Raw genomic sequence first — 121,896 nt, 5'->3', positions numbered from 1 at the left:
ATCAGATTACCTGGACCCACTGTAAAAGTAGACTCGCAGGATCTCCCTTCACTATCCCCAGAGACTGACTGTGCACGACGGAGCTCCTCGGCGGCCTCTGTTAATGAACAGCTCAGCCACCGGAGGGAGAGTGATTAGATTGAAAAAGCAGTATGCGGGGACCCCTAATGTGTAGGTTCCTCTGTGACGCCCACCCTGCCCTTAATCCATTCCTGCGTGTGTTGCATGGCACTGGCCTAGTAAGAAGGTATAGAAGAGCATAATTAAATAAAAAGATTGCAATGTACATAAGATACAGGTTTAATTCTTTCTGTATTTCCATAGTTCCGCATCAAGAAGTTTGGCAACCAAGCCAAGGTAAGTCCTGCACCCACTTCCCAGAAGCAGTGACTCTCAGACTGTCCTGGTCAAATTTCCAGTACCCATCACCTTTAAAAAAGTAGACAGAGCCAGATGGATGGGTCAGCACCGCATTAGCGCTGTCAGGTACACCTTTCCAGTCCTGAAGGCTGCGAGGGTAATAGGGCTCCACCATCAATGAATCTTCATTGATCACATAATACTTTTCCCTTTTGAAAATAACCAGATGCCCAAGTGGCTGAAAATATAGTGCTGTATCTGGATGTCGTGGGAGTCCATGATCACTGCATTTGAGAGGAAAGCCAGCCTCTAGTCTAGAACCCTTGTACCTCCAACATCTTCCACCTGAAAAACAAATTACAAAAAGTGTGACATTGTCTATCCAGAACACCTCTACTGTAAAAAGCATTAATGCTCTTATTCATCAATGAGTGATACATTTCACTGAGAGTGATAAATTGCACCAGCCAATCCTCTCCTAATTGTCATTTTTCAAACACATGGGCTTATTTATCAATGAGTGATACATTTCACTGTGAGTGATAAATTGCACCAGCCAATGGGCTCCTAACTTCCATGTCACAGGCTGGGTTTGAAAAATTACAGTTAGGAGTGGATTGGCTGGTGAAATTTATCACTCATTGATAAATAAAGATATAAATTGGAACTATACAGTTATAAAAACACTATATATGTTATATAGATGGAATTTACACTTAATGTCAAATATTAAATTTTCTTCATATATTCATAGCATACTTAAGTGCTTGTGGTAGTACAGGTTGAGTATCCCATATGCAAAATGCTTGGGACCAGAAATATTTTGGATATGGGATTTTAACGTATTTTGGAATAATTGCATACCATAATGAGATATCTAGGTGATGGGACCTAAGTCTAAGCACAGAATGCATTTATGTTTCATATACACCTTATACACACAGCCTGAAGGTCATATCAGCCAATATTTTTAATAACTTTGTGCATTAAACAAAGTTTGTGTACATACACACAATTCATTTATGTTTCATATACACCTTATACACACAGCCTGAAGGTCATTTATTACAATATTTGTAATAACTTTGTGTGTTAAACAAGGTTTGTGTACATTCAAACATCAAAAAACAAACAAAAGGTTGCACTCTCTCAGTCTCACTGGAAAAAATACGATTTCAGAATATTCTGTAATCAGGAATATTTGGATATGGGAACCTGTATTACATTTGGCAGCTCTGATAGGAAGCTGTTACTTCCCAAGCAATACACAAAAGCTAAAATGTATAACTGTAAGTGATAGCATGACACCCTATTGTTTGTTACCCATCCTGGCAACCTTTTAGTCATTAACTGTAAGCTGTAGAATGTGGTTTTTATACTGTAAGCACAATTAGATGCAAACATTGAATAGTACACCTTCCCTGCCAACGCCATTCCTTGGAAAATTGGAATAAAATTGTCAATTACTAATTTGGACCATTTCCCTTTATTGCACATCCAATTCTTCACCAGCAATAAGCAATTTTGGAAAGTATGAAACAGTAATGATGTGTCTACACTGCATCGACCTATACCGACATAAGGAGAGACCCAACAAAGTCTACTCCCATGGTCAAGAACTGGTGAAAACCAAAATCACACTTTTGCTCCTAGCCCAGTGGTTTCCAAACTTTTTTGAATCACGGCACCCTAGAATATCAGAATTTTTATCACAGCACCCCTAGGCCAAAAATGTCTTATTGAGAAATTTAGAAAGAAATATTACATTAAGTAGATCGCGTTTATATGTCATCCTTAGGGTCAGTTGTGTGGTGAGGGACAAGATTTGCTTCTGTTTGGCCACATATTTTATGACTGACAGCCACCAGCACTGGTTTTGCCTATTATATTGACCATGAATAATTTGAATTGGTCCTGGACCACCAACCCAGGGCACCCCTGCAAGTGTCCCGAGGCACCCCTGGGAGCCACGGCACACAGTTTGGGAACCTCTGTCCTAGCCATATAACTGTGACAGTATAGATATATGGCATCCATATGATCTGCTGTAATGAAATACAGAGTGAGGTAAATAAGTGAGGTTGCCCCAATTCTATAATGTTCTCTTTGTGAAAAACCTTAAGGGCCCCATACTATACTTGAGTACTTTTGAAAAAGTATTTCAGGGAGATTGTGAAAGTAACAACTAAATGCGCGGGCGCGTACTGCTACATTGGAGAGGCGTGTTATGAAAATGACTTACATCCAAATGTAAATGAGCGCCAAACTTAGTAATATCTATTTGTTGAAGAAAAGACAGTAATATTTTGCAGGATGTGTTTGTGTATTGTGTTTTACAAGAGGTTCCATTTACTGTAAGTGGCCACAAAAAAACGTATTAAAATGCACGTAGCCATAGGAATCATTGTGCCTTATAACCAATGCAGTGAAATGGCGCTGATGATCCCATTTGAATGTATTTATCTCTGATTTATTTTTCCCCCCAAGAATGTAATAGCTACATAATGGGGGTAAGGTGCAATCAGGGAGATTGTTGGTGTATTCAGGGAGTGAGGGAGATTGCTGCTATTTCAGGGAGTCTCCTGCACAGTGAGGGAGGGTAGGCCCCATACACTAGAATGATAATTCCCAATTTCATCTGATTTTGGCCATTCGGGCTGATATATTGGATGAAATCGGGCATTTCGGATGTGTTTTACATCCGATCCGATGCGCGTTCCTGTGAGAATCGGATCGGATTCCCTAGATTGACTGTGCTGCACTCGTGATATGTCGGACCCCGCAGGCATGGCTGGGATCGCACAAGATACATCATAAGCAAAAGGACCGCATACGATGTAGCTTATGAGAATCCTGCCCCCCGGGAGGCTGCCGGGATGACAGCCTGCGACACGAGGGTCCGACATGTCACATTAGTGTATGGGGCCCTTTAGAGAGTACCTTCAATAAGAAATGCAAGTAAGTGGAAGACAGGGTACAACCAGAATTACATATGCACAAATAGTGTCATTAATGTCATTTAGAAGCCAGAGGATGAACATGTGTAAGCTATTCTGTATGGCCATGAATTAGACAACATACAGTACAGTGAGAGATTTGTTTCCATGAACATAACATCTGTTCTAATTTCATGTTAGAGCCAGGCACTCTGGTTATTAATTCCTGGTGACCGCAACAAAGGGCTCATTTTCTCAGAGCAAGTATTGTTACCAATTAGGATTGGTTCCCATGACAGCTTCATGTTTTGTTCACTGGTGTCGGCACCCTATGGTCTTTGTGTGGCCAGTGTCTTATATGCCGAAGCACTATTTGTATGAGTGATTTCATCTCTATGTACTGTATATATCTATAGCGAAGTAGGATCAAAATACAAACTCATCACTATTGTAAGGATGTTTCAATGGTTCCCTGTGGTTTTTCGGTTACAAAATGACTAAATCTAAATGGTGATCATGTTTTCTGACCTTTGAAGAAGTAGAACTTTCCATCTGATCCTGACACTGTTGCTGCTTCAATGAAGGCTGGAAGCTTTTTCCACCTCTGCTGTGAGAGCTGGGGCTCAGAGATATTCCCAAGCAAGGAGACCGTCCAATAGTGGCGACCTTTGAATATGTACAATGTGTGCTTCAGATCTATGCAAGAATATAAAAAGACAATATATTTCAAGTGAAGACAGGCTAAAAAATTTCTGAAACCAATTCTGTAAAAATATTTCAGGAAGAATTATGCTATATCCTCGGGAAACAGAATGGAATATTGTTCAGGACCCATTTCCAGAAGTAACCTTCACCGCTCCACCACTTTCTTCAGAAAAGGAAAAAAGCTGTCTCATGTCTGATCCATAAATGTCTGGAGAAAAGACACAGTTGGACTTTTCTCCAATCTGTAATGACTCTTCTAAACATTTTCTCAGCAGTTGTTACAATGACCCTATTCAGTAAGGAAAAGCAAAAAGCAGACTCTGCAATTGCTTGTGTAGAATGCTGGTGGCCACACAGTATTCTAACTGGCGGCCACCAGCTGCGACCGCAATTTATGTTGCAGGCACAGCAATTATGGATGACCCCCTGCAGTCACAGCTAGACTACATATGCAGGTGGTCAGCCGCCATTTTTCCCATCGGATCGGCTGCATGTGATGTCACGCAGCCGCACTGAAAATGCTGCCAACCCACCAAGTTTTGCTCATGTCGCCCCCACAACGTTCCATCGCTGCCCCCACCCGCCCCCGCAAACGCCTCTACCTGTCAATCAGGTAGAGGTGTTCTCATTCAATGCGATGCTATCACATTGGCCGGGCCGTACACGTGCAGGACGGGTGCCTCAAACAGGGATATTCAGATTTGTACGCAAAAACTGATGGTATATCGCTTGCAGTGTTTGGGAGGTGGAGCTGGGGCAGCGACTCCCCCTTCCCGCTTTGAAGGTGTGACTGGACCAGATTGTCCGGAACCGACGGCCAGCATGAGTAACCTTCAGCATACGCAGACTGACTGCTGCCTAGAAACATTGCGAATCACGTTCACAAGGCTTCATCCTCACATCCAGCACTCTGATCTTGCAAATGCATGCAGGAGGCATCTATCTCCTACAGACGCCTCCTGCTTCATTTGTATTTTAATGACACGGAATTGCACAGCCGCTTAGGGCCTGATTCTGAGTTGGGAATAAAGTAAGAGAGAACAAGTAACTGTGTTTTGAACAAATATGCAGTGCAAGGGGTGTAAATATATTTTTTTGCATGCAGGGTAAATATAGCCTGCTTTTACATGTAGTCTACAAATGCTGGACAGTTTTATTCATACCTCCCAACTGTGCCCCCCACGGGCCGCAGTGTCCAGTAATGGGGGGGCATATGGGGAGGTCACGGAATCGACACAGTACGGGGACAGGCTCTGGGGGCAGCCCAGCATCTCCAGGAGTGCAGGGTATGCCCCCAGAGTGATGAAACCACGGATGCTGTGCGTCTACGCTCCCATACCAATGAAGACATGCCCCTTTTCAGACATGCGCTCCTTCATTGCACACAATGTCCCATTTTGTATGCAGCAAATGTTGGAAAGTATGCTTTATGTTTTCTCTCTGCACATTTTAAAACTGCCCTACATGCAATGTACCATTGTTTTACCAAGGAGCAAAGTTACCTGCACTTTTGTACTTTGTTCCCAACTCAGAATCAGGCCCATACTACCTAACCACTCTTAGGGACTTGTCTTTGTTCAACTTATTTCCTCTACCATGCAGGAAAGAGCCTAGTCATGAGCCCATAGCTCTCATCTATATCATGTAGGTCTATCATAGATTTCATGCTTGCATGTATTACTACTGCATCTTATTTTACACAACATACATTGTTACTGAAGTTCTTACCCCATGTGACTGCATCAAACATAGATTGGCAATAATAACTCTTGCTTTCGCCATCTGGTTTGCTTCCTTCACTCCAGTCTTGAAACATAGAGAACTCTTTCCCAGGCAGCTGCACAAGTCTGCCACTAGAGGGAGCCCCTGTGTAATAAAACCAAAACAATAACAATAGATCAGCCCAATATCAGAGATTTTTTTTGTTCTCCGATAGAAATCTACAAAACAAAATACAGCTTGAACCTCTTGTCTATTCCTGATTGTGCAGAACTTTGAGGTATGTAGCAAGCAGAAGGAGTTGGTGTAGAATCTATATCCTATCCTGGAGACTGTGAAAGGCACAAATTATGAAAGTGAACTAGGCTCAAGCACCGAAATTCAACTTTATACTTTGTTTTATACAAAACCCCTAAGCATGAATGCACCCAGTTACTAAACAATGGCCTACAGGTACCAGCAGATGTGATGGCTGGCATTTAATGTTATGGAGAAAGTAGGCAACGTGGGTGAGAAGAGCTGGTTAAGCATTGGTTATAGTAGGCTGGTGTTCTATTCCATGAGTTTCATTAGGGAGACTATGAACCTTGAAAGATAATGGCACTACTGTATATTCTGTTCTGTAATAAGTTACAGAATATTCTTTACAAAATAAGTGAATAGGGTGGAGTTTAGGCCACAAAATGTTATGTGCGAACAGGTCTCAATGCATACCTCCCAACATGGCCTAGTCCAGGGGGGACAGATTGCTCCTGGACTTCCCTCTTAATTTAGGATTGAAACACCTTTCTTACCAATTTACCTGTTCTACACAGAGGACAGCAGTCATACATTAAGAGGGAAGCCCAGGGGCGAACCTAGGGGTCAGGCTGGTGCCGATGTCTTCCGACCTCAACCCTCCCACCATATTAGTGTGGTTGATGCAAAACTAATTTAATTCAGAGTACATGGGATGAGACATTAATTAGGCTGTTGATGTGCCTCAGCCACCACTAACCTACATGCTTCATCATTAATAACTATATGTTTAACTTTACTCCCTGCTAAAAACAGCTATACCTAATTTATTAAATATTTATAACATTTCTCAACATCCCATATAGATAATACAACTACAAGCCACCCACTATTAGGCCTTGCAGGGCAAACACATCACCTCCCATAGAACTTGTATGTGGAGTCAAGGAAGACTCTTAATACATGTACACTTCCTTTTGTGACTCATCTCCCAGCAAGAATGGGTGACAAGGTAATAAGTCAATGGGATACTTTAACCTTTAATGGGATATCACCACTAAATATCTTTTACTGATGGTTTCACCGGCTGGCATGTGTTCAGGGGTCACACACAAGGCACCATCAATGACATCTCAGGGGCTTTACCATAAAGGTTTTGGATGGCCAAGATATCATCAAAGTTCAGGACGTATTCTTTGCCTAGCTTCTTGTAATATGGAGACATGAGGGCAGTTTTGGAAGGTGAGTGTTGGAGTCCAAGGGTGTGTCCAATTTCATGCGCCAGGACGACAAACAGGTTTCTGCCCTTCCCATTCAAAGACCAGTGCTCAGCGTTGTCAAAATGAGCTTCTCCTCTCCTTGGAAAGAAAGCATGTGCCAGTGCACCACCTGTTACACACATGGACAAAAACAGCTCTTGAGTGTGGAACTCTTCTAAAGGGAAAGAAAGCCTTAACATAGAATTATGCTGTATAAAACATACATGTATAGTAGTTACAGACAAATTTTCCAGTATTTCTCTCAATTTTAGGTATTTGATATAAAATGTGCTCAGCTGAGGCAACTAATAGCCTTATAAAGTCTGTCTATATCTTTCCTGCAAGTCTGGGTTTATTTATGAATTTTCATACTGAAGCTATGAGTTACACCTAACCTGTGCTAATGTAAAACATACAGTAACTGGACATAGGTTTACAGCATTTGTTGACCAGTGTAAGAAAATATGGTCAATCAAGGCAGTGATGGTGCTGCAGCAATGATGTTATACAAGCACATGGGTGTAACATATCTATGAAAATAACGGGCTGGGGCTGGGAGACCAGCACTAGGGATCCCGGTGGTCAGCCTACTGACCCTGGGATCCCAGCAGCAGAATGCCGGCGGAGGGAGGTGAGCATAACAAAGCCCCTTGCGGGCTCGCTGTGCTTGCCACAGGTTCTATTCCCACTCTATGGGTGTCGTGGACACCCACGAGTGGGAATAGTTCATGTGGGTTGGCATTCTGTCTGCCTGCATTTTGATTGTTGATTGATCCCGGCATTGGCATGGTGACAGCCGGGATCCCGAGTTCCGGTCACATTACCTCATCCTGAAAATAACCACTATAGTCTAGTCACACTGGTGTGTGGCATTGTCACAGTCACTCCAACAGTCAAGCAGGGATCACAATTACTAGCACCAATGCCCACTTATAACATACACAGAATTTGTTGGCTCTTTCTAATACCCCTTTTACACTGCTGCTAAAAACCCGGGTTATTGCCTCAGTGTAAATGGGTTTACCTGGGTCCAGTGACCCAGAAATCCAACCCAGCTAGCTTGTAGGGTTGGTCCCGGGACGGACCCGGGTAACGGTGCATTCTAAATGGGTAAGCCAGGTCGAGATCCATTTATTGCATAGGGAGAGCCGGCGCTAGAAGATGATGTGATCTCCTAGCATCAGCATTGCGCACGTGACTGCTGACACCAGGTCTTGCCGCCAGTCTGAACCAAAAATTTTTGGATATTCTCTCTTCTGCGCTCCCTCAGTTAGTCTAACTGATGAAAACAAAAATCTCTACTTATCTCAAAAGTAGAAACTTTTTCTCATCCCACCGTCTTCACAATAAATTTTGTTGTCAATATAGAATGTACTTCTGATGTTGATACATGTAAAAAAAAAAGGTAAAAACACAATCTAGTGTAATACGTTCATAAAATTTATCTCATTAATACTTGGAGATTAGTAATAAAATTTTGCCACTTCCAACATGTAGTGAATATCACTCAGACAAGTGGAAAAAATACAATTTCTTTAATGTTGAGAAATGATCCAATACTGAAAATTCTTCATCACATAAAAAGATGATACACATCCATTTCACATCCAAGACTTATGAGGGTGGCTTCCTACCAGATTTTGGAATTCTGAAGTGCACAAATGGAAAGCTGTATAGATGTTCTACAACCCCGGGGAAGAATCAGCTCCAACAGTGGGCACCCCGTCCTCTCCTCGTCTGGCCAGTCTGCCACTGGTCCTCTCTATCAGCCAACGCGTTTCGATCAATCCGTTGATCTTTGTCAAGGCATACTCACATGGTCCAACTCCCCAGTTATTTATACCCATATGAATTGATATTCCTAATCACTGGGAGGAGCCACTCTCATTTACAATTAAGTTCATTTACATACATAATGTTCCTTTAAATCCTAACCTAACATCCATGTACTGATCCATACGATATACTACATCGCATTCAGCAAAAATCGCAGACAATAATATCCATTAAGTTATATAAAAATAGTAAAAAACTAAAAAAAACGGAGGCCGGAAGTGCCCTGTGCGTGCTGGTTACTCCTCTGCTTTCCCTCATCCGATAGTTCCGCATTCCGGAAGGAGAACGATCCGCCCGGTGACAACATCCGGTCACGTGATCGTCATCCTCTACATGAATGAAGCCCGCACAGCTCTAACAATGGTCCGGTCATGTGATTTCCCTGACCGGAAGTTCCTCAGCAGCCATTTCTTAAATATCGGCAGGGAATACATAACATAATATATTTCCTATTCATTGAATAAAAACACCAGCAAAGAAGGGTGGAAGTATACAAATCACCATAATGGTTACTGGAAAAAACGTTTTCATACTCTTTTTCATCTACCATATATAATATTCATATAATATTACATAATCAGAATAAGCTCATAGCGTCATATATCATGCTTTTCCAGATAATGTTTATCAGTTCCATAAAGTCCAATTCATCTATGTTGGTAAAAAAAGTCCAATGCAGTGAATCAATAATACATTTCTAATAAACATAAAAAGAAGAAAAGAGGAGAGAGGCAGAGTTAAATATCTCATTCCATTCATTTAGCCATAACCTTATATGTTGTTAATAAAGGGGATAATTTCAAGGAAGGAACCATTTAATTTCAAAATCCTTGTTTAGACCCCCCGGAATCAAGGTCTTTAGGGAGTGTATATACTGCAGTGGCGTGCGGTGAGGTCAGAGGCTGGTGAGGCACTACAGCCATAATGTCCGCCGAATCCTGCCGATGACCCCTACCGCCACCGAGCCAATGCCCGCTACTGCCACTGAGCCGATGCCTGCTGCCACCATCAACTGACCCAGCCCTCCGCCACTAATTTGCACCTCAGTCCGATGCTGCCAATGCCCGCTGCCTGCCTGCTCATCATACTTGTGATTTATTGTACATTTTTATAGAAAAAAAATAAAAATTAATGTTTGGGAAGGGAGTGGGAGGAGGACATGAATGCAATTTTGTTGTCCAGGTCTTCCATTAACTTAATGGAGAAGGATCTGAATGGGTTAAAAAAATGAAAAGAAAAAAATGCGTGAGGTCCCCCTTCCTAAGTATAACCAGCCTCGGGCTCTTTGAGCCGGTCCTGATTGTTTAAATACTGGGGAAAAAATTGGACAGGGGTTTCCCGTATTTAGACAACCAGCACCGAGCTCTTAGACCGGTCCTGGTTCCAAAAATACGGGGGACAAAAGATGTAGGGGTCCCCCGTATTTTTAAAACCAGCACCGGGCTCCACTAGCCAGGGACATAATGCCACAGCCGGGGGACACATTTATGTAGGTCCCTGCAGCCGTGGCATTACCCCCCCAACTAGTCACCCCTGGCTGGGGTTCCCTGGAGGAGTGGGGACCGCTTAAATCAAGAGGTCCCCCCCCTCCAGGCACCCAAGGGCCAGGGGTGAAGCCCGAGGCTGTCCCCAGCACCCCTGGGCGGTGGGTGCTGGGCTGATAGCCATAAGTGTGTATAAAAAAGAATATTGTTTTTTTGTTGTGGAACTACAAGGCCCAGCAAGCCTCCCCCGCTTGCTGGTACTTGGAGAACCTCAAGTGCCAACATGCGGGGAAATAACGGGCCCGCTGGTACCTGTAGTTCTACAACAACAAAAATACCCAAATAGAAACACAACACACACACCGTGAAAGTAAAAATGTATTAAAACACACTTACACACTCACACATACTTACCTACATCCCACGCCGGTCACGTCCACTTGTCCATGTAGAATCCAATAGGTGGTTCCTGTAAAAATAAGAGAGAGATTACTTACCTACATCCCACGCCGGTCACGTCCACTTGTCCAGTAGAATCCAATAGGGCCGGTACCTGTAAAAATGAAAATTATACTTACAAACAAAGTAATCCACAGGAGGAGAGAGAGAAATGAATGAATATTATGCACTCGCTGACGCGGGAAGACGTTAGCACAGACAGGGGAGAGTGCTGCTGCTAACTGGGATGATGGAGCAGGCTCCCCCAATAGTTGTGAGCCTAGTAGCTGTACCCCTAGTAGCTTTGCCCCCTGTAGCAGTGCCCCGAGTAGTTGTGACCCCTGTAGTTGTGCCCCCAGTCGCTGTGCCCCTTGTAGCTGTGCCCCCTGTAGCTTTGCCCCTTGTGGCTGTGCCCCCAGTAGTTGTGACCCCTGTAGCTGTGCCCGTTGTAGCTGTGCCCCTTGTAGCAGTGCCCCTTGTAGCAGTGCCCCCAGTCGCTGTGGCCCCTGTAGCTTTGCCCCCAGTAGTTGTGACCCCAGTCACTGTGCCCCTTGTAGCTTTGCCCGCAATAGCTGTGCCCCAAGTAGTTGTGCCCCCTGTCGCTGTGACCCCAGTCGCTGTGCCCCTTGTAGCTTTGCCCCCAATAGCTGTGCCCCCTAGCTGTGCCCAAAGTAGTTGTGCCCCCTGTCCCTGTGCCCCCAGTCGCTGTGCCCCCTGTAGCTTTGCCCCCAGTAGCTGTGCCCCCATTAGCTGTGACCCCTGTAATTGTGCCCCCAATTGCTGTGCCCCTTGTAGTTGTGCCCCCCAGTTGCTGTGCCCCTTGTAGTTGAGCCCCCCAGTTGCTGTGCCCCTTGTAGTTGTGCCCCCCAGTTGCTGTGCCCCCAGTTGCTGTGCCCCTTGTAGTTGTGCCCCCCAGTTGCTGTGCCCCTTGTAGTTGTGCCCCTTATAGTTGTGCCCCTTTTGCTGTGCCCCTGTGGCTGTGCCCCCCAGTTGCTGTGCCCCTGTTGCTGTGCCCCTTGTTGTTGTGCCCCCCAGTTGCTGTGCCCCTGTTGCTGTGCCCCTTGTTGTTGTGCCCCCCAGTTGCTGTGCCCCTGTTGCTGTGCCCCTTGTTGTTGCACCCCCCAGTTGCTGTGCCCGTTGCTGTGCCCCTTGTTGTTGCGCCCCCCAGTTGGTGCCCCTTGTTGTTGCGCCCCCCAGTTGCTGTGCCCCTGTTGCTGTGCCCCTTGTTGTTGCACCCCCCAGTTGCTGTGCCCCTGTTGCTGTGCCCCTTGTTGTTGCGCCCCCCAGTTGCTGTGCCACTTGTTGTTGCGCCCCTGAGTTGCTGTGCCCCTGCTGCTGTGCCCCTTGTTGTTGCGCCCCCCAGTTGCTGTGCCCCTTGTTGTTGTGTCCCCCAGTTGCTGTGCCCCTGTTGCTGTGCCCCTTGTTGTTGCGCCCCCCAGTTGCTGTGCCCCTTGTTGTTGTGCCCCTGTTGCTGCCCCCAACACAAACACATAAAAAAAAAAAAAACACACACATACTTACCGCTCCTGCAGCGCTGTCCTCCGTCTCCGTCCGCCGGCTCGTCTCTGCTGTACTATGGGAGAGACGTCATGACTCATGACGTCTCTCCCATAGTAGCGGCGCTGGCTGCAGCGGGCGCCCACACAGCCCACGGCGCCTGCTGCAGCCGGGAAGGGGGCTCGCTAGTGATTGGACAGCGGATCCAGCACTGGATCCGCTGGGCCAATCACATCTGGGGCACTGACAGGGGCGTGCATTCATCGGGGCTGAATGCACGCCCCTGTCATTGCGGCACCAGTATAGGTGCCGCTTCTCCATTCATTTTCAATGGGCTTTCACAGCCCATTGCTGCGCCCCTGCCACCTGCCCGCCCCCTGCTGCCCGGACTTAAAATGTTAGCAGCGGAAGGCACCTCTCCCGCTACCTCCCACCCTCACAAGCAGCCACAGGGGGGGGGGAATTATTAAAATAATGAAAAAAGATATTTATAACACTGTGTTATAAATATCTTCTTTTTATTATTTTAATCATTATGACAGGGGAGGCACTGCCTCCCCTGCCTCCCCTGACTGCACGTCCCTGAACTGCATTTCAGTTCTTGCTAAAGTTGCAGCTGTATCATTACATCTCCAATTCCCCTTCACTTGTTTTAGGGCTGCAAATTTTGTTAGCTGTTTACTGTCTTGATTATGGACCCCCTTAAAATGGGATGAGAGTGCATGTGTCTCGACTCCATTTTTCATATTGCGTAGATGTTCCGCAAATCTTGTTTTCAAATTCCTACTGGTCCTGCCTATATAAAATAGACCACAACTACACCCCAGGAAGTAAACTACATTCCTTGAGGTACAGGTTATGAACTCATTCATATTGATGTTCTGACCATTTATTTCAATTTCCATACATTTACTGACACCACTCACTAGTTAGCACATGCAACAAATCCTGCACCTAAAAAAAACTTTTGAGAGGGTACGAACATTGGCCTTCGGAGGTGACATAGCACTTCTAAGCAACTAGTCTTTAATACTCTTAGCTTTTCGATATATAAATTGAGGTCTGTTTGGCAGCAGTTTCTCCAACAAAGGGTCACCTTTCAAGACCCTCCAATGATCTCTAAATATTTTTTCTATTTGTTTATGTTGGGTACTATAACCCGTGATAAATGCCATAGAATAATCTTTCCTATCGCTACCGGTTACCTTCTGCTTTTCCGTTGGGACTAATAGATCCTTCCTGTCAATACTCTCACATTTCATTCTAGCTCTCTCAATACTTTTCTCGCTGTAACCACTTTCTTTAAACTTCTTCAACATTATTCCTACTTGTTCTTCATAGACCTCATTGTCCGTACAATTTCTCTTCAGTCTTTGCAGTTGGCTATTTGGTATAGAGTCCAACTAGTTGACATGATGGCAACTGGTGGTATGAATATATATTCCCGAATCTGTTGGTTTTATGTAGTTACGGGTTTTTAACTGGCCATTTTCCACATAAATATTCAAATCTAAAAAATTAACACTACTTTTACTAATTTCGAATGTTAATGAGATGTTATACTCATTCTCGTTCAATTGAGTATAATATAGAATGAGTATAACATCTCATTAACATTCGAAATCCTTGATTGAAATTATCCCCTTTATTAACAACATATAATGTTATGGCCAAATGAATGGAATGAGATATTTAACTCTGCCTCTCTCCTCTTTTCTTCTTTTTATGTTTATTAGAAAAGTATCATTTATTGATTCACTGCATTGGACTTTTTTTTACCAACATAGATGAATTGGACTTTATGGAACCGATTAACATCATCTGGAAAAGCATGATATATGACGCTATGAGCTTATTCTGATTATGTAATATTATATGAATATTATATATGGTAGATGAAAAAGAGTATGAAAACGTTTTTTCCAGTAACCATTATGTTGATTTGTATACTTCCGCCCTTCTTTGCTGACGTTTTTATTCAATTAATAGGAAATATGTTATGTTATGTATTCCCTGCCGGTATTTAAGAAATGGCCGCTGAGGAACTTCCGGTCAGGGAAATCACATGACCGGACCATTGTTAGAGCTGTGTGGGCTTCATTCATGTAGAGGATGATGATCACGTGACTGGATGTTGTCACTGGGCGGATCGTTCTCCTTCCGGAATGCGGAACTATCGGATGAGGGAAAGCGGAGGAGTAACCAGCACGCACAGGGCACTTCCGGCCTCCATTTTTTTTATTTTTTTTTACTATTTTTATATAGCTTAATGGATATTATTGTCGGCGATTTTTGCTGAATGTGATGTAGTATATCGTATGGATCAATACATGGATGTTAGGTTAGGATTTAAAGGAACATTATGTATGGAAATTAACTTAATTGTAAATGAGAGTGGCTCCTCCCAGTGATTAGGAATATCAATTCATATGGGTATAAATAACTGGGAAGTTGGACCATGTGAGTATGCATTGACAAAGATCAACGGATTGATCAAAACGCGTTGGCTGATAGAGAGGACCAGTGGCAGACTGGCCAGACGAGGAGAGGACGGGGTGCCCACTGTTGGAGCTGATTCTTCCCCGGGGTTGTAGAACATCTATACAGCTTTCCATTTGTGCACTTCAGAATTCCAAAATCTGGTAGGAAGCCACCCTCATAAGTCTTGGATGTGAAATGGATGTATATCATCTTTTTATGTGATGAAGAATTTTCAGTATTGGATCATTTCTCAACTTTAAAGAAATTGTATTTTTTCCACTTGTCTGAGTGATATTCACTACATGTTGGAAGTGGCAAAATTTTATTACTAATCTCCAAGTATTAATGAGATAAATTTTATGAACGCATTACACTAGATTGTGTTTTTACCTTTTTTTACATGTATCAACATCGGAAGTACATTCTATATTGACAACAAAATTTATTGTGAAGACGGTGGGATGAGAAAAAGTTTCTACTTTTGAGATAACCGAGGGAGCGCAGAAGAGAGGATATCCAAAAATTTTTGGTAACACCCTTTTCTTTGGATAACCATTCCTCTGCTGCTCATAAGCGCAATTTCATGTGGGTGTGATTTTTATCAGTTTCCTGCCGCCAGTCTGATCAGGGTCTCAGCCAGGTCGCCTCCAGGTTGGAGCCAACTACAAAATACCAGGGGCGACCAGGCAGTTAGATATAAAAGCGGTATAATATATTTCCCAATTTTGCTTGCTGTTCCTTTCCCATTTGGGTCTTAAACCAAAGTTAATTAAAATAAGGCTACCTAAATATGACAAGTACAGTAGGCTTAAACGAAATATAAGATATCAATCAGCGTCAAGACTTGTCCCAGTTTAGGAATCACTGGGCTTTGGTGCAGTTGTGCTCAACATTAACTACTTAACTACAGAACACCACAAATGTATGTATTCTCATCTTAGTTCACATTTACTATGTGAATGTGATTTAATTAATGCATTACCTTTACCCTCTTAATTCAGAAATACATTGTTGCAAAGTCAGTATTGAAGTTATGATGTTTAGAAAAACGAAGTCTGTAACGTTACAACTATAGTGATGACACAAATCAGCAACTTTGTACTGGTCTCTCAAACGTTAAAAAAAAAAGAAAAAAGGGAGAGATTTATCAAATCTTTGAGAGAGATAAATGGGTCTTTTTACTAAGTCTTGGAGAGAGATAAATCTTGTAACATAGCAGTTAGGAGCTGATTGGCTGATACTTTATCTCCCTCCACTTTATCTCTCTCCAAAGTTTAGAAATAGACCCCAAAGTGGTGAAGTTATTCAAAGCAATTAATTAATGTTTGTCATTTATCTAGAACAGCCTATAATATGACAGAAGCTAATTGGTTGGAATGGGGAACCTTATCTCGCTCCAAAATCTCATAAATCTCCCACATAATCTTTAATTTATTAAATGAAGCAGGAATGCAAAGTTGACCTAGTTAACATATTCAAACATTACTAAACATTTCTTCTTAAGCTTACAAGAAGGAATAGTTTAGCACCTGGTCCGTCAAATGCATGTCTAGCGCCGTCATTGTGTTCTCCATCAAAGAATGCCAGGCGAATGTCTGCTGAGTCACTTACTGCCTCAGAGAAGATGAGGGATGAGACATTACCCCACAATTGGAACGCTGCTTTAACCGCCTTTCTTACTTGATGCTGGGACAGGTACCATGGCCAGTTCACTATCTGGTAAGTTAGATGGCGTTTATACCATTTATCTGAAGAACAGGAAAAACGAACAAAAATATTTTAACAGTTTAAAAAACTAATTTTTTTTTTTTCTATACATAACATTTTTAACAGAAAATTACAATTAAAATAGCGCCATTACAGGATACCTAAGATGCAGTGAGAGCTCATTGATCCAGCGTCATAAGGCCAGAAAGTTGTTTGAGCAAACATGCCAAAAGGTGTTTTGTGAAACAATACACTATTTAATCTAATTAGGACCACATAACATTCCATTTTATAAATACATGGACTACAAGTGAGCAGTTTGTAGGAATGAGAAGAGTATTTTTATGATCATATAATGCTGCCTTCTCTGGCTGCTCAGTATCCACTTAATATAAGGATTATAAGTGGGCAAAATGAACGAGACCTGTCTGTATCACTCCAGGCTTCACTGGCAGAAATTATTTGGAGTATCACTGGGCATTATAGTTATTTTGGGTCACAAACTACATAGTGGCATTTATGGCCATATCAAAAACAAGAAACGTAACTTTGTTACTTCTGATCACAAAGAGCTGTAGCTTCTGAGCTAGAGATAATACATTAACTATAATATAAATGTGTCCTGTTTTCATTCTACAGATACTGTCCTAAATGATTTGGCTTTACTTGCCTCTAGCAGTCACCAGAGAACAGTAATTATCATTCACTGATACAGCTGACAACAAACTCTGAGGTTAGAACGGAGCAAAGCATTTCATTTTTACACTGTGCAACAATTTGTTTTATTTGGTACAATAATTATATAGGTCTGCAAATTCCAGTGCATAAAAGGTTGAATTTAGCAAACTGACTCAAAGATAGTTCTTAGTATGGACAGGAAAAAATACTTTATTATTATTATTAACATTAACAACATATAGCATCAACATATTCCATTGCGCTTCACAGTTGTATTAAAGTTTCAGTGATACTCTCCACCAGAACCTACACTGGCACCCCTTCACCTTTAGACCCCATAAAATTACTCAGAATCAACTACAAAACCCTAACCCAGTTTCTCGCTCCTACATCTACAGCTTCATCTTCCTCCACACTGCCGACTCCCTTCCCAAGTCATTACCTTCTCTCACTCCCACCTCCAAGATTTTCCGGTCGGAGCATGCAGTTTTGGACAATGAGTCCAAATTGAGCTGCATGCCCAGCCGACACAGAGGGTCGTTAATGACCTGCGGGGCCGCACATCGCTCGGCGGTGGCATACACACTGGGCAATATGGTAAACAACGTCAGTCAGGAAGGGTCAAAATGAGCGACGTTGTTTACTTTATCGCTAAGTGTGTACCCACCTTAAGTCTTTTATATTTTTTTCTTGTTATGTTTGCACTGCTTCTGTTTATGTATTCTAAGTTGCTATAGGGCCTAATTCAGATCTGTTCGCTCGATAGCATTTTTTGCTGCGCAGTGATCAGGTAACTACTGCGCATGCGTATGCACCGCAATGCGCAGGCGCGCCGTACGGTTACAAAGTGGATCGTTGTTGTGAACTGGTTCTAGCGAAGAAACCATTCGCACAACTGTTCGCAAGGAGATTGACAGGAAGAGGGCGTTTGTGGGTGGCAACTGAGCGTTTTCTGGGAGTGGTTGGAAAAACGCAAACGTGTCAAAGCGTTTGCAGGGCGGGTGTCTGACGTCAATTCCGGGCTTGAATAGGCTGAAGTGATCGCAGCGGCTGAGTAAGGTCAGAGCTACTCAGAAACTGCACAAGCTGTTTTTGTACAGGGCGGCTGCACAAGCATTCGCACACTTGCAAAGCTAAAATACACTCCCCTATAGGCGGCGTCTATCTGTTCGCAGCCCTGCAAAAAATAGCTAGCGAGCGAACAGATCTGAATTAGGCCCATAGACTAATTGTGTTGCTATATAAATAAAGAATAATATTACTAATATTACTACTACTACTACTAATAATAATAATAATAATAATAATAATAATATTCTTTACTGTTAGATTTTGAAACTGCATGTTTGGAGCATGTTATAGAGTTCCGGAAACATCATGTGTACACGCTTTTCTTAATTGTATGACACTACCTTTTATCTGTTCTGCACAATTTGCAATCGCCATTATTACACCAGTGCCCTGAAATGAACACCTGCATGTGAAACATCAAAAAGGTAGGAATGCAAAGCTAAGAAGAGGATTTGGCAAAAACTGCTAATTACAGGGACTTACTGGGAATGTGCTAAGAAGTCAGGATGACGTCAATAATTAAACCATTACGATAAGTGGAGGATACAAAACATTAGCCTACGGAAGGTGAATGAACGGCATACTGACAGTTAAACACTGTACGGATAGATTATAATCTATTTAGTCACAATACTGTAGCTAATATCTTATCCTGCAAGGATGAGGTTTAGTGACTAATTATCACATTGAGACATCATTATTATATGTCTACATTGCTCATGAGATAACCCTCACACATAGCAAACAGTTGGAGGCCGGATGACATATTATAATACTGTGTTACTGCAAATCAAGTGATTCATAATTCGGTCTGTCAACTGAAATGCAACTCATTTTGTACACTACAAGTGTATTCTTGATAAAGGGAAGGTAGGGTCAGGGAAAAAGGATAGGAAAAACTCGAGCACAGGTAATAAGAATTAAATGATATGGTTGAAAACAACCGGCAAATTGATAAACCACAATGATCTGAAATATTATCTCTATGAGAGGGATTTCAGAAATGACTCGTGTGGAGGTGCACCCCTGAGAGTAAATGAACAATCAATAATACACAGGAGAAAAAAAAAATCGTTTTTTGGGGGGCACTCATTAAGGATTTTATATCAGCATAAAATATAACTTATTTCTTACAACTAAAATAATGTCCCACAGACAAAGACATTGACACATACACATAAATGATCTAAAACCACACCCATAACTACGTGTGGGATATTATCACGTGGGAGATAAATGCAATTCATTTGGGTGTCCCTTGTAATAGATGGTATCCAAATTAAGGGTTATCTATAGAACAAGTGAATTCTCAACTCACAATTTCATATGGTTTATAGGGTAGTGTCACAATTAGTGTTGGATATAGCAAATGAATTAACACTTTTGGCATAAGGTATTATATATACCACAATCAGTTGTTGATCTAGATTGTCAGTGTATGTAACCACACATATTACCGTCAGAATTACCCAAGACACACCATACATTCCATATATTTTTTGGAAGGTAGTATTGCATTCTACAAGTGAAAAATGGCTGATTGAGTGTTAATCCACTGATAATATCAGTGTAGGAGAAACATTTCCCAGTACCACAACCAATTGTAGTTGAGAATGCCAAAGTGATAAGTTACACAAGTCACAACCGTAATTCCTAAATTCACACCCACAGTTTTATGTGGATCCTTTAGACAGTATTACATATGTCTAAAGGATTTGCGGTATCACACCCAAAAGTTCCCTATAAATTACGCGATGTATAATCTCTTGTAGAGGTTATAGCGAAATAATATTACACTATTCAACAGATATAGGATACAGATATCCACATCATAAGCAGAACTTATTGTGAAAAATGTATTAGTACAAATACTATAGATTTACCCAGTGTAGTATACAGGTTCGCATATTCGTAATGTATTCAATTTCTAGTAGGCATATCCAGTATATAAAGTTCACCACTTCACATCTCAGGTGTCTAAAAATCTACTCTCTGTTGTAAATTTCAATAAAATGACACTTAATATGAATCTAAACAAGCTCAGACAAAAATGTATCCATAAATTGTTTCACATTTGTAACGGTTGTATTGGTATTGGGAGGCAGATAAAATAGTGTATAATGTCACAAAAATTGGACAATTGATCCTCATCCTGATACAACATATTATTCATGTGTAATTATTGCCTGAGTCTGGGGATATAAGAAATCCCATATATATTGATATAGAGAAAAACGAAGGAAAAAGGCACACCTATTATTGGTGTAGCGAGGCAGCTGCTGTTCACTGTGTGACATGCATTTGTATAGTGAATGAGCGTGTTCCGACTGCATCTAAGGGTTGGAAACAGGTAGAATGCTTCTACTTTTGAAAAGATGACCCTAGACACCCTGATGTATCAGCGCAGGGGGTCCTACGAGTCCTCATTAACAATGAGAGAGCATAGAAAGAAGTGCAGATTATATGGTAAATCAGAAAGGTATGTAAGGTGCACTATTTTCCTAACGAGTGTAAGCTGCTTCCCTGCATGTGTAAGGACATTGATGCAGGGTGAGCGTTACTTTCTTGTCCGCCCCATAGTGCCTGTCAATAAGATAGTTAGGGGACAATGCTGAGATCCTAACTGTGGTAACGATCCTGATGCCAATAGGTATTGCAGGATCCGTTATCCACCATGTGATCCCGCTAATTGTCACTCAAAAGGAGTACAGAGATACCTGAGAGTGGATGTTTTTGTGAAGGAGTGTGCGATCCTGATACGCTGCACTGGGTATACGGCGTCCCGTCTGGCAAGTGAACTCAGACAGCTGTTTCGCTTTTGGCTTCCTCAGTGAGACATCATGAGATGTGAAGTGGTGAACTTTATATACTGGATATGCCTACTAGAAATTGAATACATTACGAATATGTGAACCTGTATACTACACTGGGTAAATCTATAGTATTTGTACTAATACATTTTTCACAATAAGTTCTGCTTATGATGTGGATATCTGTATCCTATATCTGTTGAATAGTGTAATATTATTTCGCTATCACCTCTACAAGAGATTATACATTGCGTAATTTATAGGGAACTTTTGGGTGTGATACCACAAATCCTTGAGACATATGTAATACTGTCTAAAGGATCCACATAAAACTGTGGGTGTGAATTTAGGAATTGCGGTTGTGACTTGTGTAACTTATCACTTTGGCATTCTCAACTACAATTGGTTGTGGTACTGGGAAATGTTTCTCCTACACTGATATTATCAGTGGATTAACACTCAATCAGCCATTTTTCACTTGTAGAATGTGATACTACCTTCCAAAAAATATATGGAATGTAGGGTGCGTCTTGGGTAATTCTGACGGTAATATGTGTGGTTACATACACTGACAATCTAGATCAACAACTGATTGTGGTATATATAATACCTTATACCAAAAGTGTTAATTAATTTGCTATATCCAACACTACTTGTGACACTACCCTATAAACCATATGAAATTGTGAGTTGAGAATTCACTTGTTCTATAGATAACCATTAATTTGGATACCATCTATTACAAGGGACACCCAAATGAATTGCATTTATCTCCCACGTGATAATATCCCACACATAGTTATGGGTGTGGTTTTAGATCATTTATGTGTATGTGTCAATGTCTTTGTCTTGGTATGTGGTACATTATTTTAGTTGTAAGAAATAAAAGTTATATCTTATGCCGATATAAAATCCTTAGTGAGTCCCCCCCCCCAAAAAAAAAAACGAGAGTTTCTTTTTCTCCTGTGTATTATTAACTTAAGTGTATTAACAGACAGGAAAGAAATATATTGCAGTATGGAAATAATTTGCTATTTACAGCTACAGTTCATTTTCTAAGAAGTCATATTTCTAAACAATTGGCGTAACTGTATACTATTTTAGTGTACCTGACATTTTGAGGCTGTCTCTTCTAATGTCAGTTGTGTGAGTGAGCTGACAATGCCCACCTTTGTTATACCAGCGGGGCTGTAATGTATCATATCTTATATCTTTGATCAGTGTCGGACTGGGGCATGAAGGGCCCACCGGGGGAATGCCGTTATAGGGGCCCATACTTAGGGCTGTGGCCAGCCTACAAAGGGGTTTTCCTCTCCTATGTAATTGGTGGATGATTGTTTACATTATCATGATCTGTAGACTCTTAATTTTTGTTAACTTTGTGTATACACTAATATTTTCTTAGTATAGCATTGGTTAGATTTTGTATTTGTCTATTTCATGCATTGTAACCTTTGAGTTTAGTTGGTAGTGGCGGGAGGGTTATCATTTAATTTTCTTGTACTTTCTTGTGAAAATGTTCAGAAATAAACTCAATTTATAAAATAAATCCTATGGAAATACAAGACTATTCATACCAGTGCTAATAATACATTTTGTTCCTTTGTCTCTGTTTCATTATCAGAAGAAGCAGTCACAAAATACGGCTGATACACAGATCATTGATCTATGCACTAAAGTACAATCTCTAAAATAGACATAAGAAAATATGGATAGATATAAGAAAAGGTCACAAAATGTCTTACAAACACTTGCTGTAGGGGTGTGGCCAGCCTACAAAGGGGGTGTGGCCAGCCTCCACAGAGGCTTGAAATACACAATAGTTTAGTGCAGTGTAATGCAGCATATCTACCATGTATAATACAAGTGCACAGTCTGGAACCTGATCCCTAGAGGAAGGAGTGGGCCCTCAGGCAGTGGGGCCTACCAGTGGTTTTCCTGGTACCCCTGTGGGCCAGTCCGACCCTGTCTTTAATAGAAAAACCATTAAGTATAAGCATTTACAACTTTACTATGGGGCTCACTAATATCTACTTACAGGTTACCTGTCTTCTATCTGGTTTGATATAGAAATCTCCTTTGTATTTAATATAATGCAGGGTTTTTATATTTCTCATATTGCCCATGCCTCCTTTATAGTTTTTTCAAGACAATAACTGCTGACAGAGTCAAATATACTTTAACTTATTTCTAGGAGAACTTCTAGGAGTATTCATTTTTCTCACATATCCATTGCTTGTGTTTTTTTTCACAGAAGCTTTTACCATAAGTTATAAAGTGTTTCAAATTCACTCAAATTTGTATCACTCTATGGGGGATATTCAATTGTTTGAAAAGTCAGTTGGGTGTCTGTTTTTTCCTATCTAAGAGACAGGGAAAAAACAGACACCCAACCGACTTTTCAAACATTTGAATTCCCCCCTTTATGTTCACTAATTACATTTGAAGCATGTTATTAAGATTACAACCATGCTGCCTTTTTTTTTTGCAACATTAATGAACTAACTGCTGAAGACAACTGTTGACCCACCAATGAATGATGTGTTTGCTGAGGAAGCAGACAGGACCGGCAAAAGAAATCATGGGGCCCCATGATATCTCTGGGGCCCCCTCACATTATATATGAAGTGCAACAGAATTTGGTGCGCTATATAAGAAACAGTTGATTATATATATATATATATATAAAAAAAAACACAGAAGTATCCTTATCTCGCGCCAACTCAAGAGCGACACACTGGGAGAGGTCTTTGTTGGGAGACCTCAGGAACATACAAAGAAAAACACAGATTCCCAAGTGCGCTAGTGATGTAATGTAATTACACAATTCTTCCAGCGTTTATTTCATCAGAAAATGTGAACTGGAGGATGTTTAAACATCCTCCAGTTCACATTTTCTGATGAAATAAACGCTGGAAGAATTGTGTAATTACATTACATCACTAGCGCACTTGGGAATCTGTGTTTTTATATATATATATATATATATATATATATACACACACACATACATACATACATACATACATACATATAAATTAAGAGTCAGACAAGCAGCGGCACTTGGAGATGTAGCATGCTCCCGGCCACCCTGGCTTCTTCCCGCTGGCGGGTCTTATTTCACATAAAAGGTTTGTCACCAGCACTTGTCTTTTCACTGTATCACCTTGACAAAGGGACTGCTTGGTCCCGAAACGTTGGATTGGAGTGATGCAATAAATTGCACCGTTGTTGTTTTCACTACGTCTCTGAGTGCTGCTGATTGTCTGACTCTTCATCTAACAATTTTTTCCTGATGGCACCAGAGCTATTATGCATCCAGCAAGGGTGAGTGCAGATTCAAATAGGCTTTGTATGTATGTAATATATATATATATATATATATATATATATCTATCTCCTTCCTCCCCGACACACACCGCAGTCTGTCTCCCTCTCCCCTTCCTCCCACGCACCCCACAGTTTCTCTCCCCCCAATGGCTCCATGCTGCATTCCCAGCTCCTCCACCCCAAAGCCCTGTATCTCCCCAGACTCGAACACCGCACAGCAGACCCTACCAGAAGAGGACGGTGCAGGGCACAGGAATCATGGCCATCGGAGCTGCTGTCATGTCCTGTAACTGCCTGCAACAGAGCAGAACCCGGAAGAGCTGGCGCACACTCGCTGTGTGCGAGAGGCTCCTGTCACATCCCTGCCAGGCACTAAGTGGCGGATCCTTGGGGCCCGATACAGGTGTCCCCTTTGACCACCCCTGTCGCTGGTGATGGAAGCAGATGAGTAATCCATAAATTGTGTAGAAGCGGCTTTTTCCCTTTATCAGTAAAATTCACAATCTGCACACACACACGACCGGGTGTGGTATGGGAGGTCGACCACACTTAGGTTGACTACTATTGGTCGACAGGGTTTCTAGGTCGACATGTCAAAAGGTCGACACAAGTTTATTTTTGTTGGTGTCGTCTTCTCTGTACAGTAACCGGGAAACACAATTAGTGTACGGTGTCTCCTCGCATGCCTAGCTTCGCTCGCCATGCTTTGGGCAAGGTTACTATTCCCAATCGTAGCCCACGTGGATCGTTAAGTATGAAAAAGTTTTTTTTTTAAATTGTGAAAAACTCATGTCAACCTTTTGACCTAGAAGTTGAACATGTCGACCTAGAGACCCTGTCGACCAATAGTGGTCGACCTAGAGACCGGATACCCACGGGACCAGAGAAGGACTGACATTTACGGACCCATATGGAGAACATTTATACTGGAGTTCTAATTCCACAGTATAGCTATAACCATCTGGCAAGTTAATAAATCATTGTTATTAATACATGGCATTGGTGGCCGATACATATCTATATATTATGCTAGGCATTTCTGTCATATTCCCATGGAGTGACTCTGTAAGAGTTATCCATGTTATCTTAATTTACACAAATTGCACTGGATTATTTTTCTTACTTCCTTTTCATTCCCTGGAATCAGTCAAATAAACTATTTGGGAATAGAAGCGAAAATTCTCCTCACCTTGAAATTCGTGAGTGCAACTGAATTGAATCCAATGCTCACAGATTTATAATACAAAGAGAGCAGTATATTTCCTTCTCCGTAACGGCATGTGGGCTCACATAAAAGGATAACCTCCTGCAGAAAGGATATTGATGTTCTTTTCAGGCCTATCTCTCATCAGCCGTAGGTTATTACAAATCATTCCTCACATTGAAAATTAATTTATTAAACATTATAATCTTTTTCCCTGCTGCTCAATTATTTCTACAGGAGAATTAATTTCCCACCATATCCAGACATTTAATCTGAAGAGAATAAATTATATGTATTTTGCATTAATATTTTTTTATTTCCTTGTAAAGGTTTCCATTACTAACTGGTGCTTCTCATATTCTCATATTCCTGTTTGAATTTGGAAAAGGTAACTTGTACCTTTCTCAAATACCAGTAACTGAAAGTCTGATTAGTATTCTTCTAGTACATATTAAAAAAACAAAAAAAACAACCCATCTGATTAGTAGATTAACATATCAGCATGATCTTACCTGCAGTTATAGGGGGTCATTCCGAGTTGATCGTAGCTGTGCTAAATTTAGCACAGCTACAATCATTCACACTGACATGCGGGGGGACGCCCAGCACAGGGCTAGTCCGCCCCGCATATCAGTGCCGCCCCCCCCCCCCAACAGAAGTGCAAAGGCATCGCACAGCGGCGATGCCTTTGCACTTCAAGAGTAGCTCCCGGCCAGCGCAGCTTTAGTGTGCTGGCCGGGAGCTACTCATCGCTCCCCGTCACGCAGCTGCTGCGGCCCGTCCCCCGTTCGGTCGGACCGCTCCCACGAAACGGCAGCCAAACGCCGCCATTCCGCCGCCTCCCGCCCAGCAACTGATTGACAGGAAGAGGCGATCGCAGCCCTGCTGCGGCCTTCGGCCATCTGGCATGCACCGTCGCACTACGGTGCCGGCGCATGCGCAGTAGAGACCCGTTCGCACGCCTGCGACAAACAGCAGCGAGCGAACAGGTCAGAATGACCCCCAAAGTCACGGCCAGAAAACACACCATACTACCAAGTGTGCTTACTGTATATGTTTAATTGTGATTTATATGCAGGGCTATTGAAATCCCTACAGGTATCCTAGGTAGTTCCACAGCGCCCACAGTCAGAAGTGACAACCACCTAATTTAGGACAAAGTTTCACAAATTCCACCATTACAGTCCAAGTTTTAAGGATATCCGTGCTTGAGCTCCTATAGTTAAAATTAATTGACTGAGGTACTAATTAAGTTATCTGTGTTCAAGCATGGATATTCTTAAAACCTGGAATAATGGCAGAGTTTGGGTAACTCTGCCTTAGGAGATGGAAGCAGCATCCACTGCTCCTCAGGTTGAGAGTGTGGCACTAGACTGTGACATCATACTGCCCAGGTTCGCCTAATGGTGGTGCTGACCCTTATTACATGGTTTTAGTGGAAACTGAGCAGTGGCTCTGCAACTCAGCAGGCATAAACAGTGTGCTCAGGATTAATGGTGTGCTCAATGCAGAGAAATACAGGCAGGTACTTATCCATCATGCAGTACCATCAGGGAGGTGTCGGATTGGCTACAAATTTATTCTGCAGCATGATGACTCCAGACATACAGCCAATGTCATTAAAAACTATCTTCAACGTAAAGGAGACTAAGGAGTCTTGGAAGTGATGATATGGCCCCCACAGAGCCCTGATTTCAACATCATCGAGTCTGTCTGGGATTACATGAAAAGACAGAAGTATTTGAGCAAGCCTACATCCACAGTAGGTTTGTGGTTAATTCTCCAAGATGTTTTGAACAACCTCCCTGCCGAGTTCCTTCAAAAACTGTGTGCAAGTGTACCTAGAGGAATTGATGCTGTTTTAAAAGGCAAAGAGTGATCACACCAAATACTGATTTGATTTAGAGTTCTCTTCTGTACATTCACTTTGCATTTTGTTAATTGATAAAAAAATAAACTACTAACACTTCTATTTTTGAAAGCATTATTACTTTGCAGCAATTTTTCGACACCTGCATAAAACGTTTGCACAATTTGCATATTTTGTATTCAGTTAAATGCTACTATGTACTGTATGCAGTTAATATGGGTCTGGAGGAAAAATAGGACATATAATGGTCTTATCTCAGGGATCCTTTCTTGCTCACTGTAACCCTGGAAGCTGGCAGTCCTTCTCAGGGTTTGGTATTGGGATCTCGGCGCTTGGGAGGCCAGCGGTCAAATTACCAACAGCGGCATCCCGACGTGCAGGATCCCAACACCTATTGAGTATGATAACCCAAACCTCCTACCCCCCTAGCCCTAACCCTCCCTCCTCGTAGCCTAACCCTAACCTCCCAAAGTGGTGCCTAGACTAAACCCCCTTCCCATAGCCTAACCCTAACTACTGTCCTACCGCCACAGCTTAACTCTCTCCAGTGGTGCCTAAACCTACCTCCCCCCTTGGGCTAACCTTCCCAGCCCCAACATACTTTGGGATGCTGAAAGTCAGGATTCCTGCGCTGGCATTGTGATCGATATTGGGATCCCGGCGTAGATATTCTGCCATGTCAAGACTCCGGTGTCAGTATTCGACTCCGGTGTCAGTATTCCGACTGTCGGCATCCCCAACACCGGTATGGAAACCGCATCCCCCTTCTCAGTGCAGCACTAGAAGAATTGCCAAGATTATCCAACACCCCAACTTCACAGCTGCCCCCGTAGTCAACAACTTTGCCTTAATTCGCTTCACAAAGCCAGCCTGGTTCACCTCATCCCTTATGCCAATTTGCCTTCCACAGATGTACATCTCTGACTCAAGACAAGTATTTGTACAAATGTTCCTTCTAAATAATTGCTGTGTAAATACCAGATAAATTCCAGCCCATTATTCCTATATGGGTATATAATGATGTCAGCAACATGATAATAGGTACAGTACCACTGCTTCTGCAAAAGTGGCAACCTGAGTTGACATTGTGTGTGCACTTTCAAATATAAGCTTTCACTGCTTAGAATAAATGTAGCTCAATATGAACATGACACTATATAACACCCTGGCAAGAAGACATTGTACACACCTACACACTCATCTTGACAAATAAAGTCGTAAAAAAGTGGAGAACATAACTGAGGTAATCTCCTGACACACATTGCGCAAGTATAAATGTCATGTGTCCAATCTCATGGCGACATTTCAAAAGGTGCAGTGTTTACTTGTGAAGCTACGGTATAGGACTTCTACTGTGATCAATGAAAGAATCCATTTGGGCACCTTAGTACACATTAATCACTACAAAACATCTGTCTTCTTTTCCACGCTTAAAATTAAATTCTCAGCATTTTTCAGCATTCCCAGCCTAAGCCCTGGGGTGTGGTTTGTTCTACACAGGTTTGAAAAAAGGGAGTGTATGATGACAGTAGTTGGCTTGAAGCCAGAGAAGTATAGTCAGATGATAAAACACAAACAAAAACCTCCAACGCTTAACTTGATTTAAATCACAGATGGTAAATTCACACAGCGTGTTCATGGCATATAATACATAGACTAACACAATGTTGAAATTATTGATTTATATTTTGGGAATGTATGTGCAGTTTTGTGGGTGAGACGAGCAGAGTATTGGACACACCAAAGGGGGAATTTACTAAGAATTGTTTTTGGGAGAGTATGCAAATCGTCCATAATTGCCCCTAATCGCCCCTAATCGCCGGAACACAAATCGCATATTTACTAGCAAGCGTTTTGGCTTGCACAAAGTTTATGTAGTCAAATTTTGTCCTGTGCCATTTGTGTCAAACTGATCCTTCCTAAATTTGCGATTAGCAAAATCATGGGTTTTTCGCAAATAAAATGAGAAATTGGACAAAATCAACCTTTGGTAAATTTCCCCCCCCCCCCAGCAGATATTTGTTTAGGCAATGACCACGTCAGGTGGTATATTTACTAAAAGTCGATGTTGGTCAATTATTTTTCTTTTCTTTTTTTGTCAATGTTGGGTTGATTTTTTTATCGATTTTGAGTTTCAGGGTCTAAATCACACATTTACTAACAGATGATTTTTGACATCCTTTAAAATATATATATATATATATATATGTGTGACTGTGTGTATATATATATATATATATATATATATACATATATATACACTGCTCAAAAAAATAAAGGGAACACTTAAACAACACATCCTAGATCTGAATGAATGAAATATTCTTATTAAATACTTTGTTCTTTACATAGTTGAATGTGCTGACAACAAAATCACACAAAAATTATCAATGGAAATCAAATGTATTAACCCATGGAGGTCTGGATTTGGAGTCACCCTCAAAATTAAAGTGGAAAAACACACTACAGGCTGATCAAACTTTGATGTAATGTCCTTAAAACAAGTTAAAATGAGGCTCAGTAGTGTGTGTGTGGCCTCCACGTGCCTGTATGACCTCCCTACAACGCCTGGGCATGCTCCTGATGAGGTGGCGGATGGTCTCCTGAGGGATCTCCTCCCAGACCTGGACTAAAGCATCCGCCAACTCCTGGACAGTCTGTGGTGCGAGACATGATGGAGCGAGACATGATGTCCCAGATGTGCTCAATTGGATTCAGGTCTGGGGAACGGGCGGGCCAGTCCATAGCATCAATGCCTTCGTCTTGCAGGAACTGCTGACACACTCCAGCCACATGAGGTCTAGCATTGTCTTGCATTAGGAGGAACCCAGGGCCAACCGAACCAGCATATGGTCTCACAAGGGGTCTGAGGATGTCATCTCGGTACCTAATGGCAGTCAGGCTACCTCTGGCGAGCACATGGAGGGCTGTGCGGCCCCCCAAAGAAATGCCACCCCACACCATTACTGACCCACTGCCACCGGTCATGCTGGAGGATGTTGCAGGCAGCAGAACGTTCTCCTTGGCATCTCCAGACTCTGTCACGTCTGTCACGTGCTCAGTGAGAACCTGCTTTCATCTGTGAAGAGCACAGGGCGCCAGTGGCGAATTTGCCAATCTTGGTGTTCTCTGGCAAATGCCAAACGTCCTGCACGGTGTTGGGTTGTAAGCACAACCCCCACCTGTGGACGTCGGGCTCTCATACCACCCTCATGGAGTCTGTTTCTGATCGTTTGAGTAGACACATGCACATTTGTGGCTTTCTGGAGGTCATTTTGCAGGGCTCTGGCAGTGCTCCTCCTGTTCCTCCTTGCACAAAGGCGGAGGTAGCGGTCTTGCTGCTGGGTTGTTGCCCTCCTACGGCCTCCTCCACATCTGATGTACTGGCCTGTCTCCTGGTAGCGTCTCCATGCTCTGGACACTACGCTGACAGACACAGCAAACCTTCTTGCCACAGCTCGCATTGATGTGCCATCCTGGATGAGCTGCACTACCTGAGCCACTTGTGTGGGTTGTAGGGAGGTCATACAGGCACGTGGAGGCCACACACACTACTGAGCCTCATTTTGACTTTTTTAAGGACATTACATCAAAGTTGGATCTGTCACTAGCCTAGACTGTGGGTGTTATGAACTCTGGGATTCTTCCGATGGTTGGGAAGAGGAACCACAACTGAGCCGGAAAAGAGGGGGCCTAATATAGGATTTCCTCATACAGGACGCTGACAGTGGAGTTAGATGAAATATTGAAGAATTTATTGCAGGGAAAACAACTTAAAGTCAAATGACAAAAGGGATAATTGAGGGAATTGTCCAGACCCACTGAAGGGTTCTATGAGCCGGATTAGAGATGCTGGTAACTGAAGAAACTGTGGGTGATGTTAAAAAGTCACTGATAACTTATAAATGGTGATAAGGGCTCAGATGGATAAAGAACTTGTGAGCGGTGACAGAGACGCTGATGATGTGAAGAACTGAAGTGCAGGGGTGTTAGACGCTGTTAATTTGTAGAACTTGAGAACGGTGACTGAGACACTGATGATGTGAGGAACTGAAGTGCAGGGGTTTTAGACGCTGTTATTTTGTAGAACTTGAGAACGGTGACTGAGACGCTGATGATGTGAGAACTGAAGTGCAGGGGTTTTAGACGCTGTTATTTTGTAGAACTTGAGAACGGTCACTGAGACGCTGATGGTGCAGGGGTTTTAGACGCTGTTATCTTGCAGAACTTGAGAACGGTGACTGAGGCCCGCAGCCACGCTGATTCCTAGGAGCACTGGTATATACCGGCCGCTGAGTACGCTGGAAAAGGTGCAGCGAACTGGCAGACTGGAAATGCCGGAGACACTGGAGTACAACTGCAGAGATCCTTGCCGGGAACAGAAGCGCTGGCATCTACGTCAGGAAAAGACGATACTCAGGCACTGAGGCTCCGTCCGGCGTCTGACTTTGAATTCCCCGCCACCGCTGGATTGGCGGAGCAGTCTGATGACGTCACCCGCCCCCCGTCCACGTGAAGCCGGGTGTCATGGCGGCGCCCATGCCCCGGAGAACCGCCGGGAGCCGCGCCAGCCAGACGCCGGAGCCCGCGGCCCACCGAAGGCAGAGGCCGCAACACCAACCAGCAGACACGCAGGGGTAATCGCGGCGAACGCCGCCTCTGGTGTGTGACAGTACCCCCTCCTCTAGGAGTGGCCCCTGGACACTTTCCAGGTTTTGTTGGATGTCTGGAATGGAACATCCACACCAGTCGGGGAGCCGTAACCTCAGTAGCTTTGACCCAGCTCCTTTCCTCTGGGCCAAAACCTTTCCATTCCACCAAATACTGTATATTCTTGTGAAGATAGCAAGAATCAAGAATAGCTTTGATCTCAAAGTCCGTACCCTCTTCAGCCTCTGCAGAGGTTGGCCTTGGGGACTTGGAATGGAACCGGTTCAAGTCAAGAGGGCGAAGAAGAGAGACATGGAAGGGTTTTGGTATCCGGAGATGGGAAGGCAATCCCAATTTGCAGGCAACCGGATTCAAAACTTGTAACACGGGATAAGGACCAATGAACCTTGGAGCGAACTTCATACTGGGCACCTTTAAACGAAGATTGCGGGTAGAGAGCCATATCCTGTCACCAACCTTGTACTGAGGAGCTGCCCGTCGCTTCCTGTCCGCAAAGAACTTATAGCGTCCGGAAACTCTCTTGAGATTGGCATGGACGCGACTCCAGATTTGACTAAAATACCGGAGAGTAGAGGCTGCAGCAGGAACTTCTTCTGGAGGACAAATGGGTAATTCTGGAACTTGGGGATGAAATCCGTAATTGATGAGAAATGGAGACTCACCAGTCGAGGAGTGATATAGATGATTATGGGCAAACTCGGCCCAAGGCAACAACTCCACCCAATTATCTTCTGAGGGGGAGAGGTAAACACGGAGAAAAGTCTCTAGATCTTGATTGACGCATTCAGTTTGCCCATTGGTCTGTGGATGGTAAGCAGATGAAAACTTGAGTTTTATTTGTAGGGCCATGCAGAGGGCTCTCCAGAATCTTGCCGTAAACTGTACCCCTCGATCCGAGACTATTTCCAGAGGTAACCCGTGCAGGCGGAAGTGTTCCCGAATGAATAACAAAGCCAACTTAGAAGCTGATGGTAATCCGGTCAACGGAACAAAATGTGCCATCTTAGAGAATCGGTCGATAATCACCCAGACGGTGTTATGACCTTTAGAGAGAGGCAGTTCAGTAACAAAATCCATAGAGATATGGGTCCAAGGCCTCTTAGGAATGGACAATGGGTGCAACTACCCCGCAGGAGGTAGACGAAGAATTTTGTGCTGAGCACATGGAGGACACGAGTTGACATATTCTTGAACGTCCTTCTTCATAGTGTCCCACCAGTAAGATCTTCGTAGAAATTCCCACATCTTTTGTACTCCGGGATGGCCAGAAAACTTGGAAATGTGAGCCCACTGCAACAATCTTGGTCGAAATTTAGCTGGCGCAGACATTCTTCCAGGAGGAGGACCCAACGCAGTAGGAGCCGCAGAAATAGAGACAGGACTGAGGATCAACGCCTTTTCAACGGAATTCTCCTCATCCGAAGCCATTAAGGAACGGGATAGGGCATCCGCCTTGGTGTTAAGAGTTCCAGCCCGATACTTAATGATAAACGAAAATCGAGCAAAGAAGAGCGCCCATCTTGCTTGACGGGGATTCAAGCACTGGGCCGTCTTAAGATACAGTAAATTCTTGTGATCCGTGAAAATCGTAATTAGGTGTTTAGCCCCTTCCAAAAGATATCTCCATTCTTCTAAGGCAGATTTTATTGCCAACAGTTCTTTGTCTCCAATGGTGTAATTTAATTCAGCAGGGGAGAACTTGCGAGAATGGAAACCACATGGATGTAACTTCCCATCTGAAGCGTACTGCGAAAGTACAGCACCTATGCCTACCGTAGAAGCATCAACCTCCAGAAAGAATGGTTTTAGAAAGTCTGGTTGCTGAAGCACCGGAGCAGTCATAAAGGCTGCCTTCAACTGGGCGAATGCTGCTACAGCCTCAGAGGACCAATGGCTTGGGTCAGCCCCCTTCTTGGTTAGGGCAGTAATAGGCGCCACAATAGTAGAGAAACCCCTTATGAATTTCCGGTAGTAATTTGCGAACCCTAGAAACCGTTGTACTGCTTTCAAGGAAAGAGGCTGAGTCCAGTCCCGAGTAGCAGAAAGTTTCTCCGGATCCATACGCAACTCCGTACCTGAAATAATGTAGCCCAGAAATGGAATAGAGGGGACCTCAAAGGTACATTTGAAAATCTTGCCGTAAAGATGGTTCTCTCGCAACCGAAGGAGTACCTCCTTAACTTGTATTCTGTGCTCAGTGAGATTCTTCGAAAATATCAGGATATCATCCAAATATACCACCACATTTAGGTATAGCATGTCCCAAAAAACTTCATTAATGAATCCCTGAAAAACAGCGGGGGCGTTGCTGAGGTCAAACGGCATTACCAGGTGCTCATAATGCCCGTCCCTAGTATTGAAGGCCGTCTTCCATTCGTCCCCTTGTCGGATACGTATCAAGTTATAAGCTCCCCTTAAATCGTGCTTAGTGAAGACTCGAGCTCCGCGAACTCTATCAAAAAGCTCCGTGATGAGCGGCAGAGGATACTTATTCTTAATGGTGACTTAATTTAGACCACGATAATCGATACATGGCCTCAGGCCTCCGTCTTTTTTCTTCACAAAGAAGAAGCCTGCTCCTGCTGGGGAAGTAGAGGGGCGGATGAATCCCTTCTGCAGATTGGACTTGATATATTCTGACATAGCTTGAGTCTCAGGTACTGACAAAGGATAGGTACGACCTCGAGGTGGCATTTTCCCCGGAATGAGCTCAATAGGACAGTCCCAAGGTCTATGCGGTGGTAACTTATCGGCCGCCTGTTCCGAGAAAGCATCTGTAAACTCCAGATAAGCCTCTGGAATAAGCTCTGCATCCGACTTGGACGAAGCACGAAGTGGGTAGACAGGAGTAAGACAATTCGAGTAACAGAATGGACTCCAAGAAATTATCTGTGTCGACCTCCAGTCGACGTGAGGGTTGTGAAGCTTGAGCCAGGGAAGACCAAGGACGAGATCGTGAGACATCTCCTGAATCACAAGGAACTCCAGATGTTCTTGGTGCAAAGCTCCCACTTGCAGCTTGATTGGCATGGTATGACTTGTAATCAGAGCATTAGGAATTTGGGTACCATTAATAGCAGTTATCGTAATAGGTCGTTCGACCGACTGTAACTTCAAACCCAGATTCTGGGCGCAGGAAAGGGAAATAAAATTCCCCGCAGCTCCTGAGTCCAACAGTGCCTTAACGGTTTTGACTTCAGACTCGGAAAACAGAGATACAGAAAGCAGACAGTCCGCTGCCGGAGAAGATTGAAAAACAACCCCTAGCTTGACTTCTCCGGAACAAGCTAGGACTGCCCGTTTCCCGGGCGAGACTTGCAAGACTTGAGGAAATGATCTGCGGCTCCACAGTAGAGGCAAAGTCTACCCTCACGCCGACGCTGACGCTCTTCTGGGGACAGCCGGGACCGATTAATCTGCATAGGGTCGTCTGGGCTGGAATTAACTGTTTGCTTAGAAGGAAGAGATCGGAGCCTCAACCGGTCTGACCGACTACGTTCACCACCTCGTTCCTGCATACGAAGATCCACCTTTACACAGAGTGAGACCAACTGTTCCAAGGAATCTGGCAGATCTCTAGTAATCAATTCATCTTTTAAACGATCCGAGAGCCCGTTCCAAAAAGCAGCCCGAAGGGCATCATTATTCCAGCTCAGTTCAGAAGCTATAGTTTGAAAGTGAATTACATACTGTCCCACTGTACGAGAGCCTTGTCGAACTCGGAGCAAGTCAGCTGAGGCAGCAGTCGTCCGGCCAGGCTCATCAAAGATCCTTCGGAAGGACGTAATGAAGTTGGTATAACTGGAGACTAACGGATCTGATCGCTCCCACAACGGTGACACCCACTCCAACGCTGAACCCTTAAGCAAAGAGATAATGTATGCCACTTTAGACCGATCAGTAGGGAAGTTATGTGAGAGGAGTTCGAAGTGTACCTCACACTGATTGAGGAATCCTCGACAATTTTTCGGATTCCCATTATAACGAGGAGGAGTGGGAAGCTAAAGGCGTGACCTGGTTCCAGACAAGGAGGGAACATTGTCAGATACAACCACTGGAGCGGATACTGGAACTGGAGCTGGGACCACTGAAGCCAGCGAAGTCTGGATTTGATCCAGCCGGCCAGATAACTCCTGGAGATAATGCATCACCTGATTCTGTGCTGCTTCCTGACTCTGTACTCGGGAAACCAGGTTCTGCATGGCGCTTGCCTCTGGGTTCCGATTCCCCGGGTCCATGGGGCCTGAGTATACTGTCACTAGCCTAGACTGTGGGTGTTGTGAACTCGGGGATTCTTCCGATGGTTGGGAAGAGGAACCACAACTGAGCCGGAAAAGAGGAGGCCTAATATAGGATTTCCTCATACGTCCTGACAGTGGAGTTAGATGAAATATTGAAGAATTTATTGCAGGGAAAACAACTTAAAGTCAAATGACAAAAGGGATAATTGAGAGAAATGTCCAGACCCACTGAAGGGTTCTATGAGCTGGATTAGAGATGCTGGTAACTGAAGAAACTGTGGGTAATGTTAAAAAGTCACTGATAACTTATAAATGGTGATAAGGGCACAGATGGATAAAAAACTTGTGAGCGGTGACAGAGACGCTGATGATGTGAAGAACTGAAGTGCAGGGGTTTTAGACGCTGTTATTTTGTAGAACTTGAGAACGGTGACTGAGACGCTGATGATGTGAGGAACTGAAGTGCAGGGGTTTTAGACGCTGTTATTTTGTAGAACTTGAGAACGATGACTGAGACGCTGATGATGTGAGGAACTGAAGTGCAGGGGTTTTAGACGCTGTTAATTTGTAGAACTGGTGAACGTGACTGAGACGCTGATGATGTGAGGAACTGAAGTGCAGGGGTTTTAGACGCTGTTATTTTGTAGAACTTGAGAACGGTGACTGAGACACTGATGATGTGAGAACTGAAGTGCAGGGGTTTTAGACGCTGTTATTTTGTAGAACTTGAGAACGGTGACTGAGACGCTGATGGTGCAGGGGTTTTAGACGCTGTTATCTTGCAGAACTTGAGAACGGTGACTGAGGCCCGCAGCCACGCTGATTCCTAGGAGCACTGGTATATACCGGCCGCTGAGTGCGCTGGAACCGGTGCAGCGAACTGGCAGACTGGAAATGCCGGAGATACTGGAGTACAACTGCAGAGATCCTTGCCGGGAACAGAAGCGCTGGCATCTACGTCAGGAAAAGACGATACTCAGGCACTGAGGCTCCGTCCGGCGTCTGACTTTGAATTCCCCGCCACCGCTGGATTGGCGGAGCAGTCTGATGACGTCACCCGCTCCCCGTCCACGTGAAGCCGGGTGTCATGGCGGCACCCATGCCCCGGAGAACCGCCGGGAGCCGCGCCAGCCAGACGCCGGAGCCCGCGGCCCACCGAAGGCAGAGGCCGCAACACCGACCAGCAGACACGCAGGGGTAAGCGCGGCGAACGCCGCCTCTGGTGTGTGACAGGATCAGCATGTAGTGTGTTTTTCCACTTTAATTTTGAGGGTGACTCCAAATCCAGACCTCCATGGGTTAATAAATTTGATTTCCATTGATAATTTTTGTGTGATTTTGTTGTCAGCATATTCAACTATGTAAAGAACAAAGTATTTAATAAGAATATTTCATTCATTCAGATCTAGGATGTGTTATTTTAGTGTTCCCTTTATTTTTTTGAGCAGTGTATATACAGGTTGAGTATCCCTTATCCAAAATGCTTGGGACAAGAGGTATTTTGGATATGGGATTTTTCCGTATTTTGGAATAATTGCATACCATAATGAGATGTCATGGTGATGGGACCTAAATCTAAGCACAGGATGCATTTATGTTTCATATACATCTTATACACACAGCCTGAAGGTAATTTTAGCCAATATTTTTTATAACTTTGTGCATTAAACAAAGTGTGTCTACATTCACACAATTCATTTATGTTTCATATACACCTTATACACACAGCCTGAAGGTCATTTAATACAATATTTTTAATAACTTTGTGTATTAAGCAAAGTTTGTGTACATTGAGCCATCAAAAAACAAAGGTTTCAATATTTCACTCTCACCCAAAAAAGTCCGTATTTCGGAATATTCAGTATTTCGGAATATTTGGATATGGGATACTCAACCTGTATATATGTGTGTGTCAAAAACCATTTGTTAGAAAATGTGGGTTTTAGGGCATATTTACTAAAAATCGATCTGGGTCAATTTTTGCCCGATGTTTGGTTGATGATTGGTTCATTTTGTATTTCAGGGACTACATTCCACATTTACTAACAGACGGTTTTAAAAAAAAAAATGTAAACAATGTCAAAAATCATGTTCGTAAATGTGTAATTTAGATCCCTAAACACAAAATTGATCAATAATCGACCAAACATCGACTTTTAGTAAATATACCCGTACTTACTGTACCAGCCAATCAGCTCCTAACTGCTATGTTGCAGGCTGGGTTTGACTAATGACAGTTAGGAGCTGATTGGTTAGTACATTATCACCGTGCAAATTATCACTCTCCAAGTCTTGATAAATCTGGGCCACATGTGGACAAACAGAAGTGAACCCTGTCCCTTGCAACATAACTGACCCTAAGGATGACATAGAAACACAACTTACTTGATTTAATTTTCTGAATTTCTTAATAAGAAATTTTTGGCCTAGGGGTGCTGTGAAAAAAAAATCCAAATACTCTAGGGTGCCGTGACTTAAATAAGTTTTGGGAACCACTGCTTTAAAGCATAAATTATTGAAGATATCTTCTACATATAAGAGAACACTTATGTTGTATAGAGGGAGGGGGAGCAGGTACTAATTACCTAGACCTAATGTAGGGTCAGTTGCTGAGTGGAACAAAGTTCCCCTTTGCAGCACGCAGTGCAGCTTTTTACATTTTTTTGGACCATACTTCCCCACGTACCCAGGTCCCATGGAGAACACCACAGTCCTCATACATGAAGATGTTATTTTTGAGCAATTTATCAAAAACAAAGTGTTGAAAGATTGACTGTGGGAACTAATGCCATCTTTAGTTCACACCAACTTAAGGTAAGAGGGTACAGAGTCCAAAAAGGAGTCCATTTGGATCTTTTTGCCTCCTTCGGCCCTCAAAGGGTAGATAGCATGTGTTAACATTGGTTGGACTGAATTTCTGCATTTGTGACTTTTGGTGCTACTATTATTGGACCTCATTCAGATGTGGTTGGAGTTGCTATCACTGCTGCTTACATGGAAGCAGCAGCGATAGCTTTAATATGGTAATGCAGCAGGAGGTGTCACACCTTCTGCTGAATTACTGATCTGGACTGAACAAGGACGCAGTATCTGATCATCTCCAACATCAACTGATGGCTGCGTGCACCATGTGGTCGGGCAAGCCGGCCACCACAAGTCCTACCTAGAGTCTACAAAATCTCCGGCCTCTGACGGAGATCCTGGCCTTGTCTTCCACCTACAACGGCGGCGACATGCCTTTGTTTGGAGAAACAGAGGTCATCGTCACCCTTCCCATCCCCCATACAGCATCAGACTGTCAAATACTGACTGATGCCGTAGTGAAACAGACGTTGCAGACCTGTATTGCACATGTACGGGACCGGCACATGCACAAAGTACCGAGCATTGGTACTTTGCTGCATAAGCCGCTACTCGGTCCACACCTGAATGAGGGCATTGTTGAGGGTAATGATAAATAATCTCGCTGCAAATAGGAATATTACGTTTCAGCACATTTATCACTATATTAACAAATATGCCCTATAGTTAGTCCAGTAGGTCTACAAATAATACTGGTTCCAATACAATGGTAGCGGGTTTGTAGGTTGTATGTAATATGCACCTACAGACCGTGGAAACAAGTCATGTATAAATAGAAAGCTTACACTTTCTCGAGGTTGTACCTTACATAAAGCAGTTTTACTGTATTGTATTGTAAAAGTATAAAGTATGAATTCACCAGGATAGTAAAGCAAATGACACGATTATAATTTTCCTTACCTATAATTCCAATCTAGTAAACAGATGGTTTAAAGACTAAGATAATATGTGAAAAATCATATCAAGACTCTTTAGTTTTACTTTAATGAGAGATTGGACTGTAACTAATTACTGTAATTGAAGAACAGAACATACAGTCTGAATTAATTTAAACAGTAACAGTATTTCTTATATCGGAGGAAACTGTGTAAGCCATTATTTACTGAGGGAAGACTGGTGAATTAATTGGTCCTGTGTTCTGCTCGCATGAATGTGATGTAAACTGACGAGATCCACAATTAGGGATTTCTGGCTCTTTTTTTACATGGAGACAAATGGCAAAGGGAAAAAGAAAGGAATTCTTGAAACGGACTAAAGGTCACCAAAGACGGAAATACAGAGTTTTTCATGTAGAGCATGAAGGTCATTCAAAGCGGACATGCTACAAGGACAATAACTTCACAGAAAACACACTTCATTATGACAGTTTCTTTATTTTTGGTTCTTAAAAATAATGATGAAATAAGAGATTTTACCATTAATATAAGAGTGACAACTAATAAATTGGTGTAGCCCAGATTTCCTAAATAACCCTCTTGTGGTTTATAAAGTAAAGCCACATCTAAAATATATAAAGATAAGGAAAAACATCTGAAATTATGGAATTATATTTTCAAATAAAACAAAACATTATTAAAAACTAGAATGCATTTTGGACCAGCCATTGGCCAGCTTGCTAGTCTATTGTGTCCACAGTTTGGGGCTCTTCCACTACTTTCCCATATTTCTCCCCATCTTTAGTTCTTCCTTCTATCCCCACCCCTACACCCATCAATCTCTCTCCTCCCATTTCTCTTACTCCTATCTCTCTCTCTCTCCTCTGTTTCATCCTTCCATCTCTCTTTCCCTCATCCTCCCAACTATCTTCTTTTTCTCCATCTCCTTCGTGTGCACTCTGCTCTGCAGTGAGTCTCTACCTTCTTTGATGTGTCTCTGATGTGTGTGGTGGGAGTCTCCCTCTCCTAGTGTACACTCAGCTATGGAGTCAGTCTCTCCCTCATTAATATACAACCAGCTTTGTTTTTAGTCTCCCTCCTGAGTGTATGCTGAACGTTGCTACGGTGATCACACAAACCATCAGCTTCTGTACTGTGCTATCTATCCCCTAGCTGTGTGTGTGTGGTCTGGCGGTGGCCCCCCCCCCCCCCGTCAGTATGCCTACACTCTGTCGCCACTGCTCTCCTTTAGTGGAGATGTACTAAGCCTTGAAGAGGGTGATCTCATTGTGTTGAAAAGCTCAGATTTCCGGTAGAGCGCTCTCCAGAATGTTGCGGTCAGATGGGGAGCAGGGAGCCAGCTGCGTGACTTCCCAAAAGCAATATAATTGTCTAGCATAGCCGGCAGTCAGTCAGGGCGGCTCCTCAGTCCTTGTCTGGTGCACAAATACTTACCAGTGATTATACCAAATGTTAATTGATAGTATCCCTATTTTTAATGCACTTTGCTGCATATGTTACGAACCATTCATTTAGATTATCTGCTTCAAACTGAAAGTGGATGCAGATGGCACATGCAATGTTTCACACTAAAATTGGCAAATTATGAATCTTGGGTGGTACTTATGCAATGTACTCACCCCAAGTTATGGAATCTACTAATGCGTATGCCTGATCAAGTTTATTACTCATTGAGTTGGGACACTGGAATACAAATGCTGCTACCAATACACTTGTCACAATGAGCTGCTTGCTCCAGCACATATATACCTGTACAACTATGAGGTAGGTATCTAGGCTCCATTGTACCCCCAATCAGTGCAAATTATAATCTGCCACTGTACTATACCTGTTTCCACAAGGAAGCAACTTTATTTTTATCATTCAGTCCAAGAGATGACCCCTAATAAACAACTAAAATGGTGCTTGTTTGTGAGATCTCAAAAACATCCTTAACCACTTGCCTGGCATGGTCGCATCAGATGCGACCACACCAGCAAGTGCTCTATCTGACCTGGTCGCATGGGATGCAACCAGTCAGATAGAGAGTGTTAGCAGCGGCAGGGAAGAGAAACTGCCATGTTACATGCTGTATTTAAAAAAAATGACAGTTAAGAGTAGAGATGAGCGCCTGAAATTTTTCGGGTTTTGTGTTTTGGTTTTGGGTTCGGTTCCGCGGCCGTGTTTTGGGTTCGACCGCGTTTTGGCAAAACCTCACCGAATTTTTTTTGTCGGATTCGGGTGTGTTTTGGATTCGGGTGTTTTTTTCAAAAAACCCTAAAAAACAGCTTAAATCATAGAATTTGGGGGTAATTTTGATCCCAAAGTATTATTAACCTCAAAAAACATAATTTACACTCATTTTCAGCCTATTCTGAACACATCACACCTCACAATATTATTTTTAGTCCTAAAATTTGCACCGAGGTCGCTGTGTGAGTAAGATAAGCGACCCTAGTGGCCGACACAAACACCGGGCCCATCTAGGAGTGGCACTGCAGTGTCACGCAGGATGTCCCTTCCAAAAAACCCTCCCCAAACAGCACATGACGCAAAGAAAAAAAGAGGCGCAATGAGGTAGCTGACTGTGTGAGAAAGATAAGCGACCCTAGTGGCCGACACAAACACCGGGCCCATCTAGGAGTGGCACTGCAGTGTCACGCAGGATGTCCCTTCCAAAAAACCCTCCCCAATCAGCACATGATGCAAAGAAAAAGAAAAGAAAAAAGAGGTGCAAGATGGAATTATCCTTGGGCCCTCCCACCCACCCTTATGTTGTATAAACAAAACAGGACATGCACACTTTAACCAACCCATCATTTCAGTGACAGGGTCTGCCACACGACTGTGACTGATATGACGGGTTGGTTTGGACCCCCCCCAAAAAAGAAGCAATTAATCTCTCCTTGCACAAACTGGCTCTACAGAGGCAAGATGTCCACCTCATCTTCACCCTCCGATATATCACCGTGTACATCCCCCTCCTCACAGATTATCAATTCGTCCCCACTGGAATCCACCATCTCAGCTCCCTGTGTACTTTGTGGAGGCAATTGCTGCTGGTCAATGTCTCCGCGGAGGAATTGATTATAATTCATTTTAATGAACATCATCTTCTCCACATTTTCTGGATGTAACCTCGTACGCCGATTGCTGACAAGGTGAGCGGCGGCACTAAACACTCTTTCGGAGTACACACTTGTGGGAGGGCAACTTAGGTAGAATAAAGCCAGTTTGTGCAAGGGCCTCCAAATTGCCTCTTTTTCCTGCCAGTATAAGTACGGACTGTGTGACGTGCCTACTTGGATGCGGTCACTCATATAATCCTCCACCATTCTATCAATGTTGAGAGAATCATATGCAGTGACAGTAGACGACATGTCCGTAATCGTTGTCAGGTCCTTCAGTCCGGACCAGATGTCAGCATCAGCAGTCGCTCCAGACTGCCCTGCATCACGGCCAGCGGGTGGGCTCGGAATTCTGAGCCTTTTCCTCGCACCCCCAGTTGCGGGAGAATGTGAAGGAGGAGATGTTGACAGGTCGCGTTCCGCTTGACTTGACAATTTTGTCACCAGCAGGTCTTTCAACCCCAGCAGACCTGTGTCTGCCGGAAAGAGAGATCCAAGGTAGGCTTTAAATCTAGGATCGAGCACGGTGGCCAAAATGTAGTGCTCTGATTTCAACAGATTGACCACCCGTGAATCCTTGTTAAGCGAATTAAGGGCTGCATCCACAAGTCCCACATGCCTAGCGGAATCGCTCCCTTTTAGCTCCTTCTTCAATGCCTCCAGCTTCTTCTGCAAAAGCCTGATGAGGGGAATGACCTGACTCAGGCTGGCAGTGTCTGAACTGACTTCACGTGTGGCAAGTTCAAAGGGCATCAGAACCTTGCACAACGTTGAAATCATTCTCCACTGCACTTGAGACAGGTGCATTCCATCTCCTATATCGTGCTCAATTGTATAGGCTTGAATGGCCTTTTGCTGCTCCTCCAACCTCTGAAGCATATAGAGGGTTGAATTCCACCTCGTTACCACTTCTTGCTTCAGATGATGGCAGGGCAGGTTCAGTAGTTTTTGGTGGTGCTCCAGTCTTCTGTACGTGGTGCCTGTACGCCGAAAGTGTCCCGCAATTTTTCTGGCCACCGACAGCATCTCTTGCACGCCCCTGTCGTTTTTTAAAAAATTCTGCACCACCAAATTCAAGGTATGTGCAAAACATGGGACGTGCTGGAATTTGCCCATATTTAATGCACACACAATATTGCTGGCGTTGTCCGATGCCACAAATCCACAGGAGAGTCCAATTGGGGTAAGCCATTCCGCGATGATCTTCCTCAGTTGCCGTAAGAGGTTTTCAGCTGTGTGCGTATTCTGGAAAGCGGTGATACAAAGCGTAGCCTGCCTAGGAAAGAGTTGGCGTTTGCGAGATGCTGCTACTGGTGCCGCCGCTGCTGTTCTTGCGGCGGGAGTCCATACATCTACCCAGTGGGCTGTCACAGTCATATAGTCCTGACCCTGCCCTGCTCCACTTGTCCACATGTCCGTGGTTAAGTGGACATTGGGTACAACTGCATTTTTTAGGACACTGGTGAGTCTTTTTCTGACGTCCGTGTACATTCTCGGTATCGCCTGCCTAGAGAAGTGGAACCTAGATGGTATTTGGTAACGGGGGCACACTGCCTCAATAAATTGTCTAGTTCCCTGTGAACTAACGGCGGATACCGGACGCACGTCTAACACCAACATAGTTGTCAAGGACTCAGTTATCCGCTTTGCAGTAGGATGACTGCTGTGATATTTCATCTTCCTCGCAAAGGACTGTTGAACAGTCAATTGCTTACTGGAAGTAGTACAAGTGGGCTTACGACTTCCCCTCTGGGATGACCATCGACTCCCAGCGGCAACAACAGCAGCGCCAGCAGCAGTAGGCGTTACACGCAAGGATGCATCGGAGGAATCACAGGCAGGAGAGGACTCGTCAGACTTGCCAGTGACATGGCCTGCAGGACTATTGGCATTCCTGGGGAAGGAGGAAATTGACACTGAGGGAGTTGGTGGGGTGGTTTGCGTGAGCTTGGTTACAAGAGGAAGGGATTTACTGGTCAGTGGACTGCTTCCGCTGTCACCCAAAGTTTTTGAACTTGTCACTGACTTATTATGAATGCGCTGCAGGTGACGTATAAGGGAGGATGTTCCGAGGTGGTTAACGTCCTTACCCCTACTTATTACAGCTTGACAAAGGGAACACACGGCTTGACACCTGTTGTCCGCATTTCTGGTGAAATACCTCCACACCGAAGAGCTGATTTTTTTGGTATTTTCACCTGGCATGTCAACGGCCATATTCCTCCCACGGACAACAGGTGTCTCCCCGGGTGCCTGACTTAAACAAACCACCTCACCATCAGAATCCTCCTGGTCAATTTCCTCCCCAGCGCCAGCAACACCCATATCCTCCTCATCCTGGTGTACTTCAACACTGACATCTTCAATCTGACTATCAGGAACTGGACTGCGGGTGCTCCTTCCAGCACTTGCAGGGGGCATGCAAATAGTGGAAGGCGCATGCTCTTCACGTCCAGTGTTGGGAAGGTCAGGCATCGCAAACGACACAATTGGACTCTCCTTGTGGATTTGGGATTTCAAAGAACGCACAGTTCTTTGCGGTGCTTTTGCCAGCTTGAGTCTTTTCAGTTTTCTAGCGAGAGGCTGAGTGCTTCCATCCTCATGTGAAGCTGAACCACTAGCCATGAACATAGGCCAGGGCCTCAGCCGTTCCTTGCCACTCCGTGTGGTAAATGGCATATTGGCAAGTTTACGCTTCTCCTCCGACAATTTTATTTTAGGTTTTGGAGTCCTTTTTTTTCTGATATTTGGTGTTTTGGATTTGACATGCTCTGTACTATGACATTGGGCATCGGCCTTGGCAGACGACGTTGCTGGCATTTCATCGTCTCGGCCATGACTAGTGGCAGCAGCTTCAGCACGAGGTGGAAGTGGATCTTGATCTTTCCCTAATTTTGGAACCTCAACTTTTTTGTTCTCCATATTTTATAGGCAGAACTAAAAGGCACCTCAGGTAAACAATGGAGATGGATGGATTGGATACTAGTATACAATTATGGACGGACTGCCACGGTTAGGTGGTATAAAAAAACCACGGTTAGGTGGTATATATTATAATAATAATACAATTATGGATGGACGGACTGCCTGCCGACTGCCGACACAGAGGTAGCCACAGCCGTGAACTACCGCACTGTACACTGGTTGATAAAGAGATAGTAGTATACTCGTAACAACTAGTATGACACTATGACGACGGTATAAAGAAAGAAAAAAAAATACCACAGTTAGGTGGTATATATTATAATAATAATACAATTATGGATGGACGGACTGCCTGCCGACTGCCGACACAGAGGTAGCCACAGCCGTGAACTACCGCACTGTACACTGGTTGATAAAGAGATAGTAGTATACTCGTAACAACTAGTATGACACTATGACGACGGTATAAAGAATGAAAAAAAAACCACGGTTAGGTGGTATATATTATAATAATAATACAATTATGGATGGACGGACTGCCTGCCGAGTGCCGACACAGAGGTAGCCACAGCCGTGAACTACCGCACTGTACACTGGTTGATAAAGAGATAGTAGTATACTCGTAACAACTAGTATGACACTATGACGACGGTATAAAGAATGAAAAAAAAACCACGGTTAGGTGGTATATATTATAATAATAATACAATTATGGATGGACGGACTGCCTGCCGACTGCCGACACAGAGGTAGCCACAGCCGTGAACTACCGCACTGTACACTGGTTGATAAAGAGATAGTAGTATACTCGTAACAACTAGTATGACACTATGACGACGGTATAAAGAAAGAAAAAAAAATACCACAGTTAGGTGGTATATATTATAATAATAATAATACAATTATGGATGGACGGACTGCCTGCCGACTGCCGACACAGAGGTAGCCACAGCCGTGAACTACCGCACTGTACACTGGTTGATAAAGAGATAGTAGTATACTCGTAACAACTAGTATGACACTATGACGACGGTATAAAGAATGAAAAAAAAACCACGGTTAGGTGGTATATATTATAATAATAATACAATTATGGATGGACGGACTGCCTGCCGACTGCCGACACAGAGGTAGCCACAGCCGTGAACTACCGCACTGTACACTGGTTGATAAAGAGATAGTAGTATACTCGTAACAACTAGTATGACACTATGACGACGGTATAAAGAAAGAAAAAAAAATACCACAGTTAGGTGGTATATATTATAATAATAATACAATTATGGATGGACGGACTGCCTGCCGACTGCCGACACAGAGGTAGCCACAGCCGTGAACTACCGCACTGTACACTGGTTGATAAAGAGATAGTAGTATACTCGTAACAACTAGTATGACACTATGACGACGGTATAAAGAAAGAAAAAAAAATACCACAGTTAGGTGGTATATATTATAATAATAATACAATTATGGATGGACGGACTGCCTGCCGACTGCCGACACAGAGGTAGCCACAGCCGTGAACTACCGCACTGTACACTGGTTGATAAAGAGATAGTAGTATACTCGTAACAACTAGTATGACACTATGACGACGGTATAAAGAATGAAAAAAAAACCACGGTTAGGTGGTATATATTATAATAATAATACAATTATGGATGGACGGACTGCCTGCCGACTGCCGACACAGAGGTAGCCACAGCCGTGAACTACCGCACTGTACACTGGTTGATAAAGAGATAGTAGTATACTCGTAACAACTAGTATGACACTATGACGGTATAAAGAATGAAAAAAAAACCACGGTTAGGTGGTATATATTATAATAATAATACAATTATGGATGGACGGACTGCCTGCCGACTGCCGACACAGAGGTAGCCACAGCCGTGAACTACCGCACTGTACACTGGTTGATAAAGAGATAGTAGTATACTCGTAACAACTAGTATGACACTATGACGACGGTATAAAGAAAGAAAAAAAAATACCACGGTTAGGTGGTATATATTGTAATACAATTATGGATGGACGGACTGCCTGCCGAGTTCCGACTGCCGACACAGAGGTAGCCACAGCCGTGAACTACCGCACTGTACTGTGTCTGCTGCTAATATAGACTGGTTGATAAAGAGATAGTATACAATACATACAACAATATACTACTATACTGGTGGTCAGGCACTGGTCACCACTAGTCACACTGGCAGTGGCACTCCTGCAGCAAAAGTGTGCACTGTTTAATTTTAAATTAATATAATATTATGTACTCCTGGGGGCTCCTGCTATAACAACCTGCAGTGCTCCCCAGTCTCCCCCACAATTATTATAAGCTTTGCCTTTTATACATTGATGTGCAGCACACTGGGCTGAGCTGAGTGCACACAGACTGAGTCACACTGTGTGACTGGCTGCTGCTGTGTATCGTTTTTTTTCAGGCAGAGAACGGATATAGCAGAGAACGGATATATTATATTAAAATAAATAAAAGTTAACTAACAACAACTGCACTGGTCACTGTGGTAAACTCTGTCTGACTCTGCACAATCTCTCTCTCTCTTCTAATCTAATTTCTAATGGAGAGGACGCCAGCCACGTCCTCTCCCTATCAATCTCAATGCACGTGTGAAAATGGCGGCGACGCGCGGCTCCTTATATAGAATCCGAGTCTCGCGAGAATCCGACAGCGTCATGATGACGTTCGGGCGCGCTCGGGTTAACCGAGCAAGGCGGGAGGATCCGAGTCTGCTCGGACCCGTAAAAAAAACATGAAGTTCGTGCGGGTTCGGTTTCAGAGAAACCGAACCCGCTCATCTCTAGTTAAGAGTTGATTGGTTGGTATTTTATCTCCCTCCACTGTATCACTTTTCAAGGCTTAGTACATCTGGCTCCCAGTATTTTAAGATAGATATCTGTCAAACGAGATTTTGGGCGAGAGGTTTAATGTTGCAGTTGTTCAAGACATTTAAAGAGAATCTAAAGTCTTAGTACATACATCTTCCCGTCCTTAATAATGTGCAGAATTACAGTATTTACTGATTTTACTTAATTTCAGTTGGAGATTATTTTACAATAAAGTATATGCTTTCAGAGAATTTAGGTTAGCCTTAATTGCGGAGTAAAGCTGAAACATAAGGTCTCACTTACTTTTCATTGTGTATCGCTTCCTGCGGTGATTTGTATAAAGAGGACTGTCTAGCAGCCAATTTGTTTGACGAACATCCTTCATACCACATCTTGGCAAATGCATCTGATGTATTGTATCTTCATTCAGTTCTCCACTGACTGGAAGGTGTGAAGACCATTGGAAATCTCTGAAATCATATAACAAGAATGGACTGTGAGCAGAACAGCATAAAATATTACACCCACAATTATACGCTGAATCAAGGGAAGCTGGATGTTGACTTCTTAAGAGACACAAAAAGATCCTGACATGTTTCAGCAGGTTATCTACAGAGAGATGCTGCAATAGTTGTTATTTGTTTGTTATTTGGCACATCTCTTAGAGCTTTTGGGGGTCAATTCAATTAATAGCAAGTTTGTGAAAGCAAATTAGCATCATAGGCCCTCATTCCGAGTTGTTCGCTCGCAAGCTGCTTTTAGCAGCTTTGCACACGCTAAGCCGACGCCTACTGGGAGTGAATCTTAGCTTATCAAAATTGCGAACGAAAGATTAGCAAAATTGCGAATAGACACTTCTTAGCAGTTTCTGAGTAGCTCCACACTTACTCGGCAACTGCAATCAGTTCAGTCAGTTTCGTTCCTGGTTTGACGTCACAAACACACCCAGCGTTCGGCCAGACACTCCTCCGTTTCTCCAGCCACTCCCGCGTTTTTCCCAGAAATGGTAGCGTTTTTTCGCACACACCCATAAAACGGCCAGATTCCGCCCAGAAACACCCACTTCCTGTCAATCACATTACGATCACCAGAACGAAGAAAAAACCTTGTAATGCCGTGAGTAAAATACCTAACTGCATAGCAAATTTACTTGGCGCAGTCGCACTGCGGACATTGCGCATGAGCGACTAATCGCTCCGTTGCGACAAAAAAATAACGAGCGAACAACTCGGAATGACCCCCATAAAACGTGCATACAACATGTGAATATGTGCACCAAGAAATAGGAGATCCATTTAGAAATGCAGATTCACAGGACTTGGGTCAAGGTTGCGTGACTTTTCAACAAAAAAAACGATGGAATGAAAACGTGGGTAAAAGGTGATGAGCGGATTCGGTTTTACTCGGTTTTACTCGGTTCTCAAAACCGAATCTTATAGGCTATCCAAAACACGTGACATCAGTGAGCCAATAAGATTGTGGCCGACACAAACAGCCACCTTGGTGCGCCTCTTTTTTTCTTTGCATCATGTGCTGTTTGGGGAGTATTTTTTTGAAGGGCCATCCTGTCTTGATTGACACTGCAGTGCCACTCCTAGATGGGCCAGGTGTTTGTGTCGGCCACTTGTGTCGCTTAGCTTAGTCACACAGCGACCTTGGTGCGCCTCTTTTTTTCTTTGCATCATGTGCTGTTTGGGGAGTATTTTTTGGAAGGGCCATCCTGTCTTGATTGACACTGCAGTGCCACTCCTAGATGGGCCAGGTGTTTGTGTCGGCCACTTGTGTCGCTTAGCTTAGTCACACAGCCACCTTGGTGCGCCTCTTTTTTTCTTTGCATCATGTGCTGTTTGGGGAGTATTTTTTTGAAGGGCCATCCTGTCTTGATTGACACTGCAGTGCCACTCCTAGATGGGCCAGGTGTTTGTGTCGGCCACTTGTGTCGCTTAGCTTAGTCACACAGCGACCTTGGTGCGCCTCTTTTTTTCTTTGCATCATGTGCTGTTTGGGGAGTATTTTTTTGAAGGGCCATCCTGCCTGACACTGCAATGCCACTCCTAGATGGGCCAGGTGTTTGTGTCGGCCACTTGTGTCGCTTAGCTTAGTCACACAGCCACCTTGGTGCGCCTCTTTTTTTCTTTGCATCATGTGCTGTTTGGGGACTATTTTTTTGAAGTGCCATCCTGTCTGACACTGCAGTGCCACTCCTAGATGGGCCAGGTGTTTGTGTCGGCCACTTGGGTCGCTTAGCTTAGTCACACAGCTACCTCATTGCGCCTCTTTTTTTCTTTGCATCATGTGCTATTTGGGGACTATTTTTTTGAAGTGCCATCCTGTCTGACACTGCAGTGCCACTCCTAGATGGGCCCGGTGTTTGTGTCGGCCACTTGGGTCGCTTAGCTTAGTCACACAGCGACCTTGGTGCGCCTCTTTTTTTTCTTTGCATCATGTGCTGTTTGGGGACAATTTTTTGGAAGTGCCATCCTGCCTGACACTGCAGTGCCACTCCTAGATGGGCCAGGTGTTTGTGTCGGCCACTTGGGTCGCTTAGCTTAGCCATCCAGCGACCTCGGTGCAAATTTTAGGACTAAAAATAATATTGTGAGGTGTTCAGAATAGACTGAAAATGAGTGGAAATTATGGTTATAGAGGTTAATAATACTATGGTATCAAAATGACCCCCAAATTCTATGATTTAAGCTGTTTTTGAGGGTTTTTTGAAAAAAACACCCGAATCCAAAACACACCCGAATCCGGACAAAAATTTTTCGGTAAGGTTTTGCCAAAACGCGTCCGAATCCAAAACACGGCCGCGGAACCGAACCCAAAACCAAAACCCAAAAAAATTCCGGTGCACATCACTACTTAATAGAGCCGAACTTTAGGCCCATATCCACTCCTGTCTGCAGAAAGTGGAGAAAACGACCCAGGTGAAAATCTTCCGTAGGAGCATTCTTGGCTTTACACCAAGATACATATCTCCTCCAGATACGGTGATAATGTTTCGCCGTCACCTCCTTCCTGTTAGGCGCGGCGGTCTTCGGCCGTGCCCTGACTGAGCAGCGGTCACGGCCGCCGCGCCTCTCTCCTTCCCTGTCCCCCGCACGGCGCCTAGCAATGCCAGGACGCCGTGCGCACGTTAGCCGCCGGGTCCCTGGCAACGCAGGACGCCGTGCATGCAGGGCCGCCGGGTGCATAGCAACGGGGACACCACAGGTGGACCGCGTTCCCCGTTGCTAAGAATAGTTAATTAGGTTGCTCGTGCAGCAGGGCAGCTGCACGGCAACTAGTAATTAGGGTCTGGGGGCTGGTCCTGATGGCCCTCCTGTTATTGGCCAGCAGGGCCTTTTTATGTGAGCCAGCACACTGCAGCCCCGCCGGTGATAGCTTCTTGTATGCTGTTCCTGCCTTGCAGAACTCTGTTCCTGTCAGCCGTGTTTGGTGGATCTTGCTCCCTGCCCTTTGGTACTTTGGAGGTCCAAAGCCGGTCCTGGGAATCCTTCTAGTCCTTGCGAACCTGTTTGTCATCTGGGGTTCTCACCCGGTTTCGTGAGTAGCGGCTTCTGCTGCGTGTTGCGGCCTATGCTGCTTAGTGTTTACTTTACTGTGAATTGGTGCATTTGCGGAGGTTTCCGCTTTCACTGTCCTCCCCGGAACTCGGCGGTGCCGTGTAGGGAAGTGGACAGTGGTTTCTTTGTAGATCTTTTCCTTTGGCGGCGTGCCGCACATACGTTTAGTTTTTAGGTAGTTTATAGCCCTTAGCGTGGTTGTTTCAGTTAGAGGACCCCTTGTTATTACCCTGTCTCAGTTCACGCCTTGTCTCTCTTTAAGACCTGAGGGGGCATCGGAGTTGGGCAGACCTAATACGCCCTTCAAACGCGGCTGCCATGGGCCCAAGAAACCATAGTCGTTCAGGCGTGAATTGATAACACGGGTAAGACAACGGAGGTAGGGTGCTAGGGGCTATTTCCTTCCCATTTCCCAATCCCAGCATTCCGTCTTGGTGCTCAGGACTCACTACATAAGATCTCCCCTGTCCTGAGCATCAGGATCGTAACATTATCACTGGCCCACAAAAAAAAAAAAAGGGGGTTTAATTTTTTCCGTTGTATTGGTGGGCCTAGAAATTCGGCCTCATGAATCCGGCAGGTTTAGGGCCAAACCCCAGTCAGCTTTTGGTTAACCAAATACAGGAATTAACTCAGATGGTTCAGGACCTTATTCTTCGGGTGAGATCGCAGGAAGATCTTTTGCGAGCCTCCCCGAGTATGGTTCCAGAACCAAAGATGCATTTACCTGACCGTTTTTCGGGTAACCGAAAAGATTTTTTTAATTTTAAGGAAGCTTGTAAGCTTTATTTTCGTTTAAGGCCCCGTTCCTCTGGTACTGAGTCTCAGCGGGTCGGGATTGTGATGTCTCTACTTCAGGGTGATCCACAGACCTGGGCGTTTGGGCTAAGAGCGGATGATGCTGCTTTGTTATCAGTAGACGCCTTTTTTAAATCCTTAGGCCTCTTATATGACGACCCAGATAGAGAAGCATCAGCTGAGAGTCACCTACGTGCCCTTAAACAAGGCAAAAATCCAGCAGAGGTGTATTGTACCGAATTTCGCCGTTGGTCGAACGACTGTGGCTGGAATGACCCGGCCTTGCGCAGTCAGTTTCGCCTCGGTCTGTCGGAAGTGATTAAAGACAGTCTCCTTCAGTACCCCGCTCCTGAGACTCTAGACAAACTCATGGAGCTCGCTATTAAAATTGATCGTCGTCTCCGAGAGCGGAGGGCTGAAAGAGGAACAACTTTTAGGCCTAATCCATGTGTATATACTTTTCCTGAGGACGTCGAGGAGCCCATGCAAATGGGTCTCTCCCGGCTGTCCCCAGAGGAAAGAACCAGAAGGTTAAGTTCTGGTCTTTGTTTATATTGTGGTGGTAAGGGACATATCGCACGTAACTGCCCGAACAAGCCGGGAAACGCTCTGACCAAGTGAATTGTGAGGGGGTTCACTCGGGTCTGCAGTTAATCTCCTCTAATAATTCTCTATTAGTTCCGGTAAAGATTTCCTTTGGCAGCCTCAGTTCGTTGGTGTCGGCCTTCGTCGACAGTGGAGCTGCAGGAAATTTTATGGATTAGCTTAGGCGTTCCACTGATACCCTTAGATAGACGTATCACCATGCACGGCTTGGATGGGGGTGCGCTTTCCAATGGGGTTATTACTCACCGCACACCTCCAGTATTGCTGACAGTGGGGGCCCTACATTCAGAAGAAATAGAATTTTACCTTACACATTGTCCGGCAGTTCCAGTAGTTTTGGGTCACCCCTGGCTTGCCTTTCATAATCCCATCATAGATTGGCGGTCTGGGGAGATTTCCCAATGGGGTCCTTTTTGTGTTAAGGAGTGTATTTCCCATCCTGTCCGGGTTGCGGCAGTTACCCCAGAACTTATTCCTCTGGAATATCAGGATTTTGCTGATGTGTTCTCCAAGGGAAATGCGGACGTTCTGCCTCCCCATCGGTCCTATGACTGCGCTATAGATTTAGTTCCCGGGGCCACTTTACCTAAAGGGAGATTATATGCCCTCTCCGGGCCAGAAACCACGGCTATGGATAATTATATCCAGGAAAGCCTCAAAAAAGGCTTCATTGGGCCTTCGAAATCTCCTTTGAGTGCAGGATTCTTTTTTGTTGAGAAAAAAGATGGGTCGCTCAGACCATGTATTGATTTTTGGGCTCTGAATAAAATTTCTATTAAAAACACCTACCCTTTGCCTTTGATTTCAGTACTTTTTGATCAGTTACGCTCTGCCGTTATCTTCTCAAAAATCGATCTTAGAGGAGCTTACAATCTCATCCGAATAAGATCTGGGGATGAGTGGAAGACTGCTTTCAGCACACAGTCGGGTCATTATGAATACCTGGTGATGCCCTTTGGGCTGTCAAATGCTCCTGCGGTATTTCAAGACCTCATCAATGATGTTCTTCGTGACTTTCTTGGAAAGTTCGTTGTCGTTTATTTAGACGACATTTTGATTTATTCTGAGTCTATGGAACAACATATTACCCATGTGCGTCTGGTTCTTCAAAAACTACGGGAGAATCATCTATACGCAAAACTAGAGAAATGTGATTTTCACATCACGGAAGTGTCCTTCTTGGGGTATATTATTTCTCCCCAGGGATTTTTCATGGAACCGAAAAAACTCCAGGCCATCCTTAATTGGGCGCAACCCACAAATTTAAAAGCAATTCAGCGCTTTTTAGGGTTTGCAAACTATTATAGGCGGTTCATTCATACCTTTTCTGATTTGGTCGCTCCTATAGTAGCATTGACTAAAAAAGGAGCGGACCCTTCCAATTGGTCGCCTGCAGCCGAGTCTGCCTTTCGGGCCTTAAAGCAGGCCTTTGTCTCGGCTCCTGTTCTCAGGCACCCTAACCCGGAGCTCCCCTTTATAGTCGAGGTAGATGCCTCAGAGGTTGGAGTGGGGGCTATCCTATCTCAGGAAGATCCGGAGTCTCAGGAATTACACCCTTGTGCCTTCATGTCCAGGAAATTCTCCTCCACAGAATCCAACTATGACGTTGGTAATCGAGAATTGCTGGCAGTTAAATGGGCTTTCGAGGAGTGGAGGCATTGGCTGGAGGGAGCTAGGCATACTATTACAGTGTTTACGGACCATAAGAACCTGCAATATATTGAGTCAGCTGAACGGCTTAATGCTCGGCAGGCACGTTGGGCATTGTTTTTTACTCGTTTCAGGTTTATTATCACTTTCAGGCCCGGTTCCAAAAATACTAAAGCTGATGCCCTGTCACATTGTTTTCTTCCGGTTCACAATAACCATCCTGCTACTACCCCCATAGTTCCATCATCTGTCATCCGGGCAGGCCTCACACAGGATTTATTTACTCAGTTAGTCCAGCTTCAACAGCAGGCTCCTAAACCGACTCCTGCTGATCGTCTCTTTGTCCCTGAATTTCTGAGAGGCACTGTTTTAGCTGAGTTTCATGACAACAAAGTCTCTGGTCATCCAGGTATCACTAAGACCTTGGAGTTAGTGTCTCGCTCGGTGTGGTGGCCTAGTCTTTCTAAAGATGTAAGGGAATTTGTCCATTCCTGTCAGGTTTGTGCACGGCATAAGGTTCCTCGTTCATTGCCAATCGGGCAACTCGTACCTTTAGCCGTTCCTCTCAGGCCATGGTCACATATATCCATGGATTTCGTGGTGGACCTTCCTCTTTCAGCCGGATTTCGAGTCATTTGGGTGGTAGTAGATCGTTTTAGTAAAATGGCTCATTTCATTGCTCTTCCCCGATTAACCTCTGCTCAAGGGTTGGCAGTCTTGTTTCTCCGTCATGTGTTCAGGCTCCATGGGTTGCCCAGGGATATTGTCTCTGATCGGGGTCCGCAATTCATTGCTCGTTTCTGGAAACGTTTTTGTGCCTCATTAAATATGAAACTCTCTTTAACATCTGGGTACCATCCACAATCTAACGGACAAACCGAACGAGTTAACCAGTCATTAAAAAAGTATTTACGGTTGTATTCGGCCAAACTCCAGAATGATTGGTCTGAATTTCTTCCGTTAGCCGAATTTGCTTATAATAACTCTTGTCATTCTTCCACCAAGGAGTCCCCATTCTTTTCAGTCTTTGGCTTTCATCCTAGAGCCAACTCTTTTTTTCCTCATTCTCCAGTCTCCTCGTTGACCTTAACCTCCCATCTCAGAACAATTTGGAGAAAGGTGCACCTTGCATTGAGAAAAGCTGCCTTCCGAGAAAATAAATTTTCTGATAGGCTCCGACGTCCTTGCACTTTTAAGGTGGGAGATAAGGTATGGTTGTCAACTCGCAACATCAAGCTCCGACAACCTTCGGCTAGATTGGGACCCAAATTTATTGGACCATTCCTTATCATTAAGAAGGTCAACCCAGTTGCTTTTCGGCTACGCTTGCCGAGATCTCTCAAAATTGGCAATACTTTTCACTGTTCTCTTTTGAAACAGTATTTTTCTTCCAGGAGATTTCCTCGGAGGACTTCCCAGGGTAGATCTCCGGTGGATGTTCAGGGGCAACAAGAGTTCTTGGTGGAGAAGGTTTTAGATTCTAAGCTTTCTCGGGGTCGGCTCTATTTTTTGGTCCACTGGAAAGGTTATGGCCCTGAAGAAAGATCTTGGGTGTTGGATAAAGATTTACATGCTCCCAAGCTGAAGAGGATTTTCTTTCAGGAGTTTCCTCAGAAACCTGGCTCTAGGGGTTCTTTAACCCCTCCTCAAGGGGGGGGTACTGTTAGGCGCGGCGGTCTTCGGACGTGCCCTGACTGAGCAGCGGTCACGGCCGCCGTGCCTCTCTCCTTCCCTGTCCCCCGCACGGCACCTAGCAACGCCAGGACGCCGTGCGCACGATAGCCGCCGGGTCCCTGGCAATGCAGGACGCCGTGCGTGCAGGGCCGCCGGGTGCATAGCAACGGGGACGCCACAGGTGGACCGCGTTCCCCGTTGCTAAGAATAGTTAATTAGGTTGCTCGTGCAGCAGGGCAGCTGCACGGCAACTAGTAATTAGGGTCTGGGGGCTGGTCCTGATGGCCCTCCTGTTATTGGCCAGCAGGGCCTTTTTATGTGAGCCAGCACACTGCAGCCCCGCCGGTGATAGCTTCTTGTATGCTGTTCCTGCCTTGCAGAACTCTGTTCCTGTCAGCCGTGTTTGGTGGATCTTGCTCCCTGCCCTTTGGTACTTTGGAGGTCCAAAGCCGGTCCTGGGAATCCTTCTAGTCCTTGCGAACCTGTTTGTCATCTGGGGTTCTCACCCGGTTTCGTGAGTAGCGGCTTCTGCTGCGTGTTGCGGCCTATGCCGCTTAGTGTTTACTTTACTGTGAATTGGTGCATTTGCGGAGGTTTCCGCTTTCACTGTCCTCCCCGGAACTCGGCGGTGCCGTGTAGGGAAGTGGACAGTGGTTTCTTTGTAGATCTTTTCCTTTGGCGGCGTGCCGCACATACGTTTAGTTTTTAGGTAGTTTATAGCCCTTAGCGTGGTTGTTTCAGTTAGAGGTCCCCTTGTTATTACCCTGTCTCAGTTCACGCATTGTCTCTCTTTAAGACCTGAGGGGGCATCGGAGTTGGGAAGACCTAATCCGCCCTTCAAACGCGGCTGCCATGGGCCCAAGAAACCATAGTCGTTCAGGCGTGAATTGATAACACGGGTAAGACAACGGAGGTAGGGTGCTAGGGGCTATTTCCTTCCCATTTCCCAATCCCAGCATTCCGTCTTGGTGCTCAGGACTCACTACATAAGATCTCCCCTGTCCTGAGCATCAGGATCGTAACACTTCCTAGCTTTTATCAGAGTAGGGATGACCTTCCCCGGAATTCCTTTCCTAGCTAGGATTTGGCGTTCAACCGCCATGCCGTCAAACGTAACCGCGGTAAGTCTTGGAACACGCAGGGCCCCTGCTGCAACAGGTCCTCCCTGGAAGGAAGAGGCCACGGATCTTCTGTGAGCATTTCCTGAAGATCTGAATACTAGGCCCTCTGAGGCCAATCCGGAACAATGAGTATTGTCTGGACTCTTTTTCGTCTTATGATTCTCAGTATTTTTGAGATGAGTGGAAGAGGAGGAAAGACATAGACCGACGGAGACAGCCATGGTGTCACCAGGGCGTCTACTGCTACCGCCTGAGGGTCCCTTGACCTGGAACAATACCTCCAAAGTTTCTTGTTGAGGCGTGACGCCATCATGTCTATTTGAGGAAGCCCCCAACGACTTGTTATCTCTGCAAAAACTTCTTGATGAAGACCCCACTCTCCTGGATGGAGGTCGTGTCTGCTGAGGAAGTCTGCTTCCCTGTTGTCCACTCCCGGAATGAAGACTGCTGACAGCGCGCTTACGTGATTTTCCGCCCAGCGAAGAATCCTGGTGGCTTCCGCCATTGCCACTCTGCTCCTTGTCCCGCCTTGGTGGTTTACATGAGCCACTGCTGTGAGGTTGTCTGATTGAATCAGAACAGGTAGGCCGCGAAGAAGAGTCTCCGCTTGTCGTAGGCCGTTGTATATGGCCCTTAATTCCAGCACGTTGATGTGTAGACAAGCCTCCTGGCTCGACCACAGTCCCTGAAAATGTCTTCCTTGTGTGACTGCTCTCCATCCTCGGAGGCTCGCGTCCGTGGTCACCAGAACTCAGTCTTAAATGCCGGACCTGCGACCCTCTAGAAGGTGAGCACTCTGCAGCCACCACAGGAGAGACACCCTGGCCCTGGGGGACAGGCTTATTTTCTGATGTATTTGTAGATGGGACCCCGACCATTTGTCCAGAAGGTCCCACTGAAATGTCCTCGCATGGAACCTGGCGAAGGGTATGGCCTCGTAGGCCGCCACCATTTTTTCCAGTACTCGAGTGCATTGATGAACTGACACTCTTTTTGGCTTTAACAGGTCTCTGACCATGCTCTGGAGTTCCTGGGCTTTTTCCGTTGGGAGAAAAACCCTCTTCTTTTCCGTGTCCAGAATCATGCCTAAAAATGATAGCCGAAGGTTGGAATCAACTGCGATTTTGGCAGATTTAGGATCCAGCCGTGTTGCTGCAGCACTCTCAGGGAGAGTGACACGCTTTTCAGCAATTGATCTCTCGATCTCGCTTTGATCAGGAGATTGTCCAAGTATGGGATAATTGTGACTCCTGCCAGCGTAGGAGCACCATCATTTCCGCCATTACCTTGGTGAAAATCCTCGGGGCCGAGGACAGCCCAAACGGCAACATCTGAAACTGGTAATGACAGTCCTGTACAGTGAATCTCAGGTACGCCTGATGAGGAGGATAAATGAGGACATGAAGGTATGCATCCTTTATGTCTAGTGACACCATAAAATCCCCCCCTTCCAGGCTGGAGATCACTGCCCGGAAAGATTCCATCTTGAATTTGAACTTTTTTAGATATAGGTTTAGGGATTTTAGATTCAGAATGGGTCTGACCGAGCCATCTGGTTTCGGGACCACAAATAGGGTTGAATAGTACCCCTTCCCCTGTTGCACTAGGGGAACCTTGATAATCACTTGCTGTTGACACAGCTTTTGTATCGCAGCTAAAACTATTTCCCTCTCTGGGGGAGAGGCTGGCAAAGCCGACTTGAAAAATCGGCGAGGAGGCACTTCTTCGAATTCCAGTTTGTAGCCTTGGGATAACATTTCTATCGCCCAAAGGATCCAAATCTGACAGAACCCAGATCTGGCTGAAGAGTCGAAGACGTGCCCCCACCGGCGTGGACTCCCTCAGTGGAGCCCCAGCGTCATGCGGTGGATTTTGTAGAAGCCGGGGAGGACTTCTGTTCCTGGGAACTAGCCGTAGCAGGCATTCTTTTCCCTCTACCCTTACCTCTGGCGAGGAAGGAAGAGCCTTGACCTCTTCTGGACTTATGCGACCGAAAGGACTGCATCTGATATTGAGGTGTTTTCTTTTGCTGTGGGGAAACATAAGGCAAAAAAGAAGATTTACCCGCGGTAGCTGTGGAAACCAGGTCCGCGAGGCCCTCCCCAAATAAAACCTCACCCTTGTAAGGCAAAGTTTCCATATGTCTCTTTGAATCAGCATCTCCCGTCCATTGGCGGGTCCACAGGGCTCGCCTAGCAGAAATTGCAATGGCATTGGCTCTTGAACCCAACAGCCCAACGTCTCTCATATATAACGCTGCGTCTTTTATATGACCCAAGGTCAATAAAATGCTATCCTTATCTAGGGTGTCAATGTCAGATGACAAGTTATCTGCCCATGCTGCTATTGCGCTACATACCCATGCCGACGCTACTGCCGGTCTGAGCAAGGCCCCCGTATGTGTATAAATTGATTTTAAGGTAGTCTCCTGTCTGCGATCAGCAGGATCCTTGAGGGCTGCCGTGTCTGGAGACGGTAGCGCCACCTTTTTGGACAAGCGCATCAAAGCCTTGTCCACCCTGGGCGAGGATTCCCACCGTAACCTGTCCTGTGTGGGGGAAGGATAGGCCATGAGAATTCTCTTGGGAATCTGCAGTTTCTTGTCTGGATTTTCCCAAGCTTTTTCAAATAAAGCGTTCAGCTCATGAGATGGGGGAAAGGTGACCTCAGGTTTCTTCTCCTTATACATGCATACCCTCGTGTCATGCACCGAGGGGTCCTCTGTGATATGCAAAACATCTTTTATTGCAATAATCATATAATGAATACTTTTGGCCACCCTTGGGTGTAACCTCGCATCATCGTAGTCGACACTGGAGTCAGAATCCGTGTCGGTATCAGTGTCTGCTACCTGGGACAGGGGACATTTATGAGACCCTGAAGGGCCTTGTGACACAGCCAAAGCCATGGATTGACTCCCTGCTTTTTCTCTGGACTCTGCTTTGTCCAATCTTTTATGTAATAAAGACACATTTGCATTTAAAACATTCCACATATCCATCCAATCAGGTGTCGACTGTGCCGACGGAGACACCACAATCATCTACTCTACCTCCTCCTTAGACGAGCCTTCCGCTTCAGACATGCCGACACACACGTACCGACACCCCCACACACACTGGGATAGATATATATATATATATATATATATATGGAGACAGTCCCCCAATAAGGCCCTTTGGAGAGACAGAGAGAGAGTATGCCAGCACACACCCAGCGCCACTGGACACTGAGACAAAATCCCAGTCTGTACAGCGCTTTTATATATCAATAATACACTCACTGCGCCAAATAAATGTGCCCCCCCCCCCCCTCCTTTTTGCCCTCTATACTTGTGTTCAGCAGGGGAGAGTCCGGGGAGCAGCTTCTCTGCAGCGTGCTGTGGAGAAAATGGCGCTGGTTAGTGCTGGAGGATCAAGCTCCGCCCCCTCAACGGCGGGCTTCGGTCCCGCTCAAAATCTTTATACTGGCAGGGGTTTATTTAATATACTGCCTCCGCAGTATATATATGTCAGCCAGTGTCCCTTGAGGTTTATTATTGCTGCCCAGGGCGCCCCCCCTGCGCCCTGCACCCATACAGTGCCGTCAGTGTGTGTGAATGTGGGAGCAATGGCGCGCAGCGTTACCGCTGCGCGGTACCTAAGATCTGAAGTCTTCTGCCGTCTTTGAAGTCTTCTTTCTTCTTATACTCACCCGGCTTCTATCTTCCGGCTCTGTGAGGAGGACGGCGGCGCGGCTCCGGGACGAACAGCGAGGATGAGACCTGCGTTCCAACCCTCTGGAGCTAATGGTGTCCAGTAGCCTAAGAAGCAGAGCCTATCAGTTAAGTAGGTCTGCTTCTCTCCCCTTAGTCCCACGATGCAGGGAGCCTGTTGCCAGCAGTGCTCCCTGAAAATAAAAAAACCTAACAAAAGTCTTTTTCAGAGAAACTCAGTAGAGCTCCCCTGCAGTGCATCCAGTCTCCTCTGGGCACAGGATCTAACTGAGGTCTGGAGGAGGGGCATAGAGGGAGGAGCCAGTGCACACCCATCTAAAGTCTTTAGAGTGCCCATGTCTCCTGCGGAGCCCGTCTATACCCCATGGTCCCCAGCATCCTCTAGGACGTAAGAGAAAATACATTTCATCAGTGGAAAACTGCCTTCCAATTTATGATTTACAGTTTCCTTGCATTTTATATGTGGTTTAAAATCCAGGACATGCAGGGGGTGAATGGCCTCTCAGGGTCACATGTATAACCATTATGACATAACACCACATTAAATATAAACATTATCCTAGGATCTATATTATTATTATTTTAGTAAATAATATCACATATCACTTATTGCTGTCATGTGTAAAAGGGGCGATTTACAGAGTTGCAAAAAGGGATGATTATCGGCTTTTGGGCCTCGGGTGGCAGTACTTCTGAAACAGCGCAGTTTGTGAACTGTTCGTGTGCTGCTGTGGTGAGGGTGTATTGTGACTGGATAAATGGCACCATTGCGAATAACCGACGTGTAAAATGTGGAGCATCATGTGACATTGATGCGAGAGGTGAACGTCTGCTACGAAGGTGCATGAGGGCCGACCGACACACTACATTGGAGCAGCTCACCGTCAAAATTAACCTGGGTGCTACCAGATGTGTGTCTAAAACGACAGTTCAGCATACCTCTAGCGGCTGTTGGTACTGCACATGGCGGTTACTCTGGCTATTAGCTGGTGGTCATAATAATGTGACTTGACCGTATACATTATATATATATATATATATATACTCTGCAACATGACCCATTCCATAAGGTACATGCTCTATTGGACTTCCTTGCCAGTGGCAGTTACAGAGGTGGGGCACTATGGGGGTCATTCCGACCCGTTCGCACGCAGCGGTTTGTCGCTGCGGTGCGAACGAGTCCGGAATGCGCATGCGCGGCAGCCGCACTGCGGATGCGCGACGTTGCCCGGGATAGGGGTCGCCGGGTTACGTCCAGGACAATGAAGAAAGCGGTCGCAGAGCCGACCGCAAGACGTTTTCGGGAGTGGAGAAGAAAACGCAAGCGTGTCCAGGAGAACGGAGGGCGGATGTCTGACGTCAAAGCCGGCCCCAGCATCGCTGAGATCGTCGCACAGGGTAAGTCCAGGGCTAGTCTTGTTTTACTTGAAATTGTTTTAGCTTAGCAGGGCTGCACAAGCGATACACTCCAGCGAAGCCTTTGCACTTCAAGAGTAGCTCCCTGACCAGCGCAGCTTTAGCGTGCTGGTCGGGAGCTACTCGTCGCTCCCCGGCCCGCAGCGGCTGCGTGTGACATCACGCAGCCGCTGCAGCCCGCCCCCCGCATGGTCCGGCTATGCCTGCGTTAGCCGGACCGCGCACACGAAACGGCGGCCGCCGTTCCGCCCCCTCCTGCTTCTGCCTGTCAATCAGGCAGAGGCGATTGCAGCCCAGCTACGGCCTTCAGCTGTCTGGTATGCGCAGTGGGGACTCGTTCACTCGGCTGCAATAAAAAGCAGCTAGCAAATGGGTCAGACGCCCAGCTATGTCACTGACGCGCGCTGTCAGCAACATCCTCCATCTGACATCGACTGCATCAGAAAGTGTATTACAGTATGTCGGGTCCCGTCGCCGCTGATATCGCTAGGTATACACATCGTCTAGTGTTTATACAGCTTAAGAATACAACCAAAGGGGACCTCCGGTGGGTGGACCTGATAGCGGGCCGCGTTTTAGATGAGCTCTCTGTTCCCCTCAGTAATAATCGCTATAACATTACCTTTAGCGCTGGCAGCAGCACCCCGTTTCCATCTGGGCACCTGCAGAAGATAATGGTGGGCAAGTGGTTGCTGGTCCCGGCTCCCCACCGCTCATTATACCCCAATACAGAGGTGTTTGTTAGACGCCAGTGATCCCTGCCACCATCTCGGATCTTCCTGCCCCCAGCGTCTGTGTGCACCAGTCGGGAACACAGCCGCGATCAGCTGCCTCACCGCTGCGGTCAGCGGTGACAGCGCCAGCAGGACCTCCAACTCTGGGACCTCTGTCTGTGATCCTCGTCTGCGGCCCCGTCAGCACACGCGAATCAGCACACGCGGTGTGCGGTGATGGCCATCTTTGATCTTAGCTGTGCCAGGAGCTCCAGCAGTGGGTGCACGAGTCCGGGGAGCAGGTACCGCACTGGTCACTGCCTGCCTCCTGTGGACGACAGGTATGCTGCCTCATGTAACACCCTTGTGTGAAGTCAAGTGTTACATGAGGCAGCATACCTGTCATTACTGCTGCTGCTGCATATGCATCTGTGAGCACCCAAGTGATAGGTGTGTCACCTGTCTACTACTGCCGCTGCTGCATGTGCACCCGTGAGATACCAAGTGAAAATTGACACAGTGACTGCTGTTGCCTGTACACCTGTAGGGCACCCAGTAATATGTGACCCCACATCTGCTACTGCTGCTGCTTGTGCACCCGTGGGACACCAAGTGATATACAACACCATATCTGCTGCTGATGCTGATGCTTGCGCACCTGTGAGATTCCAAGTGATATCTAAGACACCGTGTTTGATGCCGCTGCTGCTGCATACGCACCTGTGAGACATCCAGTGACATTTGGGATTTTACATCATTTTTGTGACACTTCTTCTCTGCTCTATACTGGGTCCTACTGATTCAATGACCCTGATCATGGAAAGATATGTTGCCAAAACGCAGCGGGTGACCAAAGGCTCCCAAAATAAAAATAAAATGGCGTCTAAAGATAATGATAAAGATGCCTATTCGGATCATTCTCTTTCCCCCACACCTCCCGGCCAGGGAGATTCCACAGACGGGCTGGCTGTGGCTGACAAATTCAGTCCTTCCTCTGTTCAACGTGCCAAAGAAATCTCGGACATTATTTTGCCTCTTCTAGATGCTAAATTGACTAATTGCGGCTATTAACTCGGCTGCTGCTCAAATAACGCAACACATCAAATGTCTTGTGGAGGCGGAATACTGCATTTCCACCTTAGAGGATGATCATCACGGGGCAGTGTCGCAATTGCAAACACATGACGCCACCCTTGCGGCTTTAACCGATAAAATCGAAGATCTGGAAAATCGCAACCGGCTAAACAACCTACGCCTTATTGGCCTTCTGGAATCCGTTCGCCCCGAAGATCTTATGGATCTGGTCTCTCGCTGGCTCCCTGAGACTCTGAGCCTTCCTTCTTCTCCTACATCATACTTAGTGGAAAGGGCGCACCGTTTTGGTCATGACCTTGTCCAGATTGGCCTTTGCTGTGAGGACTCCAAACTGCTTCTTTTTCAGGACTTTTCAAGTTTCTTCACGACACCGGGAATTCTCTCCAGTCTGCAAATAATTTTTTTCAAAAGGCATTCAATTTGCCCTCAAACCACACTATTTCGAAACCCCTGATACTGCTCGCAATTTCCTACACTCTTTGTCCTCATCCTTCTCTGATTCGCGTATGGATGATGCAGTTTGACTGAACATGGCTTGATAAGTATTGACTAGTCTAATCTCCATTTTCTCTTTCCAATGGATGACACAATGTTATATTAAATTTTTCTGTTCTTGCTGTTAATGTTGCGGGATAATTCCCCCGCTATAATGTGAATGCCTGAGCGGAGACAACTCCCCTCTCTATTTCTCCTACCCATTCCCCACTAGAACTGTCAATTTGGGTTGAACACCCCAATTAAGCGGAAGAAAATGCTAAGTCATCTCAAGAAAATTTGCCCCTATGTGGCGTTTTTTCAAGAGACGCATTGGTGGCTCACAGACCCAAACGTAGTGCGGGATAATTGGATTGGTGATTATAAATGTGCCTCTTACACTACGAAGACTAGGGGAGTGTTGCTGTTATTTAATAAATATTTGCATTATGATATTAAGGATGAATGGATTGATCCTGATGGGAGATTTTTATTTTGAAGGTGGATATTGAATGGGAACGGTTTACCGTAGCATGTATTTACGCCCCCACAGGGCCAAATGTGGCCTTTTTTTCAACCCTCTTTGTTAAGTTACACTGTTGGGATGTGATTTACATGTAGTATTTGACCCTTCCCTCTATGTGTCAGGTGGGCCCAGGCAGACTGGCTCCAGTAGATCCGCCCCATCCACCTTATCATTATTGCTAGACACATTACAACTTATGGACCCCTGTAGGTTCTTACATCCTGACTCTAGGGAATACACCTTTTTCTCTCATCCACATAAGGTATTTTCTCATTTAGATTATTGGTTGCTCTCTGGTTCATTGATTTATAGAGTTATGGACTCGACCATAGCTGACATCCTCTTATCTGATCATGCCCCATTACTCTTACCCTATCGACACCTCGTCCATTTTCTCATAATTGGCGCTTCCCAGATTACCTAGCCTCCTCTGATGACTTTAAACTTTACTTAACCCAATCCTTTCTTAACTATGCCCAGGAAAATAGTGTCCATACGGATTATATAAATCTTTTTTGGCAGACTTCCAAACCGGTCCTTCGAGGCCACATACTATCCTATGTAGCCACTAAGAAAAAACATTTCCTTGCCAGATTGTCCCATGCAACCCATGCAGTTACCTCAACATACTCGCAATTGTTAACTAATCCTTCTGACTCGAATCGACTACTATACAAGGATGCCAAGTCGATCCATTACACCTTTTGTGCTGAGCAGGCTAAACTATTCTTATCATTCCAATCTAATAAGTATTTCCGATGGGGTAATCGCCCCCGGGAAATTGTTGGCCAACTTAGTGAAAGACTCATCGGCCCCTAAACACATCCCGTCCATTCAAACTGGCCAGGGCTCCCTAGCACTGACTCTGGAGACAATTCGTGATGTGTTCCTTGAATTTTTTGAAACCCTCTACACTGCACCCCCTGATCAGCCTGTCAAGAGTCTAGACTTCTTAACTCAGGCAGGCCTCTCTGCCCCTTTCTGACGATGGTAGTTCTCCCATCACAGATGCAGAGTTGGAGATGGTGATTAAATCTTTCCTAACGGGAAGACCCCAGGTCCAGATGGCCTATCTGCCGCATACTACAAACTCCTCTCCTCACACGTTCGGGAACACCTTTCTAGACTCTATAATTCAATCCTTACAGGTCATTTGGCACCTCCTGATTTTAATACCGCTAGGGTAATTGTTCTACCCAAGTCGAATAAAGACCTTAGTTTCTTCGTATAGACCGATTTCCCTCTTGAATCAAGATTTCAAAATTTTTACTAAAATTCTTGCTTCCCGCCTCCAGTTGGTTTTGCCTAAATTATTACACCCTGCACAGACAGGTTTTCTTTGCAACAGACATTCAGTTCGTAATGTTCACTCATTGTTGGCGGCCATGATTAAGACACATAACTCTCGGGAGAGGGGAAACATAGTCCTCAGTTGTGACGCCGATAAGGCCTTTGACAGAGTATCCTGGGCGCACTTAAGTAGAATTCTTCAACATCAGGAATTTAGCCCGGACTTTTTACATGTGTTTCACACACACTTTACCACCAACCACTAGCTTATTTAACAATTAATGCCCATAACACTCGTTATTTTACATTGCATCGTGGCACCAGGCAAGGCTGTCCCCTCTCCCCACTTTTGTTCAACTTGGTATTAGACCCCCTTTTTGGCATTTTTTAAAGGAAGATAGATGGCATGGAATTAAATTGAACCATCTGGAACTTAAATTCTCTGCATTTGACGATGACATCATGCTTTCGTTTAGTAACCCCGATGCGGCACTGCCCCATTTGCTCTCCATTCTTAATTCCTTTGAATTAGTGTCTGGGTTTAAAATGAACTACTCAAAAACTGAAGCTTTGGACTTTTTTCCCTCTGCTAAAACTGGCTGGGGTACTTCGTTCCCCTTCCACTGGGCGTCAGATGATAATATCACCTATCTCGGTATAAAAATCCCTAATCATCCCTCAAAACTATACACCTTAAAATTTTCCTCCCTTCTTGCCAAGACTTATACTGACTTCTCTAAATGTGCTCACCTCCCTTTGACATACACTGGCCGTTGTTATTTATATAAAATGATAACCTTTCCACGGTTTTTATATATATATTGCAGATGCTCCCATTGATCCCGCCTAAAGATACATTCACCCAACTGAACAAAGCATCGACCAAATTTATTTGGGCAGGTAAACGGGCAAGGGTCTCGCTATTTAAATTGCAACAACCACGGACCCTGGGTGGTCTAAATTTACAGTGTTTGCGCACTTATGCAATGGCGGCAAAGTATAGAGTTGCTTTGGAATGGATTAATGGACGCAGTGTATATGCAAACCAACAGCTAGAACAAACCTTCATACCGAACTGGGACCCGGTCTCCTTGCTACATGCTACGCCCCACTCCATGCCCGATTTTGTAAAAGATAATGTCCTGTTGTCTTCTACTTGTATGGCTCCAAATCAAAATTGCCACGGCAAACCTCTTTATAAGTGACCTTACGTAAATGTTTTCAAACTACTGATTGGTACAATCTAACAGTGTTAGACTCTGGTGGTCCGTTCTAACTTGCCCCTGGATAGGGGTATAATTTCCCCTCCCAAAGCTGTAATTTGAACATATTATATTTGTATCCTATGCCTTACAAATTACCCTGTTCATGCTCTTGACTTTCTTCTGTTGTACTGTTTCTTCCCTTGATTGATTGCTATAATATTCTACAAGACGATTCTGATTATGTTCTGTATATTTTGCTATATATGTGTATTACATTTGCCTGTCAATAAACTTTTGAAAAGAAAAAAAAAAATACAACCAAAAGCTATAAGCTTGACAGGAGAGAGGGCACTCCAGTGTGTAGGTACCAGGGACGTGCAGTGAGCAAAATAACTCAGGAGGCACTGGCTAGAACCAGAGCCAGATTTACATGCAATATATGAGCCAAAGCGTACATCTGGGCAGAGGCGTCACCGGGTATGGTGACACCCGATGCGCGCCCCTGATCTCCTGCCGCGATCGTTGCAAAAGGGGGCGTGGCCTTGTACTTAGGGGGCGTGGCTTTGCGGGGATCCCGGACTCGTCACTCTGGGGGCGTGCCCAGCATCTCCGGAGATGCTGGGCTTCCCCCAGAGCCAGTCTCCGTCCGCTGTCGGCTCCTCTTCTGTGACCGGAGCCGGGTGCTGTAGGAGACTTTCTCACTGCAGCACCTGGTTCCTGTTAATGCGGAGGAGCTGACATTTGGTGTCACCCTCCTCCAGGCGTCACACCCGGGTGCGGGCCGCACCCCCCGCACCCGCCTTATGACGCCACTGCATCTGGGCATTATACACAGGTACAGCAGTATAAACTCCTGGAAATTTGGTGAGATTTGATCAGAGAAGTGCGGAAACATTAGCCAGGTGAGGCACTGCCTCACCTGCCATAGACTATTTACTCCAGAGTTTTGGCTATAAAAAGTATTAGAATAATGCAAAGAAGATATTTCAAACATATTCTTTGTATTTTTCATATACTTAATACAGTCAAAACTCTGGCACAAACGTTAGTATGACAGGAAAGGCTCTGCCTCACCCCACCACACGTCACTGGTAGGTATGTAGCTTGCTTCTCTTGAAAAGGCTACGGGTATAGATGCTGGAACGGCCTGGTATCTCAGTAGTACTAGAACTGTGTTTCAGCACAGTCACTTTTTTCAAACTTTCAGTTAAAAGGGATATTTAACCCCTAGGGTACGTGTCACAATACCTTACTGCTGATGTAAGCTGTGATGTGCTGTAGTCCTTTTCTCCATCAAGGTAACCATATTTCATAAGAAACACCTAGAAGGAAAAACAAGAGAATAACAATAGTATTACATTGTGCAGTTCATGTATTTGTGCTTTATAGACATCATCATCATGATTTTACCTCTGAATTATATAACCATACTAAACATATTGGGGTATATGCAATTGCGGTCGAATTGCCGCAAATGTTAAAAATAGGGGCATTTTCGACAAAAAAAAACTGTCTAATTGGATTCGACAATGCAATACAGTACTTTTCGACAAAAAACCTGCCGTTTCAGATTCGACTTTTTGCAATTCGACATTTCTCAAATTCGACATGTCTGCAATGGTAAAACTGCGGCTTTTCGACAAAAGTATATTCAATTGAAGAATGTTGATTCGACAACAGTGCTTTTCGACAGTCATTTCGTCAATTTCATTCCGCCTCATTTTGCTGTCGTGATCTAATAAAAATTTTTAAAAACATGTTTTTTTGATTGCTAATAGCATATCTATTTATATTAGAAGGGATTATCTACTTGGTTTGTCTATTTAGGACCCACAAGTATTATTTAATATATTTTTTAAAAGAATATATATATTTTTTTTACTGACTAAAATAATATGGAGAGATCAGTGCATGTTTTTCAGTGGGAAGGGGTGGGAATGGGTTAAAATATCTGAAAAAATTGCGTGGGGTCCCCCCACCTAAGCATAGCCAGCCTCGGGCTCTTTGAGCCGGTCCTGGTTGTAAAAATACGGGGGGGGGGGGGGAAATGACAGGGGATCCCCCGTATTTTAACAACCAGCACCGGGCTCTGCATCCGGTCTGGTGCAAAAAATACGGGGGACAAAACACGTAGGGGTCCCCCGTATTTTTAACACCAGCACCGGGCTCCACTAGCTAAAGAGATAATGCCACAGCCGGGGGACACTTTTATACTGGTCCCCGCGGCCGTGGCATTAAATCCCCAACTAGTCACCCCCTGGCCGGGGTACCCTGGAGGAGTGGCGACCCCAGTACAACTTTATTACATACATGCACACCGACATACACACATACTTACCTATGTTGACACGAGGCTTGGTCCCCTTCTCCACGTAGAATCCACGGGGTACCTGTAAATAAAATTATACTCACAATAATCCTGTGTAGATCGGTCCTCTTCAAAGTTTGTAATCCACGTACTTGGCAAAATAAAAAAACGGAAACCATGGACCACGCACTGAAAGGGGTCCCATGTTTACACATGGGACCCCTTTCCCCGACTGCCGGGACCCCCCGTGACTGCTGTCAAAGAGGGTCCCTTCAGCCAATCAGGGAGCGCCACGTCATGGCACTCTCCTGATTGGCTGTGCGCGTCTGAGCTGTCAGGCGGCGCATAGCGCATAGGCGCTCCATTATATTCAATGGTGGGAACTTTGCAGTCAGCGGTTGACCGCCAGTAACCTCGCGGTCAACCGCTGACCGCAAAGTTCCCACCATTGGATATAATGGAGCGCCTATGCGCTACAGTGTATCTCGAGTGCGCCGCCTGACAGCACAGACGCGCACAGCCAATCAGGAGAGTACCATGACGTGGCGCTCCCTGATTGGCTGAAGGGACCCTCTTTGACAGCAGTCACATGGGGTCCCGGCAGTCGGGGAGTGCGTGGTCCATGGTTTCCGTTTTTGTATTTTGCCAAGTACGTGGATTACAAACTCTGAAGAGGACCGATCTACCCCGGATTGTTGTGAGTATAATTTTATTTATAGGTACCCCGTGGATTCTACGTGGAGAAGGGGACCGAGCCTCGTGTCAACATAGGTAAGTATGTGTGTATGTCGGTGTGCATGTATGTAATAAAGTTGTACTGTCACGTTGTGTGTACTATTTTTATTTGGGCAATATTTTTGTAGTAGAACTACAGGTACCAGCGGGCCCGTTCCCCCCCCGCATGCTGGTACTTGTGGTTCTCCAAGTACCAGCTTGCGGGGGAGGCTTGCTGGGACTTGTAGTTCTGCTTCAAAAAACAATATTTTTTTTTTTTACACTTGGCTATCAGCCTCCCATCCGCCGCCCTTGGATGGGGGGGGGGGGGGGGCAGCCTCGGGCTTCACCCCTGGCCCTTGGGTGGCTGCAGGAGGGGGGACCCCTTGATTTAAGGAGTCCCCACTCCTCCAGGGTACCCCGGCCAGTGGTGACTAGTTAGTGATTTAATGCCAGGGCCGCAGGGACCGATACAAAAGTGTCCCCCGGCTGTGGCATTATCTCTCTGACTAGTGGAGCCCGGTGCTGGTGTTAAAAATATGGGGGACCCCTACGTGTTTTGTCCCCCGTATTTTTGTCACCAGAACCGGATGCAGAGCCCGGTGCTGGTTGTTAAAATACGGGGGATCCCCTGTCATTTCCCCCCCCGTATTTTTACAACCAGGACCGGCTCAAAGAGCCCGAGGCTGGTTATGCTTAGGAGGGGGAACCCCATGCAATTTTTTTCTGGTTTTTTTTTTTTTTAACACCTTTGTGCCGTCCATGAAGTCGAATCTAGGACGCACACTATCGTCAATTGGTCCGTTTTTCGACAGCGGGACTGTCGAATCCGTTTTTTATTGAATATGTTGAATTCGGGTCCCAGTGGCCGGGATTCGACTGTCGAATTGTGTCGAATCCAAAAACGGTCGAATTCCAGCTGGAATTCGACCACAATTGCATATACCCCATAATCACATAATCACTTTTGCAGAGACATTAAGGGGCAGATTTATTGCCATCTGCATCTGAGGAAAATACCCTGAGTAAAGTCAGCGCATGCACTGCCCCCTTCCCCCCTTACTACCGCCCTTTCCTGCATACTTATCCAGTGATCAGTGCCCATGTGCTCTTCTCCAGCCCCAGTCATGTGATCGCCAGCTTCCTCCACTGTGAACCAGTCATCTGCTGCAAACTGCTGTAAATGCCGGCTTACAGCAGATCACTGTGTTCACAGTGCAGGAGCCGTAGAGCAGAAAACTGGAGCCGGAGGAGAGCACAGGAGCACTATTCACCAGGGAATGCAAGTTTTGTTTTGTTTTTTTCAAAATATATTATTTATTTATTTTTACACACAGTGATCAGCTTATGTGTCCATTGGACACACATAGTCCATCACACTGCAGTCTCTGCTTGCAGGCAGAGAAAGCTGTGCAGAAGTACAGGATTCACAGTGCCCCACACAGTAAATGCCCCTTGCACCATATGCCTCACACTGTAAATGCTTCTTGAACGTTATTGTACCCACACTGTAATGCCTCTTGCACTATATTATGCCACTTGTACCATACGCCCCTCACAGTAATGCCACTTGCACCATATTATTGCCCACAGTTAAGCCCTGCCCTGTCACTTTAGTGTATGCAAGCCTCACATAATAATGCCCCACTACCTGCTCGTTGTCAGGGGTTTCCTCCACTGACTTCCTCTATCTGCAGCCATCCCTCGGTCTCGGCACTTCAGGGGAGCGATGTCGCTCCCAAAATGGCCACTGCCTCCTCTACCATCCTTCAAACCTGTCTCCTCTGTGGTGGTGGTGGCCATTTTGGGATGGACATTTTCAATAGTATTTCAAGTGGATAGCCAGACCGCATGAAATGCTATGCAACCACTGGCCGCAGGCGCCCCATGTGATCACATGGCTTGCCCGGCCCTAAAAACATCCTAAATCTGCATACTATGACGTGTATAGATGCACATACCAAGGAGCCAATTGTCCCTTTTAACATCAAATGATGTCAGCAAAGTCAAAAGTAAAACAAACTGAAGAAAAGTCAAGTAACCAAAATCTGATATGCCAGCTGCTGCTGAGATAGTTTCACTACTATGTACATAATAACCAGCTTGAAGCAAAAGAACAGGTGGAAGTGGAACCAGAAATGACTGTAAATGTAAGGATACTGTGTGCTGAGCTAGTGACCACTGGCAAGAGTGCAACAAATTCTATGGCAGACTGCTTTCCACTAGAGATGAGCGGGTTCGGTTCCTCGGAAACCGAACCCCCCCCGAACTTCACCCATTTTACACGGGTCCGAGGCATACTCGGATTCTCCCGTATGGCTCGGTTAACCCGAGCGCGCCCGAACGTCATCATCCCGCTGTCGGATTCTCGCGAGATTCGGATTCTATATAAGGAGCCACGCATCGCCGCCATTTTTCACTCGTGCATTGGAAATGATAGTGAGAGGACGTGGCTGGCGTCCTCTCACTTTGTTTCAGGGGGCTGCATATCTTTATTCTGGGGACCAGCAGTATTATAGGAGGAGTACAGTGCAGAGTTTTGCTGACCAGTGACCACCAGTATTATACGTTGTCTGCCTGAAAAACGCTCCATATCTGTGCTCAGTGTGCTGCATATATCTGTGCTCACACTGCTTTATTGTGGGGACTGGGGACCAGCAGTATTATATAGGAGGAGTACAGTGCAGAGTTTTGCTGACCAGTGACCACCAGTATACGTTGTCTGCCTGAAAAAAAAACGCTCCATATCTGTGCTCAGTGTGCTGCATATATCTGTGCTCACACTGCTTTATTGTGGGGACTGGGGACCAGCAGTATTATATAGGAGGAGTACAGTGCAGAGTTTTGCTGACCAGTGACCACCAGTATTATACGTTCTCTGCCTGCAAAACGCTCCATATCTGTGCTCAGTGTGCTGCATATATCTGTGCTCACACTGCTTTATTGTGGGGACTGGGGACCAGCAGTATTATATAGGAGGAGTACAGTGCAGAGTTTTGCTGACCAGTGACCACCAGTATTATACGTTGTCTGCCTGAAAAACGCTCCATATCTGAGCTGCATTGTAGTATATAGTAGGAGTACAGTGCATAATTTTGCTGACCACCAGTATATAATATATAGGAGTACGGTACAGAAGGCCACTGCTCTACCTACCTCTGTGTCGTCAAGTATACTATCCATCCATACCTGTGGTGCATTTCAATTTTGCACAGTTTGCTGACCACCAGTATATAATATATAGCAGTACGGTACAGTAGGCCACTGCTCTACCTACCTCTGTGTCGTCAAGTATACTATCCATCCATACCTGTGGTGCATTTCAGTTTTGCACAGTTTGCTGACCACCAGTATATAATATCTAGCAGCACGGTACAGTAGGCCACTGCTCTACCTACCTCTGTGTCGTCAAGTATACTATCCATCCATACCTGTGGTGCATTTCAGTTTTGCACAGTTTGCTGACCACCAGTATATAATATATAGCAGTACGGTCCAGTAGGCCACTGCTCTACCTACCTCTGTGTCGTCAAGTATACTATCCATCCATACCTGTGGTGCATTTCAGTTTTGCACAGTTTGCTGACCACCAGTATATAATATATAGCAGTACGGTACAGTAGGCCACTGCTCTACCTACCTCTGTGTCGTCAAGTATACTATCCATCCATACCTGTGGTGCATTTCAGTTTTGCACAGTTTGCTGACCACCAGTATATAATATATAGCAGTACGGTACAGTAGGCCACTGCTCTACCTACCTCTGTGTCGTCAAGTATACTATCCATCCATACCTGTGGTGCATTTCAGTTGTGCGCAGTATATATAGTAGTAGGCCATTGCTATTGATACTGGCATATAATTCCACACATTAAAAAATGGAGAACAAAAATGTGGAGGGTAAAATAGGGAAAGATCAAGATCCACTTCCACCTCGTGCTGAAGCTGCTGCCACTAGTCATGGCCGAGACGATGAAATGCCATCAACGTCGTCTGCCAAGGCCGATGCCCAATGTCATAGTAGAGAGCATGTAAAATCCAAAACATAAAAGTTCAGTAAAATGACCCAAAAATCAAAATTAAAAGCGTCTGAGGAGAAGCGTAAACTTGCCAATATGCCATTTACGACACGGAGTGGCAAGGAACGGCTGAGGCCCTGGCCTATGTTCATGGCTAGTGGTTCAGCTTCACATGAGGATGGAAGCACTCATCCTCTCGCTAGAAAAATGAAAAGACTTAAGCTGGCAAAAGCACAGCAAAGAACTGTGCGTTCTTCTAAATCACAAATCCCCAAGGAGAGTCCAATTGTGTCGGCTGTGATGCCTGACCTTCCCAACACTGGACGGGAAGAGGTGGCGCCTTCCACCATTTGCACGCCCCCTGCAAGTGCTGTAAGGAGCACCCGCAGTCCAGTTCCTGATAGTCAAATTGAAGATGTCACTGTTGAAGTACACCAGGATGAGGATATGGGTGTTGCTGGCGCTGAGGAGGAAATTGACAAGGAGGATTCTGATGGTGAGGTGGTTTGTATAAGTCAGGCACCCGGGGAGACACCTGTTGTCCGTGGGACGAATATGGCCATTGACATGACATGCCTGGTCAAAATACAAAAAAAATCAGCTCAAGTCAAGTCAGTGACAAGTTCAAAAACTTTGGATGACAGCGGAAGCAGTCCACTGACCACTAAATCCCTTCCTCTTGTAACCAAGCTCCTGCAAACCACACCACCAACTCCCTCAGTGTCAATTTCCTCCTTACACAGGAAAGCCAATAGTCCTGCAGGCCATGTCACTGGCAAGTCTGACGAGTCCTCTCCTGCCTGGGATTCCTCCGATGCATCCTTGAGTGTAACGCCTACTGCTGCTGGCGCTGCTGTTGTTGCTGCTGGGAGTCGATCGTCATCCCAGAGGGGAAGTCGGAAGACCACTTGTACTACTTCTAGTAAGCAATTGACTGTCCAACAGTCCTTTGCGAGGAAGATGAAATATCACAGCAGTCATCCTGCTGCAAAGCGGATAACTCAGGCCTTGGCAGCCTGGGCGGTGAGAAACGTGTTTCCGTTATCCACCGTTAATTCACAGGCAACTACAGACTTGATTGAGATACTGTGTCCCCGGTACCAAATACCATCTAGGTTCCATTTCTTTAGGCAGGCGATACCGAAAATGTACACAGACCTCAGAAAAAGAGTCACCAGTGTCCTAAAAAATGCAGTTGTACCCAATGTCCACTTAACCACGGACATGTGGACAAGCAGGGCCGTCTTTTCGTATGGGCTCAATGGGCTCTTGCCCAAGGGCCCCAGGAGTATAAGGGCCCTAGGCTGATAGCTGAGGGTCCCCTCTTTCCAGGGGTACCAGATTTTTGAAAATCGGCCCTGGGGAACCGGAGATATCTGACTTGAAAGCAGTGGTCCCCAACCAAGCCTGTTAATTGCTCTTCCCATCCAGATAGCTCGGGTTCTGTCTGACTTAGAGGGTATAATCCAAAAGCTGCGACTCTCCCCTTTTGTTGGACACTGGCAGCTTGTCTCTTCTATACCCAGAACCAGAGATATCAGCCTTCAAGCAGCTGGTTCCTGCTCCAGCTCCCCACGCCTAATATGCAGTTTTAGATTTTTGTTGGTGAATTTCTTTGGGTCCTAAACTCTGATCCCCAAGTCCCCAGAACCTTCTGAAAGGTGAGACTCTCTAGTTTTTTTATCCCATGCAAAGCGAAGAAATATATTTTCAGGAACTTGAGATATCTGCAGTCAAGCAAGCTGCCCTCCCACCGGAAAATGATAAATATTAAGCCCACTTCACTATCCACCCCTCCCCTACCACTCTGGAAGTCATGTACCAGGGCTTCTTCATTCAGCCCAATGCCCCCTTCTACAGTTTAGCCCCATCTGTGCAGTTAAGGAGTAATTAGCAGAAATTACTGTTCCAGGTCCTACATGCTGAGGGGAAGATAAAACACCCCCTACCGCCCGCGGGACATCAAAGCTGCGCTGATAGCACCCCCCACCCCTACCGCTGGAGGATGGGTAGGGGGCCCAGTGAATTGCTGTGCCCAGGGGCCTACACTGCTGTTAAGACGGCCCTGTGGACAAGTGGAGCAGGGCAGACTCAGGACTATATGACTGTGACAGCCCACTGGGTAGATGTATTGCCTCCCGCAGCAAGAACAGCAGTGGCGGCACCAGTAGCAGCATCTCGCAAACGCCAACTCGTTCCTAGGCAGGCTACGCTTTGTATCACTGCTTTCCAGAAGAGGCACACAGCTGACAACCTCTTACGGAAACTGAGGAACATCATCGCAGAATGGCTTACCCCAAATGGACTCTCCTGGGGATTTGTGAAAATCGGACAATGCCAGCAATATTGTGCGTGCATTACATCTGGGCAAATTCCAGCACGTCCCATGTTTTGCACATACAATGAATTTGGTGGTGCAGAATTATTTAAAAAATGACAGGGGCGTGCAAGAGATGCTGTCGGTGGCCCGAAGAATTGCGGGCCACTTTCGGCATTCAGCCACCGCGTGCCGAAGACTGGAGCACCAGCAAACAGTCCTGAACCTGCCCTGTCATCATCTGAAGCAACAGGTGGTAACGAGGTGGAATTCAACCCTCTATATGCTTCAGAGGATGGAGGAGCAGCAAAAGGCCATTCAAGCCTATACATCTGCCTCCGATATAGGCAAAGGAGGGGGAATGCACCTGACTCAAGCGCAGTGGAGAATGATTTCAACGTTGTGCAAGGTTCTGCAACCCTTTGAACTTGCCACACGTGAAGTCAGTTCAGACACTGCCAGCCTGAGTCAGGTCATTCCCCTCATCAGGCTTTTGCAGAAGAAGCTGGAGACATTGAAGGAGGAGCTAAAACAGAGCGATTCCGCTAGGCATGTGGGACTTGTGGATGGAGCCCTTAATTCGCTTAACCAGGATTCACGGGTGGTCAATCTGTTGAAATCAGAGCACTACATTTTGGCCACCGTGCTCGATCCTAGATTTAAAACCTATGTTGGATCTCTCTTTCCGGCAGACACAAGTCTGCAGAGGTTCAAAGACCTGCTGGTGAGAAAATTGGCAAGTCAAGCGGAACGTGACCCGTCAACAGCTCCTCCTTCACATTCTCCCGCAACTGGGGCTGCGAGGAAAAGGCTAAGAATTCCGAGCCCACCCACTGGCGGTGATGCAGGGCAGTCTGGAGCAAGTGCTGACATCTGGTCCAGACTGAAGGACCTGCCAACGATTACTGACATGTCGTCTACTGTCACTGCATATGATTCTGTCACCATTGAAAGAATGGTGGAGGATTATATGAGTGACCGCATCCAGGTAGGCACGTCAGACAGTCCGTACGTATACTGGCAGGAAAAAGAGGCAATTTGGAGGCCCTTGCAGAAACTGGCTTTATTTTACCTAAGTTGCCCCCCCCTCCAGTGTGTACTCCGAAAGAGTGTTTAGTGCAGCCACTCACCTTGTCAGCAATCGGCGTACGAGGTTACTTCCAGAAAGTGTGGAGAAAATGATGTTCATCAAAATGAATTATAATCAATTCCTCGTGGAGACATTCACCAGCAATTGCCTCCAGAAAGTACACAGGGACCTGAGATGGTGGATTCCAGTGGGGACGAATTAATAATCTGTGAGGAGGGGGATGTACACAGTGAAAGGGGTGAGGAATCGGACGATGAGGAGGAGGTGGACATCTTGCCTCTGTAGAGCCAGTTTGTGCAAGGAGAGATTGATTGCTTCTTTTTTGGTGGGGGCCCAAACCAACCAGTCATTTCAGTCAGAGTTGTGTGGCAGACCCTGTCGCTGAAATGATGGGTTTGTTAAAGTGTGCATGTCCTGTTTATACAACATAAGGGTGGGTGGGAGGGCCCAAGGACAATTCCATCTTGCACCTCTTTTTTCTTTCATTTTTCTTTGCATCATGTGCTGTTTGGGGACTATTTTTTTGAAATGCCATCCTGCCTGACACTGCAGTGCCACTCCTAGATGGGCCAGGTGTTTGTGTCGGCCACTTGTGTCGCTTAGCTTAGCCATCCAGCGACCACAGTGCACCTCTTTTTTTCTTTGCATCATGTGCTGTTTGGGGACTATTTTTTAAATCGACCATCCTGTCTGACACTGCAGTGCCACTCCTAGATGGGCCAGGTGTTTGTGTCGGCCACTTGGGTCGCTTAGCTTAGTCATCCAACGACCTTGGTGCAAATTTTAGTACTAAAAATAATATTGTGAGGTGTGAGGTGTTCAGAATAGACTGTAAATGAATGGAAATTATGGTTATTGAGGTTAATAATACTATGGGATCAAAATGACCCCCAAATTCTATGATTTAAGCTGTTTTTGAGGGTTTTTTGTAAAATACACCCGAATCCAAAACACACCCGAATCCGACAAAAATTTTTAGGGAGGTTTTGCCAAAACGCGTCCGAATCCAAAACACGGCCGCGGAACCGAATCCAAAACCAAAACACAAAACCCGAAAAATGTCCGGTGCACATCACTACTTTCCATATAATCTAATATGGGCTAACATTGAGTGTCATGAAAGTCTATGTGCTCTAAAATGTGTACAACTCACTTTTCTTGTGTGGGCACCTTTACAGACTGCCCAGGTTACACTGAGCCCTTTCTAAAGAGACTTGCTGATAAAACATGGCTTTATCTCAGTAACTATTATCATATGAATTTCCTTTTCTGTGTGTGTACATGGCTAATTACATTTAAGTGTATTACTTAAACAACAATATCCAACATAACCGCCTCACTTCAACACATTGAGACAATATGCAGAGAAATTTCACACGTGACGTGTCTAATGCCAACCACAACAGAAATGGTTTCATGTCACCAGCCTCTTTCCAGGATATTGGTAGAGACAGAGGGAAATGAGGATTTTCCTGTAAGATGAATTGGGAGCCAAGAAATAGTACAATGTATTTTTTCCATGCAAGAAATAAAACAAAGAACATGATTTCCTCAGCAGGATGCCAGGTCAGACATATAGGTCTATGGTGTGTGCCCTATGCAGCTAACATGCGTAGTACTGTAGGTATTCTATTCGGCAGTTATTTTAATATAATTGTAAGTAAAAAATCTATTCAAATATTGTCAACATTATGCAATTACTAAAAAGTCTGTGACGTGGATATGTATAGTGACACTTAATTACTGCTGTCAGTGATTTTAGTTACTTAAAAGGAGAGTACAGCTGAATATTTCCTGCACTTTATGAAAGACTCGGCTGCCATCCTCACCTATTCCTCTCTACAGTATAAAGAATATTTTCATCTGCAATAGCAAGTGTTCTTAAGTCTCTTTGTCCAGCATGACAAGACAGTGATTTCAGCAGAAGTTACTATTTTTGAAGACCATGGGCCGGATGTAATGAAGTCCGAGTTGGCTGGAGGTGCGGGTTCCCGGCCAAGCCTGGACGTTTTGAAAAGCGGCAATCATGTACAAAGCAAAACCATGGATGGCCTAGCATGGCTGTGTGACTGATGGGGAAGGTGCTCAATTGGTGTATAAAGCATCTTTTACACCTTACATTTTTTACACAGCCTCCCCCGCCCCCCCCCCCCCCCCCTTTCTACAACCCCCTGGTACCGCACAGGATAGCTGGAGTTGGTTGGAGGGACATCACTCCCTGTCAGCGTCTCTGTATAGGATCTGCAGGCAGGTAAATGGTGCTGAACGCTGCTGGGTCCGCTCTGAGGAGAAGCTTTGCCCCCTGAACATGGCGCTGCTTCCCGCTGTTGCCAGCAGCCTCCCTGTGCCTAACTTAAATCTTAGAAAATAATAAAACTAAAGAAGCTCTAGGAGCTACCTTAGCTGTGACCGGCTCCTCCGGGCACATTTTCTAAACCGAGTCTGGTAGGAGGGGCATAGAGGGAGGAGCCAGACCACACTCTCAAACTCTTAAAGTGCCAGTGGACCTGTCTATACCCCATGGTACTAATGTGACCCCAGCATCCTCTAAGACGTAAGAGAAAATAATATGTTCTATGTAACATAGGGTTGCTATAATATCCCTTTAACCCAGGACACGTATGAATTACACCGGTTCTGTGGTTGGATAAATTCAAGCCCGCATTTCACCGGGTTTTATTCAGCCACAGCACCTGTGTCCCAGATTAAAGGGATATTATGGCAACCCTAATTTCTCTAACGTCCTAGTGGATGCTGGGAACTCCGAAAGGACCATGGGGAATAGCGGCTCCGCAGGAGACTGGGCACAACTAAAAGAAAGCTTTTAGACTACCTGGTGTGCACTGGCTCCTCCCACTATTTTTGTGCCCGGCCGAGCTGGATGCACACTAGGGGCTCTCCTGAGCTCCTAGAAAGAAAGTATATTTTAGATTTTTTATTTTACAGTGAGACCTGCTGGCAACAGGCTCACTGCAACGAGGGACTAAGGGGAGAAGAAGCGAACCTACCTGCTTGCAGCTAGCTTGGGCTTCTTAGGCTACTGGACACCATTAGCTCCAGAGGGATCGACCGCATGGAACTGGCCTTGGTGTTCGTTCCCGGAGCCGCGCCGCCGTCCCCCTTACAGAGCCAGAAGCAAGAAGAAGTCCGGAAAATCGGCGGCATGAAGACTTCTGTCTTCACCAAGGTAGCGCACAGCACTGCAGCTGTGCGCCATTGCTCCTCATACACATAGGTGTGCGCAGGGGGGGTGCCTGGTGCGCACAGGCACCCCCTAATATCTGACCCCCCGATCTTACATGCCTGATGCAGCGATCGCCGAGCAGGCTGATTACTGTCCCCTCTGCGTTGCACCCTGTCAGGACTCCATTACTGAATGGACACCTGGGTTAATCAAGGGTGCCACTGCCACCGGCTTTCAAACTCTCGGCTCCACCTCCATGTACAAAAACAGCGTGATGTGACGTGATGACATCATGCTGCTCACACACCCACCCGTCACACGCCCACCTCTCTCCTTCTATTCTATGCCAACGCCAGCCACTGATGAGGAGCAGCATGCAGCCAGCGTTCCTCTTAGGAAGACAAATTCAATACTGGCAGGCGGTCAGCAGCAATATTGACACGTCACTCATTTTTCCAGCAGCAGCAGTACTAGTCTGCGACTGTCAGTGTCAGTGAGTGGCTGACTTGTAAGTAAGCTGCTGCAGCTTGCAGGGGAAAGACAAGGGGACCCAGACCAGGCTGAGGAGTGTAATTGCAGTGAGTGCCATCAGGGGTGTTTGTTTGGTGCACACCACAACATCTGACAATGTATCTGCTTTATTAGGATTGGTACAAGGGTGGATATTTTATATTGCGTTGACCGTAAATAGATGGTGCTAGACACGCCCAAAAGGCAGTGCTAGACACACCCCTCTGATGGTGCACCCCCTAATAAAATGCGCTGTGCACGCCTATGCTCATACACACTTCGCACTCCGGTCACTGAGGGTGCAGGGCGCTGGGGGGGGGGGGGGGGGGGAGGGGGGGCGCCCTGAGCAGCAATAAAAACACCTTGGCTGGCAAAACAATCACAATATATAGCCCCAGAGGCTATATATGTGATAATTACCCCTGCCAGAATCCTTAAAAAAGCGGGAGAAAAGTCAGCGAAAAAGGGGCGGAGCTATCTCCCTCAGCACACTCGTGCCATTTTTCCCTCACAGCTCCGCTGGAAGGAAGCTCCCTGGCTCTCCCCTGCAGTCTACACTACAGAAAGGGTAAAAAAGAGAGGGGGGGGCACTAAATTTAGGCGCAGTAAATATTATAGCAGCTATTGGGGACATAATTCAGTTAGTCCCTGCATTATATAGCGCTCAGGTGTGTGCTGGCATACTCTCTCTCTGTCTCCCCAAAGGGCTTCTGTGGGGTCCTGTCCTCTGTTAGAGCATTCCCGGTGTGTGCGGTGTGTCGGTACGGCTGTGTCGACATGTTTGATGAGGAAAATTATGTGGAGGCGGAGCAGATGCCTATAGAAGTGATGTCACCCCCTGCGGGGCAGACACCCGAGTGGATGGTTTTATGGAAGGAATTACGTGCAAGTGTCGACTCCTTACACAAAAAATTTGACGACATGACAAATGCGGGACAGCCGGCTTCTCAGCTTGTGCCTGCCCAGGTGTCTCAAAGGCCATCAGGGGCTCTAAAACGCCCGCTACCTCAGATGGCAGACGCAGATGTCGACACGGATACTGATACCAGTGTCGACGACGATGAGTCTAATCTAATGTCCACTAGGGCCATTCGTTGCATGATTGAGGCAATGAAAGAGGTGTTACACATTTCGGATATAAACCCAGGTACCACTAAAAAGGGTATTATGTTTGGGGAGAAAAAACTACCCGTAGTTTTTCCCCCATCTGAAGAATTAAATGAAGTGTGTGAAGAAGCGTGGGCTTTCCCCGATAAAAGATTGGTAATCTCTTAAAAGTTACTAATGGCGTTCCCTTTCCCGCCAGAGGATAGGGCACGTTGGGAAACACCTCCTAGGGTGGATAAAGCGCTCACACGTTTGTCTAAAAAGGTGGCACTTCCGTCTCCGGATACGGCCGCCCTGAAGGAGCCTGCGGATAGAAAGCAGGAGGCGATCCTGAAGTCTGTATATACACACTCAGGCATTATACTTAGACCAGCTATTGCGTCAGCATGGATGTGCAGTGCTGCCGCTGCATGGTCAGATTCCCTGTCAGAAAATATTGACACCCTAGACAGGGACACTATTCTGCTAACCATAGAGCATATAAAAGACTCAGTCTTATACATGAGAGATGCACAGAGGGAGATCTGCCGGCTGGCATCTAAAATAAGTGCATTGTCCATTTCTGCTAGGAGAGGCTTATGGACTCGGCAGTGGACAGGGGATGCAGATTCCAAAAGGCACATGGAAGTTTTGCCTTATAAGGGTGAGGAGTTATTCGGGGATGGTCTCTCGGACCTAGTTTCCACAGCAACTGCTGGGAAGTCAGCATTTTTACCCCATGTTCCCTCACAGCCTAAGAAAGCGCCGTTTTATCAGGTACAGTCCTTTCGGACCCAGAAAAACAGGCGAGGAAAAGGCGGGTCTTTTCTGTCCAGAGGCAGAGGTAGGGGAAAAAGGCTGCAACAAACAGCAGGTTCCCAGGAGCAAAAGTCCTCCCCCGCTTCTTCCAAGTCCGCCGCATGACGGTGGGGCTCCACAGGCGGAGCCAGGTACGGTGGGGGGCCGCCTCAAAAATTTCAGCGATCAGTGGGCTCGCTCACAGGTGGATCCCTGGATCTTTCAAGTAGTATCTCAGGGGTACAAGCTGGAATTCGAGGCGTCTCCCCCCCGCCGTTTCCTCAAATCTGCCTTGCCAACAACTCCCTCGGGCAGGGAGGCTGTGCTAGAGGCAATTCACAAGCTGTATTCCCAGCAGGTGATAGTCAAGGTGCCCCTACTTCAACAAGGACGGGGTTACTATTCCACACTGTTTGTGGTACCGAAACCGGACAGTTCGGTGAGACCCATTTTAAATTTGAAATCCTTGAACACATACATAAAAAAATTCAAGTTCAAGATGGAATCGCTCAGGGCGGTTATTGCAAGCCTGGACGAGGGGGATTACATGGTATCTCTGGACATAAAGGATGCTTACCTGCATGTCCCCATTTATCATCCTCACCAGGAGTACCTCAGATTTGCGGTACAGAATTGCCATTACCAATTCCAGACGCTGCCGTTTGGACTGTCCACGGCACCGAGGGTGTTTACCAAGGTAATGGCGGAAATGATGATACTCCTTCGAAAAAAGGGAGTTTTAATTATCCCGTACTTGGACGATCTCCTAATAAAGGCGAGATCCAGGGAGCAGTTGTTGGTAGGAGTAGCACTATCTCAGGAGGTGCTACACCAGCACGGTTGGATTCTGAATATTCCAAAGTCACAGCTGGTTCCGACGACACGTCTACTGTTCCTGGGAATGATTCTGGACACAGTCCAGAAAAAAGTGTTTCTCCCGGAGGAGAAAGCCAAGGAGCTGTCATCTCTAGTCAGAGACCTCCTGAAACCAAAACAGGTGCCGGTGCATCACTGCACGCGAGTCCTGGGAAAGATGGTGGCTTCTTACGAAGCAATTCCTTTCGGCAGGTTCCATGCCAGAATCTTTCAGTGGGACCTGTTGGACCAATGGTCCAGATCGCATCTTCAGATGCATCGGCTAATAACCCTGTCTCCAAGAACCAGGGTGTCTCTGCTGTGGTGGCTGCAGAGTGCTCATCTTCTAGAGGGCCGCAGATTCGGCATACAGGACTGGGTCCTGGTGACCACGGATGCCAGCCTTTGAGGCTGGGGGGCAGTCACACAGGGAAGAAACTTCCAAGGACTATGGTCGAGTCAGGAGACTTCCCTACACATAAATATTCTAGAACTAAGGGCCATTTACAATGCCCTAAGTCAGGCAAAACCCCTGCTTCTACACCAGCCGGTACTGATCCAGTCAGACAACATCACGGCGGTCGCCCATGTAAACCGACAGGGCGGCACAAGAAGCAGGATGGCAATGGCAGAAGCCACAAGGATTCTCCGATGGGCAGAAAATCACGTACTAGCACTGTCAGCAGTGTTCATTCCGGGAGTGGACAACTGGGAAGCAGACTTCCTCAGCAGGCACGACCTCCACCCGGGAGAGTGGGGACTTCATCCAGAAGTCTTCACACTGATTGTAAATCGTTGGGAACGGCCACAGGTGGACATGATGGCGTCCCGCCTAAACAAAAAACTAGAGAGATATTGCGCCAGGTCAAGGGACCCTCAGGCGATAGCGGTGGACGCTCTAGTGACACCGTGGGTGTACCAGTCAGTTTATGTGTTCCCTCCTCTGCCTCTCATACCAAAGGTACTGAGAATAATAAGAAAACGAGGAGTAAGGACAATACTCGTGGTTCCGGATTGGCCAAGAAGAGCGTGGTACCCGGAACTTCAAGAGATGATCTCAGAGGACCCATGGCCTCTGCCGCTCAGACAGGACCTGCTGCAGCAGGGGCCCTGTCTGTTCCAAGACTTACCGCGGCTGCGTTTGACGGCATGGCGGTTGAACGCCGGATCCTAAAGGAAAAGGGCATTCCGGAGGATGTCATTCCTACGCTGATTAAAGCCAGGAAAGATGTAACTGTAAAACATTATCACCGCATATGGCGGAAATATGTTGCTTGGTGTGAGGCCAGAAAGGCCCCAACAGAGGAATTTCAGCTTGGTCGATTTCTGCACTTCCTACAGGCAGGAGTGACTATGGGCCTGAAATTAGGCTCCATTAAGGCACAGATATCGGCTCTGTCGATTTTCTTCCAAAAAGAACTAGCTTCACTACCTGAAGTTCAGACATTTGTAAAAGGAGTGCTGCATATTCAGCCCCCTTTTGTGCCTCCAGTGGCACCTTGGGATCTCAACGTGGTGTTGAGTTTCCTAAAATCACATTGGTTTGAGCCACTAAAGACCGTGGATCTAAAATATCTCACGTGGAAAGTGGTCATGTTATTGGCCTTGGCTTCGGCCAGGCGTGTATCAGAATTGGCGGCTTTGTCATTTAAAAGCCCTTATCTGATTTTCCATATGGATAGGGCAGAATTGAGGACTCGTCCCCAGTTTCTCCCTAAGGTGGTATCTGCCTTTCACTGGAACCAACCTATTGTAGTGCCTGCGGCTACTAGCGACTTGGAGGATTCCAAGTTACTGGACGTAGTCAGGGCCTTGAAAATTTATGTTTCCAGGACGGCTGGAGTCAGGAAAACTGACTCGCTATTTATCCTGTATGCACCCAACAAACTGGGTGCTCCTGCTTCTAAGCAGACTATTGCTCGCTGGATTTGTAGCACAATTCAGCTGGCGCATTCTGCGGCTGGACTGCCGCATCCTAAATCAGTTAAAGCCCATTCTACAAGGAAGGTGGGCTCATCTTGGGCGGCTGCCCGAGGGGTCTCGGCTTTACAACTTTGCCGAGCTGCTACTTGGTCATGGGCAAACACGTTTGCAAAATTCTACAAATTTGATACCCTGGCTGAGGAGGACCTTGAGTTCTCTCATTCGGTGCTGCAGAGTCATCCGCACTCTCCCGCCCGTTTGGGAGCTTTGGTATAATCCCCATGGTCCTTTCGGAGTTCCCAGCATCCACTAGGACGTTAGAGAAAATAAGATTTTACTCACCGGTAAATCTATTTCTCGTAGTCCGTAGTGGATGCTGGGCGCCCATCCCAAGTGCGGATTGTCTGCAATACTTGTACATAGTTATTGTTAACTAAAGGGTTATTGTTATGAGCCATCTGTTGAGAGGCTCAGTTATGTTTCATACTGTTAACTGGATATGGTATCACGAGTTATACGGTGTGATTGGTGTGGCTGGTATGAGTCTTACCCGGGATTCAAAATCCTTCCTTATTGTGTCAGCTCTTCCGGGCGCAGTATCCTAACTGAGGCTTGGAGGAGGGTCATAGTGGGAGGAGCCAGTGCACACCAGGTAGTCTAAAAGCTTTCTTTTAGTTGTGCCCAGTCTCCTGCGGAGCCGCTATTCCCCATGGTCCTTTCGGAGTTCCCAGCATCCACTACGGACTACGAGAAATAGATTTACCGGTGAGCAAAATCTTATTTTAACATACTCTTTTAACCACTTAATTGGCACGGTCAAATGGGATGCTTTTGCTGACACGTTTACAACCAGTGGTGGCTGCTGCCCTGGGCTGCAGCTCTGACTGCACATTGCAGGGGGGAGCCAGCCAGCCAGCCAGCACATATAAACATATAGGCGACGTATATATGTGCTGGTTGCCTTACCTGGGGATCAGCAGCCGCCCCTGTGTGCATGCCTGACCTGCTGGGAAACCGCATTATGCTGGTCTTTCAGCTTCTATAATCCCGCCTCCGACTCCCATAGCCTCACAGGGGTGCTTTTTTTCACCTAAATGTCCAATGCTTTTACAAATATTTTTGACTGCCATCCTTGAAATACATATTTACTAGCAACTTAATATTTACATTTACTTGTAGCAAGCATTTTCACTGAATGTTCATGCACGTTTAAAACAATTAAAAAATAGAAGCAAATCCAGCATTTATCATACAATATAGCTCGGTGATTATATATAACGCTGTACAATGCTACACAATCATTTCGTTCCCCAGATAATTTGTAATGAACACTATGGGGGGATTCAATTACAGGTGAATACTTCCGCCTTTAAGGCAGCCTGATCTCCCATAAAAGTGTTCATCGTCCCATAGGGAGATCACTTTTGTGCGTATTCGAGATTCAGCTCTTTGGGAGAAGGGTGCGAGGTGCTGTGCCATTGCTGGCCTTTAAATGCCGTGAAAATGGCAGTTCGCACAGAAATTTATTTTTCTTAATGTTCTTCCTACTGATGGGTCTAAATTATTTATTTTTACCCAGTAACATTGTTACCAACTTCTTGTACATTAAGCTGCACGTGTAAACCAAAATTTGAACATTTAGTAGAATGCATGCATATCTCATGGTAGGGTAAATGTATGAAGCAGTGATAAGAGCGGAGAAGTGAGCCAATGGAGAAGTTGCCCATGGCAACCAATCAGCTGCTCTGTATAATTTTGTAGTATGCAAGTTATAAATTTTACTTAAATGCTGATTGGTTGCCATGGGTAACTTCTCCACTCTTATCACTGCTTCATACATTTACGGTTGGTCGGTGTTTGTAGTCGGACTCGGAGGAACATAATCATGTGCTTTATCACTCGTCTCTTACAATGTAGGATTTATGCTGTAGGCAGAATCTGCAATTTGTGCTGCTTCCCCCACGTATAATACATTTCTCTGCAGACAGTCCCAGCTGGCAATGCATCATTCTGAATCTATGCCCAGTTCTTCTTCAGGACATGAAAGGCTTCCTGCTGTAGGAGAGCTATACAATGAGAGAACACATCAGGACGGAGGAGTATTATAGCTCAGCATGCTGTCAGTCTGCTCAGCAGACACATACTAGGCCAGTTTCCCACAAAGAACAACCAGCCAATTCCATTGTATCATTTGCTTTAGAAAAGCTTAAAAAAAATGCAGTTGCCATTAATTAGTGTTAAGCTATACTTTAATGTGAAAATCAATTGTACATGGGGAAAGAATTGTCTGGCAGCTTATTCTGATTATTTAAAGTGCTTCTATTTACATGTATTATAATTGCCATTCAGGCCCTGCCTTGTCAGACCAGGTAGGAATTTATGTGGCAGTGTTGAATACAAGAAGTAGACTAGGAAAGTGTAAGGCCTTGTGCATGCGGCCAGTAGTCTAATGAGGCTCCTTTAATAAAGTGTTTCGCAAGGCCCGTACACACTGGTCGATGTATCGGCCGTTCTCTTGAACGGCCGATACATCGCGGGACCGTCGGCCAGTGTGTACGGGCGATACGTCTGTGAACTCCGTCGTTCACAGACGTATCGCGTCGGCCGCGCAGCACAGCCGACAGCCAATATATCTAACGATATATTGGCCCGTCGCTGTGTGTGTACGGGGCGGTCGTCCGACCGCCCGTACACATGCTGCGGCGGCCGGCGGTGATTGACAGGTGAACTGGGCGGGCGCGAACGCCCGCCCGCCCAGTTCATGACGTCAGTCCCCCGACGGATCGGGCTGTGTGTATGCACAGCACACTGCCCGATCCGTACATAGATATATCTGCAGATCAATTGATCTGCAGATATATCTAATAGTGTGTACCCACCTTTACACCCTTTGGTGAACGGTCTCTCTGTGTGCAGGGGCACTTACTGTTATACTCCTTTTTCACCTGAGTTCCGGGTCCGTTCCGGGATGTTTAACCCGGCTACAACCTGTGTCGGCCCCGCCGTTTCCACTGCACTTCAACAGGGGTTATTCTCGGGTCGGATATGTTTCCACTTAACCCGGGTAAGTTCTGTAAAAGCCTATTGATGTCACTTGTTACTCGGTTCTGAAACACGGGTAATGACCGTTTCCACTGCACAATCACCCGGGTCATTACCGTGTTACACCCAGGTAGCTACAGTACCGGAGTCACTCAACCCGTGTTGAGCCGTTTCCACTTACTAAAAAAAAAAACCCTGTGTTGCTGCGCACCCCCATGCAAAAACACAGGTAAATTTAGCTAGTGGAAAAGGGGTATTAGCTAATGTTAATTCTCTGAACCTTCGCAGTGCCATGGAAGTAAAGATAAGCACCACAGGCGCCTTACTGGTGTCTATGACTGGTCTTAAGTAAATATTTTAGAAAGAGTAACTTTGCTAAATGTATATATGTATATTTTCTATAAATGATCTTGTTGAACAGACCAAAACAAATACAGTTATGTGTACTTTAAACATATCCTACCATTTCCATGAAAATACCTTGATGGTAGGCAATTAAGTCTGCAAATGATATGTCATTTTATCTTAGCCCAGCAAACAGCAATGCATCTGCCATTTACAGAATTGAATGCAAATAAAATCACCTGGGCAGAATGATTCTGCCCATTTTATTATAGTAATCATTTTAAGAAAAAAAGCAAAAGCAACCCCCATCAATAAATATGGTGTGTTGTTAACCTTGCTTCTGCTATTAATATTGTTTACTGTTTTTATTTTCACAGTAAGGAAAGAAAAAGGAAAAAAAAGATCCCCTGCAACTTCCACCATATTACAGTCATACAGTATGTATTGTCGCTACTTTAGATCCATTGACTTTGAAGGAGTTCTTCAGCAGAACAATCCTCACACATCTCTATAAGTGTATTTTGTTTTGTACTAACCCAACCCAGTGACGTGCGGTGGGGTGAGGCAGAGCCTTTCCTGTCATACTATCGTTTGATTCAGAGTTTTGACTGTACAAAGTATATGAAAAATACAAAGAATTTGTTTGAAATATCTTCTTTGTATTATTCTAATCATTTTTATAGCCAAAACTCTGGAGTAAAAAGTATATGGCAGGTGAGGCAGTGCCTCAAAAATGCTCCCGAGGAAGCTGGCAGCCATTAGACCAGCGAAACACGTTGGGCTTCACCTCGTAGGACCACAAGCTGTTTTCCCGCATCCACTTTTCTGGCGACATATGGACACGCTTGCATCCACCGGATAAAATTCCAACACAAGTCATCTACAGACCCGGATTCATCCCCATTTGCCATTTGGATCTTATTGTATGAGATACCTAGGGGACTTTTCCGGAAACAAGTCTGGTAATAATCCATTCATCAATTGAACTTGTGAGCAAATGTGGAAATTGAGTCCTAGTCAGAAACTGTGGACAGTATACTTGGAAGGGAAAATCAGTGGTACCTTACATTTTTACTTGTGATTTTAGCAATTGCTTTGCTCTATAAATGAGGAATAGAAAAACCTCTTTTTTATGAATGTTTAATAAATTATTTGGTTATATCTTATATTACTGATCCATTTGTCCATTATATTTGACTAACAGCCGGTGCCAGTACTCATCTTGCGTAGCTTACTCAGGCTGGCTTTCAGATCCGGACTCTGGGGTCCAGGAAGTCTGCGTCGAATGATGCACACCCTGGACTAGACAAGCTGGCACGCCTCCATTTTGAAGAATGGTGCCACTGTCCAAATGCTGCAGCATGCGGCTGACAGGGGTCTGGAAGCGACATCACCCATTCTGCACATGTGCAGAGCCGGTCTTCCACCAGCGCAGACCCCAAACTTCGTATTTTGATGTAGTCTCCTCAAACTATTTGTATGAACTCTTCATACCGGGCTTCAGTATTAGGAATACGGAAGCACTCTTGTACAATAAATTGTAACCCTTAAAGACGTGGGGACGTTTGTGAGGATTTTTTCAATTATATTGATATCACCCATTAAAATCATTATGGTTATAGAGGTATGTACAGCTAAGGGAACATACTGGGAACTGATCATTAGACATACGGCTATTTTCAGTATAATAAACAGAGCCTCTTTCACCCTTACACTGCAGGAGGTGGAGACACCATTGCCTCCCTCACTGCACCTTACTTGAACTTACTTGGCAGGCCATATCTGTATCTCCCTATTTGATGAAACATACTTTACTCAGCTTCCCTGCCAATCACTGGTACACTCCATAAACTTACAGCAGGTGCGCAGTTATTGGTCAGATCCTGACAAAGTAATTACCAAGCTACCTCCTGCTGCATCAATTTCCCCTGCCTCCCCCCCATTCTATTAGGCGGAGCCGGTCACCTCTAATTGAAGGTGGAACCAGTTCCGCCTCCGTCCGGCCACTGGCATCTGGTCCCGTCTTCAGTACATGTTAAAGCTAGCAGTGGCCGTCAGCCAATCCTGGATCATGGGCGGACCGGCTGCCAATTAAAAGACAGGAAGGATTTTAAACGGCACGAACCAATCACGGCTCACACACCACCAGCCAATGAGAAGCTGCCAAGAGGCAGCTTCTCATTGGCTGGCAGTCCGCCATCCGTGATTGGCGCGCATATTCAAAGAGTGGCCTCTTCTTTTGATCAGCAGCCAGTCAACAGGAATGGCTGGCAGGCGCTGACAACTTAAACTGCACTGCACTGCAGCTGTGACCCAGACGATGCTCCCTACTCCTCCTCCGCCACACTCTCAGAGAGACTGTTGGGTCTATTTACTAAGCCTTGGATGGAGATAAATCCGACAGAGATAAAGTCCCAGCCAATTGGCTCCTGACATTTTTCAAACCCAGCCTGTGACATGGCAGTTAGGAGCTGATTAGCTGGTACTTTATCTCCGTCGGATTTATCTCCATCCAAGGCTTAGTAAATAGTCCCCTGTGTCTCATAGAAATGCCAGGAGCAGGAGGTGATATGGGGGAGGGGGGAAGGTTAGGCACAGGGGGAGGTTGTGATGGCAGAGTGAGGCACAGGAGGTGAGATGTGGGACTGAGGAGGTGATATGGGGGGGTGAGGCACAGAGGATGAGATGGAGTCAAGCACAGGGGGGTGAGATGGCAGAGTGAGGCAGAGGAGGAGAGGATGGCAGAGTGAGGCAGAGGTCGTGATATGGGGGGGTGAGGCAGAGGAGGTGAGATGGTGGAGTGAGGCACGGGGTGAGATGGTGGAGTCAAGCACAGGAGGTGAGATGGTGGAGTCAAGCACAGGAGGTGAGATGGTGGAGTCAAGCACAGGGGGGTGAGATGGCAGAGTGAGGCAGAGGAGGAGAGGATGGCAGAGTGAGGCAGAGGTCGTGATATGGGGGGGTGAGGCAGAGGAGGTGAGATGGTGGAGTGAGGCACGGGGTGAGATGGTGGAGTCAAGCACAGGAGGTGAGATGGTGGAGTCAAGCACAGGAGGTGAGATGGTGCAGTCAAGCACAGGAGGTGAGATGGGGGAGTGAGAGGAGCGAGAGGTGCAGGGGTTAATATAGAAGCAGAGGCTGAAGTGATAAGCAGTGAGTGAGAGGAGCAGTGAGTGAGAGGAGCAGGGGGTGAGAGGAGCAGGGGGTGAGTGAGAGGAGCAGGGGTGAGAGGAGCAGGGGGTGAGATGGGGGAGTGAGGCACAGGGAGTGAGATGGGAAAGTGAGGCACAGGGAGTGAGATAGGGGACTGAGAGGAGCAGGGGGTGTGGCACAGGTGTGAGGTGCAGGGGTGAGATGGGGGAGTGAGGCACAGGGAGTGAGATAGGGGAATGAGAGGAGCAGGGGGTGAGATAGGGAAGTGAGTGCAGGGGTTAAGATAGAAGCAGAGGCTGAATGGATAGCAGGGAGGGAGAGGTGTAGGGGGTAAGTAAAGGAAAAAAAGATGCAGGTGATCAGACACAAAGGAGAGTACATAGGGAGTGAGGGGGTTACCTAAGTTGAAGATACAGACACATGAGGAAAGTGACAGAATAGGAAACAGAAGGGACACATGGAAGACATAAGAGAGGTAAGCAAAGGTTGTTTAACATAACCTGCTACATTATGCACCACATCGAAAATTTTGTGTGTGTGTGTGGGGGGGTGGGGGGGGGGCTGCTGTGGGCAGTGTGTGTGTAAGTGGCACTGCTACTGTGGGCATTGTGTGTGTAAAAGGCACTAATGTGGGGCAATGTGAATACGATTGTGCTACTATGAGGCGTTTTCAATTGGGGGTTCTATTGTGTGGCCACGCCCCTTCCTAGTGAGACCACACACCTTTTTTGTGGCGCACGAATGGTGAAGGAGATGAGTTCCCCCACCTCTCCAGGACCACTTTAAGCCCTGTTCCTATTACACCGCATGTAATGCCCCTGATTCACATTACACCACATAGTAGTGGTGGAAGGAATAATTTCACTAGGCAGCCCTCCTCCCAGCTGGAGCCCCCAGGCTGCTAGACACAGTTGTACTGTATTTACCAATTAAGCTAAATAAATTTAAATGGAGAAAAAGTAGGAGTATAAGGGACAATCACTACTCAAGGGGGGAGATTTATCAAAGCTTGGAGAGAGGTAAAGTGGAGAGTGGTACAGCACATCAATCCGTTTCTGTCATTTTACAGGCGGTGGGGGTCTATGTACTAAGCATTGGAGAGGGATAAAGTGGACGGAGATAGAGTACCAACCAACTCCAAGCTGTCATTTTTCAAACACAGCCTGTAACATGGCAGTTAAGGGCTGATTGGCTGGTACTTCACTTCACTTTATCTCTTTCAAGGCTTAGTACATAGACCACTGTGTTTCGAAAATGACAGTTATGAGCTGATTGGTTGGCAATTTTTCTCTCCTTCCAAGCTTTCATAAATCTCCCCAACAATCTTGAGATTTCAGTTAGGGCTGTAACTGGATTACTGAGAAAAAGTGGTGCATGAAACAGCTCCCTGGGAAGCTCTCTGGGAAGGGTGAGAGGCACCATAGTAACATTTTTCACTAGGTGGTAGTGAAGGAGGCCAAATCCCGCAAGAGAATCATACAACATTTTAGAATGTAATGTAGAATGAAGTGAATATTTTGTTCATCTCTACTCAAAGCACATCTTTACTGTCCCTAATTAAATGAGCCTCCAATGCAGCAAACATAACCTTTCTGCAGAGTTTTGTATCTAGTCATAGCTATAGAGTACACACATAAGCTATTGTTTATGGGGATATTTATTCCGCTATCTTATGTATCCTGTGTCCACACACCTGTTAGATTGCAAGCTTATTTGGACAGGGCCATATTAACATACTGAGTTATACCACTGTATGTACAATGTACAGAAGGCGCATCACTGGGTTCAGTGACACCTGGTGCGCTGAACAGCCCCCCTGTGCGCGTCCAAAAAAGTGGGTGTGACCTCGAGAGGAGGGGCATTGTCTTGTGGCACAAACTGGTTTTCATCACTATGAGGGCATGCCCAGCAACTAGGGTTGCCACCTCATCCCCTTAATTCTAGAGACATTAATTACACAGGTTCTGTGGCTGGCTGACTTCAAGACTCCATTTCACCTGGTTTTAATCAGCCACAGAACCTGTGTAATTGTCCAGCATTAAAGGGATGAGGTGGTAACCCTACTAGCAACTAGGGTTGCCACCTCTCCCTGATTTCCTGATTTGGTGACAACCCTCCAGGAGGCTTTTCCTCTCTCCCGGCTTCCAGGAGCCCACAAACCACTCAGACTGCTGGGGGCAGTGATGACGGTGGTGCGTGCGGTGCGCACATAGGGGACACGGACGGCCGTGACGTGTCACGTGAGTGAAGGGGAGCAGAGGAGGGCCGAGGGAGACATCGATACGAGTAGCAGCAGGACGGACTGGCGGTGGACGGTGACTCAGAGAGCTGTGAGCTGGTATTAGCTTCCGGCTGCTGGGGCTGGTAGTGTGGGGGAGAGTAAGAGCAGACTAGCAGCCAGCCAGCAGTGACAGCAGGGCAAGGGAGCTGGATCCTCCTGGACTGGCCAGTACACTCTGGTGTTGGATTGTCTGGCCCCAGTGGGGCTGTGGATTGCAGCATCAGTTGCAGTGGGGACTCTGGGTAAGCGCAGTACACTGAATTACTGGTATTGTTACCTTGCTAGGATGTCACACCATTATGTCATGAGTGCCCTGGTGACATCATTATTGTTGTTATTATTATTATTCATGTATTCTGTTGATCTGAAACTTCAATGCATTATATCTAGTTCTTTTTATTGCAGTTATTAGTGTATGTCAGTGGTTGCATAGGGCTGTTCTAGGGCATTGAGCTGTATCTATAGTCATATTGTTACTGTTATTTGTGGCATGATGCAAGGCATTGTATGTGTCTAGTACCATAGCAGGAACCGGTCACCTGCAGTGTCTCTAGTGAACATGATGTACAGCTCTGCGGATGGTTTATTGATGTTAAAATCCAATATCTGCTGTTCAGTGGGAGTCATTAATGTATCACAGGGATCACATCATGTGTTTACATGAATATTGCTTGGTGTTGGGGGGAGGGGGGATCTCCAGGAATCAATGATGCATGAGGTGGCAACCCTATTAGCAGGGCCGGCTCCAGGCCTACTAGCACCCTGAGCAAGAAAGTTTCAAAGCGCAACTTCGTATTATCAAGCCACAGTAGTGTTCCTTACTGGTGTAGTATGTTATGCCGGCGGTCCGGCTCCCGGCAGCCAGCATACTGGCACCGGAATCCCGACCGCCGTCATACCGACAGCTGGGCCCCTTGTGGGCTCACTGCGCGTGCCACGCTATCTATTCTCCCTCCAAGGAGGGTTGTGGACCCCCAAGAGGGAGAAAAGCTGTCGGTATGCCGGCAGTCGGGATTCCGACGCTGGTATGCTGGTCGTCGGGAGCCCGGCCACTGGCAAACTGAAGACCACCCTTCTTTACACAATGTCTACAGTATAGTGCCAGATACACAGACACAGTCTGGGGGCACAGGGGTGTGGCAAGCAGATTGGAGAGGTATCATCTCTCTCAGCTAATAGGGTTGCCACCTCATGCATCATTGATTCCTGGAGATCCCCCCTCCCCCCAACACCAAGCAATATTCAGATTGGAGAGGTATCATCTCACAAGTTATTTAGCATCAAAACCCTTTTTTTCAACTAAATTTAAGTAAACCCAACCCATATATGAGTAGGCCTAAACTTACTGCATATGGCAAGTCAGGCACAGAAATGGGTTGGTAATTACATTTTATTTTGCACTTTGTTCTTTACTTTTATTTTGCTATTAATCTTTCCCACTATTCATTGTAAAGATAGTCGGCAGGTGTTGAAAAGAAGGTTGGTTTTGAATAGTTGGGTATAAGCGCATACGGTGAAAAATGTCTCATTTGCAGCATAGTCCCTGACTATATACAACTGTGCCACAAATATGCACATGTAAATGTGGTAAATTATACTTTTATATGTTAGTTCTACAGCATGAGCCATATTGCGAGGGCAGAAAATGTATATTATAGGAAGTGATCTGCTCTTATTGACCACTCCCAGTTCTGTACAAACCACACCCATTTCCAGTAAGGACATGCCTTTTTGGGCTCTGGAAAACTGGGACTGTCCTGGGAAAATTGTGATTCTTGGCAGCTATGCTCTTAAGGTTTACCATTACCATGGTTAAGGATTCATTAATGGTCTAGTGTATTTACTGTAGTAAGTTCTAATTAATATAAGTATCCCTAACGGAGGACCTCCCGGAATGTATAAGCTCTCTATGTTAAGTAACCCCACCCTCTCCATGGTGATAATGCTGATTTATATACAGGAATGAAAAGCTATACCTTATACACACTTTAAATACACTTTACCATGGAGCCGCTGCGGCCGCTAAACTTAATACACACTCTACTCACCTTTTACGCTGTTAGTGTACGGACTTTACGTACAAACGCCGCGCTGACGGTACAAAGTACACACAGCGCGTACACACCCAATGAATACACTTTTAAACCTTATGCAGCAATGCAGTGCGATGCTATTACACTTTAAACCTTAGCAGGGAAAGAAAGACACGACACCAGTCTGTAGTTAAACCACTGGGTTCCGACACCACAACGTATTATTGCTGACAATATAAACAATACAATACAACAGAATAATGGCTACATTCAATGGTACATACGTGAGTGGATTTGCCGCGCTACCCGGTCCGGTCCTCGGTCATCTAATAGATAACGTTGTGAGTCTTGTGTCTGACCAGGCCTGCTACAGGCTCTCTTTATACAATTCATCCAAAACATAACACAATGGATACTGTAATCTCTTTGTCTATTGGACACAGGGATGGTCATTTACAGTACAGGAGAGGTCATAGGTCGGTTTGAATAGGTAGGCGATGTCTGTTCCAACTGCTCTTGTGGGTGGTCTCCTCTGGATTCCCGCCGCATACATAATGTACAGTAAATACAGTTTATATCTATATTCTGCTCCAGCACATAACTATCCGCAGGAACATGCGATCTTCCTCAAACCAACACCGGAATGTTACCCTTGAAATACCCTACAGCTGGATACCAAACAACACCTTATAACCTTGTTCTGTCCCCTCCTATCCTGTAAAGGTGAATCCCTTTGTTCTGTTACCATTTAAACAGCTGTAACTTGCTGCTGTAGTGCAGGGAGGCTATGTGTAAAATGTGCACTATTTGGATTAAATATGTAATGTGTTTTGTTGGCTTTTCCATGCGTTCACAAACTCTACCGTAAATACTCATACCACGCGCCAATACGCAGGTCCGCGGGAGCGACCATACGCAAATTGCGAATATGCGCACGCACGGCGGAGCAAGTACGCGCACGGAGGCCATCTGTGCGTAGTATGTACTGCAATATTTTTCGACTTTGACAGTCCACCCTTTGGCAGTCACCAATAACTGCCACTATCTAATCACTAAACAGAAAAATATCTATACAATATCTACAGAAGTATTGGATGGTCGGGGGAGAGTTGTAGGTGGGAAATGTATGACTTAGTGGGATAGTAGAAAGCATGTATGTATGAATCCATGTCTGAGGGGCATGTATCATCGTGCCGTATATGTTCTAAATAAGCTTCGAGGGATTGCGAAGTATACATTAAATCCTTCTCATCCCGTACTAAAGGTCTGTAAATGGGCCAACAAACACTACCGAGCTCTATTCGGCTTCTTGTTCCAACAAATGGGGTGCACATTTAGTTGATGATACGTGGAGGGGGAACATATGTGAGTGCTAGTATATGTGGATATCACCTGTCGAAAATACATTCACATAAACATTTTGGGTAGGGCTGATGTCTTTTCCGGATGGATGTATCTGGGCAGAGGGGGAAACAAAAGAAAAACGGGTGAAAGAAACAGGCCATGAAATTCATTTGCAATCCTTATCATAACACTGTCTCTATGGATGGGTCATAAATTAAATCTGCTGCTATAACAGCGCCCTCGCTCCTTAGACTCATCAACTTTGTGCCGTGCTTGCGCCGCGTCAGAATTCGAACACACCTAAATATTGAACCAATAATTATGACGACTCCCAGGATACAAAGGAGAAGCTTCCCTACCCTCATAATAACATTTTGAGCCCAGTCTCCTACACCTGAGAACCAATTTCGTGGGTTCAACCAGGAGACCCAGCCGGTCAGTTCATTACTCACAGTCGCTAAGGTAAGGTTGTGCTTCCTCCTGAACTCCCACTTCAACTGCAAGATATCGTCCATCTTTTGATCGATGATCTCCGTGGGGTCGTCAGTGCTGTTCGTAATATACGTACAGCACTTAACACCATATTGAGTTGCCAGAGTAACACAGTACCCACCTGTCACGGCTGTGATATAATTAAGACCATCCTGTGCTGAATCAGTTCCTTCTTGTAAGCTTGTAACTCCCTTCCCGTATACCTGAAGGTGTCGTCATACATCTCAGTGATATTATCTATCAAGTTCGCTAGCGCATGGATATACCTATAATTTATAATTCCTCTGGCAGTACGGGTGATGTCTAATGCGAGAAGGAATTGAATCCCGGTGGATTAGTGGATCAAATCAGAGGCTGCGTGCTCTGTCCTATCTATGAGGTGTCTCTTGATGATGTGTTCATAGTGAGTATGAGTATAAGGAGCCTGAGCACTGCGGTGAACGTCTTTCATCTTATCATGGGTTATGGTCATGACCTCTAGCAGTACTCTCCCAATATAACACAATCCCTCTGAGCTCGGGGCAAGCCACTTGTACGCCTTCCTCCCACATATGAAATAGGCATCATCTGGGAGAACATAGGGGACAAAATATAACATCACCATATTACAAACTTTCCAAGTGAAGAAACCAATCCCTAGTTCTCCCATCTGCTCAGTACAAGTATCGGGCTGGATGATATGAGCACAATACCCTGGCGATACTTTTCCAACACACATGGTCTTGCTTCCACGAGTATACCTATACCGAAAATACCTCCCACTGTTGGCTATTTGGCGTACAAGTTCAGAGTCTATGGGTATCCTATCAGCTCTGTGTGAAAAGGTCATTGTCTGGTTATTCCACGTCACTTCCCAATTTCCAGGTTTTCGGTCATTTGAAATATTAAAACACAATAAGTACCTGTCTACATGATACTGGTGGAGCTTCAAACTAGGGGGCCTAGAAATATTGAATTTCTTGTCCACCGGTCTCCCACCCCGTAATTCGAGTACCTCGTCTATTGCTAAAGGGTACGGTACTAATCCTGACTTGCTCTGACCTTGAGGTACCTGTGAGCACACCCAGCATTTGGTCTGGTTTAAGACCTTACCCACTAGTGAGTGGTAATCACTCAACGGATGACGGTCCATGTTGATATTAAGGTTGGACTGACATCTCTGGATGCACCCATCCTCAACTATATTCTCACAATTCCTACAAATACAATATTCATCAGACAATAACACCTCATAGTGCCTCCGAGCTCCCTGACTACCAGAGCGCTTACTGATGCCAGCCTTTACTAAAGTGATGCGCTGATCCTGAGATCCTACAAATTCATACTGGCCATCAGAACCCATTCCAGATCCCTGCTCGACCTCTCTGGGACCCTCACCAAAACAAACTGTCCTTATCAAAACCAGAATTACTAACAGAACCCGAAACGCAGTCTCTTGTGATCGATCCATTTCGTTAGGGGAAAGGAGGAAAAATAAGAAAGAGAAAAGAAAGGAACAATGCATGGGGAGGTGAAAAAAAAAGTGGTACGACAACCGTTCTAGCTCTTGTTACTCTCTGTGCTCAGATGCCTTTCAACAGTCCTGCCTCTCAACTTTCCCAGAACAGACACTCCAGTGATACGAGATTCTCTACACTCTGCTCTTTGTCACGAGTTCTCTCCGGGTCAGCGACCTTCTTGCAGTGGGACGAGTGGATCCAAGTCTCTCTTTCGGCGACCTTCAATGCTGTTGTGCTGGTTAACAAGACTTGATACAGTCCTTCCCACCTGTCTATGAGGCAACCTGAGCGTAAGAAATTTCAAATCTTCACATAATCCCCAGGTTCAATGTCATGACAATTACTGTTCAGTAGGTCAGGAATCACCAGCTTTAAATTTTCTTTGTTGATTTCTCAGCTGCTGGCTCATCCCAACCAAATATTTCACAGTCACTTCATTATTACATTTCAAATCATCCTGGGGGTCTGTCATTACATGAGGTTGTCGACCAAAAAGGATTTCAAAGGGTGATAGGTTAAGGGGAGACCTGGGAGTGGTTCTGATGCTGTACAATACTAGTGACAAAGCTTCTGGCCACGACAATCCAGTTTCAGCCATTAATTTGCTCAGCTTGTTCTTAATAGTGCTATTCACTCTCTCCACCTTTGCACTCGCCTGTGGACGGTACGGAGTATGCAGCTTGCTATTAATTCCCATCAGCTTGCACATGACCTGAAAGACTTCACCTGTAAAATGGGTACCCCTATCACTTTCAATTATTCTAGGGATACCATATCTACACACAAATTCCTGCACAATTTTCTTTGCAGTGAACGTAGCAGTATTTGTGGCAGCAGGGAACGCTTCTACCCAGTTGGAAAATACATCGATACAAACGAACACATATTTTAAATTACTACAGGGTGATAACTGTATGAAATCGATTTGTATTACCTGAAAAGGTCCGTCTGTTGGAGGGATATGGGATGGCTCTGTTGGTATTGACTTTCCAATATTCTTCCTCAAGCAAGTAAAACATGTCATTGCTCTCTTACCTGCATGAGAAGAGAATCCTGGCGCACACCAGTAGGCTCTCACCAGCTTACACATACCCTCTTTACCCAGATGAGTCAGACCGTGTGCCGCCTCAGCTAGGCTTGGAAGATATGCTCTGGGGGCCACTGGCTTACCTTGTCCACCTGTCCACAGTCCTGAGGATTCCTGGCCATATCCCTTTGACCTCCAGATTGCCTTTTTCCTGTAAAGAACACAAATCTTGCATTTCAATTCATTGTTGTGTGTTGATCGTGTTAAATGTCATCAGTGGTGTGATGTTCATTTGTATGGGGGTGCTGGCTGCTGATTTAGCAGCTTCGTCTGCCCGGCTGTTACCAAGTGAAATTGGGTCTTGGTTGTAAGTATGTGCTTTGCACTTGATAACAGCCACTCTGTCTGGTTCCTGTATCGCTGTTAAAAGTCTTTTTATGTGGGACGCATGCGCTACCGGTGTGCCAGCTGCCGTCATGAAATTTCTGAGGCGCCATAGGGCCCCGAAATCATGCACCACTCCAAAGGCATACCTAGAATCTGTGTATATATTAGCTGACTTACCCTTGGCCAATTCACACGCTCTGGTTAGGGTGACCAACTCAACAACTTGTGCTGAGTGCGGTGGGCCCAGGGGTTCAGCTTCTATGATACCTCTGTCGTCTACAACTGCATATCCAGTACACAGGTCTCCTGAGTTCGTCTGTCTGTGGCAACTACCGTCAGTGTAGAAGGTAAAGTCTACTCCTTCCAGTGGGTTGTCACTGATGTCAGGCCTCGCAGTGAAAGTCTGATTCAGGTATTCCATACAATCATGCTTATCAGTGTCTGCACTAAATCCTCCTTCACCATCATTCTCATCCTCCACCCTTTGTGCCTGTCCAGGCACATTTGGCAAGTAAGTTGCAGGATTTAGTGAGCTGCATCTCTCAATGGTGATGTTTACAGGGGCCATCAGTGATAATTCCCACTTTGTAAACCGAGCAGATGAGACATGTCTGGTTTGGGCGGAGTTCAGTATGGCTGATACTGCATGAGGTGTATGGATGGTCAGGTTGTGTCCTAACACTACATCCTCGCTTTTACTTACTAGCAAAGCTATCGCTGCAACACTTCGCAAGCATGTGGGGAGAGACCGCACTACGGTGTCCAACTGTGCACTGTAGTAAGCTACCGGCCTGCTGGCATCACCATGTCTCTGGGTTAACACTACTGCCGCGCACCCTGCACTTTCTGTACCGTATAATTCAAAGGGCTTCTCATAATCTGGCATACCTAATGCAGGTGCCTGTGATAGGCACTGTTTGAGTCTCTCAAATGCCAGTCCGGACTCATCTGTGTGTGAGACCCGTTCTGGTTTGTTTGAAGAGACCATTTCTTGCAAAGGTAAAGCCAGTATAGAGAACCCTGGAATCCAGTTTCGACAGTACCCACACATTCCAAGGAAAGTGCGGATCTGTTGCTGCGTTTGTGGCAGAGTCATGTCGCGAATCGCCTGTATTCTATCAGCGGTGAGGTGTCTACTGTCAAAGTCCTTGAGTCAAGCAATGTCCCAAATATTTTACCCTGGTCTGGCACAACTGCAACTTATCCTTTGAAACCTTGTGTCCCGTTTGGGAAAGATGAAACAGAAGCTGTTTCGTGTCTTTCAAGGACAATTCGAGTGAGTCAGAACACAACAATAAGTCATCGACATACTGTATAAGCACTGATCCACTCTCAGGTTGAAAGGATTGTAAACAGTCATGCAAGGCCTGGGAGTAAATACTCGGGCTGTCAATGAAACCTTGGGGTAGCGAGTCCAGGTGTACTGTACTCCCCTGTATGTAAAAGCAAAAAGATATTGGCTGTCAGGGTGCAGAGGGACAGAAAAGAAGGCAGAACAGAGGTCGATGACAGTGAAGAATTTTGCAGTAGAGGGAATTTGCATGAGGATGACAGGTGGATTGGGCACTACGGGGAATTGGCTCTCAACTATCTTGTTTATCCCCCTTAGATCCTGCACTAGCCTGTAACCCCTTCTCCCACTCTTTTTCACAGGGAAGATGGGACTATTGGCAGTGCTGGACGTCCTGACTAGGATGCCCTGTTGTAGCAACCGCTCTATGACGGGGTACACTCCTAATTCTACCTCTGGCTTCAGAGGATACTGAGGGATTTTTGGAGCTATCCTACCATCTTTTACTTGCACTACTACTGGAGCTACATTCGCCATCAATCCAGTGTCTTGTCCATCTTTGGTCCAAAGGGAACCCGGTATTTGTGAGATCATTTCCTCAACCCTTGATGGACACTTGTCTATAACAGTAGAATGCGACATTAGCCTTTGAGAGGTATCTAATATATCTTGTACTTCTTGAGCGTGGTTCCCAGGTATATCCAAGAAGACACCCTCAGGAGTACAGTATATGACACACCGCATTTTACACAATAAATCTCTCCCGAGTAGATTAGTCGGAGCCGATGCAGCCAACAGGAAAGAATGTTTGGTTTGCAAGGGCCCTATCGTAATCTCTGCAGGTCTACTCAAAGGGTATTGTTGCACAGTTCCTGTTACTCCCATTGCCGAAATTGTTTTACCCGTGGTTTTTATGCCTACTGTCGAATTTAACACTGACCTGGCCGCCCCTGTATCTACAAGAAAAGGTAATGGTACACCAGCTACATCAACCGTGACCTCAGGTTCACTACCAAGGCTAGCAATCAACTTCACTGGCTGCAGACTACAGGTGTGGCCCAACCCCTATTGTGTGGTGAGACCCTCCAGCAGCGCATTGGCAGCTACAATATGTGAGGGGGGTAGCTGAGAATTTTCGGAGGCCTGCCAGTCTCTCCTTGTATGGGTACCTCCTTGTTTCCCCTGTATATGGCTCATAGTTTCTCCTAGGTGGTCCCTGATCCCAATTATGTGCATTGTAGTGTGGTTCATATCCTGGTCTAGGGGATCGGTATACATTATGTGTACCTTTATACGTACAGTCCCTTGCAAAATGTCCTACCTTGTGACAAGTATAGCATGTTACTTCACATGACTTACCATCAGGGGTCTGGGGTTTTGGCTGATATAGCTTTTTTGTAAGTGCGTCTATACTTACTGTCATCAGCCTTTCCCCCTGTAACTCCCTGTGCTTAATGATGTTCCTATCATGCTCGACAGCGGACTCTCTCAATGCAGCCACCGAGATACCTCTCCAGTTTGGTAGAGAGGTCTGTTCCCTTGTTCTTAATGCCTCCTTTAACCCGTCCATTAATACAGTAACAGCTACCTCCCTGTGATGCACATTATCTTTTATGTCCTCGATCCCAGTGTATCTAGACATTTCCTGCAGTGCTCGATGGAAATATTCGGATGCCGTTTCACCTTCCTTTTGTCTCATGGAAAAGATTTTATTCCATTTGACAACAGTAGGGAAATATACTCCTAATTGCAGATTGATTTGCCGTACATTATCCTGATTGTATTAATCAGTGAGAGGTACTTCTGCGTCTAACTTACAATCGGTTATGAATTTTGCGGGGTCAATATTTGAGGGTAAACATACCCGTAGCACTATTCGCCAATCTTTGTTCGTGGGTACGTTGGCATTACCTAACTCTTTAATGAACCTTTGGCATGCGACTAGATCTTTTCTGGGATCGGGAAATTCTGACATAATTGACCTTAATTCTGCCCGGGACCAAGGACAATGCATGGCAATGTTCCTGATGGGAGTGACTCCCTGAGCGTCAGTCTTCCCATTGGGGACTGCAATCAGCCTGACAGGATTTAATTCAATTACATCATTCTGGTTTGATTCTACAATGTGAGGTGCTATTGTTTCTGCATAATGTACGGTACCGTACTTACCTGTGGACACGACCTCACTTATTCCTCCGCTAGGGGGCCTGACTACTGCTCTTGTTGGTTGGGCCGTTCCCACCTGAGTGTCTTGTATGGTGGCTGCTAGAGAGAGTGCCGATATCGTGCTGGGCTCATCTTCCTGCTCGCAGTCCTGGGGAAAACTTAAAATGGGATACAACCGGCAAGGGTTAGCGTTGGTACATTTATCAATTACTCTCCTATCCTGTACCAATGTACCATTGTCTGTAGCCACTTTCTCCCCCATAATATATGGTGGTGGTGGTGCGGTCGCCATTGTTTTCCTGCTAGGTTTGGAACCTGCTGCGCGAGCTAATACCCTTTGCATATCCCCCTCCTGTTGCCATAAATTTAAACAATCTGTATGTCTAATCCTTTGTTTCTTGGATTTTATCAGACATATCCTTATCCTTAAGTTCTGTAATACCTCTGGTTTAAAGCTGCCCACCCTAGGGAATGGTTCCCTATCTTTGTTAGTCATACATACCCATTCATTGCAAAAAGCCTCCGTGTGTGAACCATATTTTTCACACATAATAAACCTTGCTGACCCTCTCGATCGCAAATCTGACCTTTTCGGTCCCACTTCTTCAGCCTGAATCCTGGCTACTGAACAATTGTGCAATTGGATCCCATCGCAGACTTTTTGCCAATAAACGCAATCCCCAATGCACACCGCAGATAAACGGTGAAAGACACCTAGCGCTTTCACTCGCTCCTTCTCCACTGAGTACCACGACTCACTCCAATAGTGAACACCGCGTACCCAGCGCGGCCCTATCTGGTTTCTATTTACTGGAAGTGTTTAGGAGTGACTTACCTATTCCAGTAAATATACACCGCTGGAGATTTTCCTGAGAGAGACCAGCGAAAACTCCCTGTAACCTTATACACAAATCACACTTGCGTATGCTCTATACAGCGCTTATGGTACCGCGATTTTACGCAAAAGCTCGTAAAGGGGTATCCAGTTGCGCTATATATATCGCACCCACAAATGCGCGGTCCAATCGCACAGCGTATAGGTACTTACCTATCTGCCGTACAACCATGGGTCGATGTACAAACTGCAACCCTCAGCCCGGAGCGTAATACAAAAACCTTTTTACTTCAATACTTCGCAATACTTATGCACTATCACGCTCCTTTGCAAATCACCTCACGATTTGCATATTTCAATCTATATTAACGTGAGTCAGCCACTTCACGCCACCAAGCCTCCTCTTACTTGATGTACCATGGGACCCGATTTCCGGAGTTCAATACGTTCACTCTTACGTTCGCTCACTCAAATATACTTTGTTTTTCTGTACAGAAAATTTGGATTCATTCAGGTTGGCAGCTTTACCCCCGGGTAATTTTGTGCTATTGTAGCGTGGCTACTGTCCCACCTTTAAACTAAACAACTATTGTGTAATTTGTACTTAGCGCCCGTACTCTTACGCAATTTGCGTAAACGCACGACCGTGCGTGTCTCTTACGCCGCGTGTGCAGTTCCGTACTTTGTCCGAGACACGTGTACAAAACCGTACGTCCGCAATAGCACAAATCATACAACTCTATAAATGTGAGCAATAAAACTACTATTGCCCACTAAACACAACACAGTTTCTTTCTGTATAAACCTTTACAACTAGGCCAGACTGCGTTTGTGCTTTACGCTTACTTCCTTAAATATTTATTTTAACTATAAGCTAACTATATGGTGGTGGTTAACTAACTATATAGCAACAAATATCTCCGGTTTCACACAGGTCTAAATGAATCTAGCAATCTGAATGTTATGGCAACAATGTGAGGGTATACAAAGAGTATGGGTGCTTTTGGCGCCAAAAAAAAATCACAGATTCTTAAATAGCTTTTTTTCTGTTTACCTTACGGGTTCTACCAGCATCTCTACAAACCATACAGAGCAGACGCCATCTAATCAGCAAATAAGTAGGGTTTTCAGTGTATCCATCGACCAGGAAAAGGATACGTAGGATACTTTCTGTCCACCCCTTTGCTGATAGATTAAGTCTGCTGTGACCTGTTAGGCTGTATGTGGAAAACCGGACGGAGACCCCAATTGATAATGCTGATTTATATACAGGAATGAAAAGCTATACCTTATACACACTTTAAATACACTTTACCATGGAGCCGCTGCGGGCGCTAAACTTAATACACACTCTACGCACCTTTTACGCTGTTATCGTACAGAGTCCCGTACCGTGTAGGGACTTTGCGTACAAACGCCGCGCTGACGGTACAAAGTACACACAGCGCGTACACATCCAATGAATACACTTTAAACCTTATGGAGCATTGCAGTGCGATGCTATTACACTTTAAACCTTAGCAGGGAAAGAAAGACACGACACCAGTCTGTAGTTAAACCACTGGGTTCCGACACCACAGCGTATTATTGCTGAAAGGGGGTTACAATATAAACACTACAATACAACAGAATAATGGCTACATTCAATGGTACATACGTGAGTGGATTCGCCGCGCTACCCAGTCTGGTTCTCGGTCATCTAATAGATAACTTTGTGAGTCTTGTGTCTGACCAGGCCTGCTGCAGGCTCTCTTTATACAATTCATCCAAAACATAACACAATGGATACTGTAATCTCTTTGTCCATTGCACACAGGGATGGTCATTTACAGTACAGGAGAGGTCATAGGTTGGTTTGAATAGGTAGGCGATGTCTGTTCCAACTGCTCTTGTGGGTGGTCTCCTCTGGATTCCCGCCGCATACATAATGTACAGTAAATACAGTTTATATCTATATTCTGCTCCAGCACATAACTATCCGCAGGAACATGCGATCTTCATCAAAGCAACACCGGAATGTTACCCTTGAAATACCCTACAGCTGGATACCAAACACCACCTTATAACCTTGTTCTGTCCCCTTCTATCCTGTAAAGGTGAATCCCTTTGTTCTGTTACCATTTAAACTGCTGTAACTTGCTGCTGTAGTGCAGGGAGGCTATGTGTAAAATGTGCACTATTTGGATTAAATATGTAATGTGTTTTGATGGCTTTTCCATGCGTTCACAAACTCTACCGTAAATACTCATACCACGCGCTAATACGTATGTCCGCGGGAGCGACCATATGCAAACTGCGAATATGCGCATGCACGGCGGAGCAAGTACACGAACGGAGGCCAACTGTGCGTAGTTTGTACGTAATGTATATACTGCAATATTTTTCGACTTTGACAATGGGATGGCCCCACTGATTATGGTGGCGCACTGCTACTTTACCGCAACACTTCTACTCTATAAAGATTATTTAATAAAGTTGAGGGTTCCAATAATAATGAGGTATAGCATACTGCCAAAAGGTTCCTCTAGGTAAGTCTACCCATTTACATGTTTATGCAAGATATATTGTGGCCCTTGAACAAAAAAAGTTTTAAATATAATACAAAAAGTAATCTTGGAAATTGCATTACAATGTTGTCAGTTACCAAAAGTTTAATGCATAATTTTACATGAGGTAATATGCAATGAGGCACACACAAATCTGTAATTCACCAATCAAGTCATAGGAAAACATAGGATATTATCCTGTTAAATGTCCTTGCACATTACACCATTATTTTTGCCTGCTTTTCTAGTAAAATAGGCTGCACCCTTTAGCTCACAATATACTGCCTGTGCAGCTGTTATATCTGTAATGTGTGTGACAGGAAGTTGGCAGAGTCGGCTGCAATTACTTTACTCTTTTTCCAACAACATATGTGTAAAAAAATACATACACACACACACAATTAGTGTGGTCATCTGTCTCATTCTGCCCTGCTTGTTGTAATTTCTGTAAAAGACCAAATATGAACCTATTCATCCCAGTGTATCCTTCTTATAAGACCACAACGCAAGGTGGTGGTGGTGGGGGGGGGGGGGGAGCGGGCATGTGAAGTGTGACGTGTAGAGTAAGCACAGCCAGTCTAAATGGTTTCAATATGAAATACCAATGTAAGTATTTTACCCCTCTCCTGCCCCCTACCCTAATCCACGGGGGCTGGCTGCTAGGGCTAATCAGTGGGGGGTGGCGGCTAGGACTAACCCTTGGGGGGGGGGGGCTATGGCTAACCCCCCCCCCCACACACACACACACACCCCACCCGGGCACTAACCTTGACACTCACTTTGGCATTCCTGAGTGGTGTCAGGATTCCGGCGTTGGTCACATGACCGCCAGCATGCAGACCACCGGGATACCATCTCGTCTAAATGAGTCAACAGTGACATAATTAGTCATTTGTAGGCCCCATAAAAACATTATTATGAAGGCACCCACGTATCGTCTAAAGAATTGGCAAATACACCTGGGGCTTTTACAAGGAAGGCGGGCTCCTCTTAGCTGTTGGCCCTACAACAGCTGCACTCACAGCACTTACGGTAATCACACTATTGGGTCCAGCATTCAGATTGCATCCAAGGAACCACTGGCCTCTAACTATGCTATTGCTTGGGTATTCCAGAAATTTTTATAATCCTATCTGTCTACTATGTCCAGCCAACACACCTTCAATGTGGATACAGAAGGACTTAATAATTAACCACTTAACCGACGTTTTTCCCCTTCAAAAGCATTAAAAACATTGTTTTTTAAAATTTATTTTATTTAATAAAGTTGAAAAAGTATTTTTTTAAATATTTAAACATTATATTATGCACATCTGCAGAAAACAGATCTCCTAGTCAAAAACGGGGGGGACAGGGTGGGACGACGCAGTTGCATGAAATCTGACCATGCCAGTTAAGTAACCACACTTCTGAATACTTTTACCTTTGTTCAATCTGCCTCCCCTAAATCTTAAGTACAGTGTCCAATGCGGGCTCTTCCATCAATATTTGTATGTACAGATCTTTTTTTTTAAAGTAAACAAAAGGTGTCATATCTATACTAATTTGTGAGGAAGGGAAAGAACAACATGACAATTGGAAGAGTGTCTACCTCCATTACAGAAGTTCTGTGTGAAAACTTAAGCATTTTTAAATAGGGGCCGTTCACCTGATGTACTTCTCTAACTACTACAGTATTTATGGGACAGTTCTCTAACTGTATACAGGTTGAGTCTCCCTTATCCAAAATGCTTGGGACCAGAGGTATTTTGGATATGGGATTTTTCCGTATTTTGGAATAATTGCATACCATAATGAGATATCATGGCGATGGGACCCAAGTCTAAGCACAGAATGCATTTATGTTACATATACACCTTATATACACAGCCTGAAGGTCATTTTAGCCAATTTTAGACAATATTTTTTATAACTTTGTGCATTAAACAAAGTGTGTTTACATTCACACAATTCATTTATGTTTCATATACACCTTATACACACAGCCTGAAGGTCATTTAATACAATATTTTTAATAACTTTGTGTATTAAACAAAATTTGTGTACATTGAGCCATCAGAAAACGAAGGTTTCACTATCTCACTCTCACTCAAAAAAGTCCGTATTTCGGAATATTCCGTATTTCGGAATATTTGGATATGGGATACTCAACCTGTATCAGTAAAAAACTAGATGGTATCGGGATCCCAGCGCCTGGGATGCCGGCAGTCAGAATACAGACAGCAGCATCCCAACACTCAGGATCCCTAACCCCCCCTCCTGCAACCAAACCCTAACCTTTCCCCACAGCCTAACTCCAACCCTCCCCGATGGTACCTAACCCTAACACTCCCTCCCCTGCAGCCTCACCCTAACCCTAGATAGTACACTATATAGTCAATATTGGCTTGCCTTCATAGTCTATCTAGCCTTGCGATACCGATCCCCACGGGAGTGCGCATCCGGATCACAAGGTGGCTAACACCTTGCAATTTGCACTAACCTTCTTTGTGATTTTGACTATATAACCAAAAATCGAAAGGAAAAATTTCACCGTGTGTACACACCTTTAGATTTGGGTGGGTTACATTGTTTCTGTGCAGGGTAAATACTGGCTGCTTCATTTTTAGGCTGCAATTTAGATTTCAGTTTGAACACACCCCACCCAAATCTAACTCTCTCTGCACATGTTACATCTGCCCCACCTGCAGTGCAGCATGGTTTTTCCTAATTGCTAACTTTTTTGGTTTACTAACAAACTTGAATATGGACTTTAATGCAGATTTGTAGTTAAGATCTGTTCTGCACAGGTTGGGTTTTTTGCGCTTCATGTGTTACTTGACACAATTTATTATATTTTCTTCATGAATAGTGGCATGGAAGTTGAGTCTGTTTATTGAGTACACAAGACAAGAGCAAAGATCAGATGAGATTTTTTTTTTTAAATTATAATTTTTTTTAATGTAGAATTAAGCTCCACCTGTATGTTCTGAATTTTAGACAGATGGTGTTTACACCATTATGCAAGAATTTATTTTCAACCATAGATCTGATTTTATATTATACTGTAAAGAATCAGGGCCGTAACTAGGGGGAGGGCTAAGGGGGCGCAGGATTTAAGGGGGTGCCGAAGAGTTACAGAGGAGCAGGGTTTTTTGTTTTTTTTACCGGCAGTGCTGTGCTACTCCGGTGTGACAGCAGACTGCTCCCGGGGCAGTGTCTCTGGCCTACCTGTCTGCTTGGAGTTGGCTGCGATGCTGTGCGAGTGAGCTCCAGTACCTGGGATCTCTCCTATGCCGGCTACTGTCTTAAACTCTCTTCTTTGCCATGCAGTGGTGCGACTAGCGTGCGGTGCACCATACAAGCTATAGAAGCGAGCTGTTGGTGCTGTGTTGTTTTAGCAGGCTATGGTCCCGGCTGCCTGCCCAGCTCAACCGATAAGCTGCTGCCTACACCACATTGAGAGGACACACTGCCCCAGGCTTATGCTTGTTAACAGGTGCAGTCACCGATGTTACAGAAATCAAAGGAGCACTTTGCTAGCTATCCACTTGACAGTGGAAACTTAGAGCCTGGACAACCTCCAACTCTCACCAAGTATCACTACAGCAGCTTTGTGGTGAGTTTAAAGACAGACTTTATTATCGGCACTGAGCTCCCAGTTAGCAGTATCAACCTCCACTTTTCCTCCCAGAGGTGGGGGATTTGGTGTAGCTTATAGGGGGATGTAGTGTAGTGATGTAGTGTAGCATATAGGGTTTGTAGTGTAGTCTAGTAATGTATTGCAGTATATACAGTAGGCATAGGTGTGCGCAGGGGGGGTGCCTGGTGCGCACAGGCACCCCCTAATGTCTGGCACCCCGATCTCACATGCCTGATGTAGCAATCGCCGAGCAGGCTGATTACTGTCCCCTCTGCGCTGCACCCTGTCAGGACTGCGTTACTGACCGGACGCCTGGGTTAATCAAGAGTGCCACTGACACCGGCTTTCAAATTCCCAGCCCCACCTCCATGTGCAAAAACAGTGTGATGTGACGTGATTACGTCAAGCTGCTCGCATGCCCACCCGCCACACCTGCCACATACACACATCTCTCTTTCTATGCTATGCCAACGCCAGCCACTGATGAGGAGCAGCATGTCCTCTTAGGAAGACAAATTCAATACTGGCGGTCGGCAGCAGCATTGACACGTCACTCGTTTTTCCAGCAGCAGCAGTACTAGTCAGCGACTGTCAGTGTCAGTGAGTGACTGACTTGTAAGTAAGCTGCTGCAGCTTGCAGGGGAAAGAGAGGGGGAGTCAGACCAGGCTGAGGAGGAGCAGTGTAATTGCAGTGAGTGCCATCAGGGGTGTTTGTTTGGTGCTCACCACAACATCTGACAATGTATCTGCTTTATTAGGATTGGTACAAAGGTGGATATTTTATATGCGTTGACCATCAATAGATGTTGCTAGACACGCCCAAAAGGTGGTGCTAGACACACCCCTCCGACGGTGCACCCCCTAATAAAATGTGCTGCGCACGTCAGTGACAGTAGGGGCATGTAGTGCACTGATGTGGTGTAGCATATAAGGGGATGTAGTGAAGTAGTGTAGCATATAGGGTATGTAGTGCAGTGTATAGGGGCATGTAGTGTAGTGATGTAGTTCAACGTGTAGGGGATGTAGTATATTAGTGCAGTGGATAGGGGAATGTAGTGCAGTGGTGAAGTGTTACGATATAGTGCAGTGATATTGTGCAATGTATGGAGACACACAGAGGAGCATGTATTTGAACTCGCTGCTGGGGGGGGTGGGCATGTGACGCATAGGGCATTTGAAGCACAAAGGGGAATATTTTCCAATACATTTTATTTTTTATTTTTTGCTAATCTAATTATTTTAGTCTGACAGGGATTTTTTTTTTTTTCAAGGGGGGTGTGTGTTTTGGGCGCCAAATTACTACCTTGCCCCGGGTGACAAAAATCCTAGTTTCGGCCCTGAAAGAATATAGGCCAGCTATTCTGCCATGCTCAGATGGTACCTGTGTGAGACACAGCATCGCCATCTGAGGTACAAGTAGCATTGTTCAGCGGCAGGTGACCGTAATATACAGGGCCGTAACTAGGTGTGTGCCGATGGTGCCTTGCCCACAGCGCACATGCACTGAAGGAGCACCATCGGCAGAACATCCCCCCCTCCCCTCTTCCGCACAGCCGCAGCCACTGTCAGTACAAACTGTCAGTACTGCAGCGCTGCTGCCGCCCGTCTCCCGCCGGGACTCTGAGCGCCGCATTCACCCCTTCCCTCACTGCTGCGATCTTAGATTTCCTCAGAGTCCTGTCAGCAGCGTCTGCCTGCCGCTGCCATCTCTGCAGGGGACTAAAGAGCGCCACTGACAGCCTGCCGTGGATACTGGACCGCAGGTTACAGATGAATGGGCGTATAACCCACTATTTTCTCTCTCTCTCCCCCCCATAAAAGGGGGACTACCTGCTATTATGTGTAAAATAGGGGACTCTGCCTGCCTAACGTGTAAAAAATGAGGAGTGCATGCCATATTGTGTGAAAAAGGGGTACTGCATCCCATAATGTTTAAAATACAGGACTCTGCCTGCCTAACATGTAGAAAAGGGGGACTGCCTGCCATAATGTGTAAAAAAAAATGGGGACTGCCTGCCATAATGTTTAAAATAGGGCACTCTGCCTGACATAATGTGTGAAAAAGAGGGACTGCCTGTCATATTGTATGAAAAAGGGGGAATGCCTGCCATAATGTGTAAAAAGGGGGACTGCCTGCCACAATGTGTAAAATAGGGGACTCTGCCTGTCTAATGTGTCAAAAAGGGGGAATCTTCTTGCCTTATGTGTGAAAGGGGGACTCTACCTGCCTTATGTGTGAAAGGGGGACTCTACCTGCTGTGCTGTGTAAAAGTGAGCTCTGCCTGCCGTAGTGTATAAAAGGAGCTATGCCTGCCGTAATGTATAAAAGGGGGCTCTGCCTGCCATAATGTATAAAAGTGAGCTCTGCCTGCCGTAATTTGTAAAGAGGGCTCTGCCTGCCGTGCCGTATAAAGGGGTACTCTGCCTGCTGTAATGTGTAAAAGGGAGATCTGTGGTCACGCCTCTTCCCAATGAAGCCACGCCCCTATATTTTTGGCACGCACTGCATCTTATTTGTATATGGCGGGGGGCGCTGGTGCGGTTTCTTGCACACATCGCTAAAATGTCTTGTTATGGCACTGCTAATACATTCACAACCAAAAAATAAAAAAGCCATCCAATTTGGGATAGCATTAATCCCAATACTCATAACATCAAATAAGCAATTAACCATAACTAAGCAGAGCAAGCATTCCCAACCGCGGTCCTCAATGTACAATAACAGTTTAGGTTTTTAGGATAGATATACTTGAGCACAGGTCACTTAATTAGTACCTCAGTTATTTGATTTAACCCTCTGTGCCCAAGCATGGATATCACTAACACCTGGACAGCTAGTGTGCCCAGAGAACAGAGTTTGGGAAACACTGATGTAGAAGAACATTTAGAAAATGCTAATTTCGTGGTAACAACTTACTTTCAAGGTTACGTATGCATACTATAAAAAAAGGGACAGGATGGCATGTGGACACAGTCCCTCATTAAGAGGTTGCCCCAATTTCTCTTCTTACCTTTGCAGTATGTGCAGCTTCCTCAGTGGCTGGATGAATGCATGAGCAGAGAGTCAAGAAGGTAAGAAGGAAAAGCAGAGAGAGAATTCCAGCTCTCATTCTCAGGGCTTCTCACAGTCAGTGTCCCTTAATCCTGGCTATATTTCCAATGTAGTAATGAGACCATCACATCTGCAGCAGACACCTGTCCAGCATCATAAAATACTTGATACAACTGACAACCTAGCTAGAGTGAGGTCAGTCCTTTAACCAGTGTCACAATGTTATCTCCACTTCAGCAACTCAGTTCTAACATTATTTACAACCATTCCTCTTTCTCCTATGACCATATCCTGCTATTATGGAGATTAAAATCCATCCCTACATTAATCTGGAGAGTGACCTATGAGCTGAATTTCTTTAGCATGAGTGGAACTTCTCCAGCATATTGTCCCAAAAGCACTAGAGAGCTGAACACTGAGGATGTCCAGCCTGATCCTGTAGTTATCTGCTCAGCAGACTAGATAAAGGACAGTCCAGCAGCTGCGAGTCAGGCATCCAGTTGTGTGCACTGGTGTTCTGCTCTCTGCTATGGGATAAGCAGCTACACATCCCTCACTGATCACAGCCAGGCACCTCCCCAGGCAGGAGGAGTCCCTGAAGAAGTATTGCTAATCAACAGCAGTCTGGGAACCAACTTGTCTCTGCAGTGCTCATAGAGTGAATCATTTTAAACATTCTTAACTCTTTCCAAGACCTCTTGCTTTTCATTGCCTATTAACCCCTTCTCTGCTTAGCCTTTGCTGGCTTTGTTTGGGCTGGTCACATAATCAGTATTGGTAATTATTTATGCAGTAATTGTGAGAAAGTGAACTAAAGGTAAATTTGTGTATTTCTATTTTTTTTTTCTTTTTCTTTTCTTTTTTAAATATTAGATTTTTATTGAAGTTTTACACAAATAGCAAGATACAAAACCATAAAGGAAGGGATATAATAAGAAAAGCTAACAAAAACAAAGGGGGGGGGTACATATCAGGAAAACTGTAATACAACATTAGCAGTATAACACAATGAAGTAAAGTAAGTCTGCATCATTCAATAATTCAAGATCTCATGTAAGCCAGTAGATCGCAGTACAGATAAGTCAACTGGAGCACCGGAAACACAAGCTTGGCCTGATCTCTCTTTATATAGGGTCCATTTATACCATTTCTTATATATAGATGACGCTCTTGAGGAATAAAAATATTCTGCTGTTTCAAAAATAAAATGTTAATGAACTTTATTTTCTATCATCAAAATATTGGGGACAACGGCCGACTTCCATTTGTGGGCAATAGCGGCCTTAGAGGCTATAAGTATATGGCCCAAAAGGTATTTATCACAACTAGACATCTCACCAGAGTAATAATGAAAAAGTGCCAAGAGGGAATCTACTATAATAACCACTCCTAGTACATTAGAAATGAGAAGAAACACCTCAGTCCAAAATTACTGAATTGCCGGACATAGCCAAAAAATATGAAGCATATCCCCCACCATCCCACAATTCCTCCAGCAACTAGAGGAGACATCAGGCCAAATCTTATGCAGTCGCTCCGGTGTAAAATTTACTCTGTGAACCAGTTTATAATACATTTCACAATGATTCATACATTTAGAAATTTTAAAACAAGATTGAAATATAGCTTTCCATATAGGTTCAGTAAAAACATTAGGGAGGTCTTTTTCCCATTTAATCCTTGAGGGAAATACCGCATTACGGGATTCAGCAACAAGATGTTGGTACCATCTAGAGATGCCACCTCTATTACCTCTGGGCGCTAGAAGATACGTCAATACTTTAGGGAGACCGGTGTGGTGGACGTGTTTGGGAAGGCAGCTTTGGAGCCAATGCCGCAATTGGAGATACTTATAAAAATCTCGGTTAGGTATTTGAAATTGTTCCCGGAGGAAAGAAAAGGGGACTAAAATACTGTCTAAGAGGACATCTTGTAGAGCAGAGAGGCCTAGATCATGCCAATGATGTAGATGTAGATCAGGGATCATTAGGGCTATAGCACGGAGAGACAACTGTGGGGAGGGCAGAGCACCAGAGGGAAGGGATCTAGTCACAGTTCGCCACGCAGATAGCGTTGCTTGAACTGCTGAACAAACAGCAACTCTAGGAGGAACTAATGTGGTGGGCAACCAGAGCAAATCCGGCAGATTAAAGGGAAATACAGCAGTCTGTTCTATAGATACCCATGGTTTGAAAGTGCCCTGAGTAAACCAATCCCTGGCCTGAGTAAGCAAACAAGCAGTATGGTACATCTCCAAGTCCGGATACGCCACCCCACCCGCACACTTCGGAGCAATCAAAGTGGTTCTTGCTATCCTCGGCTTTGCACTCCCCAGATATATCTAGATAATAATCGGTTAAACCTGTTACAAATAACTTTAGGGAAAGGCCTGGGGATAGTATGGAAAAGGTACATCAATTTTGGTAAAAGAACCATTTTCGCAGCCACCACCCTCCCAACCAGGAGACTTCTTGCATCATCCAATCTTTAATAAACAGTTCAAATGCCCGAAAGAGCGAGTCGTAATTACACCCCAATATATCTCTGTCTCTGGAAATATGTACACCTAGATATTTAAGCGGTCTAAGCTGCCACGCGTATTTATAATCATACTTCAGATGCCTAAGCGTTATCAGAAATATTTAGAGGGAGGGCCTCAGTTTTAGTGGTATTCAACTTATAATAGGAGACTGCTGCATAGGAATCCAGGAGAGAATGTAAATGCGGTAGAGACGATACAGGCTCTAAAAGGCATACTAAAATGTTGTCAGCAAAAGACAGACTTTACGAGGAGTCCCACCTATAACCGGGCCTACAATCGAGAATTCGCTCAGCCAGAGGCTCAACAGCCAAAACAAATATCAGAGGTGATAGGGGACATCCTTGACAGGTACCATTAGTAATATCAAAAATAGAGGAATTACAGCCATTGGTGAAAACCGAAGCCGACAGCGAGGAATATAAAGCCAAAATGGAGTTAAGTATCCTGTCCGCAAATCCAAAATGGCGTAGAGTAGCCTGTAAATATTCCCAATGGAGCCTATCGAATGCTTTTTCTGCATCCAAAGAGAGGACTAAGAGAGGTTTGCCCTTGGCCTGGCAATGTTCAATCATATTAATAACCCTACGTGTGTTGTCCGACGCCTGCCTGCCCAGCACAAAACCCACCTGGTCAGGATTTATCAGACTAGGCAAAAGAGGGGATAATCTATTTGCAACCATCTTAGCAAACAATTTAAGGTCAGTGTTCAGCAATGCAATTGGACGATAATTCTGTACCGCTGTGGGTGATTTGCCTGGTTTAGGGATAGTAACTATCCGAGCCTCTAACATTTCCTTTGGGAAACAAGAGGCTTCATTAAAAACAGACATTAAATAGGGGGCAAGGGTCGATTTAAACGTTTTATAAAAATTGGAGGGATAACCATCTGGGCCAGGAGCTTTATCCAAGGGACAAGAATCTATGGTTACCTCCACTTCCACTAGTGACCAAGGAGAACTAAGGGACTCACAAATCTCAGAATCAACAGCGGGGAGAGATATGAGAATGTATGATAGAGTGACCTGGGCGCCCCCTTTCAGTGGCTGGGTGCAGATGTAATTACTGATGATTCACTTTTTTAACCAGTATAATCAGTAAATATCTCAAAATGAATGTCATCCAATTATATAAAAAAAATGACATTAAATTTAATACACTAAAATAAAACAAACATGCATAAAATATTTCTAAGGACAAATGTCCCAAACTCAGAATGAAATCGTACCCATAGGGTAGCAAAGGAGCCGCAGGTGGTATATACGGCAGGGTGGTCCAGACTTCACCCTGCTCTGGCTCCTAAGCTTACTAGTGGAAGTCTATCCGCAAACGTCCTGGACCCGGAAGTGTGGATGTCCAATAGCCAAACGTGTAGATGTCCAATAGCCAGCACGTTTCGAGGTGTATAACCTCTTCCTCAGGGCACATCAAGCCCAGGACGTTTGCGGATAGACTTCCACTGGTAAGTTTAGGAGCCAGAGCAGGGTGAAGACTGGACCACCCTGCCGTATATACCACCTGCGGCTCCTTTGCTACCCTATGGGTACGATTTCATTCTGAGTTTGGGACATTTGTCCTTAGAAATATTTTATGCATGTTTGTTTTATCTTATTGTATTAAATGTATTGTCATTTTTTTATATAATTGGATGACATTAATTTTGAGATATTTACTGATTATACTGGTTAAAAAAGTGAATCATCAGTAATTACATCTGCACCCAGCCACTGAAAGGGGGCGCCCAGGTCACTCTATCATACATTCTCATATCTGTTTAATTTGGGGTAAGGGAAACCCCTCAGTGTGTCCAAGGCAGCACCAAAAAACTTTCAGCGCCCAACGAGTTACTCTAAATTCCATATTTGCAGCGTGGAGAGATAGCCCATTCAAAAACCTATTAATATCCGCCAGAGTAGGCTAGGGGGTACTAGGGTCATCTTTCAGGTTATACAGTCACAAATAATATTCTGCAAATGTATTAGCTATCTCAACCGGATCCGTCACTTTAACCCCAGTAGACGTATAAATAGCATGTATACATTCTTTAGATTTGAACAAGGCCACGGCATAATCATGTAAACTACTGTGCAACACAGATTTGGGAACACCACGCAGTTTAAGGTTTCCATGTCGCGATCTATCCTCCAAATCTGTGACCTTGTCCCGTAAAAGTCGCACCTCCGCCTTTAGCGCATCATGAGAGTCTATTAGGCTATTATGAGACCCGATGACTTCCTCCATTTTAGTTTCCAAGTGATTAGTGCGACCACCTAGGTCATCTATAGATTGTTGACATGCCGTTAGGGTGGTACGTCAACTCTCGTCGTGGATCGGAGGCAGGGGAATGAGCTGCGGGAGCCGCACAGGAGATCCAAGTCTGTGGAGACCTCAATCTGGGTGGTGGGTAAGGGCGGC

The 121,896-nt window shown here is 45.4% G+C and overlaps 1 protein-coding gene across 1 annotated transcript; it reads right to left on the bottom strand.

Moving 5' to 3' along the window:
• Positions 1-284: 284 nt before the first annotated feature.
• MMP28 (matrix metallopeptidase 28) lies at positions 285-117,572 on the bottom strand. The gene is made up of 8 exons (XM_063953984.1): positions 116,902-117,572; positions 70,272-70,345; positions 49,478-49,644; positions 16,482-16,700; positions 7,104-7,346; positions 5,730-5,867; positions 3,825-3,992; positions 285-705 (listed from the first exon to the last, which is right to left on the bottom strand). Exons 1-8 carry the CDS (start codon positions 116,998-117,000, stop codon positions 332-334), a joined length of 1,482 nt encoding a protein of 493 aa, XP_063810054.1. The 5' UTR covers positions 117,001-117,572; the 3' UTR covers positions 285-331.
• Between the last annotated feature and the right edge of the window lie 4,324 nt (positions 117,573-121,896).

This window comes from Pseudophryne corroboree, chromosome 2 (assembly GCF_028390025.1).
Source record: "Pseudophryne corroboree isolate aPseCor3 chromosome 2, aPseCor3.hap2, whole genome shotgun sequence".
In the NCBI taxonomy this organism is placed as follows: Eukaryota; Metazoa; Chordata; class Amphibia; order Anura; family Myobatrachidae; genus Pseudophryne; species Pseudophryne corroboree.
This window is presented reverse-complemented; position numbering and strand designations above follow the sequence as displayed.

Bases quoted from the DNA above. Each gene is read 5' to 3' on its own strand.
- MMP28 (XM_063953984.1), bottom strand. From the start codon at position 117,000: ATGAGAGCTGGAATTCTCTCTCTGCTTTTCCTTCTTACCTTCTTGACT. The intron at 5,868-7,103 runs GTAAAGCCCCTG...TTTATTACACAG, and splicing joins GGCCATCCAAAACCTTTATG to GGGCTCCCTCTAGTGGCAGA. The intron at 3,993-5,729 runs GTAAGAACTTCA...ATTCTTGCATAG, and splicing joins GTTTGATGCAGTCACATGGG to ATCTGAAGCACACATTGTAC.